The sequence below is a fragment of the Schistocerca serialis genome, chromosome 1 (genome assembly GCF_023864345.2).
Source record: "Schistocerca serialis cubense isolate TAMUIC-IGC-003099 chromosome 1, iqSchSeri2.2, whole genome shotgun sequence".
Taxonomy (NCBI): Eukaryota; Metazoa; Arthropoda; class Insecta; order Orthoptera; family Acrididae; genus Schistocerca; species Schistocerca serialis.
The window spans coordinates 595,050,472-595,194,650 of record NC_064638.1 but is presented as its reverse complement, the minus strand read 5'-3'; positions in this window follow the sequence as shown (position 1 = coordinate 595,194,650).

The window sequence follows — 144,179 nt, the reverse complement described above, 5'->3', positions numbered from 1 at the left end:
GACAATCCTCGCTGGCTCAGACAGGTAGAGCGACAGCGACCGTGGACTGTAAATGTGTGGTGCGGAATCATTGGCGACCACCTCATTGGTCCTCACTTCATTGCAGGGGCCCAAACAGCTGCAACATACATCGCGTTTCTACAGAATGATCTGCCAACGTTGCTCGAAAATGTCCAACTGGAAACGCGTCGACGTATGTGGTATCAGCATGATGGTGCACCTGCACATTCCGCAATTAACACTAGGCTGAACCTTGACAGGATGTTCGTCGGGCGTTTCATAGGACATGGAGGACGCATAAATTGGCCAGCCCGTTCTCCTGATCTTACACCTCTGGACTTCTTTCTGTGGGGTACGTTAACGGAAAATGTGTACCGTGATGTGCCTACAACCCCAGAGGATGTGAAACAACGTATTGTGGCAGCTTGCGGCGACATTACACCAGATGTACTGCTGCGTGTACGACATTCATTACGCCAGAGATTGCAATTGTGTGCAGCAAATGATGGCCACCACATTGAACATCTATTCGCCTGACATGTCGGGACACACTCTATTCCACTCCGTAATTGAAAACGGAAACCACGTGTGTACGCGTACCTCACCCCTCATGTGCGTCAGTGAAAAAGACCAATAAAATGGTGTTATCATGTGGACGTAATGTGCTGTTCCAGTCTCTTCTGTACCTAAGATCCAACACCGTTCCCTTTGGATCCCTACGTAATTCGGTGCTCTCCGATACACACGATCGAACAGCGGAGGAGTGGTACTCAAACGTCAACTTTAGGTTACAATACCTCCGGATGTAATTAACATTTTAAAATGCAACAAACGGCACTGATTACGTATTTGTTTATATGTTCAGATGTGCCAACAAAACTAAAGGGGTTCCATTTAAAAAAAACGTAGGTTTGTGTGAAAAAACATACTTCCGTGCATTTTTTTATGGTTTGTATTACCCAATTTCACTAGCCCCTCTCCTCACGTTCGGTCTGTGGAATCGATTCGTCAGTATTTGATGTGGTTTACGAAATATATCTAGCGGTAATGTTAGGTGACTCACCCTGTATATATATGATGAGTCACGACACATAAGGCGACTCACTTAATACGTAACATCCGCATATTTCCTGAACTGTTACATATACCTAAATTCGGTTTTCGGCAAACGTTAGAGCATGAAGGGCACGTATATTTTTGTTTATTCGATGTTTCGGAGCTGGTATCAACGGAGATATTGAAAAAGTACTTTTTCCATAAAGGAACCCTACTCTTAATTACTAGAGTCGATAGCTCTTGAGAAGACATTTACAGTAATATAGCATTTCTTAATGCCGACATTAAAGCCTACCGCAGAAAAAAAAAAAAAAAAATCCGAGAAATCTCCGAGAATGGGAGAGCGCGCTTATTTGAAACAGCATTTGCTGTGCAAACACTGCCAAGGAGGCATCTCGGACCAGACTGCGTAGTTGCGTACCATAAGGTGGGCCTGCGCTACAATGATGAAGCTTTATTTCCTCTTCAACCAACTTCCGACCTAAATGCAGGTTCACCTACGAATTTTATGTATGGATATACGGTATAGGCTAGAATATACCATACCACGTATGGCCTGGGAAAACTATTTCACACTTGTGTGTGCACCCAGATTTACTTCAGCTGAAGCAGATAAATCAGCTGTTTACTCATCAAAAATAAAGAGGTCTTATACGCTGCAAAAAGCAACTAGTGTATTTGATATCTAAATGTTAGAAGGAAGATATGACCTCTCTTTTATTGTACGTGGCTGTGCTCTTCTTAGAGGTAAAATACACGCTCTCACACAGTTGTCTCTACCTACACTGATCTACATTATATCGTTTCATAGGATTCGTTGAACGAAACATTTTATTAAAAATACACTGCGTTCATACTGAACGTAATCTCCTAATGACAGTGTTACCAGCTACGTGCAATACACGCTGTCGACGTATTTGACGTTGCAATGCAATTTCGTACACACGTAAATTAAAAAAAAAATTACTGAAAATGGTTTGGGAACTACCCAAATCCCATAATATAAATATCATCTTCCAAAAAATTTTTTTTTGCTATAGGTTTCAACGTCAATATTAACAAATGCTTTATCACTGTAATTACTTTCTCAGGGGTAATCGAATGCAGTTATAAACAGTATACAGTTCTATTTAGAAAAAAAAACCTACTTGCTTCAGTACCTTTTTTGATACCTGTGCTAAAAATAGCAGCCAAACAAAAAAAATTTACGAAATAAAGAGGTGTTACGTCTTATGTGACTCATCCTGCACACACACACACACTGAAATACCCTTTCTGAAATTCTGGAGATACGGTGGTGAAAAACAGGACTCGAAAGGTTATTTACAAATTGTTCAGAAATCAGACGGCATTTGTAAAAGCCGACGGACATGAAAGAGAAGCACTAGTTCCGAAGGGAGTGAGACACTATTGTACATTATCCTCGATTCGTACATTAAGCGAGATGTAAGGAAACCAACGAGGCGCAGCGAAAGGTAACTAAAGATCAGAGAGCGTAAATAAAAACTTTGAGGTATACTGATGAAATTGTGTCATAGACGGCAAGCGATTTAGAAGGGCAGCTGAACGGACTGAATAATTCTTCAAAAGAGTTAATAAAATAAGGCTCAAATGGTTCAAATGGCTCTGAGCACTATGGGACTAAACATCTATGGTCATCAGTCCCCTAGAACTTAGAACTACTTAAACCTAACTAACCTAAGGACAGCACACAACACCCAGTCATCACGAGGTAGAGAAAATCCCTGACCCCGCCGGGAATCGAACCCGGGAACCCGGGCGTGGGAAGCGAGAACGCTACCGCACGACCACGAGCTGCGGACTAATAAAATAAAATTAAATGACCGTATGATGATTTTAGTCGGGAGACAGCATCTTGCGTTCTTCGGCCGCCTAGTGCAACTTCGGCGACTTCCGCGTCGACAATGATGAAATAACGATGAGGACAGTCTCAAAGCTCATATAATCACCTACCTAGCCGGGAAACGAAACCGACTCCCCTGTATGGCACTTTTTTTAGACCTTTTGGTTACCAGGCACGTTTCTTAGCTTTTTTTAAAAAAAATCTTGCAACTTGCTATTCAGAAAAGAATGAATCAAAATCCTGCATCGCACCGCCACCTTTGCACTTACGAAAAAAAGATTATTCCCTCTCTTCTCACTGTCAAATAGGAAACAAAAATGAAGTCAAATATGTGATAACACACCTCAATAGCGGAGATGACAAGAATAACGACCGGTTAACTCACGCGATACCTTCAATACGAAATAAAACGCTCAATATATTGGCGAACAAGTCGCGATGCCATGGCATGCTCGGACACTTCCAGTATGCAGTGACCGTGTATTGCTGGATGGGTCCGTGTTGCCCCTTCCATCTACAATATAGTTAACATAGTGGCCCAACAATCATGCAGTTGTATTTGACTTTGCCCTCAAAAAGCAGGGGGAGGCTGGACGCAATTGTATATCAGCCGAATAAGCGGTCTCAGCGGATCGAGTTAGAAAGGCTAACTGATCTTTGAGACAGTGCCAGTTGGCTTCGTGACAGCGACCGGTAAATCTATGTTGAGGTTGTCTATGACGGGTCAGCGGCAGCACTGAACGGTGGCACTTATTGTTAGTCCATTATGAAATAGGCGCTGATTGGTGGATAAAAGGTGGTCTTCATAACACGCGGACGCCGCCACCACTGCTATTACACGAAAGCTAAGACGAAACCACACTATCATCCAGGAAGTTTGTGGTGACACCTGTTCAACAGGCGCGGTACAGTCAGACCCTCTTCCAAGCATTAACAAAATTGTGATAGTGATATTCTTTCTATCTCTGTAAAATACTACCACCCAATAACTGGAACCAATATGAAACTCACGCACAAATTTCGACAGGAAAGTCATTTGTTGGACGTCGGCAAGCAGAACAATACAGCTCGGCCGCAGATAGTAATATAAACAAGAATTGTGTGAGAGAAAGTCAGCATGATACTCCAAACAAATAACACAGACTGTTGGCTTTGAATATCGGAAAGTCAAAAAAATACCGACAGAACGCGAAATAGCAGCCACATTGTATCGCAATCGAAAAATGTGATGCTTCCTTAAAAAACCTAGACAGCTGTTTTACTTTCCCTGCTGTGATGGAGGGAAGTGGAAAGATATGAGCGGTGTAATATGATATGCAGAAGAGATAGATATTCATATATTCATGATCCAAACTTTTTGAAGAAAATCAAGGGAACGAAGTTGATGTTCCAGGATTGCTCCTTGTATCTTCTCTGCACATGACTTCCAATCAAGTGTAGCCATGTGAAGTGGAGAATGAGCTATCATGACTTCCAAAATTTTGTATCTATCGGTACCGTTGACCATGAAATGACAATATTATCAAATTATCGCACTTATACAAACGTCTCTGGCCTTCAATGCTGCAGGTACAGGATAGAAGGCAAAAGGAATCCCAACTTAGTCGTGAGAAATGGAACCTCAGAGGGAGAACGGCGTAACACCATCGTCGGCGTATGCGCACACCGAGATCGAGTCGCCCAAAAGTGTGCATCCTTGTAACTGAGCGACGATTCTTGTAAGAAGATTCTCAGGTGTCAGAATTAACAACGACAGCAAAAGCGGACCTGCCTGCGAAAAACCTCTACGGATGGTAATTGGGGGCATGAGACCCTGCAGACATTTGTGAACCCATGGCTTCCAATACGTGCAACAGGAAGCCAGGACTAACCCAGTCGAATGCCTTGACAGAATGCAGAAGTACAAGGGCTCCAGGAATAGAATTAACAACGCTCACCGTTATAGTATCACGACGTACAGCTATCGGTATCAGTAGACAGCTTTTATAGTCAACAACAACATCCACCAGAAACACAGACAGCCAGCTATTCACCTCCCTCGCCTTAGTCTTATAATCAAAATTTAATATAGTAATTGGCAGAAATTCATGAGTTGCTGCCTGGCCAGATATCTTAGAAATTAACACAATTTCTGCAATTTTAAACAAGTCGGAGACAAATCCTCCTCTCAACACTTTGTTCAAAAGTAATGTACCACTAATACGCAACAAAGGCCAAAAACTCACTTGAAACTCCTTAGGCAGGTCATACATCCCCGGCGACTTACGAGAAGGTCACAGACATCATCACATTGAAAAGCACCTAAAATACAGTACTTTCCAGAAGATGTAAGTTCACTATCTAGAACCCGAACAAACAAATCGGATGACATATCGACAGGAACTGGTACCCCGTACAACCCAACATAGAACTGATGTAGAGCTTGCAGTATCTCCTTCTGTGCCAGCACCACTTTGCGATCCTCTGTCTTAAGAGGCGTGATACAGCAGGTCTGATGTCGAATTTGATGACATAGAAAAATCATTTCATCAGCTACCATGGAACGTGGCTTCGATCGCAACCTTAACACCTCCCCTTGGCTCAGCTTCAACCGTAACATTTGCGCATTTACGCGCGTGACGTCTGCAACCCGTAGCGGAGACTGACGATCACTTTCATAAAGGTCAGATAAGAGCGAGTAGTAGAATTCTTGCGTCCTCCGAAAATCCCGCGCTCTAAGAGCGCAAAATCGTATCAACGTTTGTCGGAACCTCGGCTTTGTCAGTTGAACCCACAGTTCCAAGATGGAGGCTATTTCGCACTTGAACGGAGACAACGGTCCCACACTTCGGCAAATCATCTCATCAAAAGAGGCATCCTGCAACTACCGACATTCAGCATCCAAGGCTATCGAAACAATTTCATTAACTGTCGGATGTGACTCAAAGTAACTCCACAGTCTTCCGTGAAGCTGGCGACGAAGACATCGACAGCCAAATTTCTGTTAGGGTGCAATCATATAAGTAAAATCGGTCCAGCCTACTTTAGGAAATAGCAGTAAAATAGGTATGTTTGAAAAGATTCGGATATTTATAGTCCCAAACATCTTGCAGTTTCTAGGAATGGACTAAGGGTTGCAATTCCCAACAGAAACTAAAATCGAGAGACTGATTTAAAGGTAGCAATAAAGAGTTAAAATCACCACCTATCGAAAGAGTCTGTATACTTTTCCGTAATAAATAATCCACGTGCTCGTTATTAAATCGGGAATGGTCCAAAGTGCGTCCGTTACCGGACGGAGCGTAAAGGAGTATCGGGGTCAGGTGAACAAAGCTAAGTCCTACTCATCTACCACAATCAGGAACTTTAACGGCTTGAATGGGATTGCCCTCTGTACAAATCAGGTAGTCCCCGTGTAACATCCCGGAGCCACATTAAACACAGAACAGAAACCTTGGAGAGAAAAGCGATTAAGTGTGCTTCTTGTATGAATATGACATCTACACAGGAACGAAGCAAGCCGCTGGTCCGATTGCATCTTAATAGCATTCAAAGAAAGAAACTTATAAGCCTGCATAATTCAACAATTACGTCATCAATGAATGTCAAGATCCACTGCTGAATCCAATGAAGACCCTCAGAGTGGGATAATTCCAACCCTCCTTTGGTATCTTTATGTTTCTTCTTATTGCGAACGACCTCCCGTTCAGGGCGGACGCTTTGTTTACAAGAAATTTGATGAAATACAGCAACGGCAGTTAGGGACGTACGCTGTTCTTGAACATTAACCAAAGTAGGTGCCAAACAAGGAACTGCAAAGGCTACTCTGTTGGATAGGACACTTCGGATCGACGTACAAAAGAGGTGTCAAGCATCACAGCTTCCGGGTCGACAGGTAGGATTTAATGGCCGCCGGAGTTGTTCTTCCGACGTCACCTGAGTGAATGACATCAAGCCACCGGTAAATGTTTGCTGCCGTTGAATTACTGGAACATCAGAAGACTCAACGACTTGCAGAGAATATACCTCAACGCGGAAGGAATACTAGGAGAATCACGAAAGACCGGTGTTGTCGCACCATTGACCCCATTAGGAATGCAGGACGCATCACCACAGCATACATCAACCAACGAAGTTACTTCATCCTGCGTACGACCTCTTGTACGTTGCACTGTGCCTTGGGAACAAAAATTTCAGAACAATGTTGCGAGGGTAAAGGCGGAAAGTACGGAGTAGTAAGCTCCGCTTTCCTCTGTTGCTCCGTTGTCCCCGGTAAAGACGTGGCACCAACCTTGTGAGCAGTAGAAATTTGATCAGCTATTGGCAATTTTCGACGCTGTTCAGAAAAGGGCTTCAGTACAAATACCCGCTACCAGTAATTTGATCTAAGGTGGCCACTTTCATTGCAGAGAAAGCTTGTGTCCACTTGCTCATCATACTTAATGTCACAGATCTGTAGATGGGAAGGTATGTTACATTTCATTACCATCAATTTTTAAAATAAATGAGAAAACATAAGGACATTTCCATTAGACGTGAAATTACAAGTAGTACTAAAAGTGTCAACTGTGCAACACAATGGTGTCACGACTACAAAGAGTTAATTAATTAAGTAAAGCTGCGGCGGCACTCTGTCCCCGCAACTATATCACAACCCTCGGCTAATCCCTCAAGAGCACTCGGATATAAGTTTAACAAACACGATATAAAAAGGTTAAAATGCATACATCTCACTGGTCATTATGCACTCATGTGGACAAAATACGGCCAACATGCACAACGGCTACCCTCATGCAAAACAGAAGCAACAGTAGTACTTCACTGATTGGCCACAAGTCTGTTCCACGTAAATCACGTTAAGTACTTAAATAAGGCCCCGAAAACACAATTAAAATCATAATGAGAATTAAACCCTTAGTTTTTTAAGGAACTCACGATATAAGTATTCAGTTTGCCGTTCGATTCCCCGCGGGGTCAGGGATTTTCACCTGCCTCGAGATGACTGGGTGTTTGTGTTGTCCTCATCATTTCATCATCATCCAGGAAAGTGGCGAAATTGGACTGAGCAAATATTGGATAATTGTACGGGCGCTGATGACCACGCAGTTGAGCGCCCCACAAACCAAACATCATCATCATCATCTTCAGTTTGCCCATCTACTTTCATCACACGCCCACATACTTGGCACGACATCAAAAGAATAACAAGAAACTCCTCAACTTGAGGCTGGAACGGGAGATCCGCAGAATAGCGTGCGACCTGCCGTGCGATGACGGGAAAGCAGATGAAGCAGAAGGAAAGCGACGCGTCCCTGCCCCAGACCCACAGAACAGGAGCACGTCAACTGCTTCCGACACAAGGTTGTCAACAAACACCAAAGAACAAACAGCAAAACAAGTTTGATAACAATTAACATATACATTAATACTCAAAAGGACAGTTGAAAATTCAATTATCAAAACTTCAGTATGGGAGCCCGATCTTCACACAACAAAAAAAGGAACAATGTACAAGGTCATTTATAAGAATAATTACATAATAATTCAAATAATATTTAAAAACTACATCTACTGGGCCTTCTTAGGAGCTAATAGACACTGTCATCGGGATACGCATGAAATGGCAGACGACCGGTTAAAATGTAAAGTTGTAACCCGAAAGTCCCCTCAACACTTAGTAACGGGGAGTGAAAACACAAGCACACACACACACACACACACACACACACACACACACACATGACACATACGTCGTACCTTTAGGCTGAGCACATACAATTTTAGTTACAGTCCAAATCCAGTAACTTGCCCCATGAAGGGCAATCAGGTCTACAAAAAACAGACTTACTAGTATCAAATAATAATATCAAACAACGATTTAAGGAACAACATACATAATGAAGGGAGAAAGAAACCGTTATAGGCATGCGTATTCAAATCAGAGATATGTAAAAAGGCAGAATACGGTATTGCATTCGGCTACGCCTTTATATGACAACAGTGTCTGGCGCAATTGTAAGATCGGTTACTGGCTGCTACAATGTCGGGTTATGAATATATGAGTAAGTGTGAACATGGTGTTACAGTCGGCGCACGAGGGATGGGACACAGCGTCTATGAGGTACCAATGAAGCCCGGATTTTCTCGTACGACCATTTCAGAATTGTACCGTGAATATCACGGATTCGGTAAAACTTCAAATTTAAGACATCGCTGCGGCCGGAAAAAGATCCTGCAATCACTGGACGTATGACGACGGAAGAGAATCGTTCAGTGTGACAGAATGCAATCCTTCGACAATTGCGGAAGATTTCAGTGCTGGGCCATCAACAAGTGTCAACGTGCGAACAGTTCAATGGAACGTCATCGATATCGCCTTTCGGAGCCGAAGGCCCACTCGTGTACCCTTGATGACTGCACAACACAAAGCTTTACGCCAGGCTTGGGCCCGTTAACACCGACATTGAAATGTTGATGACTGGAAACATGCTGCCTGGTCGGACGAGTCTCCTTTCAGATTCTATCGAGCGGATGGACGTGTATGGGTATGGAGACAACATCAGGACTGCACGGAGCTTCACGTCAGCAGGGAACTGTTCAAGCTGTGGGAGGCTCTGTAATGGTGTCGGTCGCGTGCAGCTGGTGTTGTATAGGACCCCTGACACGCCTAGATACGACTCTGACACAGGTGACACATACGTAAGAATCTTGTGTGATCACAGGTATCCATTCATTTCCATTGTGCATTCCGACGGACTTGGGAAATTCCAACAGGACAATACGACATCCCACACGTTCAGAATTGCTACAGAGTGGCTCCAGGAACTCTCTTCTGAGTATAAAAACTTCCGCTGGCCGTCAAACTCCCCAGACATGAACTGACACATCTGGGAAGCCTTGCAACGAGCTGTTGAGATGAAATCTCCACCCCGTCGCACTGTTAAGTGTTCGTGGTTCTAGTTGCCTTCAGCACTACTTTAGACATTAGTCGAGTCCATGCCAAGTCGTGTTGCGGCACTTGTGCGTGCTTGCAAGGGTCCTACACGACAATAGGCCGATGTACCACTTTCTTTGGCTCTTCAGTGTACTAGTTTGTCGCTTACAGAGACCTCCAGATTGAGACACAAGGACCGAAAGGTGTCACCAAAAGGACCAAAGAAACTAGGTTCCTGGCCAGCTCAAACTGTGTCGAATTAAAAGTATTTAAGTGAAGTACTTATTAAACAATCTTTATAGATAATTTCAAACAAATGTCAAGGAGGCCAATAGCTTCATGAGTCCAGGAAGTGTGGGGCGGCGGGAATAATTGTTAATGTTACGATTATTTATTTAATGCTGTTGTTTGCCGTTCTCAACACTGGCTCTCTAACTACAATATTGGCAACCAGGAAGTGATTAGCAAAACATGAAGCCTGTAATTAGAATTCCCAGTGCCCACTTCATCTGAGAAATACATTTATATCTACAGCTTATAGCTCTGAGGAATTAGGAGATTGTCTGGGATTCATAATCACAAACCATTCTCTCTAAAATGTTCACTATATTCAGAAAGTCACAGACCAAAAAGAATCCACACAATCCAACTACCAGAGCAATTCAGAGTCTAATGCGCTGATGCAACTATAACTGTTCAAATTAAATGTTTAAGTGAATGCTCGCCATAATTTGATGATAATGTTCATCAAAAGCCACAATAGAATGTCTGTCCTGCGGCGGCACGTGAGAATACGACATACGCAAACTAAAGATAGATCATTAACGTCATCCCAAAATTAACACTTCACTCGAAAACGAGTGCATGGTTACGCGTATCCCGAGTAACATATTACTGCATCCGAGGCTGTTTATATCAGCGATACTGACGCGACGCGACGCCCGGCACAGGTGGTGCACTAATCAGCGTCGCAACGCCCAGCACAGGTGGTGCACTAATCAGCGTCTGGAGAGAACTGGGGCCTACCTTCTCTTGCATTCTTACATATAAAGCCGCGGTGCGGACGGTTAAGAGAACGCCTGATCAAATATGCTCTCCCGACTAGCTGCTGGGCTAGTAATGCACCACTTTAAGTTATCGAATAAATTATTGCTTCCTTTTCTGATGGCCGATGAAGCTTTCAATTTAATTGTGCAACCAGCACACAGGTAAGTAATCATAATAAAAGTCTGGCGTGGCTAAGTCAAATATTTTGGGCGAGAGAATTAATTTAATTACACTACATACAGTGGACGAGCTCTGAACTTGCTCCTTGGAAATACGCTATAGCTACAGTTTTATAGTTATTCTGTTGAAACTGCTCACATTTTTATGATTATAGCGGATCTCTCTTCTACTTACATTTAAACATCCTAGCGTTATTTATTCGCCTTCTTAATCTATCTTGCTTCCTTAATTTCTAAGACAAAAACGAGAAAATCATGAATTTCAACAAAAAATTTTAATTTGTGAGATCCAGAATACTGTTTCTACTAAATTATTATGCAAAAGGAATCTAAATATACATTTTTAAGTTTCTAGCTCTTTTCTGTTGCGCCAATGATTTTTACAGAAAAACATCCAAATTTCGAAAATGGTTAAAGTTATTGAACTGATATTCAACACATATTGATTTTGTATTACTCCTGACATGTTAGAAACGTTTCAGGTTATTTACTTCATTTTAAAGTATTGTGCAATATTTATGACGTCTGAGCTAGTTACAGCGGACTGGCTGGCACACAATGGAAAGACTGATGTGAATTTTATAAGGCGTGAGTAGGCTGCTTCCCTACAGTAGGCACCGTCTAATACTGCCGTGCTGCTCGTGGCTGCTAACAAATTGTTCAGTAAAAACTAAGTGAAATGCTTACATTCCTCGGTCAAGGGAAACTGGTGATACACTTGACTCAAGAAGAGGACAGTGAAGTTACTATCATCAGGAAGCCACGTAAGACAGATCAGGGGAGGGGGCTTAGCGGAATGATCTTCTTGTTTAGTACCCTGTAATAAAATACCGGTCTATATTGATGTCCCTGAGCTTTAAGAACAAGGAATACTCGTGAATGTAGTGTAGTGGAAGGCCGAATTACCCCACCCCCCAACATGACACTGAACGTCTGCCTCAGAATTTTCATTTTAGCTGACGAAAGACGATAAGGGGCCTGTCGAATAAGAATATCATGACCTAGACGAATACTATAATGAATCAAATTAGCAGCACCCAGTTTGTCAGAAAAGAGATCCGGAAACCCACGCAATACGTCGAAAAACTGTCTCGCTTATCCCGGCTGAAGATGACGAACCGTAAACTCCCAGGTGTCGTCAATTACTCAATTAATGTGGCTCGGACAAGGTCAATAGCAGAGGACTATGTTTCCGACTGGAGAAAAGTTAAAGAACAAGATACCGCTCGCAAAGTGAAGAACCAGCCCGGTCCGCCGAATAAAACCGCCGCTGAGCAATAAGGTGACCGCCAATACTACGAGAAGTCTAACTGGCCTTGAGAAGTTACAAACAGATAAACTATCGCGTACCCCGCCAACCAGAGCCAACTCTAGCCCATTGGCCCCAGACGAGCGCACGGGAGACAAGTTACACATGAGGTCCAACTCCAGGTATTTTTTGTAATCAAGTAAGGAGACCGAACTGCCATACTCCAATAACGCGCAAGCTGGTTCCTGTCCAACACGGGCAGAAACACTGGGAAGGGAATATCTTTCTGGTCATCTCCTTTGACATGCTCGATCTCCCCCTCCCCACCTCCCTGTCAGCTGTTAGGCCTGGGGATTCTCACAACAGGGCACTCTCGCACAACACAACATATGGTGGTCAGTCGCAACGCAACGTGATCAATGCTTGGACCGAAACAATCTGATTCGGATCGTGGTTTGTTACCCCGCGGAATAAAAGTCGGTGATAATAGAATTCAGGCTGATTGTGCTGCTCCTCAGAATAGGTCAGTGCCTGAACTGACTCCAGGAATTTTTGTAGTTAGTAAATTCGGGCGGTGCGCAAACACAAAGCGAGACCGATCCCCTGGGCGTATTCCTTCTGAGGTGTTGGAGATACCACCAGATTCGTTAACCACGCATATCGAGTGCACACACCCATACACAAGCTCAACATACTGGCTCAGCGTCTCGGAAGCTGCCTGCATCCGCCAATAATACCTCCACTTGAGTATTTTTGCCGACAACTTTCTATCTATGATTCAAGCCCTGGGTTGTCCCATGAAATCCTGATGACTCAAGGTTTCAGAGACCAGGATAATCAATGTCCCTTTTCTTAATGGATAAAGCAATGAAAGGATTACGCGGTGCTGTATGTGAAGGGCATCAGCATGAGATTCAAACTGGACAAGCAGCCACAGCCCTTGTTGTACTTGATGCAAATTATCAAGAGGTGACCGAGATATACCAGTAAAGAGCCACATAAAAGACTGTTGAAATTTGGTAAAATGATCAGAGGGCAAACCACCAAGACCTCGTCACCGGTCCGCTTACCATGAAGGAGCTGACGAAGACTTGAAACGTCCTGCTCCGACCCCACTCCCCCACTCTCTAAACTCAGGGATTCCGCTCTAATCTGCAAGTGTATTATCCGATTAAGTAATTGTTTAACGTCTTGGTTCCCGGAATACTTAAGTTGAATATGACTGAAATCAATTAAGCGATTGACCCAATGTGCTATCTACTCCTGGATCCTACATGACTGCTTAAAGGTGAACAGTATTTGATGTTTCTGAGCAACAGTCATAGAATAATTTTTAAATAAACACACCGCCATTTGACTGTACTATTGTTAATTTTATCACTACCAAAGTTTCGACCTTTTATGCCATTTCTAAGTGAGTGAGTTTATGTTATTTTCTTATATTGAAAGACATCAGGCTCAAAATTGGCCATAAATTAAGAACCTTTTCTTAATTTATGGCCAATTTTGAGCTCGACATCCGGCAATAGACCTTACTGACATAAATTCAACCACGAAAGCCGAAAACTGGGTCGTAATTAAATAAGCAACAGTACAGTCAAACGGCGATGTGTTCATTTAAAAATAAATGTATTGGCTGCCCTCTAGGAAAGACACATTACGTTGCACATCATCTAACACGACTGGAATAATAGGGAGAGAGGCACATACCTCCACTGCCACGCGCAACCTGGCCCCCAGTTCTGGGACGCTGCCCTCTACAGGCAGGCCACGAACCCTTAATTCATAATGCAGATGCTCGCTCTTTAGATACCAAATCCTGGAGTACATGACAAGTAGTGATCTCCTGAAAAACTACCAAAAGTGTTACTATAGTAACTCAGAAAATGGCAAATGTATTAGCACAACAATTCAAAAGAATGACAAACGACGCCGAAGGGTAGACAATTCCGTCCCCCACTGTCAAACATAATGTAACCACGCTCTGCGGCTACTAATTGAGACCAAGAACAAATATCGGCATTACTTTAAGGAAAATGCGTGCAAGGGTGGCAGAACTTCATTCGTAATTTATGAATCCCTAACAAGTATTTTTATTTAATAACAATTCAGTTAAGAGCCAATTGTCGGTCACAAAGGTACTTGCGAAATATGTAGATATAGTTAAGATTTTTAAATTAAATTCACAATGTATTAGCAGGCTTGCATCATACATAAAATTACAAACGGTAGTAAAGAAACGTGCAACACAGTGATCGCCCTACTACAAAATAAATAAACCTGAGGTGGCACTCTCTACCCGTAACTGCCTCACACTGCGAGCTAATCCCTCAAGAGCTCTTGACTAAAAATGTTCAAATGTGCGTGAAATCTTCTGGGACATAACTGCTACGGTCATCAGTCCCTAAGCTTACACACTACTTAACCTAAATCATCCTAAGGACAAACACACACACCCATGCCCGAGGGATGACTCGAACCTCCGCCGGGACCAGCCGCACAGTCCGTGACTGCAGCGCCTGAGACCGCTCGGCTAATCCCGCGCGGGAGCACTTGACTGTAAGTTCATCGAACATTAAATAAAAATATTAAAGTCCACACCGCTGGTTGTTCTGCTCTCATACAGACAAGATACCGCCAACCTGCCCAAAGGGTGCCCACATTAGTACTTCACTGATAGGCCACAAGCCTGTTCCACATATGTCACGTTAAGTACTTAAATAAGATACTTGGCACCGAAAACACAATTAAAATAATAATGACACTTAAACTCTTAGTTTACTAAAGGATTTAAGAACTCAGTGATCAGTTTGCCCAACCACTCTCTTCACACGCCCACAAGGGCGTGCAGTTATATAATTACTAAATGAGTTGTTTCCGAATCCGGTGACATCCATGCCGCGGCACTAAACCAAAATAATAACAACAGACTACCCAACTTGAGACTGGGAAGGGAAATCCACAGAACTGCGTGTGACCTGCCAACACGTAGGCCTCTAGCGTCCCTGCCGCGGACCGATAAAATACCAACGCGTCAATTGATGCCGATACAAGGCTGTCGAAGTATACCAAAGAACAAACAGCGAAACAAGTTGGTAAAAATTATCATGCAAAGTAATACTTAAACGGGCAATTGAAACTATTAGAACAAGATGGTACGAGGTCATTTAAAAGAATAATTACACAATAATTCGAACAAGACTTAAAAGAGAATCAAGGTATACCTTTACTGGGGCCAATTACACAGTGTAATTGGGATACGCATGAAATGGAAGACGGCCGTTTAAACCGTGCACCTATAACCCGAAGGTTTAGTCACCACGGAGTAAGAGAGTGTGCAAATTCAAGCAGGCACCCACACACACATGACACACACGTGTGTATCTTTAGGCTGAGCCCTCACATCGTTAGTTACAGGCCAAATGCCATAACTTGTCCCATGAAGGTCCATGAGGTTTACAATAGACATAAATTACAATCAATAGTATCAAATTCTCATTAATAACAAATAATTATTTGAAGAAAAATATTAACACTGCAAATACTAGCTTGTCTCACTTAGAAACCTCCAGATTGAGACACACAGAGCCAAAGGTGTCACCGAAAAGCATAAAGAAAGGAGATTACTGGACTGCTCACACCGGGCATAATTAACAGTCATTAAGTTTAGTACAGACTTAACAGTCCTCATAGATGATTTCAAACAAATGCCAAAGAGAAATTGGCTCTGAGCACTATGGGACTTAACTTCTGAGGTCATCAGTCCCGTAGAATTTAGAACTACTTAAACCTAACTAACCTAAGGACATCCCACACACCCACGTCCGAGGCAAGATTCTAACCTGCGACCGTAGCGGTCGCCTGGTTCCAGACTGTAGCGCCTAGAAACGCTCGGCCACCCCGGCCGGAAAATGCCAAGGAGGCCAATAGCTTCATAACTCCAGCTGGGCACCGGGTAATACTGCCGTGCTGCTCGTGGTTGCTAACAAATCGTTCAATACATCTTGGAGTATTTGGCAAACCACAACTGGTTGATGCACCTCGTAACCAGGTTGCACGCAACGAGAGCTGGTCCTTGCCCACTAAACTCGCCGGTAGCGACGGTCAGTGCTGAAGGAAGACGAGGGCGCCCATAGCCCAATAGTCAATGGTGTTGAACATAAGAGGTATCAGCGATAAAATTAGTAAACTGCTTATAGATGTTGATTCTGAAATTACTGGTATATCGGAGCACCACTTAAATAATTTGACAGTTCAGAGGCTTCCTTTAGCAGGATAGATTAGCTCGCTGTTTTTCAAGGAGTTTCTTGCGGGGTTGCGAAGTGACCATGTACGAAAAAACAATATTCCATTTGAGTCCATAGACGTATCACGACACTGCACTCAACACATATTTGAATGTTGTGCAGGGGCAGCTAATTTTAATGAAATTAAACGTCTAATTGTTCTTGCTTATAGGTCCCGTAACTCTGACTTCAGAGCATTCCTGCTCGAGCTAGAGGGAGTTCTTGATTCATTTTTAGGAAGCACCAGAAATTAGTAATATGTGGTGACTCCACGATTAGTTTTGTATGTGATTGATCAAGGAGAAGGATGGTGGTAGATCACCTAAATCCATATGATCTGATGCAAAATGCATTTTTTTCCAACTAGGGCGCAGGGGAACAATAGCACAGCCACACATAATATTTTTATTCACTCTTCACTAATAGATGGGCTTTCGATTACTAAAAGAATGAACCGCCTTTCAGCCCATGATGCAGCAATTTAAACAGTAAAGGGCTTTTGTACTCATACAAATGTCACATATAATAATAAACCATGTAGGAAATTTAATCCAACGGCAACAGAGAGTTTTTCAGAACTCGTCAAGGAAGAAGGGTGGCAGGATGTTTATAGTTCTGATAACGTATATGACATATCATGCTTTCCTTAACACATTTCTCATGCTCTTGGAGAGTTGCATTCCACTAGAACGCTCTAAACGGGGTACTAGCAGTAAAAGGTAGTCTGGGTGGCTGACTAGTGGGATAAGGATATCATATACAACAAAGCGGGAATTATATCAAAATGTTAGAAGTAGTCACAGTTAAGCTACAGATGGCCATTACAAACTGTATCGTAAGGTGCTTAAAAATGTTATTAGGAAGCCTAAGAGTAATTGGTGCGTGATAGAATCACAGGACAAAATTAAAACCATATGGTCACTAGTGAAGGAAGTGTCTGGTCAGCAGCACAAGGTCTCCGATATAAAGTGAGTTCGTAGTAAAAATATTTCTGTTACTGATAAATCAGATATATGTATAATATTTGACAATCATCTTCTGAACATTGCTGGTGAATTGAATAAAAATATTGTTTCTATAGGGTATCGTATAAATCTCTTGGAAAATGCCTCTCCGAGACTGATGTCTAAAATACTCTTCTGTGTTACTGACAAGGGGGAGATCGAGTCAACAATTAAATCACTGAACACAAAGGACTGTCGTGGATATGATGGAGTGCCTACCAGAATATGAAAGTACTGTACTGCACATGTTAGTCCTGTACTTAGCCATATTTGTAATTTTTCCTTTAGGAATGATCACATTCCTGAAGGATTAAAGTACTCAGTAGTAAAGCACTTTTATAAAAATAGGAAAAGATATAATGTAGACAATTTTAGACCTATTTCTATGCCATCAGTCTTTGCTAAAGTTATTGAAAAGGTGGTGTATACAAGGAAAATTGATCATTTTATATCACATAATTTCCTATCAAATGTACAGTTCGGCTTTAGAAGTGGTTTAACAACTGTAAATCCTATATTATCGTTTCTCTGTGAGGTATGGGATGGATTAAAATAAACATTTCGAACGCTAGGAATATTTTTGATTTAATTAAGGCGTTTGAGTGTATTGATCACAAAATACTGGTACAGAAGCGGGACCAATAGTAATACGGGTAATAGCTCACAATATGTTCACCCCTGACTTTAACAACAGACAGTCAAAGGTCTTTATTCACAGTGTTGAGATGGCTGCGATGGGTCTGAGAGGGCAAATGGGGGGTGCGCAGGGATCAATGTTGGGCCACTCCTGTTCCTTATTTATATAAGTGACATGCTCTAACTCTAAAACATTTCAGTTTCCTGATAATACTAGCTTGGTGGTAAAGGATGTTGTGTGCAACGTTGGCTCGGTTTCAAACAGTGCAGTTCACGACATAATCTCATGGCTTTTAGAAAATAAACTAACGCCGATTAACAGTAAGACTCAGTTTTTACATTTTCTGACACATAATTCAAGAAAACCCGACGTTTTAATTTCACAGAATGGTCATATGATCAGTGAAACTGAGCAGTTCAAATTTCTAGGTGTCCAGATACATAGTAAACCTTCGTGGAAAGCCCATATTCAGGATCTTATTCAAAGAGTTAATGCTACCATTTTTACCACTTTAACCGTATCTGAAATAAGTGATCGTCCACTTTGCTTGTTGTCATTCGCTTATGTCGTATGGTATTATATTTTGAGATAACTCTTTACATTCTAGAAGCATATTTTTGGCTCAGAAACAGGCACTTCTGGCAATAAGTCGTGTAAGCTCGCGAGCCTCTTATCGACCTCTGTTCACTAGTCTGGGTACTTTCACATCGGGCCCTCAATGTACGTATCCTTAACAGTCGTTTCTTGTTAACAATATCAGCTTATTCCCAAGAATAAACAGCTCTCACTCGGTTAATACTAGGCAGAAATCCAACCTGCACCTGGATCGGCCTTCATTAACTTCTGTGGAAAGAGGTGTGCAGTATACTGCTGCATCCATTTTCAGTAAGTTACCACTGGAATTCAAAAATCTTAGCAGTTAACCACGCGCTTTCAAATCGAAATTGAAGAGTTTCCTCATGGGTCACTCCTATTATGTCGAGGATTTTCTTGAAAAATTAAGCTGCTTCTTGTTATATTGTTGATTGAGTTTACCTAAACTTATGGCTTGAATCTTTTCGGGTTCATAAATAGTTTATTTTTATCTGTTATTACTTTTATGTTGCAGGTTCATGTACTGACACCTTGGAGATTTGCTCCTCAATTTGGTCCTACGGAACTTGACGTGTAAATAAAAATAAAAATAAAAATAAAAATAAAAATGAAACTCGCTCTAATCGCCACGACGCCGAGAACGTAGGCACACCTGCCCGGCTCCTTCTGCGACAGTCCTCTCACCACCATACAGACCCCAGTGGAAACACATAACCCAGCAAAGATTAAACGTCTAGGGCTAGAGTTTATGGAACACGCACACGAGTGGCGCCAGTAGGATCACGCACTCGCCCTCACGTAAGCCGCCACGGTTCAAGGAAGGTTATTAAAAAGTGAAGCTTTGTAGTCTGCTGTTTAAGCAGGTTTCGTTAACGCCGTTGCTCGGAGGCTGCCGCTGTGCCAGATAAGTTAAATTTTGCCCCTCTGTTTATAGAAAAGGTTTTCACAAGAGCATTGTAATAAGAGCAGCATTTGTGACATTAAATATTAGAAGATGCGTCGGTGATGACCAGTTATGTAGTAATAATCTTTGTGGCTCTTTGGTTATCACAGGTAGTACTGTGGGCAGAGGACGACACAGTATCCTTGTCGAGTGAGTAGTGCTCTGTGATGATGGCATCATGGCCATTGATAGGTTATTATTGATTTGTGGTGCTGTGTGCATGTAGGGTACTCAGTCTTCTGAACGGTTTGACGCTGCCCGAAACGAACTCCTCTACTGTGCTAACGTCTTCATTTAAGAGTAGCACTTGCAACCTACGTCGTCTATTTTTTGCTGGATGTGTTCCAATCTCTTCTTCTTCTTCTTCTTCTTCTACAGTTTATGCCTTCTTCATCTCCCTCTAGTACCATGGAAGTCATTCCCCAATGTCTTAATACATTGCCTATCATCCTGTCCCATCTCCTTATCAATGTTTTCCACATATTCCTTTCCCCTCCGATTCTACGTAGAACTTCCTCATTCCTTACCTGATCAATCCACCTAATTTTCAACATTCGTCTGTAGCAGCACATCTCAAATGCTTCGATTCTCTTCTGTTCTGGTTTTCCCTAAGTCCGTGGTTCACTACCATACAATGCTGTACTCCAGACGTACATTCTCAGAAATTTCTTCCTCAAATTAACGCCGATATTTCATATTAGTAGACTTGTCTTGGCAATGAATGCCCTTCCCGCCAGTGCCAGTCTGTTTTTGATGTCCTTGTTCCGTCCGTCATTGGTTATGTTACTGCCTAGGTAGCAGAATTCCTTGACTTCATCTACTTCGTGACCATCAATCCTGATGTTAAGTTTATGGCTGTTCTTATTTCTGCTACTTCTTATTACCTTCGTCTTTCTTCGATTTACTCTCAAACCACACTCTATGCTCATTAGACTATTCCTTCCGTCCGGCAGATCATGTAATTCTTCTTCACTTTGACACAGGATAGTAATCAGTGAATCGAATTACTGCTATCCTTTCACCTTGAATTTTAATTCCACTCCTGAACCTTTCTTTTATTTCCATCATTGCTTCCTCGATGTACAGATTGAACACTCTTTTTGATACGAGCACTCCGTTCTTGGTCATCCTCTCTTATTATTCCCTCTTGGCTGTTGTACATATTGTATATGACCCGTCTGTCCCTGTAGCTTACCCACACTTTTCTCCAAATTCCGAACGTCTTGCAGCATTTTACACTGTCGAACGCTTTTTCCCGGTCGACAAATCCTATGAAAGTGTTTTGATTTTACTGTAGTCTTGCTTGCATTATTAACCACAACGTCAGAATTGCCTCTCTGGTGCCTTTACCTTTCCTAAAGCCAAACTGACCGTCACCTAGCCCATTGTTCCGTATACTATTCTTGTAAGCAACTAAGATGAATGAGCTGTTAAGCTGATTGTGCGATTATTCTGGTGCTTGTCAGCTCTTTCCGTCTTCCTAATTGTGTGGATGGTGCTTTTCCGAAAGTCAGATGGTATGTCGCCAGACTCATACATTCTACACACCAACGTGAGTAGACCTTTCCTTGTCACTTTCCCCAATGATTTTAGAAATTCTGATGGAATGTTATCTTTTCCTTCTGCCTTATTTGATCTTAAGTCCTCCAAAGCTTTTTTAAATTCTGATTCTAATACTGGATCTCCTATCTCTTCTAAACAGACTCCTGTTTCTTCTTCTACCACATGAGACAAATGTTCACTCTCACAGAGGCCTTCAATGACTTCTTTCCACCTATCCGCTATCTCCTCTGGTTTAACAGTGGAATTCCCGTTGCAATCTTAATGTTACCACCCCTGCTTTTAAGGTCACCGAAGGTTGGTTTGACTTCCCTGTATGCTGAGTCAGTCCTTCCGACAGTCATTTCTTTTTCGATGTCTTCACATTTTTCCTGCAGCCATTTCGTCTTCGCTTCCCCGCACTTCCTATTGATTTCATTCCTTAGCAGCTTGTATTTATGTATTCCTGATTTTCCCGGAAGATGTTTGTACTTCCTCCTTTCATCAATCAACTGAAGTATTTCTTCTGTTACCCATGGTTCTTCGCAGTTTTCCTCTTTCTGCATATGTTTTCCTTCCCAATTTCTGTGATGGCCCTTTTTAGAGATGTTCTTCCCTCTTCTACTGTACTGCGTACATTCCTTATTGCTGTGTTTATAGTCTTAGAGAACTTCAAGCGTATCTCGTCATCCCATAGTACTTCCGTATCCCACTTCTTTGCGTACTGATTCTTCCTGACTAATTTCTTGAACTTCAGCCTACTCTTCATCACTACCATCTTGAATCTGAGTCTATATCTGATCCTGTGTACGCCTTCCAATCCAGTAGCTGGTTTCGGAATATCTGTCTGACCATGATGATTTCAATATCCTCATACGTTCTCTCTATCTCTACTTGTTCAGCTTGCATGTATACCCGAACTGTCGTTGTTGGTTTGCTGTCGATTCTGATAAGCCTGTCACTGGCTGTTCACAGTAACACACTCTCTGCCCTACCTTCATATTCATAACGGATCCTCCTCCTGTTGTACCATTTTCTGCTCCTGTTGTTACTCTATTCTCATCACATCAGAAATCCTTGTCTTCTTTCCACTTCACTGACCGATACTATATCTAGACTGAGCTTTTGTATTTCTCTTTTCAGATTTTCTAGTTTCCCTACCACGTTCAAGTTTCTGACATTCCACGCCCCGACTCGTAGAGTATTACCCTTCCGTTGAATATTCAATCTTTTTCTCTTGGTAACCCTCCCCTCGGCATTCCCCTCCCGTAGATCCGAATGGGGCACTATTCCGGAATCTTTTGCCAATGGAGAGATCATCATAGCACTTATTCAATTACAGGCCACATGTCCTGTAGATAAACGTTACGTGCCCTTAAGGCAGTGGTTTCCATTGCATTCTGCATCCTTGCGCAGCTGATCATTGCTGATTATTCCGCCTTTAGGTGCAATTTCCCACCCATAATACAAGAGAGCGCCCTGGACCTCTGTCCGCTGCTCCGCCCTCTTTGACATGGCCGTTGGCAGAATGAAGGTGACTTCTTATGACGGAAGTCTTCGGTCGCCAATGGTCATTATTAATCGCACACGATACGGGATCGAATCCCGGTCGGGGTACACATTTTCAACTGTCCCCGTTGATATTTATCAATGCCTGTATGCAGCTAATGGTCTGGACTCCATTGTAGTTTCATAAAGCCAGTGTGTCACGGACAAATGCACTCTACGGGACAGCGCTCAGCAGGTCTAAGTCGCAAGCGCGATCGACCGTCACTTGCGCAGGCAGAATCTGCTTTCATCTTTCAAGTGAACCCCTGATGGCAACAGTTGACCAGTTGATGTGTACACGTCGATGCAGCTGCGCTCTGGTAGCTACACCATTCGCTATCTGTTGGCGACGATGAAACCATTGTTGGTGCAGGTGGCAAATGTCCTCGTCAGATCAAAATTAACGTCGTGTCTCCAGGTTTTACCCTATGAAAATCGTTTACCGGTATCTCTACGGTTCACGCTTGTGTCTGTCTCAATGTTTCTGACAATGCCTAAAATAGGACAGAAGTACTCAAGCTAATATGATTGAAATTGCTTGTATAGTTTTGAGTTTCAATACAACTACATTTTAAAACCACATTTTAAATTATTTAATCCAGGGGCGTCGTATTTTGTATTAGCGCTTGTGGCTAAAGTTAGCGTAATATTTCTGACACGCACCGTAGTGTAGTGTGGCCAATTACCTGTTTTCTTTACAAACGTTCTGAGTTTTGGCAAGCAGTTACGTTAATCTGAAGCACATTTGCAGCGCAGTGATTCCTCACAGGCGCATTTAGATCAGTAATGTATTTCAGGTATTGGATCAGAGCAGAGCAGCCTGTCCATCGTTCAGATTAGCCTTGCCTTTAGTGTCAAGACGAACGACCGCGTGTTGTAATTAGGGAAGAGTGATCATTTGTAATTTTTTGCTTATAATCACGCAGTGGCACTTATAACCATATGCAGATTTAACACACGACAGTTAATCATTACAAATTCCGGTTTTTGAATTGAAAGCTGTCGAGGCTACCACATATGTTTATTTCTCGTATCTAATTATTAACCACTGTAGCCAAATTATCCTATGTTTTGAAAACATTACGGAGTTACAGAAGTGTACTGAAGCATTAGACAACACAGAGAGAAGTGTAAAACTAAGCAATGCAAGTCTGCGATTGGATACATGCTACACTGTCGTTATAATAAGAAGAACGCTATAGTTGGACGTTGACACAATTCACACCAAAACACAGAAAGCAAGATGCATTCTCGAAAAACAAAATTCAAATAAAAGTTTTCAGTATGTACCACAATTATACGAAAAGTTAGCTAATTCTGTGGACCCGTTGTGCCTGTGCTTCTCTTGTCATATTAATAAGACTTGATTACCGACAGGGTCTGTTATTAGGAGAACGACAGCAAGTGCTTATTGTTGGCGCAGGGTACCGAAATACAGGCCACTGCTGACAGTGGTCAAGTGACCTGGTATAATTTCGCTTAGTTTCCATAACAAGGAACGATATTACGCTTACCGGCGACGTGTGCGTCCGGTTGACTAAATTTTCGCACCGTCAGCCACGGTTGTGTCAAAGGGCCGTGAAGCGGTTACCGACGTAAGCGAAGCACATGCACTGCACCACGGGTGTGTCGTTAACAATATTGCAGCTCGAGCTGTGGTGACGGGCCAGCACGAGGAGGAGAAACGAAGCTAATATTAGGATGACGTCCACACGGCTTTATCCCGAAACTGCACTGTTAAAGTGACGTACTGGAGCGTGAATTACTGAAAATTAAATTCTACATAAGCTAGTAAACAATACTCAATCTGTCAAAATAAATCCTTGCTTCCATTATATTAGAACGGAGGGAAAGTATCTGCGGCGAGACTAATTTTTAACGATAGAATAACTGCCGGATATTGACAAATATAAAAAAACCGAACAGCTTCGGTACATTAACGGGCAGTCAGTTCTCTCTCCTGTTCCAACTAAAAGATAAATTGTAAATAAATACATACATAAAGCTATGTGGAGCTGTACAAAACGCTGTATATGACTAATACACTGCAAATTTATACATGTTTATGCAGCTGAAAGAGCATAAGTTGAGATTGTAGATTTATATGCAGAAAACAAGAAATATCATTCTTCTAAAATACATCCAGAATGATCTGTTTAGTGGAGCTCAACAAACTCTATGAATCTTTAGCTGTAAGTGTTTCTCGACTGTTCGGACACTATTATCAGCCTCCCCCCTCTTCATACCTGTGAATGGTAACTGCATAGTCGTGGAACTAACAGCGTTTAGTACCGCACTTCGCATCTATTACACAAATATATTCGGTTGGTCTCAGTCGTACTTGACGAGTAAGTTGCAGAACAAAGCTTTAATCGCATTACAACAAATAGACTTGAATCTCACTGAGGTTCAGTGATAGAGCGCGTGTCTCGAAGTTCGCCAATTGTGATACTTCTTAAACGCCTGACAGCTTCTTTTCCTACAAAGCAAAGACGCGGAGTGGTGGTAAGAATTTATATAAATTTTTTATCTATAACTCTGCTAACCCTTGAGAATGATGAACTTCCCAGGGAGCTACAATAACAGTTTTAGATAACCGTAGAAAAGGGATGATTTAGAATTTTTCCAGTCATAGATCAAAGTCCATGTTGGGCTGCCCAGCGTGATCCATTTTCATTTGTTAAACAGGTTATTACAAACACAAAATACTTGTGTATAAGACCATTTAACCTTTTATCAAGAAGTTAAGCACAGCACCAGTGTCTTTCTCTTCATTGAATAGAACTACAGAAGAAAAGCACGAAGATTCCACTGGTGACACGTGGAGGAGAATGATTCATCGAGACAGAATATTCTCACAATGGAGGAGGACAATACAGTTTTCTTGTAATAAAAGACTCCTGTATATTTCCTTGGGGTCACCAACGAGGCCTCCGCATGCCTGTGCGTTCTCCTAAGCTACTGGCAATATCAAAGAAGCTTTGTCTTGTCGATCTAAAACTTTGTATAGTCGACATGGTCTAGCAGTATGTTTTCCATGTTTGGAGGTTTAGCACGTTTCAAATGTTTCCCGATCAGAGTATAATCACTATCTGAGATATGGAAGCTATGTTCAGGCCAAGGATTCCTAAGTTCTGCGGCGTAAAAGTTACGATTATCACGGAGAAAACCATGTAAAATAAAACCCATACTGCATTTAAAACGTCCTTCACAATTATCACTCCATAAATAAAGTTTAAGTTTGTATGTGACGTAGGTCTCCTTAAATGAAAGATGTCATCCGGTTTTGCCACTTTCTTATTAATCTTTTCTTACTAGTGTAGGCCTTCTAAACTGCTCATTACTCTTGTTCCATATTCCGTTTCTACTCCTCATTTGATGAACTGGAAATATGAAATCCATTTTCCAAATCACATAAACCTAAGAGAAATAATAAACTGAAAGGGCAGCAGACTTAAATGAAACTCACATTTTACACATAAGCTGGTGGAAATGCTGTGGCGCTTAGATCACTGTAGATGTAGTTACCCGTGTACCTAGTGGCAACAGCATCATTCGTCACCACCAGCTAGTGCAATGGGTACGAACTACCTCTTGAATCATTCGCATAACAGCGCAGATTGCCACGAGAAAAAATAGGCTATCTACTTTTAGCACATTAGCTAATCTTTCCATTCCACAGTAAAGTTTGCTCCAGTTTCTATTTGTAGTTATTTGCTGTCCGTCGCAACCTAGGAACAGAAACAACTGTTGCATTGTGGAGCTTTGTACAGTGATAGAAAATGGGACACAAAAGTGCTCATTAAGAATGAGATGCTGAAGTTTCTAAATCTGCAGCTTTGGAATGCGGAAGTAGGCAGTTCAAAATGGCTTTGAACACTATGGGACTCAACTGCTGAGGTCATTAATCCCCTAGAACTTAGAACTAGTTAAACCTAACTAACCTAAGGACATCACAAACATCCATGCCCGAGGCAGGATTCGAACCTGCGACCGTAGCGGTCTTGCGGTTCCAGGCTGCAGCGGAAGTAGGCAGTTCATTATAAGAGGAATGGATATATCAAATGAAGGCCAGTGACAGATGTTGGACAGCGAAATATAGCTACAAGGAGAGTAACTTCGAAGAAACCTTGAGTAAGAGAGAAATACTTCAGCGAATCGGCACAATTGGAAGTAAAAAATTTTGCAGGAGTAACAAGTATATCACATTGTACGACGTTTACGGATGAAATAAACGTGAAGTGGTAGAAACGAAGGCGAAGTGGCTGCAGAAAACTTTTAAAAAAATTTAAAAAATGTTTGGCAAACTCTAGGAGCATACTACCAACGCTTTTGTGTTACTAACAAAGAGGTACATCTAAATCAATAAATAAATAAATGAAACACCATGAAGCCCAGTTAACACGAATGTCTCACGAGGAATCACTCGAATCATTCGGTACTTTGGATTAACTATGTTACCTCCGACTGATTTCATGTGACCGCTAGCCCACTACGACTTTCCCTTCCAGGCCACCCTGTTCATGTGTTATTTCTTAGATATATCCCCATTTTGTCTTCCCCTAGTGTTTCTAACCCTCCCGCGCCTCTCTAGTGTGATGAAAGTTATTCCTTAAATTCTTAACAGATCTCCAATCATATATTTCTATTTCGGTGTTTTTCAAATACTTCTTTCTACATAGATCTAAGCCGATAATACACAAGATCTCCTAATTTGTTATCAGTCCACATAATGTTCGACATCTTTCTATGGCATCACATCTCAGCCGCTTCTACTCTCTCCTTTTCCGCTTTTCCCACAGTCCATAAATAAAGTTTAAGTTTGTATGTGACGTAGGTCTCCTTAAATGAAAGATGTCATCCGGTTTTGCCACTTTCTTATTAATCTTTTCTTACTAGTGTTTTGTTTTCGGATTGCATTTCCTTAGGATTCTTCCAATGAATCTGTCTGGCATCTGCTTTACTAACGATCAACATTCCCACAATTTTTTTCTACATCTACATCTACATCTACGTCCATACTCCGCAAGACACCTGACGGCGTGTGGCGGAGGGTACCTTGAGTACCTCTACCGGTTCTCCCTTCTATTCCAGTCTCGTATAGTTCGTAGAAAGAATGATTGTCGGTATGCCTCTGTTGGGCTCTAATCTCTCTGATTTTATCATCATGGTCTCTGAGCGATATATACTTAGGGGGGAGGAGGGGGGGAGCAATATACTGCTCCAATCCTCGGTGAAGGTATGTTCTCGAAACTTCAACAAAATCCCGTACCGAGCTACTGAGCCTCTATCCTGCAGAGTCTTCCACTGGAGTTTATCTATCATCTACGTAAAGCTTTCGCGATTACGAAATGATCCTGTAACGAAGCGCACTCCTCTCCGTTTGATCTTCTCTATCACTTCTGTCAACCCTATCTGTTACGGATCCAACACTGGTGAGCAATATTCAAGCAGTGTGCGAACAAGTGTACTGTAACCTACTTCCTTTGTTTTCGGATTGCATTTCCTTAGGATTCTTCCAATGAATCTGTCTGGCATCTGCTTTACCAACGATCAACTTTTTTGATCATTCCATTTTAAATCACTCCTAATGTCTACTCCCAGATACAATTGGTCTGATAGTCCATATGCTCTTACTTTGTTCATTGAGCGACTGTGGGGAACAGTATCAAAAGCCTTGTGGAAGTCAAGAAACGCGGCATCTAGCTGGGAACCCGTGTCTATGGGCCTCTGAGTCTCGTGGACGAATAGCGCGAGCTGGGTTTCAAACGATCGTCTTCATCGAAAACCATGCTGATTCCTACAGAGTACATTTCTAGTCTCCAGAAAAGTCATTATACTCGAAGATAATACGTGTTCCAAAATTTTACGACTGGTCGACGTTAGAGATATAGGTCTATAGTTCTGCACATCTGTTCGACGTCCCTTCTTGAAAACGGGGATGACCTGTGCCCTTTTCCAATCTTTTGGAACGCTAGGCTCTTCTAGAGACCTACGGTACACCGCGGCAAGAAGAGGGGAAAGTTCCTTCGCGTACTCTGTTTAAAATAGAACTGGTAACCCATCCGGTCCAGAGGCCTTTCCTATTTACAACGATTCTAATTGATTTTCTATCCCTCGGTCATCTACTTCGATATGTACCATTTTGTCATCTGTGCTACAATCTAGAGAAGGCACTAGAGGGCAGTCTTCCTCTGTGAGACAGCTTTGGAAAAAGACATTTAGCAATTCGGCCTTTAGTCTCTCATACGTTTCAGTACCATTTTGGTCACAGAGTGACTGGACATTTTGTTTTGATCCACCTACCGCCAAAATTTCTTAGTATTTTCTGCCAAGTCAGTACACAGAACTTTATTTTCGAATACGTTGAACGCCTCTCGAATAGCCCTCCTGACATTACATTTCGCTTCGTGTAATTTTTGTTTGCCTACAAGGCTTTGGCTATGTTTCTGTTTGTTGTGAAGTTCCCTTTGCTTCCGTAGCAGTTTTCTAACTCGGTTGTTGTACCACGGCGGCTCTTTTCCATCTCTTACGATCTTGCTTGGCACATAATCATGTAATGCATACTGTACGATGGTTTTGAACTATGTCCACTAATTCTCAACAGTATCTGTACTTGAGATAAACTTTTGTTTTGAGCCGTCAAGTACTCTAAAATATGCTTTTTGTCACTTTTGCTAAACAAAAAATTCTTCCTATCTTTTTTAATATTTCTATTTACGACTTAAATCACCGATGCTGTAACCGCTTTATGATTTTTTCCTCAGATTAAGCTCAATATTCGATACTAGCATTCTTGTCTTGGCCAAGATGGCCAGTTTTTCAGTGACGGTCTGCCTATTATGTCCTCCTTGCTTCGTCCGACAGATGTAGTTGCTTCCAATACAACACGATCTCTTAAATTCGCCTAATTTAAGATTAAAAATTTTGATGTAACGTTTATCGCTGTTTACTCTTCAGTTACTCCTCATTAAGCTTTAGCTTTCTTCGGTTTGATATCAGCGTGTGGTATGTGCTCAAAGGCTGTCTATTCAATTCGACAGGTCCAACGATTCCTTGCCAGTTTCACAGAGAATAGAAATTCCGTAACCGATAACGCTGATATCCTTCACTCCTCGATTGTAATCTCGCTCCTAAAGCGTTCTTCTGTTTCCGCCATTCCTTTCTAAATGCATGGACTGACAGCCACTCGTCTAGGGATAGCCAGCGCAGAAGCTAAGAATGTTTGATGATCCACCGCAATGAAAAAAATCTGAAGGAGGTGTTACGTGACGTCCGCCCAGACCCACAAAGAGGGGTAGCGTCTTTGCTTATGAAGTCATCACGCACATGTTCGAACCTCGATACTGCTCATGTTTTGAATTAAAAATCATCAGCATTGGCGGAGGAAGCCTTTAGGCATTAGAAGTCACCTTCGTGCTTCCAACGGCCTTTTCCAAGAGAGTGGACGTGCGGACAGCCGTATAGCGCACTCCCTTGTCCTTGAGGTGGGGCCCTGCTCCTTACAGGCTGAAGACTCAACAGTGATGTACGGTATGAGGATGCTGAAGGAAATGGAAATCACTAAATTAAAAACACACAGTGTGTATCCATCAGGCATATGTCCGTACCTGAAGAAGGATCATGACGATTTCTCCGCTGGCAAAAGAATTCGGATTATGCCCACACTCGGATATGCGAGTGGGGACTGTTACTGAGGAGGTAACAATGAGGAAGAGATGGAAGGATCAACGATATTGTAAAGTTATACGAATTAGAGTGTAGAATATCAGATATCTGAATATGTTAGGCAATCAACAAAATTTTAAACGTAAATACGTAGGCTACAAATGGTGCGAGCTAGCGAATTGAGTTGGAAAGAAGATAAGGATTTCTAGTTCGAAAGGCTCTGAGCACTATGGGACTTAACTTCTGAGGTCATCAGTCCCCTACAACTTAGAACTACTTAAACCTAACTAACCTAAGGACATCACACACATCCATGCCTGAGGCAGGATTCGAACCTGCGACTGTAGCGGACGCGCGGTTCCAGACAGTAGCGCCTAGGACTGCTCGGCCACCTCGCCCGGCAAGGAGTTCTAGCCAAACGAAAACAGTATAATATGAGGTGCAACTGTAGAAGCAAGTATTCGTTGTAAGTAGAAGGAAGGGAGGAGAGTGAGTTGCTGCAAATAGTCCAGTGTAGTGTCGCGGAATATTAAAGAGTTGGAAACGTGGAATATTGTCAAAGTTTCGTTGCCTATGCCGAAAGCCAGAGGCAGTAGGTTAGCCAAGAGCTAAGAGGATTGCACATATATCGGAATGTGTCGTCACGCAGGAGGCAATGGCCTGGTTACACACAGCAGGAGAGAGAGAATTGCTTAGCACGCGGGTTTGTGTTAGGCGGACACTTTCGTAGAGTGTAAGACAGAGGTATAGCGTCAGCTGTACTGCATTTCACAGCTTCGCGTAAGTCTGCCGTGACAACACGTAACACTGTCGTAAGAACACTTAAGGGGCGAGTGTGACAGAAGAATCAGCAGTGTAAGTGGAACGAATGCGTTCATTACAAACGAGCATGACTTCAGGACGTTGCTCGTGCTTCCTTTAAATACGCTGAGCTTTGAGAGCAATAAGGCACTCATAGACTTTCAGTTAGATGTGTACTGGGACGCTGCGTAGCGCTCAGCTCGGTGATCGACATTTTAATCTTTATTAAGGAGATGTTGCAGTAAGGGCGGCCCATCCAGTAGCAGACGTGAGGGGACAGTACCAGCTCTGGTCCTCTCTGCCGCCGCTGTCAATCATCAACCCAGGATTAGCAGACATCGCGGCAGACTCGCTCGCCGCCAATGCTGACCACATCAGAGAACCGTCGTCGAGATCGTGCGGGGCCTAGGCCCTGTGCATCAGCCGTCACATCTGGGTGAGCCAACGACGCTGGGGGATTGCAGCCCGTTCCGCCTGTCCACCGCGGACGAGCGACCAGGAGGAGCAGGGAAGAAGACGGGGTGGGATAGACTACACTCCGCACTACGAGAACGCCTCTCGTGCCGACAGCGCCGTGACTCCAACCCGGAGCCTCCTGTTGTCCGCCACCGAGCCGACCGGCCAGCCGGACGCTGCCAGCCACGCGCGGCCAGAGTACGAAGTAAGGACATTCCTTCGCTACGTCACAGCACGCAGCGCTGTGCTAGCAAGACTGTGCGGCCCGGAGCTGGTGTCATCGCTACAAGTCAGCGAGGACTTGGGAAGGTCGTTGATATCACCAAGCCACATTGTACTCGGCAGGAATAAAGGTGTTACCAATTAATAATGTTTCTTTGGCGTTCTGACGCTTCTACAGCCATTTCCTAGCATGCTGACAGCTGGAGAGGTCGCCGCTTGGCCTCCGGTCCACTGTAGGCGACCGGAACCACCTACAGCATTTACAGGGTTGTTGTTATCAGAATCGAAACTTAGGCTGACAGAAATAGTTGAATGTACGTAACGATGATGAAAGCAGTATACAGAGAAATAGATGTAGTGCATGAGGAAAATGAAGAGGCAATCAAGTACCTAAAGCAAGATGAAAATCTGCCAGTTCTGTGGGCCTAGAATGCAACTGTAGAGGAAGCAGAAAAAGAAAGTACAATCTAACTTCCGCACCATCTCAGTGCAGCAATGCATTCACTGTAAATAAGTATTAAAGTAGTTGTATTACACGTTTATTACCTTATAAATAAATAAACTCTTTTATTTTAAATTCATTGCATTAGTATTTGTAAAATGACTCTTTCATATAGTGTTCATTAAAAAATGACGATCATTCCACTTGGGTCATTAGCTTATTTGTTTTAGTTGTAAATATCTGTCATGTACTGTTGTTTTTCTGACATGTTCTACATCCTGGAGGACCTCCTCACTACGGATCAATTGGAATGAAAGTAAATAAAAAAATAAAAATAAAAAACAAGAGAATAACAGCTTGGTAGTAGGAATGAGAGAGTATATAGAGTAACTGTGCATAGTAATAAATTTAGGCTAGGGAAACCGCTTGTGATTAGTAATCCAAACGACCCCGATCCTGGGTTCGAAACCCGCCAATGCTTAAAATTTGATTAATATTCAGCACTGGCGTCCTAGCACTTCCGGCATAAGAAATCTCACTCATTCCAGCAAGGCGTTGTCAAAAACGGCGTAGGAGCGGACAGAGATTAAGGGCACTCTCTTGTCCTTGGGGAGGAAACTGCCCCTAAAGGTGGAAGAATCAGCAATGATCTATGGAATGAGGATGATAGTACCTACAGAGGTGATTGTAGTATCAATTTGTATGGAAATACATATGGTTCTGTCTCGCGTAGTTCGCTAGTGCCGAATCGCATCGTAAGGAGAGCTAGCTGCAGTTACTATAAAGATGGCTGCCTTCACTGGACATGAGCGTGCTACCTGTGTGTTTTGCTTTGAAGGACCGAAGTCGGCGACAACAGTTCAGCGTCATTTCCACAGCAAGTACGTTAAAGATCATCCTGGTAGGCCTACAATTTATGAGTGGCATAAATGTTTAGTAGGAACTCGGTAAGACACGGGGAATCATCATGTCATCCAAGCACATCTAACGACGTCGTTGATCGAGTGAGACAACGTTTCTCGACAGCCCTACGAAATCGATCCTGCATGCATCTCGCGAACTACAAATCCCACATACGACTGTTTGGCGTGTGTTGAGTCACCGTTTGAATAGGAAACCGTACAGATTGACAATCGTACAAATAGTAAAAGACACTAATAAAATTGTTTGCAAGAACTTTTGTGCGGATCTGTTAAATCGATTACGTAAGGATAATTATTTCTTACACAAAATCATCTTTCCTGATGAGTCGACTAAGTAGCAAGGTTAACAAACATGACTGTAGGATTTGGGTAGTCAAAATCCATATCAAACATTGTAACATGTTCGTGATAGCCCTAAAATGGATGTTTTTTGTGCACTGAGCAAAATGGTTCAAATGGCTCTGAGGACTATGGGACTTAACATCTATGGTCATCAGTCCCCTAGAACTTAGAACTACTTAAACCTAACTAACCTAAGGACATCACACAACACCCAGCCATCACGAGGCAGAGAAAATCCCTGACCCCGCCGGGAATCGAACCCGGGAACCCGGGCGGGGGAAGCGAGAACGCTACCGCACGACCACGAGATGCGGACTGCACTGAGCAAGAACAAAGTGTATGGCCCCTTTTTTGCCGTGAGAAACCCTTTAACGGGATAGTGTACCCGGACATGTCACAATTCTTGATACCACAGATCAGTGAGGATGACAAGAACGAAATGTATACTCCTTGAAAGATGCTGCACCAGCCCACTATCTGACTGACGTCCGGGATATTATCAGTGATCGTTTTCCAGGTCAATGGATTGGTCGTGATGCGCCAGTTGCATGGCCACGACGTTCCCCAGACCTGACACCACTCGATTTTCTTGGTTATACATCAAAGATATCGTGTTTGTACTTCCTGTGCCGGCTTCTCAGATTAACTTAGATCAAGAATTTACACAGCCACTCAGCAAGTTACACTGGCAATGCTACAGCGAGTTTTGGAAGAAACTGACTCCCGTCGGGATGTGTGCCGGATAACCGGCGGAAGCCACATACGACATCTTTAATGTAAAAATAGTTCATGTGTTTACCTACGAAATAACACTAAACCCACGGCTGGTCCCGGCGGAGGCTCGAGTCCTCCTTCGGGCATGAGTGTCTGTGTTTGTCCTTAGCATAATTTGGGTTAAGTAGTGTGTAAGCTTAGGAACTGATGACCTTAGCAGTTAAGTCCCATAAGATTTCACACACATTTTTTGAACATTAAACCCAGCTCTATATCTTTTTTCGATAAATTTATATGAATTTTTAAAGTTGTGAAGTCCTTTTTAAAACACCCTGTAACGTCCTCGAGGATTACAGAAGCCGTTGAATTCCTGTTTCTTAATTTCCTGTCTGGGATTATACCACATGTCAGATAAGAGGAAACAGCCTACGTTTCGAAAGTATATATGGTTTACCTGTGCTGGTTTATTTTTACAATGAATAACAAATCTTCGTAGCTATTTTAGAACAGCCATTTTCGTGTCGTCTCTATCTTTTCGAAGTCTCCATTATAATTGTTGAATTTCTTAGAGTGCGAACTCTCTTTCACCTTCATTTGCTTCAAAATACTCACAAATGCAACATACCCAGGCAGATACCTCTTCATCATTTGGTCGTCGAACGCTGCGTTTCATGGTATCTACATTCAACCACAGAGGATCTCCGATGCACCCTACTCAAAATTTTACTTGAGCGACCAAGTCACTACTGCTTTTCGTCAACATTTCCATTATCGATTTTGAAAATGTCTTTGTAACATCACGAACCTCGTTGTTCATTTACTACTGTAATACGTTTTTGCCACAACATAAACAGTTTCTTTAAAGGTAAAATTTTGAACACACGCCTTCTGGCATAATGATGCTTCCTTCTCACGCGCAACAGCGGTACAGCTCTCCAAAACAGCTTGTTTACCATCCTTTCGCGTCTAATTCGGCTCAAAAACGTTTGTATGCCTTTTTATTTGTTGCGCCACAACACTCGCACCACAAATAAAATATTCAGACGTCCCGCTGACCCACTGACGAATGTAAGTTAACAATCGTCAGTTAGCGTGTAATAGGTCTTCCACTTCCACACGTGTCAGTAGTCAATGAAAGACCCAGCAAAAAGCACATGTTTCCGACAACGGAGCAACAGAATTCAGAGAATGATTCTACTGATAAATAAACAAAACAGCATGAGTGGGAAATGAAAGCAAAAGAAAAACACTAACTGTAACGCAAAGAAATGGCGGTCAGTAACCGCACGATTTCCATAAAACTAGTATATGCCAATAGCTGCCAACCAACTGGGTCTTTCAAGTCTTTCTTTCACTTTTTCAAAACACTCTTTAGTGCTCTACAGTTTTTCGTAGAATTTTTTTCGTTAGGCTTACCAGTTCTTAGATATTTTCTGTTTTATGGTAACGAAACAAGTATTTATCGAAAAGAGAACAACTAGTTTCTTCCTGCAGCGTGAGAAGCGTGTAAGTAACGGTGTTCCGTAAAAACTAATTACAGATACGTTCACGTTAACATGCAGTTTGTTTGGAATTTGTAGTGATGGGGATGCAATCACATTAACCCTGTTCTAACATCATTATTCATTTGATTACTAAGGTTTGAAAGGGACCTCAAACAGAACACTAACGACACGAAGCCGGCTAAACTGCAAGAAAACTTTTAAAAGCTATAGTTGAAATCATCTTGCCTATTTGTAGGTAAAAGTCGTTCAGCTACGTTCAGTAGTCGACCACTGCCGACATTAGCAATCTGATATTGTTACAACACGCTTAATTTAGTTTCCTGTTCATTAGTATTAATAAATGCCACATTTGAAGATAAATGTTACTATTCTGCGCGTGCAGAAACCTTATAATTTTCATCTGTTATTTGTACCGAAGAAATCCGAATGATGGCTTAGTGTCTCATGCAACCCCAGAGCCAGCTATGCAAAATAGGGTTTCTCGTAGTTTCTCAGTCCATTGAATGACGGGTTGGTTTCTGGAAACACCACGCCGCTTCCTTCCCATACAATAATAAAATGTCTGAGCAAAAGTCTGCCTCTAATGACGTTAGCTGTTGATGAGACGTAACATTAATCGTTCTTTCTCACTTCTACCATTTTAGATGATCGGTAGGCTTGAGAAGTAGATCCCCGCGTGTGTTGTCAGCTTTGAGCAATTCTTTTCTATATGTTTCTCTTCTCTGAGTGAGTATTATTGTACTGCTTCCTGCGATCACGATTTCGTATTTGTTTGAAACTATATTGCTAATTGGAAAGATGTTGATTGCTGAAACGTATACGCAGATGATCACTTCCGTCTGTAAACAATATTCACTGCCATGTTCACGGCAAAGAAAACCCCGGCAAAGGCAGTACCATCGAACTGGACGTTGAGGTACATTCCCCTGCAGGTCAAAGTGAATCATTAATTTACATTCACTTAGCTGCACCATTTTGTCGAAAAATGAAGTTGTCTGAAGTGTTAGAAATGCGTCAAGATAGCATTAGGTGAAAGAGCCGCCTACATAAATGCACCTTCCTTTAGTGGTGTATCACATTTGTATGTGTTGTGATTCAACTTAAGCAAAACTTTTTCTACTAAACACTCGTAACGTCCTTCTCAGAACACATGTGAAGACACAATAACGCCAACGAACCGATCTGTTTGCAGACTTTGGGATATGGCAGTATTTATTTCTTCCTCTAAATGTTTCTAAGCCGTGGCGCCATGCAGTTAGTAGACTTGCCTGGCGCCACTGGCTCAGCTGTAGTATCGACTATCCCTCATGCAGCCCCATTGCCAATATCTATGAGAAAGAGTTGGTACCTGTGGGTTGTGTCCTCAGAAGGTCTTTGCTTGCCGATGTATACGGGGTTCGCTGGTTCGCTCACCCGACAGGGGGTGGGGGGGGGGGGGGGGGACTGGAAGCAGCAAGCCGACATCCCGTCGTTGGTTGGCAACATTCATGTCGGACGACTGCTCGTGGCCTGGATACCCCCTTCTACTTTGCTTTCATCGGCACCACTCAGTAACCGCAGCGACGCACCGTGGATCCATGGAACTGCTTGCTGGTAAAGGGGAGTAACATTCTATAATTATCGTGGAGATTGTTTCATTGTCTCCCTGCCCTCCTTATTATTTTCTGGTTTGTACCCGGTCCTCAGAGTTTTACTCGGTCGCCTCTTTGGTCGTAGATATAGGCAATAGTGTTGTACTAAACCAGTAGTTGTCATTTAAAAATCTGTCCCTCTATTATATTGCCTTTCCTTTCTGGTTTCTGCCCGGTCATTATTGTTCTAATTAATCAGTTCTTGATCGTAAATACAGCAGGAACAATTGTATTAAGGCACAGGTTGCCGTTAAACAAAGCTGTTAACCGGTTCAGTTGTTTGATTGTAATTGCATTTCTCAGTCATTACTTATAATCTGAACAACCTGTTGTACTAAGTTGTTCGTTTCTGTGTTTGAAAGACCGGGCAGGCATTATTGGTGTATTTTAGCTGTATCTTCTGATTCACAAGTAATGTTTTAAGTGTTCCTTCAGAGCGGTCTTAATAATTTACAATCAGTTTAACTTTGAAAACAATAACAGCGAACTGTCACCAGGGGTTTAGTCAAAAGAAAATTGTCGGAAAGGGCGGGCTGGGATCCATTTGCACCTCGGCGGCCGATTGAAATTAAGAGGTTGGTGGCTATGAAGGAAGCCTTGTCATTGTCATATTGTTTGCTAATGTGTTTAACCTTTAAGCACAGGTGCTCATCTTAACCCTGAACCTTTCGACATACAGTTTTCAACTTAAAACTTCACTAATTTGTTTTGAGTGATTGAATCACTCTTGTCATCAATGGTGCTAACATTTTTTTTATGTGTTTCAGAGGGGCAGACTGTTTCCAGCGCGTTAGTAAACAGCGCTGTTTCACCCGATAACGGGCCGGCTGCAGGTCCGGCCGTCTTGTAATCATTGTCATATTGTTTGCTGTCTTGCAATAGAGCACATCAGATTTCTTTTGCAAAGATTAAAAGCTTAATCATCTGTAGGTTTAAGGTTAAATAAATTTTCAAATTTGTTCATTTTTAAAGAAAATTTTATGGGTAAATGCTGCGATTATCTGTAAAAGACAGTAAATATCTTGTTAAATAAACAGGTTGTGTGAAAAGAAACTTTTATTGGTGGGTCCTCCCTTCCACGTTTTCCCTAATTTCAGTTAGTACCACGTACCAGTTTCGACTGTTTTGCTAAATATTAGTTCAAATGATTCTGAGCACTATGGGACTTAACATCTGAGGTCATCAGTCCCCTAGAACATAGAACTACTTGAACCTAACTAACCTAAGGACATCACACAAATCCATGCCCGAGGCAGGATTCGAACCTGCGAATGTTCCGGTCTCGCGGTTCCAGATTGAAGCGCCTAGAATCGCTCGGCCACACCGGCCGGCTAAACATTAGCAAATTAATATAAACTACTCTTATTTTTGACACATTTTCATTCGAAGAAGCAAGTGGCGCTGTTCTAAAGGGCGCTAAATGTCTAAATGAGGGTGATATAGACGGAGAATCATCTAATGCTTGCAACACTCTTTCCCATGAACAGCTCAAATCGATGGAGGTTCGCAAAGGAACTCATAACTTGGTTGTATTTGTAATTAATCTACGAAATCTAATAGAACAATATACTTTCTAACGGGATTCGAAGGCTCTTGAAATGACCAGTACGGTGATATAAAGCATCTTAATGTTGCCATCGAGAATTTTCGCAAAAATATCCGATGAATGAAATTCAATTGAAAGGCTACGCGGCCTGAATTGTCTGTTTCTCACATCAGGCTCCGACATTATATGTCTCACTTTTAAGGAAAAGCGTTAATCCTCTACCTCTACCTTTACCATAAGTATGAGGTCAGCAACGGTTTTTGTGCCTGGAACTATAGTATCTGATCGAAAGTATCGTGGCAACCCAATCTGAAGGAGGCGAGGGCAAATGTGTTGGCAGTAGAAGAACGGTAGCAATGAGTTTTTGTCATTCAGGAGGGCTCACTGAACTCGAATGTAAACTTGTTAATGGATGTCAGCCAAGTAACAGATCCATCAGGGACATTTCAGGTCGACTGTCGGTGTGACTATTGTAATATTAGTAATTTTCGCCTCACAAACATTTATATACGCTCAGTAGTAAACCCCTGATGGCCTAAAGTTATCGAACTGTGAAGTAAAAGAAATGAACCATCGCATAGCTGCGACAGAATCTATTATTGTTTATCTTTGCCGTTCTTGCGCGGTGCCTGTAAATCTCTATGTACATGTATCGATTAATGATATAAAAAAGAATTCTGTTGTTTCAAGACAAATGAGGCATTTGGCGCCTCAGGTTTTACTGTTTGTATTCCATGAAAGGCGGACGCGGATTTGCTGCGTTCCGCAGCGGTATTTTGTATTTCATGTGAAAATGTTGAGTGAATATGCTAATTGTTATTTTTCCAATCAGAAAATATGTAGTTTATTGTAACTGATTACGAAGAGACAGCATCAAGTGGACATTTTGACTTTTATGTATAAAGTATTTAACCACAATGGTCATCTATTGTAATTTAATATGAAAAGGTACGTAGCATTAAAAAAAAGGGGGTTAAAGATAAGTGTGCTTACGTTAGTAAATTAGCCTTGATGATTTCCATCTCCTTATTTACTCGATTGATAATTATTTTGTGTTAGTTCGTCATCAGAAATTACGATCACGCTGATGGGCCGAACGCAGCATGAGGCAGACGGAACATTATCGTTTTCCTATTATTTCTGAATCAACACTATTTTTAATTGTGTAGTGTTGCATTTCTTTCAAAGTCTATAAATCTTCTGGTCCCTTAGTGTTGTTCCGGGGATGACTACATCGCGACTGTAAAAATGCACAGAAATAATAATGTTTCTTCAGAACGATCTCATATATATCAATATGCTGCTCTTATTCAGGTATTTAATGCTCAACGTATGTTATTATATTAGTGTAATCAATCCCTGATTCTGTTGCCAAGTGGCCCACCAAAATATTCATTTTTTCGAAATTTTTCAAGAAAAAATATAAAATAACAATTCTTTTTCTTTTCGTGCTACACTATGAAGCGGAGACGCGAGGGAGCAGCCACTGCTAAACATAGACGAGACAGACATGTAGTCGAGGACACAGACCTTTCTGCATTGGGGAGCCTGATCGTAACAAATCGAGAGAAACCAGCAGAAGGAATCTCTCGTGAGTTCCTAAGTACTACAGGCGGTGAAGATGGCACAGGAAATGTGCACAGGACGTTAAAAGAAAACGGGGTAGAATGGTGGAACAGCTCCTCGTATGTCACACCTACCTGTAGTCACTGCTAAGGAGTACTTGAGCTGTGTATAAAAAGCGACACCGCTGGACGGAATAGGACTGGAAACGAGTGATGAACCACCTTAAACCCAATGGTGATCCGTAGGAATAGTTTCGGCTTAGCAAATGTTTCGAGAAGATCACTTGCCACTACGTGTAATGCCAACAGTGAAACACGCAATAGATCGTGTTAAGCCGTGGTGGAGTTTTTCCTTGTTACGCTGTGATCCGCTTGTGATTATTAAACGTGAAATGTTGCAGGATATGAACACATCTTACAGCAATGTGTTCTGCGTACAATAATGAAACAGCTCGGAGAAGTTGATTATATTGGCGGAGGACATCGAAACAGTTCCAAGAAGGGGAGCTCGTTTCGTACTGTTGAGAAATAGGGGAGAATGTTCCACGGATATGACACGAAATGGGGTGGCAGTCATTAAAGCAAAGGCCTTTTTCACTTCGGCAACACTGTGCAGTGCTTAGTCTTCAACAGCCAGTTAAGGCCCTTGTTTACAAATTTCAGCTCATTTCTCCGATATTTTTGCGCGAAGTTTCGACTGCTACATTAAGATCTGTTGTATCACTGGACCAGTCTTCAAATACAAGTCGTAAAACCTCTATTCGATATCACGAATGGTTCATGAAATAAAAATACTGCAGTTTATATGCGATACTCCTTGTCCAGTATGTACTTATTTCATTGTCTCATGGAGCACAGTGTGAAAAATCCGATCCTAAAGTGTAATGGAAGGCAAATGTTTTAACGTCGCATTTTCAGTGATGTCTGTGTAGCTAAGCGCGCTACAACGCCGTAACTATTAAACCAACACCGTAGCCACCGAACCATACCCGTTGTCCGTTGAACAGACTATCAACATTGCAGCCCAGAGCTGACGGGCATTCGCTTCAGAGATCCGTTGCTCGTCTGCATTAATGGGGCCCCTAGCGTACAGCGGCGCGGCCGGTTATCTAATTGGGGCCACTCATTAACTGCACAAAGGGCCTCGTTCAATGAGGGCGAGAATTCCTGCCTACAGAAGCGGCAGACGTAGCAACACAGCAACTCCAGCTCCGTGTGATTTGTAATAGGCCGACATGACTACGATTCTGTTCTATTAATACAAACTCGGAACAGATCACACGTATAATACGAGCCGTTTGGAAAACAATCATCCAATTCCATACGACTGTATCTTGTACAGGGATGGAGACAGAAACTTGGGGCTAATTTTGACTTATGCGAAAATGGTTCAAATGGCCCCAAGCACTATGGGAATTAACATCTGATGTCATCAGTCCCCTAGTCGTAGAACTACTTAAACCTAAATAACGTAAGGACATCACACATTCCCGAGGCAGGATTCGAACCAGCGACCGGAGCGGCAGCGCGGTTCCGAACTGAAGCGACAGAACTGCTCTGTCACAGCGGCTGGCTGACTTACGCGTGGAGATACAAAGTTTGCATATTCAAAACAACCATTCGCTTTCACATGATTGTATATTCTACATCCAAGCAAATACAACCGTACTGCACTGTTTAATATTACGTTAGGGTCAAAATACCCATTTATCAAACAATCGTTAAACTAGTTCCGTACTTTCTGGAGTATGCCTGGATTTACTTCATTGTCTGTTGCTCCTATGTGATACGACAGCTCACCCTAAGTTGTTGGAAGGGAACTCAAAACTGCGACTTTCACAAACATCAACAAAACTGATCTTGCTGACAAGTTAAAACTGTGTGCAAGATGGAGCCTCAATCTCGGGACCATTACCTTTTAGCAGCAAGTGCTCTACCCACTAAGCTACCGTACCACTATTGAATGCTGCTTCTTACAGCTGTATTTCCACATACACCACATATTTTACCTTCCAAACTTTACGGAAGTTTTCTTGCATGTCTAACAATTCTAGCACCCTCTAATTAAATCGTTTCGTGGTGACATAGCTTAGCCACAGCCAGAGAGGTTCCCAGAGTCAGTTTTATACCATGTAGTAGACAGTGCGCTGATATGAAATTTGCTGACTGAACCTCTTTCCTTCAAGGAGATGAAGCACTGTCGGAAGTAGAGCTGTGAGGGCGGGTCGTTCAAAATGGCTCTGAGCACTATGGGACTTAACATCTATGGTCATCAGTCCCCTAGAACTTAGAACTACTTAAACCTAACTAACCTAAGGACATCACACAACACCCAGCCCTCACGAGGCAGAGAAAATCCCTGACCCCACCGGGAATCGAACCCGGGAACCCGGGCGTGGGAAGCGAGAACGCTACCGCACGAGGCGGGTCGTTCATCGTGCTTGGATGGATCAGCTGCTACAACACTTGCTTCCGCTTTCGAGTTCCGGTCCGGTACACACGTTTAATCTGCCGTTAAACTTCGTATTAACACAGTCTGTGCTTGATCATGAAAAATTCATTCGGGAAACGAACTCACACACTGTGTCTAAACCATGTCTCCACAATATCTATTCTTGCAGAAGTGCGAGGCCCGAAAATTCAGGGAGGTTTGGAAAGTAAACCTGAAGTGCTGCTGCAAGAAAGGCTCCCTGACGGGTTGCGAGCCGTGCTCGGGAATCTCAGTCGGCATAGCACTTGTTCTCGAAAAACAATGGTCTTTGGTTCGATTGCCAGTCCTGCACACAGTTTTAACCAGCGTACTCTCTGCTGCAGGATGAAAACTTCACTCTGAATTAAAAAACTTACATACTGTAGGATCAGGAGATATTTAAGGCCAATATCTACTTATATATTCTGCATACCACAGTGCAATCACTGGTGCCCCCTTAGCTGGGGCTAACGCACACCGGTGCGATGACGCTCAATCCGGAGATATGCCGGGTTGAATCCTGGTGTTGGATGAAATTTTTCACTCCCACTAGTTGGCCGGCAGGGGGAGAAGAGGTGTTGGCATTAAGTCTTAGCGCCAACGTCCTGGGTTAAATACCCAACTTCTCCGCAGTGTTTCACGAAGTGAGGGATTCTGACACTGTTGTCTGTGATCCGTCCGTCGGATGGGACATTAAACTCGTTGGCCCACTTGATGCTTTTCGAGAAAAGTAAGCCATGTGTCGGCTCTGATTTTCAACCTCTGCTTTTTCTCTTCATCTCCAACACGAACATGGGTCTCCACTTGCACGGATTATAGTCGCCTACACTTCAGAGATATACTTACGAACACAGTTCATACTTCGCGAAGGAAAGCTGCCTGCGGGTGCGAAGGACAACCAAAACATCTCAAATTAGGCGGTTGGACCTGCCATTCGGGGTCTCCCAGCCATTAATGCCATAAGACTTTAGTGAAGTCTATAGCAGAGGGTCTCATTGTACCAACTGTTAGCGCTTTCTCCAGTTCAGTTCACGAATTGATAGTGTAACAATGATTGCTTGAACACCTCTGTGCTTACTGTAATTACTCCAACCTTATCTTCGTTATCCCTGTGGGAGTAATATGTAGGGGTTGTTATACAGAGTGATTATAATTAAACTTTCAAAACGCTGTAGAAATAACACCACTGGTCAGAATGACGTCAAACTGCAACGGAATATTATCTAAGAATGGGGAAATCGTATGGCAAAGGAAAATAATAGTGTGAGAATTGTTCAGAAGATGGCTCTGTGTCAGAACGCGTAATTGAAAACAGCTGTTTTGCGCAAAACCCATTGAAGTTGGCCTAAACATGCCGATTACGTGGTTTTTTCTCGTTTCGCGTCTGCGACTTTCCCAATGACTGCCTGAATGCAGGATCGCCGTCTGCTTGTAAAGCTGTGTTACAAGAATGATGACTTTGCATACGTCGCTCTGCAGAAGTTCCGGATACCGAAGGGTTTGAAAAAAGGCGTTGGTCCGACTGCAGTGGATCTGGAGAACATGCTTAGGGAATTCGAATAGACGGTTTCTTTTGGTGTGAAACCTGGTGGAGGGAGGAAATGAATTGATTCGACGGTAGTGAAAGCAGTGGCACAGCGATGCAGGAGGAGACGAGTGGTGGTGTGCAAACGTGTAGTGCATGCCCGAATATTGGAAATACCCGTGAGCAAGGTGCGTAAAATCCTACGAAACATCTTTTTTGATATCAATTCAAAATTACCCATGTGCTTCCTGTTGACCTGCCAGCAAGAGAGCCGGCCGATGTGGCCGTGCGGTTCTAGGCGCTTCAGTCTGGAACCGCGTGACCGCTACGGTCGCAGGTTCGAGTCCTGCCTCGGGCATGGATGTGTGTGATGTCCTTAGGTTGGTTAGGTTTCATTAGTTCTAAGTTCTAGAGGACTGATGACCACAGATGTTAAGTCCCATAGTGCTCAGGGCCATTTGAACTATTTTGAACTACCAAGAGAGGGATTTGCTTTATAATTTCTTGCTCGCATCGAAGTGGACAACTTTGTGGACAGACGAAGCTCACTTTCATCTAACAGGATATGTCAATACACAGAATTGTGGAATATGGGAAACGGAAAATCCACACGCAAATCAACCAGTACCATTTCATCCTGGAAAGGCCACTGTGTGGTGCTGGTTTACGGCATCATACGGCATAGGGCCATATTCTTTTGGAGAGAGAGGTGCTTCCGGTCCTGTTACCTGTACCGCCACTGATAAGCGCTATGAGTGTCTTTTGCGCCACCAAGTCATTCCAGCTCTCCAACAGCGTGGATATGTGCATGGTATTATTTATGCGCAAGATGGCAACCCCCCAGACTTTGCAATTCCAGTTACGCAGCTGCTGAAGCGCCATTTTGGAAGAGTTAAACTTATCTGCCGCCATTCCCCTACAGCCTGGCCGCCCCGATCACCTGATCCTAATCCGTGTGAATTCTGGCTGTGGGGCTGTCTGATAGATGTTGTGCTCAGTGTTCCGATGGGAAACGTAGCTGCCCTGAAGACACACATTGCGCAACACATACTGAACGTGACCACCGAAACACATAGATCAGTTGTGGAACGTGCTGTTTCTCGATTTTAACTTGTTGCGGAAAACGGTGGACAGCTTATTGCACATGTTTTGGGCCAGTCACACGGAAATTAACAATCCGATTTGATTTTGATTTATGCTTTTTATCCTGATTTTTGCATCAGGATAGTTAAAAACCGATGTGATTGATGCTTTTTTTGCGGTTTTTGGGCTCAGGACAATTAAAACCCCATGTGATTCATGCTTGTTATGCGGTTTTTGGCCGCAGGACAATTAAAAACCGTTTTTTCTCATTCGATGTGATATGACCTTGCCCTGGTGTATGGGCTTACGTAACTAACAGTATCACCCAAGTACACCACGCACACTGAGTAGTACAGGTTGTTTAACGTCAGACGTACACCTTAGGCATTGTTGTATGATTCATTTGTCATTTGTAGTCAACCACTACTAAATTACGATGCTTACAGCGCCATCTATTGCTACATTTTGTAACTATTTATTTTTCTTCTGCCATACGTTTTCCCCCTTCTCCGATAATATTCCATTGCAATTTGACGTTATTCTTGTAAGTGGTGTTATTTCTAGAGAGGTTTGAAAGTTTAAGTTCAATTATAATCACCCTGTATATTATATATAAATGTATGGTGTCTGTTCTTTCGGGTATTTGCAGCAGTCATACATTATACGTAAACTGTAAATGGATGGGTGAGAAATAAGAGGGAAGGGAAAGCACTATTGATGTCAGCTGCATCTGGATTTCATGCGAAGTCAGCGGCGACGACCGTAAATATGTGCCCTACTGGGATTCGAACCCGGGATCTCCTGTTCACTAAGCAGTTGCGTTAACCATTGTGCCACGCTGACACAGCGTTCATCGTAACTACACAGACTATTTCGGCTCCCCTCCTGGGCGACCCACATTCTCTCCCAGTGCCATCTACCAGCAGTCCAAGTCCGTGTCTCCCATGCTAGCCACTCTGAGATTCCCGCAGGAGGTCAGACGCAGTTGTGCTTCATCACTGAAGAAGATGTATTCGTTGCCCAATGAGGCGAATTCTTAGATTTGAGAATGAACAGAAATGAGAAAGCAATTTCTGAAATTCATTATAAATCAGACATGCTCTTTGTTGAGCTACAGGCGTAAAATGACGGCCAGTAGCCGGGTACTGCGAACGTGTGTCCGGTAAGCGAATATGTTTGGGTGTGTCTGACAGTGCGGATTTGCTCTTCTGAGCTGCTGCAATGATATTTTCAACTATGTCAACTCTCTGTCGGTGCCGCTGCTTGATCCCAGTGTGACACCAGTGCCTGTTCGCGAGGCTGGAGCACCCGAAACGCACTGGCACGACCGGATGGTTCTGCGGATTGCAAGAGTGCCGCAGTTTTATTCTCTTGCTATCTTAGTGACATTCATTCGAATGTCCTACACTATGTCACCAGTCTCATTCATTCGACACACTAGTAACTTGAAGTACTGTACACTTATACTTCACTAGTAGATGAGGTAATGAAATTCTGCGATAGAAGTTGGAGTTCTTAAGAGAAACATTGATGGCCAACAACAAATATGTATTTCAAAAGAGAGGGTTTTCTAACGAATTTGTACATGTAACATTAACAGGTGCCTTTCGGTTTTGTAGCGCCCGTGTCGTCGGCCAGACGGTATACCTCGGGTGTCGGCGAGAGATCTCTCAAATTTCCTAGTTTAGTATTGGCAAAAGGAATAAAACAATAATTGGATCCTTTTACAAACCACCCAATTCAGATGATACAGTTGCTGACAGGTTAAAGGAAACTTGAGTTTGATTTCAAACACATACGCGACTCATACGATAATTGTTGGTGGTGACTTTAATTTACCCTCGAAATGTCGGCGATAATATATGGTTAATTCCGGAGATAAGCACAAAATATCATCCGAAATTATGCTGAACCAATTCTCTGAAAATTAATTCGAGCAGTTAGTTCATGAGCCCACGTGAATAGTAAACGGTTGTGAAAACGCACTTGACCTCTTAGCAATAAATAATCCTGAGTAATAACGAGCATCAAAACTGATACAGGGGTAAGTGAACACAGGGTTGTCGTAGCGAAATTGAATATTGTAATCCCCAAATCCTCCAAAAATAAGTGAAACATACACCTATTCAAAAAATCAGATAAAAATTCACTGGAGGCCTTCCTGAGGTACAATCTCCACTCATTCAAATTATTAATATAACTGTAGACCAGATGTGGCTTGAATTCAAACAAATAGTACCGGCAGCAACTGAGAAATTTATACCAAATAAATTAACAAACGACGGAACTGATCCTCCTTTCTAAACAAAACGGTCAGAACACTGTTGCAGAAACGACGAAACAAATATGCCAAATTTAAACAGACGCTAAATCCCTAAGATTGGCGGTCTTTTACAGAGGCTCGAAATTTAGTACGGACTCCATTGTGAGAAACTGTTATCACAACGAAACTTTGCCTGGAAACTGGCAGAAAACCCTAAGAGATTCTGGTCGTATGTGAAGTATGTTAGCGGCAAGAAACAATCAAAGCCTTCTCTGCGCGATACCAATGGAGATATTATCGAAGACAGTGCTGCCAAAGCAGATTTACTAAACATAGCCTTCCGAAATGCCTTCACAAAAGAGGACAAAGTAATATTCCAGAATTCAAATCGAGAACAGCTACCAACATGAGTAACGTAGAAGTAAATATCGTCGGAGTAGTGATGCAACTTAAATCACTTAATAAAACCAATTCTTCTGGTCAAGACTGTATACCAGTTAGGTTCCTTTCGGAGTATGCTGATGCATTAGCTCCGTACTTAACTACCATATACAACTGTTCGCTCGACGAAAGGTCCGTACCCAAAGACTGGAAAGTTGCACAAGTCACACCAATATTTAAAAAAAGTATTCAAGGAAGGCAGTAGGTGTAATCCACTAAATTACAGGCCCATATCGTTAACGTCGATATGCAGCAGGATTCTGGAACATATATTGTGTTCGAACATTATGAATTACCTCGAAGAAAACGCGTTGACACTCAGTCAACATGTGGGTAGAAAACATCGTTCCTGTGAAACACAACTAGCTCTTTATTCACGTGAAGTGTTGAGTGCTATTGACAAGGGATTTCAGATAGGTTCCGTATTTCTGGATTTCCGAAAGGCTTTTGACACTGTACCACACAAGCGGCTCGTAGCGATATTGCGTGCTTATGGAATATCGTCTGAGTTATGTGACTGGATTTGTGATTTCCTGTCAGAGGGGTCACAGTTCGTAGTAACTGACGGAAAGTCATCGAGTAAAACAGAAGCGATTTCTGTCACTCCCCAAGGTAGTATTTTAGGCCTTTTGCTGTTCCTTATCTATATTAACGATTTGGGAGACAATCTGAGCAGCTGTCTTCGGTTATTTGCAGATGACGCTGTCGTTTATCGACTAATAAAGTCATCAGAAGATCAAAACAAGTTGCAAAACGATTTAGAAATGATATCTGAATGGTGCGAAAATAGGCAGTTGACCTTAAATAACGACAAATGAGAGGTCATCCACACGAGTGCTAAAAAGAATTCGTTAAACTTCTTTTACACGATAAATCAGTCGGATGCAAAAGCCGTAAATTCACGCAAATATCTAGGTATTACAATTACGAACAATTTAAATTGGAAGGAACACATAGAAAACTGCTTTTTATTGGCAGGACACATAGAAAATATAAGTCTACTAAGGAGATTGCCTACAATACGCTTCTCTGTCCTCTTTTAGAATACTGCTGCGCGTTGTGGGATCCTTACCAGACAGGACTCACGGAGTATATCGAAAAAGTTCAAAGAAGAGCAGCACGTTTTGTATTATCGCGAAATATGGGGAGTGTGTCACAGAAATGATACAGGGTTTGAGCTGGACATCATTAAAAGAAAGGCTTCTTTCGTTGCGACGGAATCTTCTCACGAAATAGCAGTCACCAACTTTCTCCTCCGAATCCGAGAATATTTTTTTGACACCGTCCTACACAGGGAGAAGAGATCACCACCATAAACTAAGGGAAATCAGAGCTCGTACTTAAAGATATAGGTGTTCATTCTTTCCGCGCGCTGTACGAGATTTCAATAATAGAGAATTGTGAAGGTGGTTCGATGAACCCTCTGCCAGGCACTTAAATGTGATTTCCAGAAAATCCATGTAGATGTAGATGTAGTTTCTTAAGAGGGAGCAATCGCGAAGTTCTGGGGGTTTCTGTACTTGCAGCTGGACGACAACCGGTGTCCGCGAGCGACACAGAGAGGGAAAAGCGGACTGTAGGCGTAACGTTAGCGTGTGTGAGGGTGCAGAAGGCCTTGGCGGAGCGTCGGGGGCGAGCAATCCGTCCGGGCAGCAGACGTGACTTTGGAAATGCCATTTGCCGTCAGAAAGTCTCGCAGGAGTAGCGGGCAGTTTGGCGGTGCTGGCTGACGTTTCTGCAGTGTGTGCCGTCTCAACGGAATTGGTTCCAGTGTAGAGCCTGTGTGAGACGCTTTGCTAGCTAGTACCCTCACTGGTGAGCCACAGCTTTATTTCAGCGTTACTGATATGAAAATGGTTCTTTTGTTTTCCCCTTTGCTGTGTGCTGTTGAAGCTTCCCTGCCCGCAATGTACTATGTTCTGCTACACGACGTTGGCGTAGCTGTCATGTGATTTGTGTTGGATGTGGCCGCGTTTTGAGTTCCCCCACTCCGGGCTTATTAAAAAATTGTTGGTAGCTGTAATATAGAAATTTCTGGCTCTGAGTTGAAGAGGATGTGGGAGTAAAATTGTGTGCCCTTTGAAAATGGCAGTGTAATCTTAATACTCTGAACCTGTGTAAAGTCTGAAAGACGTCTACTACTGTTTAAAGATGAGTAAGAATAACCTTACTGTTTTTCAAACTGTGAACATTTATTTATACTTCTATTTCTCTCTTGAAAATTTCCTTAAGCTTAGGAGAATAATTTTAATTCCTTCTTAAAAGGCGCCTCTGAATTAATTCATTCCACTCACTAAAGGTTGTTTATAGTAATTTAAGTTAACACAAGGAAAGCTTTATTCTAGCCTTTACACGTCGCTGTGTGGCATTGTAGGCATTTGTTTGGAGTAAACATTAACGTTTTCCTTTTTCTATGATTAGTGGTTCAAAAAATGGCTCTGAGCACTCTATGATTAGTGGTAGTGTTATGTCCAAGAATTAGGCTTGATCACTTGTTTTATAGCAGTGCACGATTTATTAATCACCTTTAGATGTTTTTAGGTCAACGCAACTTATTTGTGCAACATTGCAGAAGTCATTCTGAGCGCAGCCTGCACCTAGGTCAACTAAGAGTGTTAGTAGTCTATTTGTATGTTGGCAGCGCTGTGGACTATGCTAATATCACTGACAGCGCTCTGCGCCCTCGGAAAGAGATTCTATGGTTGGACGGACTAGCGGTTAGCGAGTGGAAAGGGAAGTGGATGGACATGATGTTCTTAGTGGAGACACTGCGTTGGTAGGAGGTGCATTGTAAATTGAGATGAAATGATGTGCTTATCAGAATATACGCAAGAAATTTATGATGATGAATGTTTGGTTGATATTGTTTGGGCTGTGGAATTATTGACATCTATATAATTTCAAGAACTGGATGTCGAATGAGTAAGGTAAAATTTTCTAAATAAGTTGTTTGCTCTTCAACAAACTCTTTCTTTCGCTAACTATACGCCTCGCAATAGTTAAAGTCTATAGAAGTTAAAATCTTTTTATTTAACTGGCTCTAGCTGTTACATGCTGTAATTACTGTAGTTCGCGTTATAAAGATTTTCTGTGAGGTAAGTGATTTATGAAAAAGAATGCGGTTTGCACTTTGGAAATTCATGACTGAAATGAATTTAGGCAATTAACAGAGTTAGTATTTCTTTAATTTTGTATTTTTTGGATTTGTATTACTGTTAGGATTTCATACAATTCACGGTAATTGGAAGTCATGTTATCACCGCACAGCCGTCAGATTGTGTTGAGCTTGTAATTAAAGAGGTAGTTTCGTTTGTCGACCCTACCAGGATCTTGTGATTTCCTTGTAGCTTGAATAATCAGTGCATGATTAGAAATTAGTTATTATTTACTGCTAACGTGTAATTGAGAGATTTCCTTTGTGGTTGTAGTTTCTTATTTCTGTACTGTACTTTATTGACATGGGCTTGTCATGGATGGATTAAAGTTAGATATAGTGAGATTTAGTGGACTTCTGTGGTAGGAGGAACAAGACTTCTGGCCAGTTGAATACAAGGTTATAAATACAAAATAAAATAGGGGTAATGCAGGAGTAGGTTTAACAATAAATAAAATAATAGGAGTGTGGCAAGATACTATGAACAGCATAGTGAAAGCATTATTGTAGCCAAGATGGACTCGAAGTCCACGCCTACCACAGTTGAACAACTAGCTCCACAGATCACGAAGAATTTGATTAAATGTATGATGAGACAAAAGTAATTATTCAGATATTGAAGGGGCTGCAATTCGATAATAGGAAAGAGAAGATTAGGAAAAGTAGTAGGTGAACAAGGACTAGGGGACACGAAAGGAAGAGGAAGCCGACTGGTAGAATTTGGCACAGAGCATAACTTAATCATAGCTAACACCTGATTCAATGGAAGAAGGTTGTATACGTAGAAGATGGATGGAGACGCTGGAAGGTTTCATATACATTATATAATCGTAAGAGCCAGGTTCTAAATAGTGAAATATTTCCAGGGGCAGATGTGGACTCTGACCACAATCTGCTGGTTATGAACTGTATATTAAAACTGAAGAAACTGGAAAAAGATGGGACTTTAAGGAGACGGGACCTGGATAAACTGGAAAAACCAGAGTTTGTAGAGAGTTTCAAAGAGAGAATTAGGGAACGGGGGAAAGAAATATAGTAGAAGCGGAATGGGAAGCTTTGAGAGGTGAGATAATGAAGGCAGCAGAGGATCAAGTAGGTAAGAAGAATAGGGCCAGTATAAATCCTTGAGTAACAGTAGAAATATTTAATTTAATTTATGAAAGATGAAAATACAAAAGTGCAGTAAATGAAACAGGGTAAAAGGAATACAAACCTCTCAAAATTGAGATCGACAGAAAATGTAAAGTGGCTAAACAGATATGGCTAGAGGACAAATGTAAGGATAATGAGGCATATATCACTAGAGGTAAGATAGATACTGCCTAGAGGAAAAGAGAACCACTTGCATGAATATCAAGAGCTCGGATGGAAAACCATTTCTAAGCAAAGAAGGAAAAGCAGAAAGGTGGAAGAAGTGTATAGAGGGTCTATACAAGGGCAATGTACTTAAGGACAATGTTGTGGAAATGGAAGAGGATGTAGATGAAGATGAAATGGGGGATATGATAGTGCGTGAAGAGTTTGACAGAGCAGTGAAAGACCAAAGTCGAAACAAGGCCCTGAGTGTAGACAACATTCCATTAGAACTACTGATAGCCTTGAGAGAGCCAACCGCTGACAAAAATCTTCCGTCTGTTGGCAAGATGAATGAGACAGGCGAAATACCCTCAGACATCAAGAACAATATAATAATTCCGAACCCCAAAGAAAGCAGGTGATGACAGGTGTGAAAATTACCGAATTATCAGTTTAATAAGTCACGGCTGCAAAATAATATCTTGATTTCTGTACAGAGGAATGGAAAACTATTAGAAGCCCACCGCGGGGAAGATCAGTTTGGATTCCGTAGTAAAGATGGAAATCGTGAGGCAATACAGACCCCTACGACTTATCTTAGAAGATAGATTAAGGGAAGGTAAACTTACGTTTCTAGGATTTGTAGGCTTAGAGAAAGCTTTTGACAATTTTGACTAGAATACTCTCTTTCAAATTCTGAAGCTGGTAGGGGTAAAATATAGGGAGCGAAAGGCTATTTACAATATGTATAGAAACCAGATGGCAGTTATAAGAGTCGAGGAGCATGAAAGGGAAATAGTGGAAGCGAAGGGAGACAGACAGGGTTGTAGCCTATCCCCGATGTCATTCAATCTGTATATTGAGCAAGCAGTCAAGGAAACAAAAGAAAAATTCGGAATATCAGTTAAAATCCATGGAGAAGAAATAAAAACTTTGAAGATTTCCGATGACATTGTAATTCTGCCAGAGACAGCAAACGACCTGGAAGATTAATTGAACGGAATGGACAGTGTCTTGAAAGGAGAATGTAAGATGAACATCAACAAAAGATAAATCAGCATAAAGGACTGTAGTCGAATTAAGTCGGGTGATACTGAGAGAATTAGATTAGGAAATGAAACACTTAAAGTAGTAGATGATTTTTCCTCTTTGAGGAGCAAAATAACTGATGATGGTCAAAGTAGAGAGGATATAAAATGTAGACGGCAATGATAAGGAAAGAGTTTCTGAAAAAGAGAAATTTGTTAACATCGAGTGTAGATTTCAATGTCAGGATGTCGTTTCTCAAAGTATTTGTATGGAGTGTAGCCATGCGTGGAAGTGAAACATGGACGATAAATAGTTTAGACAAGAAGATAATAGAAGCTTTCTAAATGTGGCGCTACAGAAGAATGCTGAATATTAGATAGGTAGTTCCCGTAACTAATGGGGAGGTGCTGAATAGAATTGGGGAGAAGAGAAATTTGTGGTACAACTTGACTAGAAGAAGGGATCGGTTGATAGGACATATTATGCGGTATCAAGGGATCACCAATTCAGTATTTTAGGGCAGCGTGGGGGGTAAAAATCGTAGAGGGAGATCAAGAGATGAATACACTAAGCAGATTCAGAAGGATGTAGGCTGCAGTAGGTATTGTGAGATGAAGAAGCTTGCACAGGATAGAGTAGCATGGAGAGCTGCATCAAACCAGGTTCCGGACTGAAGACAACAGCAACATCTGGTTAGAAATAACATACTCCTCAAACGTTGCACTGTTGATGACAAGGTATGGGTATTGTGTATTCCTGACGATTTTGTTAATAAGCTCATCTAGTACATTCATTTCAGCTAAGCACATTTTACTCCACGAGAATGTTATCATGTACTTTGGATGACTTGTTGTTCTAACAACATGGAAAAGAGAATTAGGTAATTTCTGTCTATTCAGAAACTTCGTCAGAAAGCTAAACCATCTATCATCTCACATCACGCTCCATTTTTTCCTATCACTGCTACTAGATTAAAAGAATTATCTGCAGTTGATTTTCGGGAACCCCTTGTTAAAACATTGAATGGATTTTTGTACGTCTTCGTCGCTATTGAAATTACTTCAGAATTTGTTTCCTTCATACTGTTACGTAAGGTCTCTGAATGTCCTATATCCAACGCCTTTCTTAAAAATTTCTTACGTGAAGTTGGACAAATTGACAATGTCATTTCAGATAATGGGCCACAATTCAGATCTGCTATTTGGTCATGCTTGCTTCGGATTCGTAAAATGAAACCTGTTTCTATTTCATTGCACTCTCCACATTTTAATCCGTCTGAACGCTTTATTGTCACAGGAAGCATCAGTAGTGGGACAGACACAATTATTTCAAAATGTGCTGAATAAAAAGTCTCATGACTCCACTGCTCTACCACCTATTCTTGTACTGAAGAATGAGATAACACCGAACAGAATCAGAAAGCTTGTACGCGTTACGAGCACACGTAAACTTTGACATAAAGATATAAGTCATTTGACTACTAAAAATATAAATTCTCCTGCAGACAAAAGTAGAAAGCTACACGACAAGACAAACGAAAAGAAACTACCCATTGGTCAAAACGTTCCCGTTAAAGTCTACTCATTGTCACGTAAGAAGAGACATTTGAGTCCCAAATTCTTTCTGACTTACAGTGGACCTTACAGCGTACGACGTGTAACGAACGATAATTGCGTTGAAATCGAAACTTTCTGCGTAATAAGTAAAGGATTGCACCTCATTTCTCATGTAAAACTGTTTATTGAGAATTAATTTGCTTTCTGCCTCAGTCTTTGCTATAAAATTTTTCACTTCAAGTCACTATTACGCTTTGTCACGTTTAGAATCTGTTAACATGCAGTGATATTTTGAAGTTAACTATTCAGTCAAGAACCTATGGAACATATTAAGACAGTAATTTTACGAGTACACTTTTATAGGGAACAGGCTACACAGTCTCATTGTGAATACATTTCTGCTTGTCAGTTGCACGATTACTTCACGATTATGATGCTTACATTCTTGGAACATATACAGCTAATAAGGTTTTACTGTAACATTTTGGTTTACTTGAAAAGACATTTTTAATTAAAGTACTTTTTGAGAGATCAAAGACGACACAGTATTTGGTTTGTTTCACAGCTACACAACTATATTACGACGCGTGAGTGACAGAATTTTCATTGTTGCTTTTACGCTGTAACTGTTTTATGTCCGCACAGTTTTTCTACCTTCTTCTGGGAAGTAAAACACGTTTTGCTAATGACTTTTGTGGCATGGCTATAGTGAGTTGCTACTTGCTGTAATTGCTATATTTCGTGTTATGAAGGTAAGTGACTTATGAAAAGGAATGGGGTTTGCATTGGGGATTCATGATTGAAATGAGTTTAGGCAATTAACAGAGTTGGAGGTAACTTCATATTTCTTTAATTTCATATTTTTTGGGTTTGTATTATTGTTAGGATTTCTTGTAACTCATGATGTTCCTTTTGTGTTAATTATTGGAAGTCAAATTGTCAATGTACAGTAGTCAGACTGCGGTGGGCTTGTATATTGTGGTTAATAAATGGATTGGTTAAATTTGAGTTGTCTTTGTCAGGGAAATTTCTGTAGGTCAGTGTTTAATAAAAAATAATTTAAGAGGTATTTTCAAGAGGGCCAACGCTTCATCATAGTGTTATACTTTGTTCTTAACATTCTGGGAAAACTTCCTTCTGTCTAAATCCTAAATAAAGCTATGAAATTTTTGTTAATGTTTATTTCCAGGTATCAGATATTGCCTACTTTTATTGCATTGGAAAACTTTTACAATTTCTTTAGTAAAACGTTGCTTTGATTAAGTTTCCGCGAGCATTTGTTCTTAGATTGTTTTACTGGTAAGAGTCGTGAGCCTGCCCGATAAACTATATTTTGCTTAACTGTTTCAAGCTAATTTTTACTTTAATCGAAGTCTCTCCAAACTTGTGCTCTGATGTTCTGCTTCACTTTATAGAATATTGAACATGCCTCGAAGGCAATATTTTGCTTTAATGTTCCAAGCTAAATCTTTGCGTAAATTTTAGTTTGTCCAAACCATGTTCCGAATCTTTGTTGTACTCCTCAGGTCACTGAAGTTGTCCGTAAAATCTAAATTGGCTTAATTGTTCTATGTCCTACCAGTGTGTTGTGTCTCAGCAGATAATAGAAAAAATTAAATTTTTTGCAATATCCTCGACTAAGGTTTGCTACTTCCATTACAGCAGCCCGTGTCCTGCTGTCGTACCGTATCAAATACGAACATGAATTATGAGAAACTTACTTCTCACTCTCTACAGTTGCCGTTCATTACTAGAGTAGCTGCCAGCAAAAACTGGCTTGTGAGAAATGGTATAACATGTGTCTATGTAGTGTCGTGCGGATGAGGCAAAGTGGACACGGAAAAATTATATGCTAATAAACAAAGCACTAAAGAATACCAAAGCTACTTACATTTTTAAAAAAGTGCAGTAGGAAAACACTAAGAAGGCTGTGCCATGGATACAGAGTCTTATAATATCAATAAACAACCGATCTATCAGAACCGAACTCCCTTGAACAAAACAGCTTAAAACGTTTGGTTGATTTACGAACAAGTTATTTCATTAGATGTTATACGTTAACTATGTAAGTGAGCAAAACCTTAGGGACGGTTTGAAATTAGGTTCAAATTTTGTTGAAAGTCGCTAAGTGCTCTCATTCTGAAATGCTGTGTGAATATAGTCTGGCTGACCTGTACGCTGTAAGATACATTGCCTCAAGAAATACATGTTGTTTATAGCGTTCCGTACTTCAGTCGGTAAAAACAGAACACTTATAGGGTCACCTTGTTGGCTGTCTGTGTTTCTGTCTGTCTGTCCGATTGGTAAAAACCCTTTTTCTCAGAAACGAGCAGACGTGTCAACTTGAAATTTATGTCACTTACTGAGGGCTAGGGCACTTTATGGTTCAAAAAGTTGTAGTTTCTAAGGCAATGGAGTCAAACGATATGGTCACTTATATCACATATTTTGATACCCCTACACTCACTATCAAAAGCTATAGGATAATTTTCGTTGATCTAGAATCATCAAATTTGGAAAGTTTGGTCTCACAGTACAAGAGAAGGGAACGTCCGAAACTTATGATTTGTTATTACCTCGGATGGTATTTTTTTTTTTTTTGTTTCATTTGTAATCAGACTACATCTACATCTATACTCCGCGAGCCACCTTACGGTGTGTGGCGGAGGGTACTTATTGTACCACTATCTGATCCCCCCTTCCCTGTTCCATTCACGAATTGTGCGTGGGAAGAACGACTGCTTGTAAGTCTCCGTATTTGCTCTAATTTCTCGGATCTTTTCGTTGCGATCATTACGCGAGATATATGTGGGCGGTAGTAATATGTTGCCCATCTCTTCCCGGAATGTGCTCTCTCGTAATTTCGATAATAAACCTCTCCGTATTGCGTAACGCCTTTCTTGAAGTGTCCGCCACTGGAGCTTGTTCAGCATCTCCGTAACGCTCTCGCGCTGACTAAATGTCCCCATGACGAATCGCGCTGCTTTTCGCTGGATCATGTCTATCTCTTCTATTAATCCAACCTGGTAAGGGTCCCATACTGATGAGCAATACTCAAGAATCGGACGAACAAGCGTTTTGTAAGCTACTTCTTTCGTCGATGAGTCACATTTTCTTAGAATTCTTCCTATGAATCTCAACCTGGCGCCTGCTTTTCCCACTATTTGTTTTATGTGATCATTCCACTTCAGATCGCTCCGGATAGTAACTCCTAAGTATTTTACGGTCGTTACCGCTTCCAATGATTTACCACCTATGGCATAATCGTACTGGAATGGATTTCTGCCCCTATGTATGCGCATTATATTACATTTATCTACGTTTAGGGAAAGCTGCCAGCTGTCGCACCATGCATTAATCCTCTGCAGGTCCTCCTGGAGTACGTATGAGTCTTCTGATGTTGCTACTTTCTTGTAGACAACCGTGTCATCTGCAAATAGCCTCACGGAGCTACCGATGTTGTCAACTATCCCTCCGTCTGTCCTTTTTCTCATTAACGGTTAGGTGTACCGAGTTGAAATTCGTATCACATACTTAGACCTATGGTCGTCTACTGGAATAAAGATAAGTTAATTTTCTAAGTCAGTGCTATAAGAAGCCGTTTATGCCGCATATTTCAGTACTCGCAAGCTCACTCATTAAGAGCTATAGGGTATATCCCTTTTACGTGGAATCATGAAATCTGGCAGTAAGCGGGATTTCACAGAACAAGTAAAAGATAAAGAATCAGAAAATCGTTAATTTCTAATTATATCACACGGAGAAATATTTCTTTTGTCATTTGATATTCGACTTCATACTTGAAAATAAAATATTCTCGACAGTATTGGAATCCAATTCATCGATGTCTTTCGAGTATCAATGTTGATAACAGGCAAAAATCGTTGAGATTCTCGATTCTCGGAATGGATGAACTGCCTATATAAATAATGAAGTCTGCATGGAATCATCAGGGCACGAAACGTACTCTCATTCGTTACTTTTAATTGTGATATCGTTTTAAACATTTAACATACAATTGTACTTCTTAATCAGTAAATTACAATAGCAGTTTCAATTTTCAAGTGTTATTAAATATATGAAATAGTGAAAATCATGATTTTGTTTCCTTGGAAGCCACTAGACAGGCAACTTGCAAATGGAACCGTTCACCATGAGCCATGTACCGGATCTGTCGTTTGGTATTACTGATGCACGTTTTATTCAAAGATTGTAACATTTCTGGGATTGTAAGAATTACAGCAAAGTCAGGAATATCTATGGAGATGAAGGCTAGGCTGCCTGCTTCTACAAATCCCGCAATCAAGGAAGTGTCACTCCATCCATGATACGCGAGAGATATAAATCAGAACTTGGAGGACGGTTATGCGACAGGAAAACGAATTTTGGTGGCGTTCTACCTGTCGTTCATCAGTTACGATATCCCAGAAATTACAGCTCGAGGAATTATACCCAGTAACTCTGCATTTCTGTTAAATGCCGGGAAAACATACTGCAGCGTGATCAATAGGTGCTGAAGCGCCCTGCTCAAAGATTTAAAGGTGGACAGACTGGGATTTAAAGTCAGATATACTGAGTTGCGAGTAGGGGGAAAACCTCTAAGGCTGTTTTCGCAGCAAGGCGGCCGTTTTCGAGACCGCTATCTTGGATGGAGCTCTTAACTTTCAAGTAGAAATGGGATTATATTATACATCAAACGGAGAATTAGACAAGAAGAACGCTGCGGTTTTTCACTTTAGCATTGTATCAGCTAGTTTTGTTTTAGAAGGCCAGTTCCATCCTTACGGACCACTATCTACAATGCTGAGACACTAACCCGTTTGTCTGTCTGACACCTTCCCGAACCAGAAAAAAGCCGATATTCAATATTTCGTATCAATAACGGCCTACTTGAAAAAAGTAAAATGATGACATAATCTACTCATTAACAAGTATGACCGTATGTGAAAAGTTCAACACAGTAAGACAGCAACACTGACGGAAAAGAAATCGCAACACCAAAATTATTGAACCTACAGTAATGAAATTTATCTACCTAACATATTTTAGTGATAAAAATTGCAAGATCACTGGTTAATGTAAGCGCAAGAAAAGCCTTTGCAAATGTGACGTTCTGATACATTAATAACGAGCATAACCGCAAGGGTATTGAATTCAAGGATTCAAATATGCATGCATCGTGTTGTATATGTGATGGATGTCAATTTGTGGGTTGGAGTTCCTTGCCTGTTGCACTTGGCCTGTCAATACACCGACGTTTAGTTTTATTCGTGGATGGCACTGGATTCTCGTACGATGGTGTTCTATCTGTGCTCGATTGGGGATAAGTCTGGTGATCCTGCAGGTCAACGCAACATGTCGACACTATGTAGAGCATGTTGGGTTGCAACAGCGGTATGTGGCGGAGAGTTGTCGTTCTGGAAAACGTTCCCTGGAGAGCTGTTCATGAATGGCAGCACAACAGCTCGGATCACGAACGGATGTACAAATTTGCAGCCAGGGTGCGCGGGAAGAACAAGGGAGTCCTCTTGCTGTCATATGAAATGGCACCCCACACTGTGGCTCGAGTTGTAGGTCTAGTAAAAATGAACTGATCGTGTGGTACTGATGATCGGCAGGCCCCATCTGGGGAAGTTAGGCCGCCGGGTTGCAAGTCTTATTTCATGTGCTTCCACAATGGGTGAGTTCCGCGTCGGTGATGATGAAACGATGAGGAGGACAGGACTGAATCCAGACCAATATCAGGGAAAATCTCCAGCTCGGCCGGCAATCGAACCCGGGTCCGCTGCACGATACCATTCACCTAAGGAGGCGGCTACCGGTCTAGTGTGTCTAGCACACAGTGAGGCTGGTTGCAGGTCCTTACCTGGCCTACTGTCAGCCAACATACAGACATCATTGGGATCAAATCAGAACCAGTTTTCATCAGAAAACGTAATAGATCTCCACCCTGCCCTCCACTGAACTCTCGCGTGACTCAAATGAAGTGGCAAACTGCTGTGGTTTGGTGTCAGTGGAATGCACACCATAGGACATCTGGCTCGGGGCTGTCCTTGAAGTAACCTGTTTGCCACATTTCGCTGTGTGACTGTGGTGCAATCTGCTGCTCAAATTAGTGGTGCAGAAGCAGTACTACCTGCCGGATCTGTTTGCCGACCCCTAAGGAATTCTGTCTCGCTAGTGTCACGTGGCCGTCTGGAGTCTGGTCTTCTGGCGACAATACCACCACTGCCTGCAGTCAAGTACAGTGGCTACATTCCTGCCAAATCTACCTGCAGTATCACAGAAGGAATATCTGGCACGGGCTCATTCACACTCAGCGAATTCATATGCCGAGTTGGTCGCCTTAAAGGAATTCTTGACTAACATCAACTCGCCACACCCAGTTTGATAAGTAACTAATACTCACGAACGTTAGAGCGTGTATTGAAAGCATATATGATTTGAAATGATAATTAAATGGACACTCTAGCTGCAAACAGGCTTTGATGTACTTCATTGGGGACATGTTGAGAATATGTGTCCCGACCGGGACTCGAACCCCGGATCTCCTGCTTACATGGCAGACGCTCTATCCATCTGAGCCACCGCGGGCACAGAGGATAGTGCGTCTGCAGGTACTTACCCCTTGCACGCTCCCCGTGAGATCCACATTCCCAACATGTCCACACCACTACATTCGTAGTGCCATGTAAGCAGGAGATCCCAGGTTCGAGTCCCGGTCGGGGCACACATTTTCAACATGTCCCCAATGAAGTACATCAACGCCTGTTAGCAGCTAGGGTGTCCATTTAATTATCATTTCATTTCTAGCAAAGCTGCACGGTCATCCACGGTAACTGTTCTTTCGGGAACAGATACTACCGTCATATATAATTTACATCTTCGTAATGATGATTCTAGCGCCAATCTTATGTAACTGGGGTGAAAATTGAATATACATCATGTTTTCAGATGTAGAAATCACCCATCAATTTTCGCTTCGTGCGGTTGCTATTTCTTTCCGTCAGTGTATTGCAGTTATAAGCTGCGTGTCTGTCTTGAGTTGCCGTAACTCACTGTGTACAAATATATTATGTTAATAAAAATAGTATTTGATAATGAGAGCACTTCGTAACATGCAACAAACTTTACACATTGTATCAAACCATTTTTTCTCGCTGTCACCTTCCACAAAGGATTAAAGAAAAAAATCGATTATTACATTTTAGTTGTTCATGCAGAAATACTGCCGCAGGTAGTCACTTCTGATGGTGAATTTGAGATGCCAACTAATTTACATTAGACCTTAGGGTTTGTCAATCCTGGATACTAGTTCGGAGTTCCCGTGTACATTTCCTAGTGGCCACCAAAGTTTATTTTAGGCTGAGAATGGTTAGCAAAATATCAAAAATCGTGAAGAGGCTAAATGAGAACGAGTAGGTAAGTTATTATGCAAGTCGCCAAAATAGTTTGGATCTAAATGAATGCGCCAGGATGAGATCCAAATGAAATTAATTTGTCAGAATGTCAACGTAATAATTGTTGACCATGCTCTTAGATATGTTTTGATGCCTTGCCTTTATTTCCTCTTTCATCCTTACATGTTAGTTTTTCTCTTTATTTCATATTACCGTAAATCTTAGTTATGTTACAGCCAGCTAAATTATGTGTAATACAGTCAGTATGATACTAACCGACGATACGCTGTAACATTGATGACTGTAATTACTGAAATACGTAGTATTGATTGCCGTGATAATTCAGGACAATTGCTATTTTTCCTGAAAGAAAGAAGTAATAGTGTCTACACTTTAATGTAGAAGTTGATTAATCTGATGAGACGGAATGAAAATCTGGGTAACAGGAGGATAGATAAACGCATAAAAAGAAACTTCTGTGTAGAAGCGGCTTTATACTGAATAAGAATTGTAGAGGGCTATTTTGAAAATCTTACACAACCGAACGTACAAATACTGAGTCAATTCATTAGAAAGCTTTCCTAAAAGGTGAACTGTTCCAAAGCACAATGACCAAAAAGGACGCCACATAAAAAAATTATTTCATTTTCGTTATGAAAAGGTACTACTTAATAACATAAACCCCTCACTTGCTTAAAGAAGTAAATTAGGCAAAATATATTCATCTTGCCTCAGTGTTAGATGAATTTTACTGCTTCGTAGGTTACTGACTTTCTCGTTCATTAGTTTCAAGAAGCTGTCACTTTGCAAGCCACAGATGCTTGTATTAAACTTCAACTGCATACAAAAGTGTATCCCAGATACCCTCTCATACACAATGTTTGGCCAAGACAATCATGTAGTAATGAAATCTGATGGCTAAATTCTTGAAATATGGCAAAAACAAAAATTCATTTGTGCATCGTACTAGTAATGGGCATAAAGAATTACTTAACTGACTTGCTTGAACCTAATAGTCTATGATAAATATATGAATTCAAATGAATTATGTGTGTGCTATAAAGCTTTTAGCCAAGCTATGTTGGTTGGACAAGATTCATACACTCTGTTGGAGAAATTTTTCTATTCCTAAATCTAAGAATATAGCGTGTAAAGGCGCCAAATTATGTATAATGACGAACTACCAACTCTCTCAGCAAATACCTTCAGTTCTGCAATGCCATCCAGGGAAAAGGACAAAGCGTAATCTTACCTGTAATAACTGAAATACGTAGTACTGATTGAAAAGCTAAATCAGGACATTTAGTGTATTGGGTGAAAGAGAAATTCACGTTACATAGAACAGCTTGCTACTGACTGCAAACTGGAACACGGCAGTAAGAACACAAGTTTACAAAAATATTGGCAAGCATTAAGAAATAGCCTTTAAAATGTTTGAGCAGAAATATATGAAACTGCATTTACACTAAAGTGACAAAAGTCATAGGATAGCGGTACCGACTTACACAAATGGCGGTAGTATCATGTACACAAGGTATAAAAGGACAGTGCACTGGCGAAGAATAACTCATTTGTACACAGGTGGTACACGTGAAAAGGTTTGCGACATGGTAATTACTGCACGACAGGAATTAACAGGCCTTTATTGCTGATATTGTGGTTGGAATCAGACCCACGGTACGTTACATTTCTGAAATCGTTAGGGAATTCAAAGTTCTGTTATGCACAGTGTCGAGAGTGTGCCGAGAATACAAAATTTCGATTATTACCTCTTCAAGGACAAAGCAGTGGTCGGTGGACTTAACAACTGAGATCAGCAGCCTTGGCGTAGAGTTGTCAGTGCTAACAGGCAAGCGATACTGCGTAAAATAGCCGCAGAAATCAATGTGGGACATAAGACAAACGAATCTGTTAGGTGTTAAAGAGTTATGGCACCAGATGTCCGACGCGACTATCTTCGCTAACAGCACGTCATCGCCTGCAGCACGTCTCCTGGGCTCCTGACCATATCGGTTGGGCTCTAAACGACTGGAAAACCGCGGTCTGGCCAGATGACTTGTGATTTCACTTGATAAGTGCTGATGGTACGGTTCGAGTGTGGCGCAGGTCTCACTAAGTCTTGGACCCAGATTGTCAACATGGCATCTTGCAAGCTGGTGGTGTCTTCATATAATGGTGTGGGCTGTAGTTATGTGGAATGTCTCCTCTGGTCCAACTGAACCCGTCATTGTCTGTAAGTGGTTATTTTCGGCTACTTGAAGACCATGGACTTCATGTTCCTAAACAACGACGCAATTTTTATGGATGTCAGCGGGCCATGTGAACTCAGTTAGTGTCAAAAAATCCTGCACTGACAGTGCTTTCGCAATTATGGACGGCTATAGAGGCAACATGACTCAAAATTTCTTCAGTGGACTTCGAACGACATGTTGAGTCCACGCCGCGTCCTGTTGCTGCACTACGGCGGCAAAAGGAAAACCCACACCATATTAGGAGGTATTCCATGACTTTTGTCCTCTCAGTGTAATGTTAAGTCACAATGACACAAACAACATTCGCGCGAATGGCATGTAGTACAAAAAATGAAAACATCAGAAATGTCTGAACGAAGAAAAATTCAAATACCTCAACAATATTGAAGAAATTTCATTAAAAGGGAATGCAACAGACTAAGCAGTACAGGTAATATTTGCTGGTCCCATTCCTACTCTTAGTGAATGTGAAGAGTTACAAGCCCTGTCCTATGACTCATGAGTACATAAGACGAACTGAGAGTAAACCAAAGAAAGCCGAAAGTAATCACGACTAATATAAATGGTACTGACGTGAAAACTGGGAACCACGAAGTAGAGGCAATTACGGAATTTTGTAAAATTGAAAAGAAAATGACACTTAATAGACGAAGCATGACGGGTAAGCAGACTAGCATGGGGAAAAATGGTATTCCTGGCCGAAAGATATCTAGCAATATCCAAATTGGCTTTCATGTGAGAAAGAAATTTGTTACAATGTACTTTTGAAACATCGCATAATGTTGCTCAGGAGAACAATTTCGTTGCACCAGCAAAAAATTTTGGTAAAATTCTACCTGGTGAGCATGGAACAGAGTGGATTAACGCTGGGCTGAGGTGCCAGTCGATATGTCACCAAGATGTACCGCCAGCACAACAGACGATAGAACGGACCAGTCAGTAGCACAAGCTGTGCTACTCAGTGAGGCGCTGTGAGGTAACATCGCTCGAGCGCCAATACGAGAACAAACGTAGACAGGAATGAAACGATCTCAAAGACCCATCATCAATACTGGATTACTACAGCGAGCAGAGAGCACTGATGGGTCCGATATATGAGGACAAATGCGCTGATACGCTCATCACTATTGCGTCATAGATAGAGGGGCTTTCGGAGCTAAAGTACACGTTCTGTCGTGCTGCAGTGCTGTCCGTATAACTAGAACTAGAGAGACAGTGTAATGAGTTTCAGCGTACCCACGACAAGATGATCTATTATGCCCAGCCTGCTACTTGCTTGCTGACTTCATTACAGAGTTTTAGCCAACCTGATGCATACCACAGCCATGGTCAGTTGGTGCCACTAACTGAGTCTTTGTAGATGCGAAGGCTATTTAGTGGGCAGCCCTCCTACACCTGGGTCATGTCAGGTGATTTGCAAACTGCCATCTTCGCACCGAACAAACGAGGCGCATCTTTGCAGCCTCCTGGTTAGCTTTTGAGCACCCATAGTGGCTGAGAAGGGCCCAGCCTTTAAGAAAGCTTACATGCTGGACCAGAGCTGGCAGTTTGCAAGTGAGTGCACGATGGGATTTCTTCGAGAGCAATGAGGCCATCATAAGTGCCAACACAACACACGACCGTAGTACTGACCTGCAAAGGAACCTCACAACTCATTGACGAGACATCACCACTCCGTTTCGGTACGTGCCGACAGCTCTGAATACCCCTGTACGCATTAACAAGCTGCACAGTAAATATATATTACAATAGACACTGCTGTATTACGGCTCCAGATGTTCACCAGATTACTCAGAATTGCTCTACACTCGCCCTACTGGTCACGACGTGGCCCCAGCATGCTGGTTGCAACAACTGTATGGTTCTGAATTATTGACTGTGAGAAACCTGAAAAAGAAGAGAATGGAAGCATAACAAATATGGTACTACTCACTGAACTGACAAAAGAGATGGGTCAGTAATACGTACACGTGTATATGGCGGTAGTATCGCATAGGCAAGGTATAAAAGAACAGTGTATTGGCGGAGCTGTCATTTGTATTCAGCTGATTCATGTGAAAATTTTTTTCGCATCATAATGACCGCACGACAGGAATTAATGGACTTCGAACGCGGAATAGTAGTTGGAGTTAGACGCATGGGACACTCCATTTTGGAAATCGTTAGGGAATTCAGTGTTCCGTGATCCACAGTATCAAAAGTATACCAACAGAACCATATTTTAGACATTACCTCTTACCCCGGACAATGCAGTGAACGACGGCCTTCACTCAACGACCGCTAGCAGTAGATTTGTGTCGAGTTCTCATTGTTAACACACAAGCAACACTCCATGAAAAAACCACAGAGATCAATGTCTGACATACGACGAACGTATCCATTAGGGCAATGTGGCAAAATTAGCGGTAACGGGCTATGGCAGCACCATATACGCTGCAGTGCCTCTCTTGGGCTTGTGACCATGTCGGTCGGTCCCTAGACGACTGGAAAACAATCGGCTGGCCATGTGAGTCCCTATTTCAGTTATTAACCCTCTAACGGTAAGGTGAAGTTCCCTGACATAAACGGTAAGGTGGGGTTGGACCAGACCCCACCCTCCAAATATCGATTTTTCGGGGTAAAATCAAAAATTAATTATGAGAAAAAGTTTTATTATCAATTAAACACACATAATATTTATTGCAACAACAAGTTTTTTTTATTTTTGTAGTCAGTAAGTAAGAATATAAAGTATTTTGGAAAAAATAGGAACGTGATTACAAAAAAATACCTTAATAGAAATATTCTCTATAAAATTATTGAAAACATAGTAAAAAGCAATAGATTCAGTCATCAACTAGGAACTTCAGAGCTTCAGAAATTCTTAAAATAGGAACTAAATGAGAACAATATCTTACTAATTGTAGAAAATAATTATAGTATCAGCAGTTTCGAAATATAAAGTTCTCAATACTAAATGTCTTTGTACACATAATGTAATAGGAACAAATAATAAATGTATAATGTTATCCCGGAAACGATCACATACAGCCCTGAAAATACATATTTGGCACAATTTATCACATCTCAGTTTCTTTACAGCCAGGGCATATGACTTTATGCTCCCCACATATAGAACGATTACACTTACTACAAAAAGCATTCCCTTTCCTATCTTTTGATCTGTCACAAATATCACATCTTCTTTTCTGTAGTGGCTGTGCTTGGGTAGGCTTGTCTAATTCGACTGGTTCTTTTTCTAAAATTTTTCCAGTAGACGGACGGAGCTCACGGGGAAGATGTGTGTTATTCAGTCTCTTTTCCATAAGAGGTTTTGTCAAAGAGAGCGCAAGATTATTGAGAAATGATATTCTCGCGGCGTTTCAAAAGCTGTCCATTTTGCTATTGCTTTTGTAAATTATAAAACTATTTATAGCAGCGATATCTAAAATAGCATAAAAGAACCGCATGGGCCATCGTCTCGATTTTCTTTTTGTGGTCCTGCTGTGGCAAAGCATATCTAATACATCGACCCCTCCTTTAGTTAGATTGTTGAACTCTACAATTTCAGGCTTATTTGATTTTTCATTTATCTCTCCAGAGGAATGCCTAGACGATATCAGTAAAACCTTTTTATTTTCCTTTGGGGTAAATGACACCAAAGTTTTGTCGTCCTGGTACATAAATGTTGAAGAGCCTACTGGACCGGAAAGCAGCATTGATGGTGGTATTTGCGGTTTGTTCCTCCTCAGTCTACCTACAAATGTGAGTTTCTTTTGGAGGAGGGCGTCAGTCACCTCCAGTGAGGAGAACCAATTATCCGCTGCAGTGTTTCTATTAGAACCCCAGATAGATTCCGTCAGGCCCAAACATACTGGGCAGGTAAAGGCAATTCTCCAGGTCTCCTCTTTATTCTGTTGTTCTTGCCAGTGTATGCAATTCCACACAAAAAATAGAGTGTCCTTGCGTCGCATGGCTCTGAGCACTATGGGACTTAACATCTGTGGTCATCAGTCCCCTAGAACTTAGAACTACTTAAACCTAACTAACTTAAGGACAGCACACACATCCATGCCCGTGGCAGGATTCGAACCTGCGACCGTAGCGGTCACGCAGTTCCAGGCTGAAGCCCCTAGCACCGCACGGCCACACCGGCCGGCGACATTATTCTCAACCTATATTTGTCGGGTTTCGATGGGATATACGTTTTGAATGGACAGGCACCCCGAAAAGTCAGTAGAGTCTCATCTACTGTGACATACTCAGATGGACTATAGTTTTTTTATAATTTTTTTTTCACTGTTAGATTCAAGCATGTCCCAAACTTCCCTGAAAGCCGCAAATTTGTCGTTGATTTTTCTGGCCTCTCTAGTGGCTTTATCATCGACGCGGAGGTTCTCTAGAAGAAATGCGAACCTTTTCTTGCACATAGGGCAACGGAATACCAGAGGTCCATAGGTTGTTGAGCACATCTCATCTCCACTGAGCATAGAATTTTTTAGGACGCCATTCATGAAGAGAAGGCACAACAACCCTTTCATTTCAACGCTCTCTGTTGGTGAATGAAACCTCTGGACTGTGTTGTACTTTTGCCTAGATTTGTCGACTTCAAGATTTGTGTACAAAACAATTTTTTCTATAACTTTCGAATGTATAAATAATAAAAATATTTCGAATTCACTAGTGACCCCCTTGCTTCCCCACGTGGACCAGGGAGATGATTAATAATATTTGATGCTGGTGTCCTAGCAAATTTTGACTGGATGGGTTTGTTGGTCCATATTGTCTTTAAGTCTTTACCTAGCTCAAAATTTCTCTCATCATCTACATCTGACTGAGAATTATCAAACTCGACTGCTCCTGCCGCACAATGAAATACATCATCCTCGTCATCAGTATTAGATAATACATCATCCTCGGTTTCTGAACAGTTTCTGCATCGATATTGTCGCCATCCTCTGACTCAGCCTTCTGTCGGAGAAACTCGTTGTATATCTCTTCAGGAGTTCTAATGAGTTGATGCGCCATTTTAGTGAGATACTAGAAGAGAAAACAAAACTTGTATGTAATATAAACATCAATATGGGGTTGAATCCTCCCCACAAAAGAAACTAATAAGTGTGACGTAAACAGTAAGGTGGGGTCGGGTCCAACTCGAGCGCAGGTAATGTAGGTTTCGGATAGAGAGGGTAGCTGCAGGTCACTCACCAGACTGACGTGGCCTCCTCGGCGTTCTCGGGACGACTGGCTGGTAGGGTAGCTGGAACCACAGCGCTCTCAGAAAAGGGAGTGGGGCGTTGTAAACAAAACAGACTCACTTGGCTCGGATCCAACCCCAACCTTACCGTTAGAGGGTTAATCAGTGATTGTAGCATTCGAGTATGAACAGACTCCACGAAGCCAAGGACCTAAGTTGTCAAAGGGACACTGTGCAAGCTAGTGGTAGAAACATAGTGTTTACATGGAATGGACAGGATCCTCTGGTCCAACTGAACCGACCATTGACTGAGGACCGTTATGTTCGATTACTTGGAGACCATTTTCAACTATTCAAAAATGATTTTTTATGGATGACAATGCGCCGTGTCACTGGAGCACAGCTGCTATCGACTGGTTTGTAGATCATCGTGCACAGTTAGTTGAATGATTTGGCCACCGTCATCGTCCGAAATAAGTCCTGTCGAACATTTATAGGACATAATCGAGACCATGGACAGCTGTAGAGGCAGCATGGCCAAACGTTTATGGAGGGGAGTCCTAGCCCTGATGAGTTGCTGCACTACACCGGGAAAAAGGAGGTCCTATACGATGTTAAGAAGTATCACACGACTTCTACCATGTCACTGTAGAAGAATGCTGAAAACTAATTTGACTAATAAAAAATGACTCTCTGCAGAATCGGTGAAGTATCAGTATTTTAACATTTATCTTAGTTTTCTGTTTGTTCTGTATGGTTCCACATATGTTTCCAAACATAGCCAGATTTACATCCATAAAGCAGTTGTTGCTATCGTTTAGGACAGGGAGCAGTGATGAAAGATTTCGTCGCTCTGTTCTAGGAGTAAGGAAGTGGTGTCATTTTGCCTGTGAGAGACAGGGATTTGAATTCCACTGCTGGTCAGGTTTATGATACTAACTTACTTACAAGGATTTTTGCCGTGTAGGTTACTTTGAAAGATCAATAGCCAGAAAAATTTTAGCTGCTCTACAATCATGTGATTATATCAAATTTTAGTTTTGATTGTATCTTTGTCCTGATAGCCATCACCCCAGTCGTAAATCACACTGATTAAATACACAATGCAAGTAAACGTTTTAAGTAATCTTCCCTTTGTTCTTTCGTGAGTGTTAACTGAAGTTTAATAAGCCTGAGACCTATGAAAATTTACACTTACGGAAAAAATCGCAACACCGAGAGGACGATGTGCAACATAAATGAAAGTTGGTAGATGTGTTTCCACATCTAGAAAATGACGTATACTAAAAATTTGCACCAGTCACATAAAAGTGGCGCTCGTAGCGCCACTATAAGGATGAAAATGAGGTTCGCTTCAAATTGCTCTAAGCACTATGGGACTTAACATCTGAAGTCATCAGTCCCCTAGACTTATAACTATTTAAACCCAACTAACCTAAGGATATCACACACACCCATGCCCGACGCAGGATTCGAACCTGCGACCGTAGCAGCAGCGCTGTTGCGGACTGAGGCGCCTAGAACCACTCGGTCACAGCGGCCGGCAAAATCAGATTTGCTTAAAATACGTGCTGTAAAGGGTGCGAGCGATCGTTTGAGACTGGACGTGGTGAAATGATATTGGTCAAAACCGCCTTTAAGGCAGCCACGATTATCAAAACCTCACTGGGTTTTAATGAGGTCTTGCAATAGGGCTACAAGAAACTGGATCTTGCTTCTGTGATGTTGCAGAAGGACTTGGAAAGAATGTAGCCACTGTACATGATTTCTGGCCGCGGTAATCATCCAAACGGTCGCAAGAATACCAGGCTCCAGACGGCCATGTGCCATTACCAAAAGGGAATACCATTGTGTTCCGTGTAAGGTTTTGTCGCATCGCAATACATCTGCAGCAGCAATTTGAGCAGATGTTGGCACCGCAGTCACAGTAACTATCACGAATGAACTACTTCAAGGACAGCTCTATGCCATACGAGCTATATCGTGCATTCCACTGACCCCAAATCACCGCCATTTGCGACTTCAGTGGTGTCAAGAGGGAGCCCACTAGAAGGCACGATGAAGGTTTTGCGTGTTTTCTGTTGAAAGGTGTGTCTGCCCCGGTGCCAGTCATGACAATGTGTTTGTCAGAAGAAACCCAGCTGAGGGCTTGCGAGCAACCTGTTTACGAGCTAGACGCACTGGATCTACACCTGGAGTTGTAGTCTGGGTGCGATTTCGCTTGGCAACAGGAGCAGTCTTATGGTTATCTTAAGCACCCTGACTGCAAATCTGTACTGCATGTTTGTATGTCAGCCTGTTGTGCTGCCATTAATATAACTGTACTCCAGAGGTGCTTTCCAACAGGATAACTCTCGTCCACAAACCGTTGTTGTATCCCAACATATTGCCTTGGCCTACTAGAGTACCAGATCTGCATACAATCATCACATATAGGACATTATCGGACGGCAGCTCTATAGTCATCAACAACCAGCATTAACCGACACTGTATTGATCGGCCAAGTGCAACAGTGGAGCACTGGAACAAGTGGAACACCATCCCAAAAACTGGCATCCGGCACCTGTACGACACAATGCATGCTCGTTTGCATGCTTGCATTCATCATTCTGGTGGTTAAACCGGTTACTAATTTACCTGTGTATCACATTTGCAATGAATTCCCTCGCACTTACATTAGCAAAAGATCTTACAGTGTTAATTACTTACACATGTTGTCTAGACAAACGTATTTCCGACAGTTCATCACTTCACGTTAATTATTTTTTTATGTTGCATTTTTTCCCGTTAGTATGTTACATTCTCTGACTCTTGAAATCCAGTTACACGGATATTCTGAGGTATAGATTTGACGTGACAAAGCATTCTCATGTCGGTAGGTTTCACAGTTAGTGCATTTCCCACATACCTGAGGAAATAGGGAGCCCGATGTAGTCCCCACACTTCCTGAACTGTTAGAGACTTTCTTACGTTGTTGTATACTGTGTCATAATCAACGCAAACAGGTGAACATAAGCGACATTTATTGGTGTGTGTACATACGATAACACCAGTGACTTCCTGTTTTAGATTAATCAGCTCGACAAAGATAAGCTTGTTTATTCTAGGGTCACCGATTACACAGAGAAATAAACGCAAGCGTTTCCATATAGCACAGGTGGCCTTAATTATCAGATATCAAATTGTTATCGCTCCACAGAGTCAATCCTATCGACAGACGATAGCTAGGCAGTTGTTACCCGTAGGCAGTGGAGTGAACTCTTCAGATCTCGTATGTATTTGACAGCGCTAAATTACTGCATGGACGTAACCGCTCGTCACTGAAATTTCTCGTATCTAAAACCTTGCTACGTTCACCTAAATTGCAAATTTCAGCGAATTTAAATGTTCTGGGAACGAGTCGCTGCTCGTGATATATGTGTGAACTTCAAACCTGAGGAGAAGAGTACTCCAGCTTCAGTAGCCAAGACCGACTGAAAATGTTTTTAAAGTATGCGGTTTTGTGTGATCTGCTAACCGTCAAGAAAATTTGAAAAATCCTTCAGCTGAGTAGAACTGATATTTCAAATCCAACAAATCAAAAGCCTATAGTACCGCAAGTCACTAAAAATCAATATCGCTTAACAGACAAATGTAGTTATAAACATTAAAATATCTTATTGATTTACACGCTTGCAAACTGACAATCTGGCACTTAATAAATCCTTGCCACGTATCCCATCACAAAGTTCATATTATTTTTTTTTTTCGTTCTCTGATAATTTTATCACCATGGCTGTTGATACAAAACCGTTTCAGTGCGGGTAAGGCGTAAACAATGTACCATGTTCACATGTTCAAATGTTGCATTCATGACATTATCACGTGGTGCAGCAGGAATATCAACTTTTTAAGCAGGTCTTTGGCACGCGTATTTTAACATAATTCTATAGTTCTCTGTCATAGGTTAACTGTTTTCCATGAGGTTTGGAACAGATCCATCTTCTTTTCTAATTTTCCCATAGACTGTTCGCTTGCGGTCACTGATGTGCTCAGGACATACAATTTGAGATACATGGAGGTAAGACATTGTGGCTATTCGCTGCGATCCTTAACGTTTTCACTTAGATCTTAATTTTTCTCTCTTATTAGTCTCACTAGATTAACGTAGATTCTGTAGATCGTTCACATCTGTCTGTACTTCATTTCCGTTACTACCGTTGCTTACTAACTTAAAATTCCACCGTACATTTTTTCAAATATCATAGGCCAACATATTCGGTTATCCATGTTTTCCTACCCACAATGAAATGGACAATACGTTCACATTCAGTGACTTCACATTTTAACTACGGAAATGATAGGACTATTTATACGTCGCCGTGCGGTCCTAGGCGCTTCAGTCTGGAACCGCGTTACCGCTACGGTCGCAGGTTCGAATCCTGCCTCGGACATGGATGTGCGTGATGTCCTTAGGTTAGTTAGGTTTAAGTAGTTCTAAGTTCTAGGGGACTGATGACCTTAGAAGTTAAGTCCCATAGTGCTCAGAGCCATTTGAACCATAACTTATACGTCCTTTGGCTCGTTGTTTTTGTTTTTCACAATTCTGATCTTTAATGCTATTTCTGGGAAAGTGATTTCGTTTCCCATATTTTGGACTAAAGTTTGTCTTTGAGCTGATGAAGTACAGCGTACATAATTCTCAGCGTTTTCCTGCGAATGAGTCTATTTCAAATTCTTTGTGTCAGAGTTTGTCGTTGCTGATGAAGAGTGTGTTTATGAGTAGGAATCAGTCCGAAATGGTCCTTCGTACTTACTCTTCTAAAAGGTAAAGTTCCATAACGTAGCAAAAAAATTAAAAATTCATAAAATAACTTAACTCAGTAAATTTTTAATTCATCGTTTCATTTTGACTTTTCCGCTAAGAGATTCCACGATGTAAAGGATTCATATCAACACATATTTAGAAATTTACCAACAATCTTTTGCATTTAACCTTCACTACCAGCCTGTTATCACTTCTTCACCACTATGAGCGCATTGCTTTCTCCTGTGAAGATTGTTTACTCGTCTACGGCTGTAACCACTATAGTGCGCGCAAAACGCCGTGGCCGCTAAATGCGCAGTCGGCTGGGGATACATTTGGAGAGCGACAGTGTAGGGAGGGCGTTCAGAGCGGTGTATGGGGAAAGCTGACGGCAGGAGGGGAAATGCCGTTCTAAATAACGCCTACTCTCGTATTTCCTGTAAATAGCAAGTGGCGCCCCTCCACGCCCACACTTGCATGGTGACCATTCAAAAAGATGTGCTTTCACCGCTGCTTTCGTTAGATCTAAAACGAATTCCGCTTAAAACGCAGCGATTTATTTTCGCCTGAGTTGTTTTAACCATTTGTAACTTTCAGAGAAGCGTCGTGAGTGGCTAATTGTAAGTAAATTCTATCATTTGTTTGTTTGCCACGTCAAAATTTCCTTCTTTTGTCAAAACACAGTATAGTTCACAGTACCTCACCTCACTAACATGTTGTGCAGACAAGTACGAGAGAATTTTGAAACAGTGGTTCATTACGGGATGAACTGAGGAAAAGGAAAGTTTTAGCTTATGAAAAAGCACATCCTCGGTACAAAACATTATTTAATATAATCACACATGTTGTTCCGGAACCAATAGCATTTCTCGCTTAACCGGTTATCGATGGCCCTTAAAAATTACATTCTTTCACTAAAAATGCCTGTAGTTAGTGGAATAACACAGTAGGTAATGAATTTTTACGTAATAACAGCGTGGTAAAATACTCTCCTCTTCTCTTGCTATCATTTTCAAAACTCTCATTTCGATATCTGAAACCGTTTATGAAATAACGGGAATTTTGTGGATATTTCACACTGGCTTTATCGCTGGCGCTGCGCGATCGCAAATGAGTGTGATACATCAGATCAATTTTCTCGAGATTGGTGTCGGATTGATAACTCTAGCCAAGTCTAAAGAAAAATTGAATATGTTAGCTAAATTTCATAGACATCAACATATTATGTAATATGCACCAAACGAAAAAACATAGAGACTTCTATTATTCATTGCACACTTTTCTGAATTTCTCGCAGTGCCTTATTTTCGCGTAAGTATCACAAAAACTATGACCATTAACGAAGTGGTGGGCACATCAATATGAACCTGATATATAAAGCCATAAGTGAAGCTGAAATGAAATTTTTTACCAAACAGTGTCTGTGAAATCGTTTGAGAAAAATAATTAGAGGATGCACGTCTAGATTCTATCGTCGCTGACCGGGCAAAAGGTGGAAAATGCATATCGGCTTCCAACCCCCCCTCCCCCACACACCCTGTCACCTTACGCGCGCAGGAAAAGGTTACTTTTGTAATAACGATTCGAAAATTATCAAACATCCAGCAACTGATGGCAGGTTCTTGTAAACAATTAATAATGAGTGATTTCTCCTCATCGACTATATTTTAGACCAGAAACCGAGCTGCATGTCTTCCTGTGCTTAACATTTTTTTTCTGTGTAATAAATTTAAGTCAGTCTAGTCTGACCTTTTGTTTTCTAAAGAAATGTTATTCCTCAGTGATACGTATTCTTCTCGCACCCACAAATACAGAAAAAAGTATTATTTTAGAAATGGATATTTATTACATTTATCTACGGTTCCAGTTAATGCACAGAAACGGTGAATTAAATTTCTGTGTTACTTTCTATTCCCAGATGTTTAGTTAAAGATGCAAGCCAATGGCCGGCCGGAGTGCTCAAGCGGTTGTAGGCGCTTCAGTCTGGACCGCTACAGTCGCAGGTTCGAATCCTGCTTCTGGCATGGGTGTGTGTGATGTCCTTAGATTAGTTAGGTTTAAATAGTTCTCAGTTCTAGGGGACTGATGATCTCAGATGTTACGTCCCATGGTGCTCAGAGCCATTTGAACCATTTTTTTTTTTTTTTTTGAAATCCAATGTATAACCAGGTTATTATGTCTTTGGAACAATGGGAACTCGTAACTACGTTGGACAGGATTTCATCCACTGGCTATTGCCTTTTCTTCGACGAAAGTGATGTGTATTTTCGACCGGACAGTGCACGTCCACATAAGACTGCAGCGATGTAACGTTCTCTTCCATATGTGCAACAGCTGTCCTTCCAGCAAGACCAACACATCTCTCGCCAATTGAACGCGTATGGCACATGGTGATGTAGGAGCTTACTCGTTCTCCAAGCCTGCAAGAGTCATTGCCGAATTATAACAAAAGGTGCTAGGAGTTTGAGATAATCTACCGCAGGGTGCGTTTCGGCACATTTAACTTCATTTGCAAGCACGAATACACGCCTGCGTTGCGCCGTAGGGGACGGGGACGGGGTACACTGTGTACTGATGCAAGTGTTTCGGAACTTTTTGGGATGTGCGTGTTTCATTTGGTCTGAAATTGTAGTCATAAACCTCCGAAATGATTAAATACATGCCACTTCAAATGTCAACAAAGCGGCATCGTGCTTGAGGGTTTTCCGCAGTGTACTTTGTATATGTACAATAAAATTTCATTATTTTCTAACATTCCTGGTGTCGCTATTTTAACGAACACCAGCGTAAAATGGAACGATTCATTTCCTTCCCCATCCTTCCCTAATATGAGCTCGTTTCACGTTGGTGACGGAGACGTTGAACAATTAAGATTCGTCTATTCCTTTTCAATGACTTCGTGCTGGTATGCTAATTTACACATCCACACAGGATGCATCCTCGCCTGGATATGCTACCCGAGTGGTGGAACTTTCGCGAACGGTAATGTGGACGAAATAGCAACGCACGTAGTAAATCGTGCGTGTTAGAAACTTGGCGGACACCGCTGGCACCAGGTAGGATTAGCGCCAAAATCTGGCCCTCAGGTTGGCCGGCCGTGTAGATGACAGGCGGTCGACCTGGCCGTTAACTCGAACCATCAGCGTGTGCTCACGTCGTCAGCCTGACGTAAAGAGGGAGGCTGCTGTGGAATAGCTGGATTAGCCCTTCGGACAGAGCTATATCGAATAAATGTAACTCGATGTTCCGACTTACATTTACATTTATTTCATCTGCAGGGAATTATGTGACTCACAATCCATTAGAATCAATCCACCGACAATATACAAAAAATATGATTAAGTGAAAACTCTGGGCTGTCCGTTTAATCAAACACGCGTACTTTTACAAAGTTACACACCACTTATTGATTCACTCAAGAGATTAAAATTGACAAACGGATCAAAAACGATAGCAACACATCTGACATATCTGGCTCTATGAGTCATTGCATTCACTCCCCAGTCTCGCTCAGTCATTGTGAAAGTAAATGTTCCAGTACGATGTAAGCGTGACTTGGTGTGATGTGTAGACACACTCTCATTCATTAACATTTCTTTGATATACACTAATGTAAGGAAGACGTCGATTTTGATATGATAGCACATGTCACCTGGCAGACAGTAAATGTCCTAATAATAGTTTCAACTTCCTCCACCAACGGGTAGCGCAACGGCATGGCTAACAGAGCGCTATCTGTGTTTACCCGATAATAGAGAATTTTCACAGCCAGAAGGTTCGGTGTAGTGCAAACGTGTGAAGCAACCAAGCAACCGAATCATGGAGACGCAGTAGTGCTTCCTACAGCCAGCTAAGCGAGTTTGAAAGAGGTAACGTTGTGGTCCTTCGAGTGGTGGAATGTGCTGCGCCAGTTGTGCAACGACGCTCATATCAGTGGTCACATGAACAAGCTCATACCCACAGACGAGGTTCTGGACGTCCACGCATCACAGACGCCCGCCAGGATCGTCTTGTTTTAAGGGCAGCAGTGGCAGAGCGTACCGCTACCACAGCACAGGTAAGAGTACATGTGAGCCGTGGCGTATGAACACGAACTGCTGGTAACCGGCACGTACACCCCAAGCTTGCCTTCCGCTCACGCCACAGCAGTAACCTGTACGTCTCGACTTGTCAAAGGATGAGTTGGTGTTCCGTGGTCTTCAGTGATAAGAGCAGACCTTGCGTGCACGCAAGAGATGGTCGTTTGCACGTACGACATATCTACATCCATACTCCGCAAGCCACCTGACGGTGTATGGCGAAGGGTACTTTGAGTACTTCTATCAGTGCTCCCTACCATTTCAGTCTCGTATTGTTGGTGGAGAGAAAGATTGTCGGTATGCGTCTGTGTGGACTCTAGTCTCTCCGATTTTATCGTCATGGTCTCTTCGCGAGATATACGTAGGAGGGAGCAATATGCTCCTTAGCTCCTCGGTGAAGGTATGTTCTCGAAACTTCAATGAAAGCCCGTACCTAACTACTGAGCGTCCGTCTCACCTGCAGAGTCTTCCACTGGAGTTTATCTATCACCTCTATAACGCTTTTGCGATCACTAAATGATCCTGTAACGAAGCGCTCTGCTCTCGTTGGATCTTCTCTATTCTTATATCAACCCTTTCTGGTACGGATACCACACTGGTGAGCAATAATCAAGCAGTTGGCGAACAGGTGTACTATAACCTACTTCCTTTGTTTTCGGATTGCATATCCTAGGGTTCTTCCAATGAATCTCAGTCTGGGATCTGATTTCCCGACGATCAACTTTATATGATCATTCCATTTTATATCACTCCTAATGCCTACTCCCAGATAATTTAAGGAATTAACTGCTTCCAGTTGCTGACCTGCTATATTGTAGCTAAATGATAAAGGATCTTTCTTTCTATGTATTCGCAGCACATTACACTTGTCTACACTGGGATCAATTGCCATTCCCTGCACCATGCGTCAAATCGTTGCAGATCCTCCCGCATTTCTGTACAATTTTCCATTGTTACAACCTCTCGATATCAGTTGTTCAGATGTCCAGTTCACTCAAGATTTATTGCTGCGACAGCGCATGTGGAGCATATGAAACAGTTACATTTACGAATCAGTAGCATCAAACTAGCACGTGGTGTAGCCACCAGCACTACGTACCCATCTCAGGCCTTATAGCCTGGGGTGCGATAAGCTACAGCATTCCTTCAACTCTGGTGTTTATGGAGGGGACTCTAACCAGCGCTCGGTACGTCCAGAATGTTGTTATACCCATCCTTTTGCAGTCATTGCGACAAGAAGGTGATGGGTTGCTCCAACAGGATAATGCTCTCCCAAACACTGCTCCTGAAACTCAACGTCCTCTACAAGATGTATAGCAACTTCCCTGGCCAGCAAGATCTCCGGCCTTGTTACCGGTCGGGCAGATGTGGGATATGTTGGAACGAGAAGTGAATCATGTGATTCGTCAATAAGTCTTACGCAACTACGTGAACAGATCGGGCAGGCGTGACATAACGTATTCCTGGACAATATTCACCATCGCTATAGTCAACTGGATGTCAGTGTCAGCTCCTGCCTTGCCGTACGAGGTGCTGGTGGCTACACCACATGCTAATTTGATGCTACTGATCCGTAAGTGTAATTATTTCATAAATCTTTAGTGAACTAAAGATACGCCAAGGGGTGTACTAGTTTCTTTCCAGCGATTATCTTAATCATCCTCAGTAGTAAGATGTTATAAACTTTATTGAAATTCGCTTCATTGACTACATTCTTCCGTAACTGGGTATTATGCAATGCAGAGGAAGTACTTCGTGCACCTTCGACACGCCTACATTGCGCGTGGAGTGTAGTGTTACTGGCTAGTCAGCCAGAGTTGAGTTTTGGACAGAGCTGAGCGAACATGTTCGGTTAGAACAGCTACACAGTACGGGTAGTGTAATTACCTTAATGCATAACTTCTGTGTGAGCAATGCAGAGTGGAATTTAAAGGATTTTCGTCCTGTTGTGTGTTATATTTAGAGTATTTTAGGTGTATTCAGATAGTTACGTACTGAAACTGTATCAAATGTGGCATTATTGTCGAACATTTACCATATCGCTAGTTAGTAGTTTACGGCTTTGTCTGCTATGAGATACGCGTGTTTATTAATAAGTCACTGACATCCCTACTTGGTTTTGACTTCTCATTTAGTAGCATTGAGAGGCTTAACCCACTCACTAGTAAGATTGTGCCAGTCACACAACTGGAACATGGATCCATGACCAAGTAACCTGCTTATGCACAGGGACATCTCTTGAAGACACTAACTGGGTGGACATCAAAGAAACTATGTTTTCTGCTTTGATGTAGAAGAACACACGTAGGGCGCCTCCCATTCTCTGCATTCACTGTACAAATGTGGCCAGTTTCACGTTATCTGTGAAGACACATATGTGGGAATACGCAGGGCGCTAATTGCGCTGAAGGTGGTCAATTTTTTCCATCCCACTGTGAAGATTAATTAGTTTCAAACAATTATCACAACTTGTAGTATTGGTTCCGCCATAGACTGCGTGTTCAATTCTAAGAATTATAACCATTACAGTGTTTCGGAGCTCGAATATTTTGATTGTTAATAGTGAGTAGTATATAACCTCAGACTCACCATAAGCTAACGAGTTAAAAATGTTGTAAAGGACGTCCTTTTTAAAGCGTGATATGGCGTAAAATTGAGTCAAATAAAAACTTGATGAACAGTATTCGGTTGTTCATGCATATCAAGACGCTTTTCGGATATCTGTTACCATTGTCAAGTTGTGTTTGAGATTCCGCTGGTACTGGATGAAATGTCTGCGATCATTTTGGTCTCTCTTTACCTGCAATCGTCTTGTTATGTTCGTGCTACAACCGAAAAACCGGAACGTAGCTTCATAGGTGGTCTAAAATATTGTATTGACTTGCTGAATAAAATGGTGGTTCACCTTCTTAATGCAATATTCGGCGTTTCCACTCGACATGCAGTCGAGAATTCCGCGTTAGCTTTTCGGAGGTAGATGAATTATGTACCCTCTCACAGGTCTCGTAAATTATGAGGCGTTGGTTTGCGGGCGTGGTGCTGGCGCCCGATAGTTTCAGGTGCAGTCCATTGGCATCAGAGCAGGCGAATAATGTTTCAACAAGAAAAGTGACTCGTCCGATGAAGCGACACGTTTCCATTGATCCAAAGTCCAATCTCGATTATCCCATTGGCACTGCTGTCGTAGCTGACGATGTTGTTGACTCAACATGCCAATACGGAGCGGTCGTCTTCAGCCGAGCTCGGCAAGCTCAACGATGTGCTCTCAAGCGTAATTCCCGACACACTTGCCCTCTGTCATATCCGCCCCATATCGCCGACTATTCTACTTTATAGAGCGCAGAAGGGCCCGACCTCCACGTTGGGTGATGAGGTGTTAACGTCCAAATGCTTGTCGCCTACTAATGATTTTGCCGTCTTTTAACTCTTTATAGTAGACGCCAACGGCAGAATTACACAAATATCCGAGCAGCTTCCCAGTTCCCAGTATACTTGTTCCTAAGAGTCGGACCACAACTTCTTCTTCTTCTTGTTTCTTCCGAGGCTAAAGCCTGTTTCCTTCAGTGCCCTTCGTTCTATTCTGAGTTGTCAGTCCATCTTCTCTTGGTACTGCCAACATTTCTTATACCAGCTATTGATTTATTTGTTAAGATTTTTACAACCTTCCGTTCATCCATGATATCCATGTTATCTTTCCACTAGTTTTAGGTATCCACTCATTAATGGGATATACTTTACATCCTTTTCTAATGTTTTTATCTTTACATTTGTCTTAGGAACCCAATCATTAATGGAGCACACTTTATAACCTTTTCTAGTGAGTTTACTTCTCTTTCTCTGTACCTTCCCTTTAATCAGAGCTCCGTGGCTTTTTGTTTTTGATGTTTTCATCCTTATCGCAGCTATGTATGTCAATTTTAGTCTCACTTTTATTTGTTATGGTCTTGCCACTGCATCTTTTCCTATACCTTCTTTTACCAAAGAGTATCGTTTAAACAACCTTCCCCTTTGTTTGGTTTTCCTACCTATTCTATAATTTCCTTTACGACCTTTACGACGTTTCCAATGCTGGACCGTTCAATACCAAGATATTTAAATTTTATTGCCTGCTGAATAATATTCCCATTCTCTAGATCGCTTCTAACTGGTTCCACAGATGTGGTCATACGTTTTGTTACTGAGTGGCTATGACCAGATTTATGATTTTGGCTGTTATCAAATATGTGTAAAAGTTTTTGCGGGTTATGTATTTTGGCTGCCATTAAATATGGGTAAAACTTTTTGCAGGTTATATTCACTGTCTCCTGTAAGAAATGCGTCATCAGCATAGCTAATTATTTTTATTTCCTTGTCACCAGTTATATAATCCTTACCTACCAATACTTCATTTCTCACCTTGTCCATGACTATTAAAACAGTAGTGACCTCAGAGAGTTACCATCTCTGACAGCACTTTTAACTGCTACGCAGCTAGCTGAGCTGGAATCAATTTTCTCTTGGACAGAATTGTTACAATATTTGTCTTCAATCGTTCTTATTAAGTTGGAAGAAATCGACCGATTGTAGAAGAGGTTTAAAAATCTTTTAACTAAATCTTGTCGAAAGCCTTCTGCAAATCATTAAAGCAAACTTAAGAGGCCTGTTGTATTAAAAAGAATTCTCTTCAGCCTATCTAGGAATTAATACTGCATCAGTACATGACCTACCGGATCTAGACCAATACTACTCCTCTGCAAGGCTCGTAATACTTTTCGTTTTATTTTCTATTCTTTTTAGTATGTGTGTAAGTAGTGAACTCTGTAGATTTATGCCACTGTAATTGGATAGGTCTTTCTAATTTTCCTTTTCTCTACATCAGAATTGTAATATTAGATTCTTTTGGACTTTTATGACCAGTTATAACACTGTTAACTAAGTTAGCTAATTGTTCTGTTAGTGGATATCGTCCAAACTTTAAAAATTCATCGGAGAGCCTGTAGCTCTCTGGAGACTTGTTACTCTTAACCAGCCTTACAGCTCTTGCCACCACTACTTGTGAAACAATTTCTTCATCATTTACTTGCCTACCGATATCTTATCACTCTTCGTTTGTTAGTGATTTTTTTTACCTGTATACAACAATGTTAAATATTTAATCCATGAGAGCACATTTATGTCTTTAACTTTCATAATTTCATTTAATTTTTTCCTCTGCTGTCGTATCATTCTCCAGATTTATTTCTACAATTCATAGAAGTAATGCTCTAAACTTTTAGAGATATCCCGATTTTCCTGTTTAAAACACTTCAGTAGTGATTTTGTCTCATTATGAGTTGTTTTGCAATCTTCATAAGCCTCTTGTGTTTTGAATACTACATGTTTTCGAAGGCACACCTTCCTTTCTTACACGAAACCTTGGTGTTGCGTTTGTTTTCCTCTCTTGCTTTACATCTAGTATAATTAGTGATTCTTGAGCTACTGCTTCAATACTTTCCTTGATTTTCTCCCAACCCTGATCTACGTTATCCTCTGCATTAATGGTATTTTCTTTTAATTTCTTTGCAAATAGTTTCTGCTGTCAAAGTTTTGCAGATTCATTCCATAATGAGTATACATTATTTTTCTTTTGTGTCTTGTTCATTCGAATTTTGTTCCTGCCTACGTGCAATGTATACAGTAATTTTTGTGAAAGTTTAATTACAACGAACAATACACACTTGAATTCTCATTTCGGTTCAAGAATTAACGCAAACAATAATGTATCATCTCTCTTCGGTCAGAGCTCGTCCTTTACTTACTACAAAAGGGATCCACACATGCATAAGAAAGAAAGACGCCATTAGGTGTGAAGGAAGCCAAGCTTTTGCCTTTGTTGTTTAGGTTTGACGAGCGCCTACTCTACAACAAAACGGCGAAGTAAGCAGACACAAGGACAGTGTTGCAAAGGGTGGCTTTGTCTCGTTCCATTTTGGAGACACTTATTATGTTGAATAAAGTTCACCGCCGGCTGACTGAGAAGAACAGATGTAACCAGAGCTCCGCAAAACCTTAGTGAAAAGATCTCCACAGGGTATTTGAGGAACACTTTTGCTAATACTTCTGTATTAGAACGTCGTCCCTGGTAATTATTAGCTGTGACTGCGAGACACACCGGACTCAGTTATGGGTGTCAGTGGTTGCACAGCTTTGTGTCACATACGCTGAGTACGGTCAGCCTAGGGTCGCCAGTGTCATACAGTTGCAGCAGCCAGACTCAAGCTACGAAACACCTCATTGTCATTACCGTAGATGGGAGATAGACTTAATTCAGCTCTTTCTGTGATAAACAATGTTTCGTGCAATATTTTGTCATTTATACCTACATTTTCACGTATTTTTTCAGAGCGTTATTATTTAATTTTTAAAGTCCACTTCATTTTTCTTAAATCTTTCGTTCAAATGAAGGTTGAGTCAGAAGGAAAGGTACATGCTTTGAAGAGTATTGTATTCCGACCAAAAGCCTTTACATGAACATATGCCCGTATCTTAACAGTAACTCACACGTTATTCATCAGCATTCACATGCGGACACAGCCAAAGTGACATTGTACTACGTAGTGTCGTCATTACTAGTATTTCAATGCGCTCTTCATTTGCGCATTCCATACGGCCTTTGATACGGTACCACACTGAAACGTTTCGTGGGCGTTGGACAGACCGCCGTGAAGTCGTTTCTTGGCCACAAAGGTCACCAGATCTTACTCCATTAGATTACTGTTGGTGTGGTTGCCTTATAAGCGCAATTTCCAGACACGCAGAGGAAGTTCTCGCCCGTTTCATACAGGCGTGCTCTGAAGTAAAGGACCGTACAAATGAGCTCAGATCAGCAACAGAACAGCTGTCTCCAGGAGAAGCAAACTGCATTGCTGATAACGGAGAATTTTTTGAACATCTTTTGTGAGAAAATGTGCACAATTAAACCACATTAAATCACAATGATTCGCTTACTATCAGATGCATTTTTCCTGTTCCTTACTGTTGTCATGAGTTTCCTCAGAAACTGTTAGGAACAGGACATGCCTTCATAAGACGTTTTTTGTTCAGAATCACTATCACCCCCTGAGATCATATACCTTTCCTCCTGACTCACACGTTCTAACAAGGATGATGGGACAGCCACAATCGTAGTAGCAGCGTTTTCTTAAATCACAACGGTCAGAGTACTACGCCTGATGATGGATAACTTTGCTACAATACTTTAGTAAAACTGATTTGCATAAAACCATTTTCTTAAAGTTTCAAGAGAATATTGTTTTTATTCAAGTAACAAGCACTATCTTTACCTTAATTTTGAAAGGACTTAGAGTACTGAAAGGAAACCAATAAATACGTTCTCAGTTTCATCGTAATAAAATTCTCTCGAGCTTCCAGCCGCATCAAGTGGTCTAAAATCCACGAGCTTTCGGCATTGTGCTCCGCGGCCATTGTCAGGTGGTAACAGTAGTGGGCCGAAAGCATGTGGATTTTAAGTCACTTGACGCGGCATTAAATTCGAGAGAGTTTTATCAGTTCATGTCGCCATGAGACTATGCATTCAAAAAGTTTCATTCTATTTCTAAAAAGCAAGTTTCGACGTTATTAAAAACTAACTTGACGAGGTGTTCCAAGTTGAATGGACAGACCTAATTTCAAAACTCATACCTTCAGAATGGAGCGACCTTATATAGGAAATAGTAACGTCAAATTTCAAGAAGAATGCCTCAAGCTGAGTTTTCTTACAGTTCATGCTCCAGTGGGAGATGAAGTCACTCTGTTTAGCGGAAAACAGAAATGTAGGTGAGCAATGAAGTGCTTCGAATTCTTTGTTGCTAAGTACAAGGACACACTAGTGTGTCTACTAAACACTCCATACGTAGTTCGATAGCCAAATAAATTTTAATGAGGTAAACACGAGATCAAGATGAAACAAGGAGTGCCCAGGAGTCACAAATATTGTTCAAAATGCTAATATTGTGGTTCTGGTTCGCGATTAAGCTTTTAGACGCCACATAAGACAGACAAGGTCGTATAGAACTCAGTTTACTACACAGAAGGGACCAGAGTATCGAAGAAATTAATGTGAGAAGAGCGCTATAATAGAGTACAGACAGGAAAGGTGGCCATAAGCTTGTTTCATCTGCACTTCGTGAAGTTGCTCATTTCAACGCTTTCCCCGTTGTCAGCTCTTATCGTCACGAGAACGATTCACCATTCGTCTCTGCCCTACTCAAATAATGTGCTCCTGGCGTCCCGTTCCCACAGTGCCACCAGTCGCCATTCAGTGGACAGAGGACTTTTTGTTATAATTCTTACGTTAACTTCCACAGTGCTTGGAAAGCTCTATAACGCGTCACGTTACCTATGGAAAAATCGTTAATTTCCACTAGTGTCTGAATTAATAAAATAGTAAGAAAGAATTCAACCTACAAAACAGTAACCACCGCTATAAAATTCTATTCAAAACTTTGACCTACTGCCCATTCGGCTTTGCAAATGACCCTCATCACGTGAGACCAGTGGGATAAGAAAATTAATGCTATCATTTCCAAAATTACAACATTACTAGGGAAAGCGTACAACAAGATACTTCTATAAATAAGAAAGAATCGGCCACATGTTTGCGGTGGAAGAGGTACTGACTACACGGAGTGGTACTCTTAATGTGTGTTGAACAGATTGAACCCGCACACACTGACTGTGAGATACAACAGCTCCTCTTGGTGAAACTGGGTGATACAAGGAAGATACTGAAATAATGGGAGTTGATACACGCCGCTCTGTAGGTAGATGCTACCGAGATAACCGAATTTTTGAGGAAGTTTATGAATATGTTCGTGTGGCGTTCGGCGCTGGGTGTAAGGGAAATGTGGATTGTCGAAAACCCCGACAGAAGAACCCGGAGGAATTTTTATGTCGTGATATCCGAGGGTGATATAAAGTTAAGTGAACAGTTCAAGTTGGAAATGAAGAAGTATTGAAATATAAGTGGGCAAATAAGTCTGTGGAAGGCTTATCAGGGTGTAGATAATTCCCTATATAGGCTGGAAGGACACCAAAGCAAGAAAAACAGTTTAGCAATAGTATGTGTACCTTATGAGCTATGAGCACTTGTTCAATAGAAGAGATGTGTTTCTCGGTAGTGGAGATGAACAAGTGCATAGAACTCTTTATATATGCAATTTATAGCTCATGTTTGCTAGACAGTTTTTCGTTGAATTTTTGTAAGGAGCATCTCCTAAAGTCTGTAACGGCAACTTATTTACACTCTGCATAAGAGGAAAGGATATGTTAGGGGGACATCTGCTACGGCATGAAGGAAGCAACAGTAGAAGAGAAAAATAGTAGTGGGGATAGGTAATCAATAAGCATAATTGTTCAAAGAGGGTTTTGGGTGCAGATGAGAACACAGTCACAAAATAGAAAAAGATGGATTACAGTAGCTAACGGATCGGACTAACGGCATAAATATAATTCTGCATTACCAGAGGTCACAGAGCTCTTAACTCATTTTAATTTAGGTTTTGCACTGCAAACGATTTAGCTAAATGCATAGCGCTTTACAGAGGTAACGAACACTTCCATTCTCCTACATACACCACAATATCGGTGATTCGTTAAGCTTACAAATTTCCTTACTCCTGCATTCTTTTAAAAATCTGATTTTCTTTTACACACATTCAGTAATACATATCTCACAGTGCTATCGGACTAAAGTAATTGTAATTAATTATTTATTGTAGTTCCTAAGTGTTGCTATAAATTTTCTTAATTTATTTGATGCACATCAATACCAAAGACTTATTTTTCAACATTTTTATTTACCAAAGGAGTCTGCGCTGGGAGATTAAAGTTGTGTTCTGAGCCATGACTTGAACCTGGAAACTTCACCTTTTGCATGTAAGTACTCTACCAACAGCAACTGCTCTACCAATAACAAGACTCAAGAATCGCTCTGAGAGCTGTGCTTCCGATAGAATCTTTTCTCCTACCTTCCAACGCAAACAGAAATTCTGTTGAATACCTCGTGGGGCTATTAGTCCAGGTGGTAGGAATACTGCATAGAAATGGCTTAACCACAGTCTAGAGGATTGTGTCTAGAATGAATTCTTAATCTGTAAAGGAGTTTGCGCTGATTTAGAAACACCTTGATGGTTTATAAGTGTGCACTGGATAAGAAGCTGGGCTTTTGCATCTCGTGAGCATCGAAATGCCAGGAAATCTGAGCACTTTGCTTTGTTACTCGCATTATGTCAAGTACAGGAACCTCCATCAAAAAAGAAAAAAAAAAAAAGGGGGGGGGGGGTACGTCCAATGTATCTGACCAGAAATCGTTGACTGAGTTAAGAATTAATTACGGCGTCTGTCTCATGCATCTGTCTCCAGAATGTAACGTTCATTTCCCTTACATCGGGTCGGAGACAATGACCGGCCACGGCGTCATCCAGGCGATGTGGTTTTCAAGATACACACATCGCATCGCCGACACAGGTCGGTGGACTTCCGTTTTTGTGGGTCGTCCCGTTTATCTTCAGCCCTATATTTAAAGATAAATGGTCTTGTTTCTGCTTTCTTATATTGTTAACAGTAGTACATGGGTCACATTTTATTCTTTGGACCTAAAACTGCACCCTCATTAAAGTTCTATTTGCACCAGTACTCAGATGAAAAAATGTGACCTTTTAGAACAACAATCTTACAAATTGCTCCGGCTGTCACATTCACTAAATAGTAGGATCTGTACGCTACCTTATAGTTACATTCAAATGCAGCGATAAATAAATACTGGTGTATTGGGAAGCAAGTCTGATATAGTGTAGCTCAACTAATAATTTTCGTCCACTTTAGTTTATCTCATCGTTTTGTTTGAATTTTGTCGCTTTTTATAGCCAGTACAGAACCCAAACGTCGGCGAAAAGCCATAAAACATTTCACTTCAACTGAACACTGTAACTGCATCAGCTGGGAGATTCCGACTCAGTGGCTGTAAATGGCCTTTCTAGTTGGGAAATCAATAGTCGTACATCACATAAAATACGTTCACTTCATCTGACTCTCCATAAAAAATTAGTATTTTGTTCTTCCGGGAATCAATCATATAAAACCGATCGAAAAATGGAAATTTGCTAAAAAATATGCAATGTATTTTATGGATTCGGGATTGTCCATTACCACCTTCCTCCAAGTTACTTAGCAGTACGTCCCAGGTCGGATGTAAGATGGTAGAACATTTCATTTAATTTGTACCCATAATAATTTATCCTTATCGTGCAGGTCAATGTTTAGGACATTCTGTTGAATCTTATGATAAAACGTCTCTTCATAGACAGCAATATACGAGTGTTATGTTTCTGAGGCATCACGGGATCATCAATTTAGTATTGGAGGGAAGCGTGGAGGGTAAAAATCGAAGAGGGAGACCAAGAGATGAATACAATAAACAGATTCAGAAAGATGTAGGTGGCAGTAGGTACTAGGAGATGAAGAAGCTTGCACAGGGTAGAGTAGCATGGAGAGCTACATTAAACCAGTCTATGGACTGAAGACCACAACAACAACAACTTGTTTCTCTTGGAAATATGTTTTCAATTCTTTCACTGATTCTTTGACGAACTAGCTTAAGAACAGTGGCATTAATCGAACACCTGCTGCCAGTTTGTACCATATTGTGCATTCGAGTACTGTTTCTAGTCTATAGTTCATAAATTAAGTCTCTGTAATGGTTAAGCTTTCCATGTGCGTGATACATTTCCCCAGTAACCAATGTTTCTTAATTTCTTCAGGTTGCTTTCACTCATCCTCAGGTGATCTAGTCTTACTTCGCCTTTAATTTCAGTGGCTGAATAAGAACTGTTTTCAGTGATGATTCCCGAATCGAACTGAGCCCTAATGCTTGGAGAAGCCCTGGACATTGGTAAGATAGCGACCTGACTGTCGCCCTCCAAAATGGCCGACAATCCGCAGTGATGGTGTTCGGTGCCATTAATTTTTTTAGCAGGCCCCCTTTGTCATCCGCAGCATCCCTAATGCACAATGGTAGGTCGACGATATTCTGTAACCCGTTCTGTTACTGTTCATGGCAAGCCAACATGTGCTACATTTCAGCAACACAATAGCCACCGCCAACGGCGAGAGTCTCTATTGCTTGTTTGCGTGCATGCCAAACCCTATCTTGACCCCCAAGGTGGCTGGATCTCATCCAGATTGGCAAAATTTGGAGCGTACAAGCAGGGCCGTTCAACCAACTCGGAATTTTGGCTATCTGTCATGCCAATTGGACGGAATTCGGCACGATATCCCTCAGAAGAACACCCAACGAGTGTATTAATCAATGACAGGCCGAATAACGGCTTGCGTAAGGGCCAGAGGTAGACCAACGTGTTGCTGACAATCTCAATTTTGTCTCGTCTCGTTGGAATTGTAGGTTTGTTCCATGGGAAGCCAAGAGTGGGTGTTGTTTGGCGGCTGGTATTGTAACAGCTCAATGTCATTCAATACGATCACGACGACACCCCTCGATCGACATTAACACTCGTGGTGTCACTCGCCTTCATACATGGCAGTGGACGTTTGAAAATTCGTGACGCTATTTCAATGGTCGTCAGTTGATATAAATGTATTTCCCGGCTGACTCTTAATTCAATTACTGCCACGGGGGTGCGGAGAAAGAATACATCCTGGTGGTACCAGCATTATGCGTTTTTAGATGTTAGATTAATCTGAATGGTTCGCAATGTTGCAGCGATTCTTTTCTAACTCTATGCTGATGTACCGACAAGTGCCATTCTCGCAGATACACATGCAAGTACGTAATGGATCTTCAGTTTCTCAATATAGTTCGCCGCACTCAAAAATTATACATCCGCTATAAGAACAATTTCATGCATTTACATTTTTAGTGTCCCACAATATTGGTTGGCTAAATATTATGACGATACGTTGCATACAACTTCCACAGGTATTGTTTATCATGTAGTCAAGACTACGTAATGAAGCCAAAATCGTGGATAAAATTGAAATGTAGTTTGTTGATTAACACTTCTCTTTTCAGTAATTAAATATGAAATATGAATCGTGATTGGAGGTGATGATCCTATCCTTCTTTTTTAGTATTTCAGGTCCCCGTTAATTAATATCTGGTAGTTAATAAGCGAACTGTTTTTTATGCTGGCGCGTTGTTTGTATCAGTTACCTCCGCAACCGTCCAAGGATAAGATTCTATTAATGTTCCGCGCACACACGTTTCACCATTTTATAAAATGCGCAAATTACGTAAACTATAGCTTTCCCTTGCGCACAACTTTCGTGGGTTCCACAACCATAATAGTTTCCCAAGAGTATTTTTCCCAGTTAATACAAAGTTCGAATTATGCTGTCGCATTCATTTTCACTTTATCCGACAATAAACGTCTCTGATCACTTCGTCACACGTAATGTATTTTAAACGTGCTTGAAGAGTCTTTAAATAATCTCCTTAACGAATTTCGCAGTTGCGTACCATTTTTTCATCGACTAGCCCGATCGCGATAACTGAAGGTAGAGAGCTCAATAATGTGTAACATGTTCTTTTATGTGTATTAAAAAACAAACGCGCCCCTATATCTTTCTGTCCCGCTTTGTCTTTGCTATTTTGCTTTTTATTATGTTGCTTCTTAGTAATACTGTGCAGTTATTAAAGTTTCGTATTACTTTCCCCATTTTAATTCTTCCAAAATAAAGTCTATTTATCCCCGATTTTAATTAATATGATGCTAATTGACACGCCTGACTGCAAAGTACCATTCTACACTCCTGGAAATTGAAATAAGAACACCGTGAATTCATTGTCCCAGGAAGGGGAAACTTTATTGACACATTCCTGGGGTCAGATACATCACATGATCACACTGACAGAACCACAGGCACATAGACACAGGCAACAGAGCATGCACAATGTCGGCACTAGTACAGTGTATATTCACCTTTCGCAGCAATGCAGGCTGCTATTCTCCCATGGAGACGATCGTAGAGATGCTGGATGTAGTCCTGTGGAACGGCTTGCCATGCCATTTCCACTTGGCGCCTCAGTTGGACCAGCGTTCGTGCTGGACGTGCAGACCGCGTGAGACGACGCGTCATCCAGTCCCAAACATGCTCAATGGGGGACAGATCCAGAGATCTTGCTGGCCAGGGTAGTTGACTTACACCTTCTAGAGCACGTTGGGTGGCACGGGATACATGCGGACGTGCATTGTCCTGTTGGAACAGCAAGTTCCCTTGCCGGTCTAGGAATGGTAGAACGATGGGTTCGATGACGGTTTGGATGTACCGTGCACTATTCAGTGTCCCCTCGACGATCACCAGTGGTGTACGGCCAGTGTAGGAGATCGCTCCCCACACCATGATGCCGGGTGTTGGCCCTGTGTGCCTCTGTCGTATGCAGTCCTGATTGTGACGCTCACCTGCACGGCGCCAAACACGCATACGACCATCATTGGCACCAAGGCAGAAGCGACTCTCATCGCTGAAGACGACACGTCTCCATTCGTCCCTCCATTCACGCCTGTCGCGACACCACTGGAGGCGGGCTGCACGATGTTGGGGCGTGAGCGGAGGATGGCCTAACGGTGTGCGGGACCGTAGCCCAGCTTCATGGAGACGGTTGCGAATGGTCCTCGCCGATACCCCAGGAGCAACAGTGTCCCTAATTTGCTGGAAAGTGGCGGTGCGGTCCCCTACGGCACTGCGTAGGATCCTACGGTCTTGGCGTGCATCCGTGCGTCGCTGCGGTCCGGTCCCAGGTCGACGGGCACGTGCACTTTCCGCCGACCACTGGCGACAACATCGATCTACTGTGGAGACCTCACGCCCCACGTGTTGAGCAATTCGGCGGTACGTCCACCCGGCCTCCTGCATGCCCACTATACGCCCTCGCTCAAAGTCCGTCAACTGCACATACGGTTCACGTCCACGCTGTCGCGGCATGCTACCAGTGTTAAAGACTGCGATGGAGCTCCGTATGCCACGGCAAACTGGCTGACACTGACGGTGGCGGTGCACAAATGCTGCGCAGCTAGCGCCATTCGACGGCCAACACCGCGGTTCCTGGTGTGTCCGCTGTGCCGTGCGTGTGATCATTGCTTGTACAGACCTCTCGCAGTGTCCGGAGCAAGTATGGTGGGTCTGACACACCGGTGTCAATGTGTTCTTTTTTCCATTTCCAGGAGTGTAGTATCCACTTCCATAACACAAACGCATGAATGTATTAATTCGGTTCTTTATGGATAAGCGTCTGTCGTTGGTCTCTCTCCTGACAGGCTCACCTGCTCTGCTGCTTACAATCGATCTTTTCACAATCTCTTCTCAGCCTGGTGTTCTGGCACAGCTTACACCAGCACACTTAATTCGTTAATCTTCTTCCCTTGAGCAAATCATCTCATTTTTGTGAAATTGTTATCATATATTTGTAAGTACATGTACATCATATCTACCGATCTCCATCCCTTCGGGTGATAACTTAGTCGAACATCACCTTTCTGACTTAGCAAGCATTACTATAACTTTCTTGATGACACATTGATCAACTCACATTCAGCAAAAGGAATCAACTTCATGCCTCAGACGGACACACTAGCTACTTATGGCTGATGATATCCTGCCACCAGGACTAGAATACTGCTGAAGCAGCTTGGTGCAAAACATCAGTCCACCACTGTGACAGGCTAATGATCCTGATACTGTGGCCCAAACATGTACAGCCTTGATGACATACACAACCGAGGTGCAGATCTGTTATGAGAAATCAGGGCAGAGTCACTACATACGCTTGCCCTGAGCACTAGTAATACGTTATCTTCGTCTTCTGTTGATTCTGAGACGTACTCCTTGGGATGTTGATGCTATGCGGCCCAGGGAGCTTTGTCTACATGTAGCGGCATCATCTGCTTCCGAACCACAGCTACACCGGATGATGTTGGGACCACCTCAGTGTCATTTCGTTCAGACCTTGGGTGTCTTTATGTGGTGCTGGATTCAGAACCTATGCAAGAGCGTGCTTGAACTGTCCAGCAAACGCACCTACTGCCTACGCCTGACACCAGTCGTGCACCACCAACTTTGCTCTCAGCACTGCATTCCGCCGTTCTCGCACTGCTGCGACCAAGCATGCCACCATCTGCTGCTCTGAGCTAACTGCTATTGCGTGAAGGCCTTCGCACGCCAGCAAGTTGCCGCTATAATCCTGTGTACGAGCATTTTAATGAATAAAGTTTGCAATTCCTGACAGAGCTCTTCTCAGTCCACAACCGCAGTGGACCTGGTAATACCCTAACTATCGACCTGTACACGCCATCCTTAGATGAGTATCCTGGTATTAATGGCGTCTGCAGTTAAAGTCAGCATTTACTTTTCGTGTTTTTTGAGTAGTTACCGAAAATTACAAATGCCAAGAAAACAGTGGCTCAAAGAACACAGGGTTAGTGTTCCTAAGCAAAATGGTACAATATCAGATACGGGACAAATGGAAAATAGCTAATGTCGTTTCAGCAAACAAGAAAGACGAAAGGAGGAATACATCTAACTGCAGGAGTAAAAGTATTCTATTGCTTACAAAATGCTCAGTAAAGTAATAAATAAGAGTCTACAAAGTATCTCGGCGGTAATTTTATTTGAGGAACGATCAGGTTTCTGAAAGGGAAGATTCTGCATGGACCACTGATCCACGGCCTCCTGTCAGTGGTTTCTTTGGGGAATGAAAGGAAGGGACAATGGGAAAACTTAAAATCTTCCTAATAATTATTGAATGTCCAAGTGGTGTGATAAACACATAAGAATTTTGGAGAAACAATTACCAAGACCACCAGCTTCAAAGTGGTAATCCTACCTCTCAGTGATATATGGGGAGATGTTATTCAAATGCCAGTGCCACCTATTAGTCTGGACGCGCCACAGCACACTGTAGTCGGGTTACACGGACATCGAGCACTTCTAAAAGCATATATGCAAGAGATTATTAACAGAGCAAACAATTAAGAAATCTAGTAGCTCTTTAAAAAGAAGTGTTTTTTGGTGATACAGATAATAAAATGACGGCCCTGCCTTAAAGTAAAAGCAATCAATAGAATCCAAGTAACAGGTGGGAGAATATTTTGCGAGGTAACGTCCGAGCCCTAATGTTCAATGAATGAACATTAAAAGTTCAGTAACCTCTGGGAAAATTTACAAGTGAATAACGTCATCTTAACGCGCACACAATTTGCTGACCAAGCAGTGGAACATAGTTGATGGAACAGTTTATTTGTGACACCAAAACTAGTCTCGATCCAAAATTGATATTTGACATTTACCATAATATAATATAAATACCCCTTAGAAACCAGTGTGTAACACTGATGCGAGAATGAAACTGATTAACAATCACCATGGAAGACTGTGCTGTTCTACAGATCAGATCACTGGAACTTTAAATTACTTTGGATTAATACAGGTATAGTCGAACAGCACTTGGAACCGCAACAGAACGTGGTTGACAGAAGGGTGAACTTATGGCAGTAACTAAATGTCACTGACGCGACATATCTGCCGAAACTAGATGGCAATCCATAATTACTTCATTCAAGATCACACAGAACAACCGAGCAGCTGTGATTTAGCGCACTCACCCGTTATAGTATTTTGACAAGGGCCTGCCGGTGATTGCAGTCAGGCATGGGTTTCGCGGGCGTACCCTTACAGCTAGCTGATGATTGCCCCCTCTGTGAGCTGCTGACCAAAAGACCTCATGTACGCACCTTGGCTGACAGGGCGCTGCTGATCCGATATGACATACTTCAGGCGTCGGTGCAACCGGCCACACTCCAACACCAAACCAGAGTTACAGCCTCCTGCCTCTGCTGCTGAAGAAGGTCTGGTCCTGTGGTCTGTCCCACCCTGCTCCGTTCACTAACTGCACTCTGCCCTCTTGTTCCAACACGCACCACGTGCTCGCGGAATGTAGGCAATTAACCCAGGAAGAAGTGGCTTAGAACAAGAGCAGACTCCTCTTCAAGATACTATGTCAAGGGAAGAGAACAACTTCCACTTACCGATTTGATTCATATTGACAGGCTGTGTAAGATTTCACATAAGCGTAAAGTCTATGGGTAGGCTCTGGCTATCGGAACTCTTTTTTTATTTCATTCCCTAGTAATCCTAACGACAGATATGCTTGGTAACTAGTGAAATTGTTCGAGGGCCGAGTACGGAAAGTATTCTTTCGCAATACACAAATTGAAATAGGTTTGGCGTTGATTACATGGGGTGTATGTCGCATAAATAATGTTTATCTTGTTTCTGTGATCAGTTTCATCCAGATTCGTACAGTTCTCCATAGATTACACATTATACTTGTCACACCTGTAGATAAAATAATATAAATAAAACGACTATACCGCCTTTGTTGATGGTTCTTGTGTAACTATTTTTTTCAGTCTCATTACGAATGTTTCCCTCTTTCATTTCTCGATACAGGTCATGAAAATAATAAGGAAATCGTTCTTAAGGAGGGTTTGCACAGACAGAATAATTACTTACGAAGGCAATAAGGATAACAAGAAGTGAAGGTAGGGATATTCGATCCATGGACGTCAGACTCGTCACACTAACTACATAACACGCCTTTTTCTATCATTGTTCTTGCTGCAGTCACCACAGACACCTACTTCAGCGGCAACACCGCAGACAGACCAGCTGTGCGGGTTGCCGACTCGTCTGTGAAGTCTGGCCGATGCAAAAGTGTTTACAAGCAAGTACCACAGTTGTCAGCAAGCACGTAGGTGTGGCCAGCGTCCATCAGAGGGCATCAATCAGTAGCAGAGGAAGGGGGCGCGACGACCAACGAACTATTTCGTGGCGATCTCTTGTTTGCAAATAGTCCCAGAAATATCTTTCCGCCCAGAGCAAGCAAGATAAGCCAGCGCCCGATCATTCAGCAGCCGCTTGTCGACTCGCTGAGTGCAGAGATCAGCCTGTCCAGTGGTGTACCACCTCGACCACAATGGTTGTGATACGTCGCTTCTGTCATGCTTGGCTAACAACCAGCTGCTAACAGACGACTTCGATGTGGAACATTTTTATGGGTATAGAGTCGAAGGGAACTCTGATTGTAGGAATTATTTGCTATTTGCTAAATCCGCTGAAGGGATCCTTATTGATTTTTTTAAGAGTTTGTTTCTGTTGGTGGTTTATTGTCGTTCCCTCAATAAAAAAAGGAGCTGGCACAACGAGTTTAATTCTTGCTCTGTAAATTCAGCACTTCTTGTCAGCATTTGGTCTGCGCGAACGTCACATGACACCCTTTGAAGCATCGGTTTCATCGTCGAGTACTTCACTCAATACCACGGTTCGGCTGCGGATTGCTTAGGCACTAACGACGATACAATCTCGACTTCTACGGAAACCGCTGGGAGCTGCGTCTTTCTGTTAAAATGTGTTACTGTGATAGCCGAGCCCTACACGTCCCGTCAATATTAATCAAGTCGCTGTGGCGAAGTTCGTGCTATGCCTTTATAACACAGCTAGGAGCGCACAGCGCGCGAGAGCGCTCTACAACCAAACGCTCTCGGCAGTAAAATACGTGGAACTTTGGAGCGTGACGTAAAATATCGACCCTCGCGAAGTGGATCAATCATGGTTTTCGCTCAAGAACAGAGTGAAAGGAGACCAGAATTTAACCTGAAAACTAACGTAGCTTTGACGGATTATGGAAAAAACTTTGACAGAGTTCACAGACAAGAGGTATCGGCAATAATGGGAGAAAGAGAAACCCCTAAACATACGATCCAATTCGCAAAATGTCTATATATGAACGCCACTGGTGACGTAGGTAAAGGGGTAACACCTGAAATAGAAACAAATCAAAGAATAAAGCGTGTCACCGATATTTTTAAATTTCTATTTACATGATGTGATAACGGCCTGGAGAAAAGACCAAATACCATCAGCCATAAGTATTGGGAGGAAAAAGCAATTTAACCTGGTGTTATTCGCAGTTGATCAAGCTGTCATGTAAGACAGTGATGGTAAATTACGAATCTAATTAGAAGATAGAGAAGGAAATGTAAATAAAGTTGAGATTTAGACACACGCCACTGAAATGTCATGAAATAATTGCAGTCCCCACGTCAATATATGCGGCACAGAGTTTGACGCCAAAAAATAAAGATTTACGTCAACTAGAAACATCAGAAATTAAACTTCTGAAGTCTTTGAAGGCTGCACAGCGAAAACAAGATTAGAAATGGAGGGAACATTTATTTCGCGTGCCCCCGCAAAGAATAGCAATGGATTACACGCCAAGGGTTAAGAGAAGTATAGGAAGACCGAGGAAGAGATGAGACCGGAACAGGGCCGAGGCCTACTCCTGGAGTAGTGGAAGACGAGGACGATCAAGGATACATCCGATCAAAGTGCAGTGATTTTAGCCTGTCAAGAGGTTGATATTTCTACATCTACATCTACATGTACATGATTACTCTGCAATTCACATTTAAGTGCTTGGCAGGGGGTTCATCGAACCACAATCATACTATATCTCCACCATTCCACTCCCGAACAGCGCGCAGGGAAAATGAACACCTAAACCTTTCTGTTCGAGCTCTGATTTCTCTTATTTTATTTTGATGATCATTCCTACCTATGTAGGTTGGGCCCAACAAAGTATTTTCGCATTCTGAAGAGAAAGATGGTGACTGAAATTTCGGTAAATAGATCTCGCCGCGAAGAAAAACGTCTTTGCTTTAATGACTTACATCCCAACTCGTGTATCATATTTGCCACACTCTCTCTCCCCTATTACGTGATAATACAAAACGAACTGCCCTTTTTTGCACCCTTTCGATGTCCCACCTGGTAAGGATCCCACACCGCGCAGCAGTATTCTGACAGAGGACGAACGAGTGTAGTGTAAGCTGTCTCTTTAGTGGACTTGTTGCATCTTCTAGGTGTCCTGCCAATGAAACGTAACCTTTGGCTCGCCTTCCCCACAATATTATCTATGTGGTCTTTCCAACTGAAGTTGTTCGTAATTTGAACACCCAGGAACTTAGTTGAATTGACAGCCTTGAGAGTTGTACTATTTATCGAGTAATCGAATTACAACGAATTTCTTTTGGAACTCTTGTGGATTTGGGGTAAATTACACTAATCGCAGCAACATTCAACACTATATAATAATTTGATGAGTCCATTGCTGTAATAAAATTTTAAAAAAATCATGGCGATATCGTTTAAGTAATGGTTGAAGAATCCAAACGTAGCGGAGAAAGACTGAAGTGTGATCCTTGAGTTGCCATGTCATTCTATACCGGTGACCGCGTAGTCAGTTTGTTTTCAGAAGATCCCAGCGTTGCGCGTGTTATGCCAGATCGATGAGCGCGTTGCCAGTTTGTTTTTAGAACCAAATCCGGTCATTGCAGTCGTGAAAGACAACTAAGAATCGTACAACATGTTTGACAGGCTGATGATCTGCAAACAGCTGGTTAGGGATTTCATGAAATAATCTAAGGGCAGTATCACTTTTACATGACTATTTGGCATGCTATGCAGCCCTGAAATAAAGTTTGTTCAGTATATTTCTTGTATGAGAAAATTTCAGTTTGCATATAGGTGCACTTTTACGATCCGAATCCGCTGGAAACTTAGGTTTTTTAATGATCTTGATTTGGCAACACTATTTGCTGTCTCCACTATGTTTCATTACTTTAAACTAAACCGTGTTCCCCATAATCTGACGAGGTATGAAACATATCAACGATCAATAATTACTTGAGTGTTAATCAGAGGCAATTAGTACCTATCACTGTAGTGCAATGCACGTTTAATGGTCACTTGATAATTTTACACACAAACAACGAAAATTAACACAGGGCAAAAAATGTCTTTGCAGCGACATTGTTGGTGGTGATGGACGGGGTAGTCTTATTTCGAAGCTGGAGTCGCATCGCTCTCGTGTGTGTTTCGGATTTGTCACCATCTCGGGATTTATCACTATCTGAGGATTCACAGAGGACGGAGGTGACCTTGGCCTAATCTGACTTTTTCACCTTACTTGCAGACCGTCAGAGGTGAGGAGGAGGAGGAGATTAGTGTTTAACGTCCCGTCGACAACGAGGTCATTAGAGACGGAGCTCAAGCTCGGGTGAGGGAAGGATGGGGAAGGAAATCGGCCGTGCCCTTTCAAAGGAACCATCCCGGCATTTGCCTGAAGCGATTTAGGGAAATCACAGAAAACCTAAATCAGGATGGCTGGAGACGGGATTGAACAGTCGTCCTCCCGAATGCGAGTCCAGTGTGCTAACCACTGCGCCACCTCGCTCGGTTAGTCAGAGGTGAGAATTCAGTTATACAGGCACTGTGAGTTTTGAAATATGTTCGAATGTCTTTGTGTGTATCCCTTATAAAGACTCTTTCCTTTTGGTCCCATTCTTTTCAAAATATTGCGGCTGTGTTTCAGGGGATTTAACTCAGTGGCCTGATACATACGAGTATATTCCCCCATATTTTTTTGTGTTTTTTCTTCAAAAATAGAAATGTGACCGGGGATACCATTGTTCTTTTCTTAGAGGCGATGAACCATCATATGCCTCACTACGAATCAGAAAGAAAAAAGACACCCACAATGTGTACGAAAGAAAAGATCCATCCGAAAGAGTGGAAAAGAGAAAACACCTAACGTCAAGTTAGGATGAAACAGCTTTTGAATGATTCATGGCCCATATTCCATTCGATACCATTTATACAGAAAGAAATTCAAAAGTCGTTTAATAAGTGTCAGCTATATCAGCTAGAATCAGTTACTTACCTTGTTCCAGATGGTAAGTTACAAAATATACTTCAGGCATAAAATACTTTTGATAATACTTCTCTTTTTTCTCATACCATCCTGATATTTCACATGTGGCGAACAAACAAGATTCGGTTTATTACAGTTCCATTGTCTAATTCCAGCGTACAAAATACTTTATTTGTGTGCCACAAAAGTTCTTGACGCGACACGGAAATGATTTTTCTATTTAAAACTGGTATAACTGATTAATATATGTTTACAAAGTACACATTCAATTTTTTAATACGCAAGTTTAACACTTGATATCTCCACTAGAACTGTTCATGTAACGAAAACAAACATGTTTTTTACTAAAACTTAGAATATCCACTTTCTCATTCGTTACTTACATAAATATATTTACAAAAATCAACTCACTATGTCTTCATCAAATGACTAAGTGTTCACATGTGCGTAAAATGGGAATTCTGTTAGACAAGTATGATTCAATTATACTCTGCATAACTTCATCTTAGGGGGTTAATACATTCCTGTATACACACACAAAAAATAGACATTTACTGCGTAGAGCTCTACAGTAAACAATGCTCCTACACAGCTAGGTAGCAGACAAAACATCACATGGCATACGTAAAAATTATTTAACATACAAAAATACAAGAAAAAGAAAAGAGATCAAAAATAAAAACTCATGTACGAAATCTCTTTTATGTATCTCTCACTTTACCACTTCCAGTCAACATGACGTAAAATAATGCGTTACGATATTTATATTCCTTATTTACTCTTAGTTCACAAAGAAGAAACTAGCAGAATGTGATAATAAATCTATTAAATCCTTTCTCTGTTTTCACTGAAACATTCAGGTTCCATTGTCTTGTCACAGATGAGGATGGGATCAACATTCACAATTTTATGAAGCAGGTGTAGTACTTGCTTAGGCTGGGTTACTGTGTACCTACACACAGCATCCTACATTTAGTCATATTCACTTTAACCCTATGGCACAATCTGCCGTGGTTTATCTTTGTTCCGATTAACTTCAAAACAACACTACCATCCACTATTGAATGACATTTGCAACTCAGAAGTTCTGTTCTGGCTTTCTGTCCTTGCAGGGTATCCATCCCTGTTAAGCTGTTCCCTCATAAATTTCACACCATGAGAAAGTACTTCTGATAACTCTGCCCTCAAATTCCGTATTCAACTGGACAGGTGTATTGATCCTTTGGCCTCTGGCATCAATAGCACCAAATAACGCACAATTCTGCACTGGCAGAGTGGGCATCTCAATTGTGTCTGTAATCCTCTTAAAGAAATTATGAAATATTACATTGATGCTAGCATCTATAAAACAGTTGTAGGAATTCCATCCACAGCAGTGCCAACTGCTGCAGGTTCCCTGCATGATTCAAAACCTCTAATGTCCATTTCCTCACTGTATCAAAACATGTGAGGTCGCTCACTAGAAACAGTGTCCCCCTCCTACTCTGTGACTGTCATCAGGGAGTGCGATGAAGTCACGTTTGGATATTTCGTCTATGGCTGAGTGGCATACCTCTGCCACCTCAAATACGCAAAAGTGTGATTTTCCGGTGATGGCCAATCCGGTGCAGGTCCCGTTTTAGCCATCTGTCTACGACCATGATTATGGTTATGGTTTTGAGATGTTGGTGGTAGGTTACCTGCGTATATGTGCCATTGGTTACCACAAATTGGATGCCACTGATTATTACGTGGTCCACTTCAATTTACGTGGTAGCCCGCCTTGAACCTATTTTTATTGTTTCCCAGCCACCTGATGATATGTGACGAATTCTGTATATGCACAGGTCAATTTTGATTTGCACGTCCTGTAACTGATTCATTCTGTAACTCATCCGCTCCGTTATTACGCAGTAAATATCTCATCCTTATGTCAGGTAAAAACTAAAACTTGCTGTAACTGATTCGCTATTTAATTACATAGTAAAATGTTTACTCTTTTGGTTTATCTTTTTTCTGCCGTTTGAAGCCATATTCCTTGTATACTGTCAATATAAGAACACACCTGCAGCTAACAAGATTCACCTAAATATATTTTCTGTACTTGTAAATATTTATTTGACAATCTGTAATGCATTTCAGGCCATACAGCATGATATAGTAAGGTGTTATATCTATTATATACATGTTCTTTGTATATACATTCCATGAAACACTGCGTAAACAAGTGGTGCTGAACACTGTGTATATTCGTGTGTACACCTAACAATTTACATTATGAGACAGGAATTTCTGTGGAACCCACGACGCGGTGCAATGTATTCGCCTGACCCAGCACCACAGCGTCTAGCAGCACTTGGTCCGCGATATAATGTTTCTGTATCACGTGCACATGACGATGAGCCTGGAGTGGCTCATAAACTAGTTAGTGGTACAATAAATGGTATCAAAAATAAAAAATAAAATCCACTGGTGGAAGTTTATACCCAGTTAATTCACCAATTAGATTCAGAATTTACTTCATCTACACTACCCGTTTTTATTATTTTCCCTATCTTAAGATTGCAACGCAACAATAAAGATTCTTAAAATTTATTATCTTGTATTACACAAAACATTGTTGAATCTGCGTGCTGAAAACTGTATTAACACGCAGTTGTACAATATGGACGCAACTATACGAAGCCGGCCGGGGTGGCGGAGCGGTTCTAGGCGCTACAGCCTGGAACCGCACGACCGCCACGGTCGCAGGTTCGAATCCTGCCTCGGGCATGGATGTGTGTGATGTCCTTAGGTTAGTTAGGTTTAAGTAGTTCTAAGTTCTAAGGGACTGATGACCTCAGAAGTTAAGTCCCATAGTGTTCACAGCCATTTGAACTGTACGAAACTACAGAATGGTATCCTCAATTGCATGACTTTTATCAATAACGTAACTTACAGATTTTGGACTTTTTCCAGTCACATCTTGTAATGATGAAACATAGGTCATGAATTACTCAATAGTCCGCAGCTCGTGGTCGTGCGGTAGCGTTTCCGCTTCCCGCGCCCGGGTTCCCGGGTTCGATTCCCGGCGGGGTCAGGGATTTTCTCTGCCTCGTGATGACTGGGTGTTGTGTGGTGTCCTTAGGTTAGTTAGGTTTAAGTAGTTCTAAGGTCTAGGGGACTGATGACCGTAGATGTTAAGTCCCATAGTGCTCAGAGCCAATTACTCAATAGAACGTTCGAAAAGTCGTGACAAGCGAAATGGAAGGAATCTGACAATGGTTGCACAATCTCGTTTTGTGATGTTTCGGTACATACGGTCATATTAAGAATCTCTTTCTCTTATAATTTCTGTTGAATGATACATATTTTTTTTTTCACAGATGCTGTTGTAATACATTCCTCTTCAGATAGTATGGACGTTTCCTCCACAATTGGTAACTGAACTTGTAACGCTAAAACGCATCGATACCAGGCACTCTTAGGTGACAAAAGTCATGAGATACAACCTAATACCGTGTATGACGTCTTTCTGCCAGGCGTAGTGTACCAACGAGACGTGGCATGGATTCAATAATTCCTAGGGAGCCCCTGCAGAAATAGTGAGCCATGCTGCTACTATAGCTCTCCATAAGAGCGAAGAGTGGCCAGAGAAGGATTTTGTGCACGAGCTGACCTCTGGATTATGTCCGATAAATGTTTGATGGCAAGACAAATCATTCGCTTGAATTGTCGAGATTTTTCTTCAGACCAATTGTGAACAATTGTGGCCCGGCGACGGTGCACTGTCATCCACAAAACTTCCAGCAGTATTTTGCAACACGAAATCCATGAATAGCAGCAAATCGTCTCCAGGTAAACGAACAGAACCATTTCCAGTTAATTTTCGATTCAGTTGGCCCAGAGGACCCAGTCATTACATGTAAATACAGCCCACACCATTACAGAGCCACCATCAGCTTTCAAAGTGCCTTGTTAGCAACTTCGATCTGTAAATTCGTGGGCCTTCGAAACAGTCGAACCTTTAGCAACTGATATCGGGACTCATCTGACCAGGCCACGGCTTTCCAGTCGTCTAGGGTCCAACCCATATGGTCAAGAGTCAAGGAGACGCACTGCAGGTGATGTCGTGGTATTAGCAATGGCACTCTCGTCGGTCGTCTGCAGCCATAGTCCATTAACGCCATATTTCGCCCACTGTCTTAATGAACAGGTTTGTCGTGCGACCCACAGTTATTCCTGCGGTTATTTCATGCACTTTTGCGTATCTGTTAGCACTGACTACGCAAATGCCGCTGCTCTCGGTCGTTAAGTGACGGCTGTCGGCCACTGCTTTGTCTGTGTTGAGAGGTAATGCCTGAAATTTGGCATTCTGGACACACACTTGACAGTGGGGAACCATACAGTATTGAATTCCCTAACGATTTACAAAATTGAGTGTAACATGCCCCTAGCTGAAACTACCATTTCGCACTCAAAATCTGTTATTTCCTGTCGTGTGGCCATATCACGTTGGAAACTTATTCAAGTTAATCACCTGAGTACAAACGATGGTTGGGCCAATGCATTGCCCTTTTACACCTTGTGCGCACGGTACTAACACCATCTGTGTATTTGCATATTGCTATCTGATAACTTTTTTCATCTCAATGTATTTATTTTATATTGTTTCGCATGACTGGGCAAATTCGGCAGTACAGGTCATTGGCAAGTGCTAAAGGTTATGACATTTTTGTTACCACAGCAATTAATAGTCTGTAAGGCCGACTTAAGTAGTTGTGAGAAACCTAATGAAGTAAATATTTCTTAAAAAACAGCCGATATGAACCCACGGAGCCATCTTTTTACAGATTGACGGTATATGATGCATTGTAATGCATTGTATCAACTGATCCCTTCTTTTTCACAAGTTATACCATTAATTTATTTCCTCGCCAGTTTGATTCCTGTTTCCTGATTAGTTACCTAACCTACCAATCTCATCTTCGTACAAGGGTGAACTGGGGTGATTAACTTGTAACGTGGGCTTTCTAACACTTACATTTATTTCGGGTTTTAGAGTATTTCTCTTTACAACAAACTCATTTTTGCCCATTGACTATCTGCGTTTTGTATGGTCTCTACTTCGGCCTTTGTCATTCATTTTTCTGCCAAAATCGAAATACTCATCTGTTACTTTCCACTGTCTCATTTCCTACTCTAAGTCCCACAGTGTCCACTGGTGTCATTCAGATGCTTCCATAACAGTCTATTTTGTTTTGTTGATCTCGTAAACTGATCTCAAGGCACTATCCATGGCGTTCCACCGATGTTAGAAGTCCTTCGCCAGCTCTGAAATAATTACAATTTCTTCGGTAAACCTGAAAGTTTTCAGTTCTTCTCTATGCTGATATGTACACAACTGTGCAGCATTAGCCCCGCTTAGCTTCAAATCTCCACGATACGTGAAAATGCACGAACACACTTGGAAAGAAAGGACAGCTCGTTCGTACCCTTTGTATGACCTGTTGCAACGAAAGTTGAATGTGGCTAACTGTTCTTTGGTAATGAGAGGACTCCTGCTCCGTTTTGATTTTTTTTTTTTTTTTTTGCTTTCCTGAGAGCATAAAGTTGCCTCTAAAAATAATGCCATATGATACAATACGGTGAACATAAACTAAACTATATTTTTCGATATAGCGATGTGAGTCATAGTTCTGCAGTATCGGAGGTTTAAAGATGAGCGGTATTCTTATGTTATGACAAAAACTTTACTTCTCATCGTTAATTCGCAGCTTCGCAATCCTCTGGAGTTTCGAGCGCCAAATGGCTTTCCAGGTACGCCTTAATGGACTTTGAAACGTACTGCTAGCCAATTATCTAATTGGGGCCGCTGATTAACTGTACAAAGGCCCAACCCAGTGCGGGCGCGGTCTGCTGCTGTGCCAGGAACTAACTCACCTGGCTGCAATGTTTCTACAGTCTGCTTTGTTTTTTGCACCCACCACCAGCCCTCACCGTCCCAGCATGTAATAACATTAAGCTATATTACCATGTGAGAAACACGTTCCAATATAAATTATACGTTGGAGAGACCACGTCAAGCAGTGGATGAATTCATGTTTGGGTATTGTTTATTTGTGTTTGCTTACTTTTTAACAGAATGGCGTTTTATAGTATTGTAGCCGTAAACACTACTTTTTTCAATATAATCACAATTATTTTTTCACATCTAAAAGCTAACGCAAAAGTTAAAACAGTGACAAGAGATGAAGATTATAGACAGTTCAATAGTTAGTTAAGATTACCACATATTATACGAATACGTCATGTCTTTTCTTTCGTACATGTCGGAAAGAGAAACATCAGGCATTCATATAACTTATTGACCTCGATGGGCAATGAATCCAACGTCTTCAGCGTAGATGCACAATAACGTTATATCTCCTGTGGGACTTACACATTAGCAATCATGGAGGACACAGAAGGGAAAGTGGTCAGGTGGTATAGGTTGTAACGCGGGCCCACTGAGGGCGTGCCGAGATAATTCGTGCAATTGCAATAAACACTGTGTGCGGGTGGGGGAGTGGTTAGCGCAACTGCCTAGTAATCAGGAGATCCCAGGTTTCGGTGACGGTCTTGCACAAACTTTCTTTCGTCGCCGCTGTTTCCACATAGACTAAGCACAGATGAGATCAATAGTTCCTTGTTTTCCCTTTAATTTCTTCGACAAATAGCTGTCGTGAGTGTTGCCTGACATGTCGTATATACACTCCTGGAAATTGAAATAAGAACACCGTGAATTCATTGTCCCAGGAAGGGGAAACTTTATTGACACATTCCTGGGGTCAGATACATCACATGATCACACTGACAGAACCACAGGCACATAGACACAGGCAACAGAGCATGCACAATGTCGGCACTAGTACAGTGTATATCCACCTTTCGCAGCAATGCAGGCTGCTATTCTCCCATGGAGACGATCGTAGAGATGCTGGATGTAGTCCTGTGGAACGGCTTGCCATGCCATTTCCACCTGGCGCCTCAGTTGGACCAGCGTTCGTGCTGGACGTGCAGACCGCGTGAGACGACGCTTCCTCCAGTCCCAAACATGCTGAATGGGGGACAGATCCGGAGATCTTGCTGGCCAGGGTAGTTGACTTACACCTTCTAGAGCACGTTGGGTGGCACGGGATACATGCGGACGTGCATTGTCCTGTTGGAACAGCAAGTTCCCTTGCCGGTCTAGGAATGGTAGAACGATGGGTTCGATGACGGTTTGGATGTACCGTGCACTATTCAGTGTCCCCTCGACGATCACCAGTGGTGTACGGCCAGTGTAGGAGATCGCTCCCCACACCATGACGCCGGGTGTTGGCCCTGTGTGCCTCGGTCGTATGCAGTCCTGATTGTGGCGCTCACCTGCACGGCGCCAAACACGCATACGACCATCATTGGCACCAAGGCAGAAGCGACTCTCATCGCTGAAGACGACACGTCTCCATTCGTCCCTCCATTCTCGCCTGTCGCGACACCACTGGAGGCGGGCTGCACGATGTTGGAGCGTGAGCGGAAGACGGCCTAACGGTGTGCGGGACCGTAGCCCAGCTTCATGGAGACGGTTGCGAATGGTCCTCGCCGATACCCCAGGAGCAACAGTGTCCCTAATTTGCTGGGAAGTGGCGGTGCGGTCCCCTACGGCACTGCGTAGGATCCTACGGTCTTGGCGTGCATCCGTGCGTCGCTGCGGTCTGGTCCCAGGTCGACGGGCACGTGCACCTTCCGCCGACCACTGGCGACAACATCGATGTACTGTGGAGACCTCACGCCCCACGTGTTGAGCAATTCGGCGGTACGTCCACCCGGCCTCCCGCATGCCCACTATACGCCCTCGCTCAAAGTCCGTCAACTGCACATACGGTTCACGTCCACGCTGTCGCGGCATGCTACCAGTGTTAAAGACTGCGATGGAGCTCCGTATGCCACAGCAAACTGGCTGACACTGACGGCGGCGGTGCACAAATGCTGCGCAGCTAGCGCCATTCGACGGCCGACACCGCGGTTCCTGGTGTGTCCGCTGTGCCGTGCGTGTGATCATTGCTTGTACAGCCCTCTCGCAGTGTACGGAGCAAGTATGGCGGGTCTGACACACCGGTGTCAATGTGTTCTTTTTTCCATTTCCAGGAGTGTAGTTTTCAAGACATTCATCGTAAGGTCTTCTGAAATAACTAATACGGTTATGGTTGTTTTTCCATAGGCAATATGCGTTTCACAGTAGCTATTTGTAAATATCTTATTCTTCTTAGCCTCATTCCAAAACTCAATCACTGTTTTTAGCACCACTGGCCCTTACCAATTTGGCACTCACCGATAACGTTAACCTTGTGTGTGGGGTTTAGCTTGATCGTGACTGTACCTGATGACAAGCTCGGACTGCAATTCGTATTCGCGAATAAGTGAGGCTGCAACAACAGCAAAACAAGGGTTTTGCTCTTACGTTCTGATAATACGAAAGTAAACTGTAATTACGTATACATACTGTCGACAGCCTAATTAGGCAATGCACTATCAAGTACCATGACAAAGTGGAGACAAACATCACCTAATCACTTCTAATATAGTTACTCTCAATATTATACAGCAGCTCGCCCTATCAAATGAAACAACAGCTAAATCTTATGCAGAACATAGAAGGGTCAATAGATACAGCAGTGTATACACGCTCACAATAACGCTTACTGTTGGCAAAAACTACTATGCAGTATAATGAACGAATGCATTAGGGTATGGGAACCTACTAACAAAGTCTGACAGACAATAGCATTAACTAGTATTGTTATAATTAACTATCTCAAAAAAATCATGATTTGTAAGAGTTCTGATTACTATGGGCTTCAGAAATTTGTGCATGATGTTACTTTATACCAATGGGCAATACAGTTATTATTTATAAGAAAAGTTGTGTTGCATAACAAATAATTGTACTGATCCTGTACTTTTTCAGAAAGAGCCATTACCTTCACTTACTACTATTATTTTTACTAATTCTCAATTTACGCAACATTATCACAAATTCCTTATTTAATGTTCTGATTTTGTGTTGGGAATTAACTGCGGATAACTGTTTCTCATTAACAAAAATAGAACACTAATTTGTCTCCTTCAAATGTTCTGTGGTCCTCAAGCCACCGTGTGTGCCATTTGCGTAATTCCGTCTTGTTCTCTCGTCGAGCGTTAACGTTTATCACATCATATGCAGGACCTCTTTCGAGGCTTTTCCTGTTCATTTAAAACTTATTCTTCCATTTCGCGTGCTTCCTTATCGATAAAGAGCGTTTTTATAAGAGAGCTTATTAAAATAGTTGCACATGGCATAGACAGACATTTTCGACTTTTCAAACAAGGCTTTTCCTTTAGTATGGTTTAAAATCGATACTACTTCGGCATCATTTTGGTTTAATGGCAGCAGCAGTTTCTCAAGGCAAGAAGATTTCTTACTATGAAGTGAATACCTTTAGCTGCATATAGGCGTTGATAAGTCATCGGAGACAGTTTAAAATGTGTGCCCCAATGGGGACTCGAACGCGGGGTCTTCTGATTACATGGCAGACGATTTATCCAGCTGAGCCACCGAGGACACAGAGGATAGTGCGACTGCAGGGACTTATCTCTGGCACGCCTCCCGTGAGACCCACATTCGCCACTTATAGTCCCGCACTATATTCATAGTGCCCCAGCCCATCTTATTCACTACTCGCGGCTTTACAGCAGATTCCCGTAAGAGTTCGGCAGAAATGTGGAATCTAAGGAGATGGAACTTCGATAAACTGAAAGAACTAGACGTTCTATAGAGTTTCAGAGGAATCATTAGAGAACAACTTGAAAGAGCATTGGAAAGGAGTACAGTAGAAGAAAAATGGGTATCTTTGAGAGATGAAACAGTGAAGGCAGCACAGGAAGAAGTAAGTAAAAAGACGAAAGGCAGTAGAAATCTTTGCCTAACACAAGACGTTTTGAATTTAATTGATGAAAGGAGAAAATATCAAATGCAATAAATGAAGTAGGCGAAAGGGAATACAAACGAATAAAAAGTTAAATCTACAGGAAGTGCTAAATGGCTAAGCAGGAATGACTAGAGGACAAATGTAAGGATGTAGACGCAGATATCACTAGAGGTAAGACAGATGGTGCCTCCAGGAAAATTAAAGATACATTCCGTTAGAAGAGAACCACCTGTATCAATATCAAGATTTCAGGTGGAAAACAAATCCCAAGCAAAAAATGAAAGCAAGATGGTGGAAGCAGTATATGGAGAGTCTATACGAGGGACATGTCCATGAGAGCAATACTACGGAAATGGAAGAGCACTTAGATGAAGATGAGAAGAGAGATATAATACTGCTTGTAGAATTTGACAAGGCACTAAAAGACTCAAAACAATGGCTCAGGAGTAGACAACATTCCGTTAGAGCTATAGGTATCCCTGGATAGGTATCCCTGGGAGAGCCAGCCATGACAAAACTCTTCCACCTGGTGAGAAAGTGAAATGGTGAAACAAGCGAAATCCTCTCAGTCTTCAAGGATATAATTCCAATCGAAAGAAAGCAGTTGCTGACAGGTGTGAAAATTACCGAACTATGAGTTTCATAATTCACGGCTGCAAAACTAACACGAATTCTTCACAGAGAAATGGAAAAACTAGTAGAAACCGACCTCAGGGAAAATCAGTTTGGATTCCGGAGAAATGCATGAATAAAAGTGGAAATACTGACCCTAGGACTCCTCATGGAAGACAGGTTAAGGAAGGGCAATCCTACCTTTATAGAATTTGTAGACTTAGAGAAAACCTTAAAGAGTTTTGACTGGAATACCCTCTTTAAAATTCTAAAGTTGGCAGGAGCAAAATGCAAGGAGCGAAATACTATTTACAGTTAGAACAGAAACCAGATGGAAGTTATAAGAGTCGAGGGGCACGAAAGGGAAGCCATCATTGAGAAGGGAGTGAGACAGGGTTGTAGTCTATCCCCATCTTATTTAATCTGTTATTGATCAAGCTATAAAGGAAACAAAAGAAAAATTTTGAGTACGAATTACAGTCCATGGAGAAGAAATAAAAACTTTGAGGTTTGCTGATGACATTGTAATTCTGCCAGAGACAGCAAAGGACTTGAAAGAGCAGTTGAATAGAATGGGCAGTGTCTTTAAAAGCGGATATAATATTAACAACAACAAAAGCAAAACGAGGATAATGGACTGTAATCTACTTATAGCAGGTGATGCCGAGGGAGCTAGATTAGTAAATGAGACACTTAAAATAGTAGATGAGTTTTGATGTTTAGGAAGCAAAATAACTGAAATCGAAGTAGGGAGGATACAAAACATTGACTGGCAATGGCAAGTAAAGCGTTTCTGAGAAAGAGAAATTTGTTAACATCGAGTACAGATTTCAATGTCAGGAAGTCATTTCTGAAAGAATTTGTATAGAGTGTAACCATGTATGGAAGTAAAACATGAGCAATAAACAGTTTAGAAAAGAAGAGAAAAGAGGCCTTTGAAATGTGGCGCCACCGAAGAATGCTGAAAAAGCTCATTAGAAGGGATCGGTTGGTAGGACACATTCGGAGGCATCAAGGGATCGCCAGTTTAGAACTGGAGGGACACATGGAGGGTAAAAATCTTGGAGGGGGGTCAAGAGGTGTACGCAGTAAACAGATTCAGGAGGATGTAGATTGGTTCAAATGGTTCAAATGGCTCCGAGCACTATGGGACTTAACGTCTGTGGTCTTCAGTCCCCTAGAACTTAGAACTTCTTAAACCTAACTAACCTAAGGACATCACACACATCCATGCACGAGGCGGGATTCGAACCTGCGACCGTAACGGTCACGTGGTTCCAAACTGAGGCGCCTAGAACCGCACGGCCACAAAGGCCGGCGATGTAGATTGCAGTAGTTAGTTAGAGAATAAGAGGCTTATACAGGATCCAGTAGCATGGACAGCTGCGACAAACCGTCTTTGGACTGAAGACCACAACAACAGCAACAGCTACCTATAAGTAAAAGTTATAAAAAGGCGGCAGTATTATTTCACTTCGAACAGGTTTGCAAACTTGTAATTGTTTGTTTCTTTTTCTATGTTGTTTTAAATTAGTTCTCCAAGTTGTTTAGTTATTTACAAACTAGTTTGACTTCGAGTCCAATGCGAGACTAGTTGCTAGGTCTCTTTGTTAATTGTTGAACTACTTTGCCTTATTCATTATACTTGAAGTTCCTGGTAAAGAAATTTGCCATTTTCTTAATTTTATGTGTTACCATTTACAGTTGATTATGGTTCTTCTAACCATATCAGTTTAAGAGACCCCATAATCTAATTAGCTTTTGTGGTAAGTTAAGGTAAAGGCTCTTTCTGAAAAAGTGCGGGATTAGTACAATCATTTATTCTGCAACAAAACTTTTCTTATAAATAATAACTGTACTACCCATTTGTATAAAGTAACTTCATGTGCTACTTTTTGAAGCCCATAGTAATCAGTACTCATTCAAATCATGATCTACTTTGTGATAATTAATTAAAATAATACAAGTTCATGCTACTGTCTGTCAGTCTTTGTTAGTAGGTTCATACAACCTTTTGCACTCGTTCACTATACTGCAGAGTAGTTTTTGCCAACACTAAGTGTTACTGTGAGAGTGTGTACTGCTGCATTTATTTGCCATTCTATGTTCTGCTTAAGAGTTGGCTGTTGTGTCGTTTGCTAGGACAAGTTGCTGTATAATATTGAGAGTCGGTATCTTAGAAGAGATTAGGTGAAATTTGTTTCCGCTTCGCCATAAAACTTGATACTGCATTGCCTAATTAGGCTGGCGACCGTAGTATATATATAATTACAATTTACTTTTGTATTAGTAGAATGTCAGTTCAAAACCCTTGCTTTGCCATTGTTACTGACTCACTAAATTCACGATTACCAGCCATTGTCATCAGGTACAGCCACGATCAACCTAGACCCTACACATAAGGTTAACATTATCAGCGATAGCCAATATGGTAAGGGCCAGAAGTATTACAAACAAAGTTTGATTTCTGGTGTAAGGCTAACAAGTATAAGAAATTAACAAACAGTCTCTGTGAAACGCATAGTGTCTAAGGAAAAACAACCAAAATCGTAGCAGTTATTTTACGCCAGCTTTTGGAGTATCCGGAAACAAGACTTCCATAACCTCCTTGTTTTTGAGAGAAAAGTGCTTCGGAAGAACTTCGGTCCGGTTCTGAATGCAGATACAGGGGAATGGAGGATCAGATACAACCAAGAGCATAAGGAACTATACCAGCAGCCCAACATAGCAGGAACTGTCAAAGCCAAACGAATGCAGTGGGCCGGCCATGTCGCCCGGGTGGAGGATCACAGATGGTCTCGGAAGCTCCTGGATTTCACACCTACAGGAAAGAGACCACCAGGGAGACCCAAGAAGCTTTGGACGGATGGACTTCATGAAGATTTAAACCAAGTGTCAATAGATGTGAACGGATGGCGGATAGCAGCAATGGACAGAATACAGTTGAGGAGGAAACTTGTAGATGCGTGCGGTCCACTGGGCCTGATCACGTAATAGTAGTAGTATGGCGAATGTCTTGAAATCTATGTATAACACTTCAGGTAACGCTCACAACAGTTATCTGTAGCACACTGTAGTGTGACATAGTTTTCACTGTGCGAGGTTTCGGTATCTCGGCTTCCGAAGCCCTAGTAGTATTCGTATCATGACGATACCTAAAGTACGGGCTTTGATTATTTGTCTTAACCTATTCTTAAACTGGCGTCAGTCTGCAGTACGTCTATGAGGCGCCTGGGTAGGGTTATATACTGCCATTTCTCTCCGAAAATTAATATTTTGCTCATTATTTTTTACTTTTTATTCGTAAGACGAATGTATGCTGCGTTATTTCATTTACCTATGTAGATAGCAGATACTACAGCAGATTTCTAAATCCCTCTAGCCGAAGAAACTGTTAAAAGCATCAAGTATTAAAAGTTTCTAATAATTCTTAAAATTATCGTTACACAAATTTCGTTCCTAAAACTTGGAACGTTTTGCTACAAATTTGTTTGATTCTATGTTAAAGTAAGACGTACTGAAATCCACATTACATTTCAGAACAAAATCCAGAAGATGATAATTTTTTTTAAAGATTAACAAAAGCACACGAATTAATCCTCCGTAAGTGTTGATTCGTTAGTGCAGTGTATTAAATTATTGCTGTAGTTTTAAAAGAAACTGCACTCAAACAATTTCAGTGAAATTGACCCAAAAGATATTACGGTTCGTGAAAATTCCAATGAAGATTGAGGATTTCGGTACACGTTAGCTTGTCAGTATCCGTGAAATCAATGACGATTAGAAATGCACTTGACGTGGCTCTCACAGTTCCTTGACGTTAGATCGCCAAACTGCTACATAGCATTAATTTCTCTCTGTATTACGTGTGTTGAGCGATAAAGAGAAAAGTAAAATGCAGACACTATAATACACCGAAGAAGAAACTGACATAGGCATGCGTATTCAAATACAGACATATGTAAACACATGGAATACGGCGCTGCCGTCGGCAACGTCTACTTAAGAGAACGGGTGTCTGGTACAGTTGTTAGATCGTCTGCAGCTGTTACAATGGCACGGTATCAAGATTTAAGTGAGTTTCAACGTGGTGTTACAGTGGGCGCACGAGTAATGGGACACAGCATCTCCGAGGTAGCGATGAAGTGAGGATTATCCCGAACGACCATCGAGTGTACATTCAATATCAAGAGTCCGGGTCTAGTGTCACCGCCAGACACCACACTTGCTAGGTGATAGCCTTTAAATCGGCCACGGTCTGGTAGTATACGTCGGACCCGCGTGTCGCCACTATCAGTGATTGCAGACCGAGCGCCGCCACACGGCAGGTCAGAGAGACTTCCTAACACTCGCCCCAGTTGTACAACCGACTTTGCTAGCGATGGTTCACTGACCAAATACGTTCTCATTTGCCGAGACGATAGTTTAGCATAGCCTTCAGCTACGTCATTTGCTACGACCTAGCAAGGCGCCATATGCAGTTACTATTGATATTGTGAATCATGTACCGTCAAGAACGACGTTCATCATTAATGGATTAAAGTTAAGTATTCCACCAGCTACGTCCGTTTTTATAAATTCTAATTTCCTTGTACTGTTCCAGACCTCACGCCAGCCTGCGTGAGCTAAAACGCGTGCATTTCGGCCTCCTCTAGTAACACGGTGTTGGCTCTCCTGCCAACCACAACACCGGGAAAAGATCACATCTCCAACAACGCTGCGGACGGAGAAAGATCCTGCAAGTACGGTGCCAACGACGACTGTAGAGAATCGTTCAATGTGACAAAAATGCTACCCTTCCACAAATTTTTGTAGATTTAAATGCTGTGCCGTCAACAAGTTTCAGCGTACGAACCGTTCAACGAAACATCATCGATATCGGCTTTCGGAGGTGAAGGCCCACTCGTGTACCAAAGATTACTGCACGACACAAAGCTTTGCGCCTCGCCTGGGCCCGTCAGCACCGACATTGGACTGTTGATGACCGGAAACATGTTGCCTCGTCGGACGAGTCTCGTTTCAAGTTGTATCGACTGGATGGACGTTTACGGGTATGGAGACAACCTCATGAATCCATGGACACTGCATGACAGCCGACGCTCTTCAAGCTGGTGGAGACTCTGTAAAAGTGTGGGGTGTGTGCCGCTGAAGTGATATGGTTCACGTGATACGTCTAGAAACCCCTGACAGGTGACACGTATGTAAGCATCCTGTGTCATCACCTGTTTCCATTCACGTCAACTGTGCATTCCGACGGACTTTCGCAATTCCATCAGGACAATGGGACACCACACACGTCCACAATTATTACAGAGATGCTCCAGGAACACTCTTCTGAGTTTAAACATATTTAATGGCCAAAAAATTCCCCATACATGAACATTAATGAGCATATCTTGGATGCCTTGCTTCGTGCTGTTCAGAAGAGATCTCCACCCCCTCGTACTCGTACGGATTTATGGACTGCCCTGCAGGATTCATGTTTCAAAAATTGAAATGGCTCTAAGCATTATGGGACTTAACATCCGAGGTCATCACTTCCCTAGAATTATTTAAACATAACTAACCTAAAGACATCACACACATCCATGCCCGAGGTAGGATTCGACCAGCGACCGTAGCAGGATTCATGGTGTTACTTCCCTGCAGGACTGCTTCAATCATTAGTAGATTCCATGTCATGTCGTGCTGGGGCACTTCTGCTTGCTCGCGGGGGCCCTAAGTGGTATTAGGTAGGTGTACCGGTTTCTTTGGCTCTTCTGTGTCAAACTGGAAATAGTAACAGGTGACTACATTAATTTATAACGAAACCTGAGATAGGAATAATAACCGAAAATGTTACTAGCTACCGAACCAAAATGTGTAATCAGAGATTATATTTGAAATATGAAGGAAAGACGAGTAGGGCTGTGGGAGAATTTGGATAGTCTGCAATGGTGTCACATTCCCAGTGACATCATCAACTTCACCATGCAGTGTTGCCAGATTTCCCTCCATCCCTTCTCCTCCCTCTGCCCTTTCCCCACTCCTATGACATCAAAGGCTATTAGGTGTATGTAAAATGGCGGGAATAGTGTGATCTGCGAGAAATTCAAAGTAGTCAATTATGCTAAAAGTTTTTACCTCACAGCTGAGAGCCTAGTTGTGATGAGTGTAAAATGGGGAGAAATTCAGAAACTTCAGATTGGCAATTGTCCAGTTGATGGGAATTCTCAGTCGGCTGTGTGTGTCAAGTGTCGAATCCAAGATGGTCGCCCAGGGATACAGGGACAGCTAGCATGGTTGTCACATTTCCTAGGTTTTTCCTAGTCCTGTGATGCCAGAGCCAAATGTGGCAGACTTACGGAAACAGGGATGATGGGATGGTTGGTGGATCACTAAGTCTGTGATCATAAACTAGGTTTAATATGGAGGGAAATTAAAAATAATTATTGGTTTTCCTCACTCCTACGGTGTACCTGTTCATTTCAGCTAAGCAAATATTTGCCCAACACATAAAACAGTGTCCCAATCCCCCTGGTGTTACAGCTCGAATATTGTACCAACTGAACCCTCACATTGGAACCCAATAACTGAAATGTCCTAAGTTTACGTACACCTATGCTAGATAAGCATGACTACATCTACGTGAATGCTCTTCAGTTTATACTTAAGGGCTTGACAAAGGGTTTATCGAACCACTTTGGAACTACTTCCCTAGTGTTTCAGTCTCGGATAGAATGCAGAAAAAACAAAGAATTAAATAATTCGTGTATGCTCTGAATTTTCTTATTTATTATGATAAACATTTCTCCATACTTAACTAGATATCAACCAAATACTTTCACATCTGTGAGAGAAATATAAAGATTGAAATTTCGTGAAAGGTCATGTTCCGATATAGAAAGCCTTTGTTTCAGTGATTGTCACCCCCAACTAACGTATCATATCTGTAACACTCTCTCCCCTATTTCGCAATGTTTTCTTTATTTTTTTTTAAGAATCATCAGTCTTCTATCTGATTTAATGTGGCCCACCATGGATTCTTCTCCTGTAATAGCCTCTTCTTCTCGGAGCAGCTCTTGTGACCTATTTCGTCAGTGATTTGCTGAATGTATTCCAATTTCTGACCTCTGCTACATTTTTACGTTCTGCCTCTCCCTCTAGTACCACGGAACGTATTTCCTGATGTCTTAACAGGTGTCCTATCACCCAGTCACTCCTTCTTGTCAGTGTTTTCCATATTCATTTCCTCTCCGAATCTGTGCAGAATCTCCTCATTCCTTACCTTATCAGCCCACTTAATTACGACATTCGTCTGTAGCACCACATCTCAAATGCTTCCATTCCCTCCTATACCAGTTTCCCACAGTCCATGTTTCAATACCATGCAATGCTGTTGTCCAAATTTACATTCTCAGAAATTTCTTCCTGACATTAAGACCTATGTTTGACACTTCTCTTGGCCAGGAGTGTCATTTTTGTCAGTGGTACTCTGTTTTTGATGTCCTCCTTGTTCCGATCGTCATGTATTTCCTTCATGCAAATATGATCATTATTTTCCGAAATACTGACAGTTACAAGGAGTTGCACATTAAGTGCCAGCCGATTTTCGCGTTACTGTACGTTTCCAGCCATATGAGTTTGTACTGTCTCCATGTAATGTAAGTATCTTTGATTTATATTTCAGTATGATTTCCCAGTGTTTATCCAATGCGACAAGATGAAGATATTTTTCTCTTGTTTATTTGGAGAAAAGGTTGGAGGAATACAGCCGCACCCGTACAAAGACCCGATTTGTACACAGCCCAATTATAGTACACAGTCCAGTCTAACCACTGTCACGAATGATGATGAAATAATGAGGACAGCACAAACACGCAGTCCCCGAGCAGAGAAAATCCCCAACCCGGAGGGGAACCGAACCCAGGAACCTGTTATCCAGAGGCAGCAACACTAGTCTCTAGACCACTAGCTGCGGACTTCTTTACCACTAATTGTTACGAGCACAATATAACATTTATTTAGGGACAGTGCTAATAACGACCTACTGAAGATGTTATTACGTGGAAAAATTCAAAATCTCAATGAAATTTTGTATTATGTAACTTGGTATCGTCTAGCAGAACAGGTTTCGTTACACTACGAAGCTTTAAAATTCGGTGTATAAGATGATGTTTGATGGTTTAAAGATGGCACATCGTGAGAAATTCAGGTACTGGAGACACTAGGAGTCAGCCGGCCGAAGTGGCCGTGCGGTTAGAGGCGCTGCAGTCGGGAACCGCAAGACCGCTACGGTCGCAGGTTCGAATCCTGCCTCGGGCATGGATATTTGTGTTGTCCTTAGGTTTAACTAGTTCTAAGTTCTAGGGGACTAATGACCTCAGCAGTTGAGTCCCATAGTGCTCAGAGCCATTTGAACCATTTGAACACTATGAGTCAGTGCAGATGCAAATACAAGACTGGCCTTACAGACCATGGACTTTTCGTGAATTCGTAATGCAGACGTACTGTAATCAGTTTCACGAAAGGAGTGAGAAGACGAAGAACACCCAAGAATAAAAGAAGAACCCTACGATACAAATTAGGCTGAATCTGGTTCAGGAAGATATTAATTGCAAAAGTGTTATAAAATTTGTAAATAATACAACAAATAAAACTTTAAATCAAGTGTTCTGAAAACTAAATTTTTTGTGTCAGAATTATCAGTATTTGAGGAGTGTTTGTCATAGACTTGAAATTTTTAGTATTGGTTCCAAAATAACAAAGGAACAAACAAGTGCACAGCTGGCTTTGTGAATGTATTTCTTTTGATTCAGGCTCAAAAGGAAGATTGATTTCTGAATCTGTAACTGAGTTTTTTAAACAAATATCTCACCAGAACTGTAAGATTCAATGTGCCTGAATCTGCGATATGCTAAACCAGTAATTACAGGAAATCTCCTTTCCATGTTTCAAGGTTCTGTCTTCAACTGTTCTCTCAGAAATGGTACCTAACCACCCTGAAAATTTGCACAGCGCAACAGCGGAAGTGGCTCGTGACCGTCCCTTTATGTGAAAGGTGCTTACACTCTTTTTTGTCCCACGCCCGGGTTCCCGGGTTCGATTCCCGGCGGGGTCAGGGATCTTCTCTGCTTCGTAATGACTGGGTGTTGTGTGATGTCCTTAGGTTAGTTAGGTTTAGGTAGTTCTAAGTTCTAGGGGACCGATGACCATAGCTGTTAAGTCCCATAGTGCTCAGAGCCATTTGAACCATTTTGAACTCTTTTTTGTTTGTTTTTTTTCCTAGAATTCTGCAAGGTACAGTTGTTCCGTGTATTGGACATTCACTTCTAAACTAACTGCAGTCAGATACTGAATGTGGTTGTCTTTAAGAAAGCCTACAGAGATACTTGTATTGGAGGACAAAACTATTTTTCAAACTTGTTTACTGATTGAATATGAAAATATATTGTCTTTATAATTTAGCTAGTTCAGTATCAAAAATAGAGGACTAGGTCCATAGTGTGAGGGCATGATACCAAATCGTGCTCACGTTGTATTTACGATTCGAAGTGTGCTCAATTCGTTCACTTGATTAGCGGCTCTAATGGATGTTCTACACCCATCGTTCATGAGTTAAACCTTCATTTGAGGCAGTGAAATCTGTTAGTTATGTGTACATTTTTATTTTAAAACTAGGCAAAGGCAGACGGATGTCAAATCCTTGTTTACAATACGAGATAGATAGATCATACAACCTGTAGTTACATCAGCAATGCACATACCTTTCGTATAAGATTGTATGCCTTTGATTCATTTACAGTGTACATATTTTTCTTGCATTCAACTAGGCATATGTTTTCTAAGAGAATAAATACATTTACCCTTTATTTAAAGGGTTTTCTGGTTGAAACGGAATCACCCACACTTAACGCCAGACAGTAGTATGGACTTATTGCTTGCTACCTCTGCTGATGATGGTGTGCTGGCAGTTGGTGCATGCGCTCCTTCCGGGTGGACCCAGCGATTTTTGGTCCGGTACAGAACTACGCTCATTAGCTTTGTGACGAGGGAAGAGATTGTCCTGCATTTTTATTTGAAGCGTAAGTTCCTATAGTGTAACAGCAAAAGTGGGCTGACAATGGGGTGTGTTACTTGTTTGAATATTGTACATCAGTGTACCACAAGAGAACTAAGACTCAGGACAAGTAAGCTATTGGGTTCCAGAACATAAAGACCACTTTCGAGAAGTTCACTTTCATAGTGTTGAAGCAGTCTGAGCAGATGTGAGTAGTAGGGAAAGTTTCGTGTCTGGCCACGCTGAATTGTGGCAAAATTTATTCAAGATGACAGCGATGACGTCATCCAAGATGGCGGCACGTAGACTTGGCAACAGTGCATGACATCATCCAAGATGGCATCTTTTGGCGGGAAAATAGGCCAATTGTGCTACGTCCACTAACCTAACCTCCACAAAAAATGGTGGAAAGTTTGAATTTTGGCGGGAAATTAGACCAATTGTGCTATGTCCACTAACATAAGTCTCCAGAAGATAGAATGGCCAGAATTTTGTCTTTATTATTATTCATCATTATTCATTATCATTCATTATCATTTATTATGATTTATTATTATTGACCTGCCTCCACTAGAAAATTCCCTTCAAATTCGAATTCCAACATAATAATATCTCGAAAACTGTACTTCTATTTATTATTATCGTTTATTATTTATTCAAGATGTCCGATTTTCTCGTCGAGAAAGCCATTTTCCTTACATCCATAACAAAAATCCATCACAAGTTCAAATCCCAACACCATAATCGATCACACGTACGAACTTTCTCTGTCATTTATCTTTTTTCACTGGTAACCTATCACAATCGTGTCAAATAATAAGCTGCACTTATATTAACCTAAGTCACGTCCTTCGATTTTGCAAGGGGTAAGGGACTGAAGACTTTATTTCAAGCAGTACGGTCATCACTTGTTCTCCAACCCGATCAGCACACACATCTTTGATATCGCAGTTCAGTCGCCACGACGTCCGCACTCCAACTGAATTAATTCAAATCCTCGCCACCCCCTGGCCAGCGCGTGGAGCCACTGCCACACCTGTCACGTGAGGCGGCCGATCGCGATGGACTGCGGGTACGCGGGGGGCGAGCCCAGCGATCGCTGCCATGTCGTAAACGTGTTTTCGCTGGACACGCTGGAACTTGCCGAGTTTGACGTCACAGCGGTCCCTTGTCCGCTCACCACGTGTATTCGTCGCCTCCACACGTTTACCGCCAAAATTGTTTGCCTCGGAGCTGAATCACACAATGGTCGGCCATTCCCAGCCACACTTTTGGCACCAAATTTTTTTTCTTGGCCATGTTCAAAACTGTCGATGCCGACCATTCACTGTCCACCACGTGTCCTTGTGTGAGCGAGAATGCAGTGCTACACTTTTGGCGTCAAAGTTTGCTCGACAGTCGAATCCGCCATGACTGTATAACAGCCCTTTGGTCGGCACTAGAACGCTCGCTAATTGACTCTCTCTCATGCGCGCATTATAACTGTACAATCGCTGCGCCGTCGCCCCGCTTTCGTCACACACCCCCAATACACGCTACGGACATATTCTTCTGTAAATGTACTAACTCTCACATCGCTCATCTAACCTACCAATTACCTTAGTACTTAATTCCATTTCGGTTTTAATCATATTAAATAATTCAATTTACAATATCGTATACGTCTGCAAAGGTGTTCAACTACCTAATTTCAACTACTTCTCGAGGATCAGACAGCCACCTCTTCGTAGGAACCAGCGCCGAGTTTGAATTCTGGCAGTAAAGAAAGGTCACTTCCTCTTTCTCTACCAACCAAACAAAATTGTTGGAAAGAAAGGGCACTTGTACTTTCCTCAGCCACCCGACCGTCATTTCCTCCTAGGAACCAGCGCCAAGTTTGAAATCTGCCGGTAAACAAAGCTCACTCTTACTTCTGCCACCAACCTAAGAAAATTGTTGCAAACGAAGCTCATCACATCTAAACTAATCCACCAGCACTCAACCTCTTCCTACACGTTTCGGGTAAAAGGACTCACCCTGCAGTAGGCACATGTATGGAGGAACCAATTTACCTTATTTAGGAATGGAGTATATGCATCACACCAACATGTTCCACACCATACAGACCTGCAAAACACTCCTACATAACTCATTTATAATGCTCTAGACACACGCTTGCTAATTGTAAACAGTTAAAAATATAGCACAGCCTACAGACATGCGAACCGCTCGTAAATAATGCAAAACATTTACGTCCAAACAGCCAAACAACTCCTAATTTTCGTAAATAATTTCAGTCCATAGGCTGATAGAAGGTTGAAAGAGTGTACTTTATTTATTTGGGACATATCTTTTTGAAACGTTTTTAACTCATAGATTTCGTATGTAGGGCTGAAATAAGGCAGGTTCTGAACTCCAGTAGTGTCCTACACGTGACAACACAACCATACCCATCAAGATATTCATTCCAATCCGCACCTCTAACTCCTCTACAGATAAATTTGTCCAGTTATTTGTTGACTCATTCACAGTCTGACCAGATTGCAGATTTTGCTCAAAAACTACTCAGACTGCGCTGTGCTGCTCGGGGAAGTAAGGAAGGACGGCAATCTATTTATTTGAAGCCCTTTAATTTAGTCGTGGGGTATATTTGTCGGAAAACACCCGCACTGATCCGACTGTGGTCGTCTGACACAGGTCACAAACACGTAAACCACTCCTAATTTCACCACACAATAGCATACAGCTCTTAAATAATGCAATACACAATATCAGCAGACGAGCTCTGTACTCTTAAACTCTCCAAATAAACCACCGCACAGTGCACAGACATGCTCGCAAAATAGTGCAACAGAAGCGCCCAAACACCACCAGCTGCCAAACCGACCAAAAGTCTCTGCTCTGCCTCCCCCTAACATAACCTCAAAACAGTCGCATTCGCACCAGTCACCGGAGAAATTGATATCGCCTACGCGCCTTACTTAGATTACGCTCCAAGGCAGGCCTCGCGCGCGTGCGGTCGGCGGGGAAGGGGATTCCAGAGTCTCCAGCCAAGTTCAGCTTCCGAGCGCTCGTGGCAGCCGACCAGAAAGGGCACTCTCCTCTGACACATGTCAAAGCTGCATTGTTCTTCTCATGTTTACCGCAGGCGTCTCAGGTCTGGACCTGCCTATTGTCGGAATAGCGCATAGCTTGTTGACACACACGATTAACGCAGCCGGGAAAACATTTACTGCTCACATGCCACCGAGATGGTGACGGAAAACCAATCACTCTGATCTGTGCTGCAGGCGCGTGTAATAATTGAGAACACTTTATTTTTTCGAACAACTTATTTAACCATACAGTATATCTATCGCGTTATCACAAAACACCCATCTAGATGTGCCCTGGGCCATGTTGCACAGTCCACAGACATGCACCCAATCATAATGTCAGTACACACTATAGCAAACTGCTACTAAATAATTCTTCACACAGATGTGTATATACACTCAGTACTCGTAAACTACCCTAATAAAGCATAGCAGAGCCTGCAGATCCGCTCGCAAAATAACTCATATAGGTACGAGAAGGGATTCGCTACGCTTTCAGCTACCTAGTTTCAACTAATTTTCAAGGTCATCCAACGGCTCAGTTCCACATCCGAAATACAGGCTCATAGGTCGTTGTATATGGGAAATATCTTACGATTTTCGTTAGCTTAGCAAATAAGAGAGGTCTAAATTCTCATATAAAATATTTATTACCTTTGCATATTCATCTACACACAGAAAACAACTCTTTCTTTATTTTTGTTAGGTGTAGTTTTAATAATGTCCCATTTAATTTTTAACTTATAACTTAAATCCTCATCTGTATCATCTATTTCTTTCTCCAACCAGTAATTTGACAAATACAGAGAAGGTATATTCTCGAATTCTAATACATATCTAATTTTCTTCCTCTAAAATACTTGTTTTATGGCTTTAACTATTAGTTCTGTTCCTTCCTGCAACTCTTCTAGGCGAGAGCATTCGGGGATTTAACTTTTCTTCTTATCTCCTCCATGTACCCGTGGTCTAGGGGTAGCGTCTTGGACTCATAATGAAAATGTCTTCGGTCCCGGGTTCGATCCCCGCCAATGCCTAAATTTTGATAAATAATCAGCACTGGTGGCCGAAGACTTCCGGCATAAGAAGTCAGCCTCATTCTCCCAACGGCCTTGTCAAAGAGGGCGGAGGAGCGGATAGAGGTTCAGGGCACTCTCTTGTCCTAGGGGTGGGAAATTGCCCCTAAAGGCGGATGAATCAGCAATGATCAACGACATGAGGATGCAGAAGGCAATGGAAACCACTGCATTAAAGACACGTAACGTGTATCCACAGGACATGTGGCCTGTAATTGAGGAAGTGTCATGATGATCTCTCCATTGGAAAAAGATTCCGGAATAGTCCCCCATTCGGATCTCCGGGAGAGGACTGCCAAGGGGGAGGCTACCATGAGAAAAAGATTGAATAATCAACGAAAGGATAACGTTCTACGTGTCGAGGCGTGAAATGTCAGAAGCTTGAACGTGGTTGGGAAACTAGAAAATCTGAAAAGGGAAATGCAAAGGCTCAATCTAGATATAGTAGGGGTCAGTGAAGTGAAGTGGAAGGAAGACAAGGATTTCTGGTCAGATGAGTATCGGGTAATATCAACAGCAGCAGAAAATGGTATAACAGGTGTAGGATTCGTTATGAATAGGAAGGTAGGGCAGAGGGTGTGTTACTGTGAACAGTTCAGTGAGGGGGTTGTTCTAATCAGAATAGACAGCAGACCAACACCGACAACGATAGTTCAGGTATACATGCCGACGTCGCAAGCTGAAGATGAACAGATAGAGAAAGTGTATGAGGATATTGAAAGGGTAATGCAGTATGTAAAGGGGGATGAAAATCTAATAGTCATGGGCGACTGGAATGCAGTTGTAGGGGAAGGAGTAGAAGATAAGGTTACAGGAGAATATGGGCTTGGGACAAGGAATGAAACAGGAGAAAGACTAATTGAGTTCTTTAACAAGTTTCAGCTAGTAATAGCGAATACTCTGTTCAAGAATCAGAAGAGGAGGAGGTATACTTGGAAAAGGCCGGGAGATACGGGAAGATTTCAATTAGATTACATCACAAGAAGTCTGGCGTTAGCTGTCGCAGCGGTCGCACTCTCCTCAAGTTTGCTCCGTGAACGGTCAGTGTTTACGCCAGTGTTTTCGAGTTACGTGCTCGTTTATTGACGTTTTGCACGTGAATTAAGCGTTATCAATTGAGCATTTTGTCTTCGTCGTGCCATCTTTCTACGTAGTGCTGTTGGGATTTCGGCGTTGTTCGAGATTTCTTCGCTGCAGAACACCATGGCAAACTCCGTGAGAAAACACCGTGATTTTCACCTTCGACAAGTACACCCGTCGTGTACAGCCCTCTGCACTTGAAATACACGACTGGATTACCGAGGTAATTGGCCTTCATTCTGAATCTGTTCATACCATGCAGCTAGACTCTGATTAATACTGCATTTTTGTAAAGTTTAACGATTCCGTGAGTGTAGACCGCTTTCTGACAGAATTTGGTTATGAAACGGAATTTATACACCGTGATGGTACTAAAAATACTGTAAAACTCCGGAATTCCGAGTCTGTAATTAGGAATGTTAGGATTTTGAATATTCCCATAGAAGTAGACAACTCGAAAATAAAAGATGTCCTTTCAAAATATGGGGTTGTCAGGCAAATAGTCAACGAAAGGTGGGCTTCGCATTTCAAGCTACAGTGCTTTAACGGCATTCGCTACGTGGACATGGAAGTGAAGGCAAACATTCCCTCCCACATCTTTGTTGATGGGCACAAGGCGCATGTTATGTACTCAGGGCAAACCCCTACATGTCATGTATGTAACGAGTCTGGTCACCTCCGTCAGGACTGCCCACGCCGTGTTTTTGTGTTAACAAATAACCTTACGCAACGCCGGAAATTAACACTTAACGATTTGTTGCCAGCCAATAATGCAACAGAGCCGGTGGCTGTCGTGAATCCTGTTACTACCTCTGAAAATGTTGCACTTAATGTTAATGACTTTCCGTCTTTAAAATCTGCATTAACTGCTGAAATTCCGTCCCGTGACAGCGAGATTCACACTAAAAAGCGTCCTCTAGAGGACACTGAAAAAAATGTTGATGAGGACTCTTCCTGTGAAACACCCGTTGCCAGGAGGCCGAAGCCCAGTCCTGAAGATCTGTTGCAAGTGGAAAAAGGAGATGGAATGCAGGTCGATGTGGCTCCCACTTCCGCACAAGGACTTGTACCGCCACGAACAAATAGTGACGCAGCTGGTAGTGACTTTTCACGGAAATGTGACCCTGAGCCTGAGGTCACGACTGAAATAACCGCATCAAGTGCACAGCCCATACAGTGCGAACAGTACGAGGAAGTATCAAGTAAACAACCTGCTGACTCCGAAGCGCAACGCCGCGCCGAAGGAGGAAATAAACAAGCATCACCGCCTCGCCAGCGAGACAGCACAACAGACACCACGCCGGAACCAAATATTGACGACTCGCAAGCCACGGCCGTTGTCCCATTAAGCCACCGTCGGCGGCAGCGACCGACACCGGGTCTTGCTGTCACGCGTCATCAAGCGAAAGCCACACCAGAGAAGAAAGACATCAAGTAAAAGAATATTAAACATGAAGTCATCAGGGCCAACACTGACGAGGAGAAAGAGAATGGCCACAGTGACTTATAGCAATGCATTGTCGGGATTTCAGGATACTTTTCTTCTCAAGCTCTTTGTTTAAAAGCAGTCCAAATTTTTCTAGGAATTTAGTACATCTAATGGGTACACAGCTTGTAAAGATCGTGCCTTGTAGGGAAGCATGTTGATGCTATAATCATACCGATCCTCATTCCACATAGCTTCGTATGGTATGTCTGTGATGCAAGCTTATAGCATTACTACTATTAACATTAATAAAATACAGTCACCCTTGAAATTGGCAGCACTAAAAGAATTCTTGTACCAGTCCGGGAAAGATATCGCGTTGCTACAAGAAGTTGCGATAACGGAATTTCGGATCCCAAGCTTTTTTGAAATTGTTAATGTTTCTACGGAAGCCAATATCGGTACAGCCATTCTTATAAGGGAAGGCATTCCGGTGACTGAAATCGAACGACTAGAATCAGGAAGAGCCATAGGCATAAAAATATTCGATGTGACAGTGCGTAACCTTTACGCCCCATCAGGAAATTCCCACAAATTGGATCGTGCGAAGTTTTTTCAAGATGAACTGATTTATTTATTGAGGAAAAATTCGTGTTGTCTTATACTAGGTGGAGATTTTAACTGTGTTTTAAACCTGAATGATCAACAACCCAACTTCAATTACTCGCCACAGTTAAAAATGTTAGTAAGTGATCTACACCTTGAGGATGTGTGGGAACTTCAGCACCCGACGTCAGTCGGGTACACGTATATAACCAGCCACTCCCGCAGCAGACTAGATAGAATTTACGTGTCACCAAATTTGCAAAATTATTTATTAAACGTTGAAACTATTCCCGTGTATTTTAGCGATCACTGTACACTTCAAACTTGCTTTAATTTAAGTCTGCAGCCAACCCGACGATTCAGAGGCCAATGGAATTTAAATATCTCTGTTTTAACTGACGAAGAACTGGAACAGGAAATAAGAGTAGCGTGGACTATGTGCCTTCGCACAGTAGACAAGCACCCAACAGTCATTGACTGGTGGACTAGGAGGGCTAAACCAAGGCTGCGGAAAGTTGTCATGCAGTATAGTGCAGCGAGGCACAGGGAGTTGAGGAATACAATGGAGTTTTATTATAAAGTTCTAAGAGACTTATATCAACAGGCCCATGATGACGTAATTCGTCTAATGATATCAAAAAAATAAAAGCCAAGTTATTAAGCATTAAATGGCAACAAATGGAGGGACTAAAAATGAAATCGAAAGCCACATCAGTCGTAGCAGATGAAACAGCTTCTCTGTATCACTTGGTGCGGCATGCTAAAAACAGACGTCTAACTTTTATTGATGAAGTCCAGACGCAAACTGGTACGAGGCTCACATGCCAGAAAGAAATACTGGACGGAGTCAACAGGTACTATGAAACCTTATATGCCCTAACACAGTGGAAGATGCAGCTCTCGAGGACTTTCTCACTATTTTAGATCCACAATTGTCGGGAACAGACAACGCTGACATCCTGTCACCTATTACTAAAGATGAAGTGCATGAAGAAGTGCGTAACTTACCTCTCAAAAAATCTCCGGGACTTGACGGCCTCCCTGTGGAGTTTTATGCCCCCTACTGGTCTATAATCGGGGACAAGATCACTTCCATGGCAAATGAGGTCCTGAACGGAAAACCGGTCCCTGCAGAGGTTAAGGAAAGTAAAATAGTACTGATGACTAAGAGTAAAGGCAAAACCAACTTAACTTTTGGCCTCTTTCGCTACTAAATTCTGATTACAAAATAATTTCGCGTATTATCAACAAAAGACTCTCTGCCTTTTCCGACAAAATATTGAGTCATCATCAATCTTGTTCTCCGACCAGAACGATATTCGAAAGTCTATCTGCATACAGAGACGTCATTGCAATTACCTCAGTGACAAGTATAAAATGTGTTTTAATCTTTATAGATTTCAACAAAGCTTTTGACCGTGTTAGTCATAGATACCTCTTTGCGACGCTGTCAAGAATGGCTTTCCACCCCCAGATTGTGAATATGCTAAGGAATATTGCAACAGGTATAAATGCGAAAATAGCAATCAATGGCCAAACATCTAAACCCATACAGATAAGGCGAGGGGTTCCACAGGGCAGTCCCTTATATATGTTTTTATTTTCTGTATCTTTAGAGCCCTTCCTCCGCACTGTCCACGCAAGGTTAACAGGCATAACATTGAGTGGTGAGAAAACTGTCATACGAGCTTATGCTGATGACGTGGGCGTTGTAATAAGAAATAAGGAGGAGACAGTTACACTGGAAAGAGAAATCCAAAGGTATTGTCTAGCGTCGGGAGCGACAGCAAATGAAAACAAAAGTAAAATATTGAATCTACGGGGCCTAGATCACCTTCGACTGGCATGGGAAAACAAGACAACAAACATAAAACTTTGGGAATAACCTTAATGGCATGTCCTATGAGGATGGCTGCTTTTAACTGGACGGAAACTAGGAGGAAAGTTCATGGTGCTGTAATGGAGAACATCCATCGAACTATGGACCTGGTGCAAAAAGTCAGATTCATAAACTCCTGCGTTTTGTCTAAAGCGTATTTCACTGCGCAGGTATTTCCAATCCCTAAACTAGTAGCGAAAGGTATCATGTCCACTGTTACCAATTATATACGGCGAGGAGACATATTCAGGGTTGGTGCGACTACCGTTATACTGGAAATCAGAAACGGGCGCCTCGGTTTGGTGGATATTCGCAATAAAGCGTCTGCTCTGTTCCTCAAACGAACTTTCCATATACTCAGAGAACTTCCACAATGTATAACCGCAAAGCTCTTTGAGGCTGTGACACCCCATAGCCTGCAAGCACCGATTGATGCGCGAAGGATTAATGCCCGTCTGCAGTATGTGAGGAACTTTTTCCTCGAAGCAAGTTATCTTAGTGACGAAATGAGAAGCAACACACGTATCACAGCGCGCGACATCATACTTGAAAGGAAGTTAAATGAGGGTAGAAACAAAAGTGAAACGAAATTCCCAAATTGTGACTGGAAAGCTGTATGGCGGACCATCAACTATGCCGGGCTATCTACAGACGCTATTTCCGCATGGTACAAAACAGTTAATAATGTCATCAGCACCAACGAGAGACTATATGGGATCGGTTTAAACCAGACACACCTTTGTGGAAAATGCAATCTGGTGGATACACTCAGCCACAGATTCACCTGTGGTGGCAATGTGCATAACTGGAATTGGATCAGGCAACAAATCGCTTTTCTCACCAGATCCTCTACGGAATATATAACGCTATCGCTCCTCCTGAGACCAGACATGACATACTTTCCGAAATTAAAAACCAACGCCATTAGCTGGTTACTGGGAAAATATGTTAGTTATGTCATCCACACACTTGGGTCGGACAACGAGATAGAATTCCGCGTTTACATGAAGTGTGAATATGCAAAAATCAGCACGTATCGCAACCACAAGAAGCACTACGACAACATGCTGAAGATCATTTTTGAAAGAATGGGTGTTGGTTAAATATGTGGAGCCACTACAACACCTTGAACGAGAACGAACAGAAGAAAATTAAAAGTCACTTGGTTTATTTACTATTACCTTGCTTCCGGAACATTTTTTTTTTCAAAACATTTTGTTCAAAATTACTCGTGTTCGACTTCCAAAGTATCTGTGTGATTCGTGAAGAATTGTTAAGTTTTTTTTTGTTTTTTTTTTTTTTAAATCAGTGTCCAGTTTCTACTTAGAGAAGAGTTTTCTTTGTCTTTCTTACATCGGAGAATGGAAATATTGTGTTGATTTCTGCACACTTAGTGCTATCACCCAACAGGGAACATGAAAAAGGGGTGGGAGGGGTTTGGGCCTCGACGCACTGGCAGTGCCGTGAACAGATCCCACTGCTAGTGCGGCGTGTACCACGCCCTGACCATCCTAAAAATACAAAAAAAAAATAAATAAATAAAAAGAAAATAAAATTGGTTTGTAAAAATTGGATTGCTGGGGAAAAAAGGATGGATAAAAAAGTGGATAGAGAAAAAAACAAAAAACAAAAATGATGGAACAAAGTGGTAAAAAAAGGGGTAGCGCCTTTGATTCATAATCAAAATGTCTTCGGTCGCGGTTTCGATCCCCGCCACTGCCTAAATTTTGATAAATAATCAGCACTGGTGGCCGAAGACTTCCGGCATAAGAAGTCAGCCTCATTCTACCAACGGCCATGTCAAAGAGGGCGGAGGAGTGGATAGAGTTTCAGGGCACTCTCTTGTCCTAGGGGTGGGAAATTGCCCCTAAAGGCGGATGAATCAGCAATGATCAACGACATGAGGATGCAGAAGGCAATGGAAACCACTGCATTAAAGACACGTAACGTGTATCCACAGGACATGTGGCCTGTAATTGAGGAAGTGTCATGATGACCTCCCCATTGGCAAAAGATTCCGGAATAGTCCCCCATTCGGATCTCCGGGAGAGGACTGCCAAGGGGGAGGCTACCATGAGAAAAAGATTGAATAATCAACGAAAGGATAACGTTCTACGAGTCGGGGCGTGGAATGTCAGAAGCTTGAACGTGGTAGGGAAACTAGAAAATCTGAAAAGGGAAATGCAAAGGCTGAATCTAGATATAGTAGTGGTCAGTGAAGTGAAGTGGAAGGAAGACAAGGATTTCTGGTCAGATGAGTATCGGGTAATATCAACAGCAGCAGAAAATGGTATAACAGGTGTAGGATTCGTTATGAATAGGAAGGTAGGGCAGAGGGTGTGTTACTGTGAACAGTTCAGTGAGGGGGTTGTTCTAATCAGAACAGACAGCAGACCAACACCGACAACGATAGTTCAGGTATACATGCCGACGTCGCAAGCTGAAGATGAACAGATAGAGAAAGTGTATGAGGATATTGAAAGGGTAATGCAGTATGTAAAGGGGGACGAAAATCTAATAGTCATGGGCGACGGGAATGCAGTTGTAGGGGAAGGAGTAGAAGAAAAGGTTACAGCAGAATATGGGCTTGGGACAAGGAATGAAAGAGGAGAAAGACTAATTGAGTTCTTTAACAAGTTTCAGCTAGTAATAGCGAATACCCTGTTCAAGAATCAGAAGTGGAGGAGGTACACTTGGAAAAGGCCGGGAGATACGGGAAGATTTCAATTAGATTACATCATGGTCAGACAGAGATTCAGAAACCAGATACAGGATTGTAAGGCGTACCCAGGAGCAGATATAGACTCAGATCACAATATAGTAGTGATGAAGAGTAGGCTGTAGTTCAAGACATTAGTCAGGAAGAATCAATACGCAAAGAAGTGGAATACGGAAGTACTAAGGAATGACGAGATACGTTTGAAGTTCTCTAACGCCATAGATACAGCAATAAGGAATAGCGCAGTAGGCAGTACAGTTGAAGAGGAATGAACATCTCTAAAAAGTGCCATCACAGAAGTTGGGAAGGAAAACATAGGTACAAAGAAGGTAGCTGCGAAGAAACCATGGGTAACAGAAGAAATACTTCAGTTGATTGATGAAGGGAGGAAGTACAAACAGGTTCCGAGGAAATCGGGAATACAGAAATACAAGTCGCTGAGGAATGAAATAAATAGGAAGTGCAGGGAAGCTAAGACGATATGGCTGCAGGAAAAATGTGAGGACTTCGAAAAAGATATGATTGTCGGAAGGGCAGACTCAGCATACAGGAAAGTCAAAACAACGTTTGGTGACATTAAAAGCTACGGTGGTAACATTAAGAGTGCAACGGGAATTCCACTGTCAAATGCAGAGGAGAAAGCAGATAGGTGGAAAGAATACATTGAAAGCCTCTATGAGGGTGAACATTTGGCTGATGTGATAGAAGAAGAAACAGAAGTCGATTTAGAAGAGATAGGGGATCCAGTATTAGAATCGGAATTTAAAAGTGCTTTGGAGGACTTACGGTCAAACAAGGCAGAAGGGATAGATAACATTCCATCAGAATTTCTAAAATCATTGGGGGAAGTGGCAACAAAACGACTATTCACGTTGGTGTGTAGAATATATGAGTTTGGCGATATACCATCCGACTTTCGGAAAAGCATCATCCACACAATTCCGAAGACGGTAACAGCTGACAATTACGAGAATTCGCTCGTGCATCGAAGCTGCTTACAAGAATAATATACAGAAGAATGGAAAAGAAAATTGAGAATGCGCTAGGTGACGATCAGTTTGGATTTAGAAAAAGTAAAGGGACGAGAGAGGCAATTCTGATGTTACGGCTAATAATGGAAGCAAGGCTAAAGAAAAATCAAGACACTTTCATAGGATTTGTCGAGCTGGGAAACGCGTTCGACAATATAAAATGGTGCAAGCTGTTCGAGATTCTGAAAAAAGTAGAGGTAAGCTATAGGGAGAGACGGGTCATATACAATATGTACAACAACCAAGAGGGAATAATAAGAGTGGACGGTCAAGAACGATGTGCTCGTATTAAGAAGGGTGTAAGACAAGGCTGTAGCCTTTCGCCCCTACTCTTTAATCTGTATATCGAGGAAGCAATGATGGAAATAAAAGAAAGGTTCAGGAGTGGAATTAAAATACAAGGTGAAAGGATATCAATGATACGATTCGCTGCTGACATTGCTATCCTGAGTGAAAGTGAAGAAGAATTAAATGATCTGCTGAACGGAATGAACAGTCTAATGAGTACACAGTATGGTTTGAGAGTAAATCGGAGAAAGACGAAGGTAATGATAAGTAGTAGAAAAGAGAACAGCGAGAAACTTAACATCAGAATTGATGGTCACGAAGTCAATGAAGTTAAGGAATTCTGCTACCTAGGCAGTAAAATAACCAATGGCGGACGGTGCAAGGAGGACATCAAAAGCAGACTCGCTATGGCAAAAAACGCATTTCTGCCCAAGAGAAGTCTACTCTTATCAAATACCGGCCTTAATTTGAGGAAGAAATTTCTGAGGATGTACGACTGGAGTACAGCATTGTATGGTAGTGAAACATGGACTGTGGGAAAACCGGAACAGAAGAGAATCGAAGCATTTGAGATGTGATGCTATAGACGAATGTTGAAAATTAGGTGGACTGATAAGGTAAGGAATGAGGAGGTTCTACGCAGAATCGGAGAGGAAAGGAATATGTGGAAAACACTGATAAGGAGAAGGGACAGGATGATAGGACATCTGCTAAGACATGAGGGAATGGCCTCCATGGTACTAGAGGGAGCTGTAGAGGGCAAAAACTGTAGAGGAAGACAGAGATTGGAATACGTCAAGCAAATAATTGAGTACGTAGGTTGCAAGTGCTACGCTGAGATGGAGAGGTTAGCAGAGGAAAGGAATTCGTGGCGGGCCGCATCAGACCAGCCAGTAGACTGATGACAAAAAAAAGAAAAATCTCCTCCATGGCGCTACAGATAAAGCGTATCATGTCTTCCTATGTGTATGTCGGCAACTCTTCTGCTCCACAATCTTGCGGTATTTCTGTGTAGAACATTACGTTTACAACTTTTGCAAACGAGTGTCCATTAAATGTAGTTATTCCATCAGTTCTAAACTCGGCAAACGGCCGTTCTGTTGCTAGGTGGACAACATCTAGTTCGCCACACTTAAATATAATATAACCATCATTTTTAAGCCGATCCAAATGGTAAGAGAGCCTAATAAAGACATTTTTCGTCTATCCCGTGATATAGTAAACATTCTCTACCGCACTGATTTCGACCAGTACTCCAAAATGTGACCAGTTTCCATGGCTGTTTACTGTAACTGCCAATATTTTGTATTCCCCGTTCGTACAGAGAATTTTCCATACACTGTGTTTACCTGGCCTGCACATCCGCAATAGCCTCCTCCTTTCCCATTTGCAGCTTATATTCTTCCTTTATGGTAGCTGTCTTCTGTGTATACTCTAGTTTTCTTTTCTTTAGCTCGATGGCATCCAATTGCACTTTCCTTTTTAGGGCACATAAGACGTTAATTGCACTTAGAAGAGTAATTTCTTTAATGGGGACTGGTTTAAGTCTGTGTGATACATTTACTCTTTTTCTTGAGACTTGGGGTATAACCAGCCCAATTTGGCGATATCTATATCGTACGGTATTTTGGAGAACAGGTTCTAGATTGAGAAAAATAACTTTCTCTTTCTTTAACATAACACTTCTGCTTAATACTAATATTATCTTTGTTGGAGTCTGTGTCAAGAACCTCTACGTAGTTTACAGGCAGATAATTAAAACTGTTTGCAGACAGAGCATAACTTATAAGCTTTTCTCGGTCCTGAGAGTCCGCAAACTTTCGTACACACCAGTCAATTTTCGAGTGTTCTTATTACCCCAGTAGACAAATTTCAGAACGTTGTTAAACACCACACAGCAACTGTTCTGTAAATTATTAGTTAGCCGACACCACATAGACGCTATTGGCACAGAGTAAAGTGTAGCACATTGTAAATACCGCTTGTTAGTGTCTAATACACGTAAACAGCTCTGCACAGGGTCGAACAAGCGATCCATTCTGTAGTTGTATATAGTAGCCTCACCTGTCCCTAACCTGCATGCTACAGTGAAATTCCAACTTCGCTTTAGTGACACCCTACACAGCGTTCAGCTGATCCAATTTCCAGATCATTGCTCATCTGATATCTGCAATTTAAGCCCGAGAAAGACATATCCATTACCTTCTGCAGCCCGTTTAGAAACAGGAGGACCTCATTTACTGCAACAGGACCTAGTCTGGACCATTCGCCGGAAATGCGAGCGTCGTCGGCGGCATTTCAAAGCCACATATCTGTTCATCTAAACAGCCGCCCACTCAGCCCCAGGACCAGTATGATGAGGTGAGCTCTCTCTATACATGGTCTCCAGCTACTGTCTAACCACATACACTGCACAAATGGATTCCTGAATAGCGCAGATCTATTTCCTCCCCTGCATCTGCAACTCGACATGTAAACACTGTCTCTCCCCCAGCCAGTGAACACGACGTCATTAACGCTGTGCTGACAATTTCCACTCACAAATCTTAAACACTCATATATAAAAGCCTATTCACTCCTGCCAAAACTCAGTTAGTAATAAAAAACATTCTCAATTTCTACGCATATATTAGTATGGATTTAGAACAAACAGAGAAACATAATTCCCAGCATAAGTCAGACATGTGATTAAAAAGAAAAAAAGTCCTCAATTTAGGTTATCCGACATTTATTTACAAGTCCTAATGATACAGTCGTAGATGAGTCACGTCATCCACTCGCTCAGTCCATCAACACACACTTTCACAGAACTTGTTCTACTTACATGCTCCCTCATCCCGTTATAATAATTTGGTAAAATCATTTACACCCCTGACATACAACCCAGCTCAATAGAACATAATGATTCCTTTTTCCGCAGATATTCTTAACCAGTGAACAATTAAACGTACTAAATTACGCATACATGTAGTCAAATAAGCAAATACTTTTACCTACATACACACCCCTCTCACCGAGGATAGGGCAGAACATTGAATGACTTTAAATAAAGGACAGCCACAACACAAGAAAACTAGAAGAGCCTGGTGGCGTTGTGGCGACTTTCCAAACTAGCCCCCCCCCGAAAATGATTGAAGGTCCCTACATTTAAACTAATATGTCGCAATGACCCAATATTTGATAACTCTGCCTTCCATCACTGTGACTGCTCATTTTGCGCACAAGTACTGGATCACCGTTTTCGGTGCTGGTAACCAAAGAAGTTGCGGTCCATCAACCAAAATTTGTTCCCCGACTCATACAGGCATTGTCATTCAATCATTATGTGGTACCCAATGCACGGCTGGTATGGATAATACACCACGGATCTACTGTAATAATAACCATCACAACTGATATCGCGAAAAATTTTACAGCAAGTCCAACACTGGCCAATCATGTGACAGCATGTTTTACTAATTTCAGTATCATAGCTAAACCATACCCTGTCTACTTTGCAAGTATCATTGCGAGCATTGATAGATGACTGCTCAGTACATCCACTCACACTTAATTCTCGAACACATAAAAACGATCAAAGTATACCAGACAACGATATACATATTTCTAAGACCTCGCGCATAGTACTCGATCAATATCTCTGCCTATGGCGGTCACAGAGCAATCTCGCCCTCTTAGACCATCCTCACTTCGTCATTGACCACTATACCCCACAACATCGCTGGCCAATTAATCCTCAACAGAGCAGAGGAATATAGCTACACTTCACCTTTCATGTCTGAATAGAGGTTTCCTAGTCCCAACCCCTCCAAGTGCACCACATTTCTCGAGATATAACCAAGTCTTGGAGCTTAGCACACCATATCGATCTATAGTAACAGATTTCAAAGTGCCTTAATTTAATTGCAAACAGTTAAGGAGAACAAGAACGGAGTCATATTTATATGCAATTTAGTTCGACACATATGTACATAAATCATTCAATCTATTATGTGTAAAGCACTGTAGCTGCTTATGACTAGAACGCAGGCGATATCACGTGACTAAATCATCCAGATAGAACACTGGAAAAAAATTGACCTTCATCAACTTGTCCTTCTCTAGAATAAATGAGTCAACGTTTAAATCGTACCTAGTTGCAGCTCTGTCTCAATCGATCATCCCGTACACTCTCTGTTATCATTTAACACAGATGTGAGTAAGTTTAGACGTGAATGATTCTCTGTCCTCCTGAAAAGCATCAAATACAGTATTCAACTCGCAATTATCACCGCTACCTTAGTAGACATACACTATAATACGAACTCAAAGAGAAAAAAAAATTGACTACCTTCGTGATTCTGCTCGCTTCGATGTTATCGTTTTCCTAAATTCCTCCTGTTGCCGCATACTTGACTCTACGTACTAATTGCTCCCTGCGAACCGGAAGATAAGCAAGCATGTCTTCATTTTCACCGCATCTCTGTTTATATTAGGTTAGTTTATACGTATGCGCTAATCAGTTTTCGCATTTCTTTCGATTTTATGTCAGATCGATCCAAGCGACCACGACATAACGTACCGTTCTATGTTCTAAAATTTAGTGTAAATGTAACCCACACCTATCCAGTCACCTCCACATTCGGAGAGCGCTTGCTCTGTTTTCTGTATGTCTGTGTACATGCACGCCTTGCGGAATGCTCCCAGGACCGGTGGTATACTAGGGTTAATGTTCGACTGTGGATTCGCCGCGAGTTATATCGGGATCGGTGCTGAGATGCGGATACACAATATGCGGCTCTGAGCACTGGATGTTCTGGCTCGAGGAGCGACAGCTGTGTCGTTTGCTAAGCCTTCTGCTGCGGCAGCGGCGGCGTCTGATTACGCCTTGCGGTGTGTATCTCGTGTCGCCGTCTCGCCCAGTTGACTGGAGACGCGCCTCGTGCGGTGGCCCGTTTAATTATTGAGAGCGATGTCGTGCATCGGATGGTGATACGTTGGATGTTGTGTCCCAGTGTTTCTCTTCTCTAAGCGGCCGCATGTGTTGTGCGTCTTCCAGCGGAGCAGCGCGGCGGGGGGAAGGCCAGTGTCCCGAACTCGAACAACGGACTCCCGCTTGCCAGTCTTCGGCTGTCAGATCTTCTTCCCAGCTCATAGGTGACTGCTGATGTGAGGCCGTCTCTTTCCCGTCCTCACGAGTCACCCGGGTACGTAAAAACCAGACTTCAAATACCTTTTAACTTCTGTCTTCTGGTGGCGAGGCTGCTGCTTGCTATTCCATAACAGCAGCAGACTTGGTGCGTCTGTGTATGATGTAGTGTCTTCTTGCATGACGGTCTTCAGCACCAAAACTGACTAAAAACTAGTGCTACTCTCTTTTCTTCTCGTCGGGCCCACTGCGTTTCGCGTATTTATTCACTTCAGTTTGCTGGAGGTGAACGACTTCACGGTCATTGTGTCTTCTGTCACGTTGAAAAGCTTCTCGAAGAATCTTCTTAACGTCGGTCATTGAGTCTTGGAATGTAGGCGAGGGCCTTTGCTCACTTTATCACTTTACTAAAGCACTGTACACTCATGAATCACATAGTTCACACATAAATGGTTATAATAAGTGTAACAAATGAGTAAACAAAAATAGGTTTTTCACTTAGAAAATTACATAGCAACACCTGTTTAATCTACTCTGTATTAATGAAAGAATATCTATTCTACAGTATTGTTTATTTTAACATGAGACTGTTTAGTAAAGACTGAAGTACAATAAACAAAATTAATACACTATTGCCCAAAAGTAACCACTGAAGTAGACCAATTAAGAGTGTGGTATCCAGTTAACAGGGATTTGATGAAGTGGTATATTATTATTTGGTTTATTTTTTCGTCTTAAATGAAACAAAACTGTAAAAAGCAGAAATACCAACACAAATGTTCCAGATATACCCATTCTTAGCATTATAATTTTAGTTTTGTGTTCACTTTTTAATTTTAAGACATGTTGAATCATAACATTGGCATCCATTTTGCCTTGCTGTGAGTTTATGAACATATCTAATGACTTCAGAACTGTCAAGGGAGTCATTGAGGTAGGATAGGTTTTGTGTAGGAAGTGCTTGCACCGAGCGAGGTGGCGCAGTGGTTAGAAGCTGGACTCGCATTTGGGCCATCCTGATTTAGGTTTTCCGAGATTTCCCTAAATCGCTCCAGGCAAATGCCGGGATGGTTCCTTTCAAAGGGCATGGCCGACTTCCTTCCCCCTCCTTCCCTAATCCGATGAGACCGATGACCTCGCTGTCTGGTCTCCTTCCCCAAAACAACCAACCAGCCAAATGCTTGCATGGCGTTTTCTGGCCAATAAATTAGAGGGAAGTTGGTTATGGATGTACCGACCTACTAAAAACAAAAACAAAGAAAAGAAGGAATACATTGTTAACAAGATCTACATATTTCTACATTCACCTTTTTTTTCTTAAGAAAAATAAACCACTATCATTTATGAATTATTTACATTTGTATACTATCCACAGTCTACTATTATTCAACTAGGATATTCGCACCCTTGGTGGAAGATTGTATGGTGCCATGTCTGTATGTTGTGCTGGCGTGGCCACTCTTTTTCCTTGTCGGGAACTTTCTCCACCTTTCGGAAAAGCAGACACTATAGTTAAAGGAATTACATCTGGAGCGCCCTTAAAATGTTTTAAACGACTTGCATGAACAATAGTAGTTCAGGTGGGCAGTTGCAGTTTAACGTTGACTGGTGACATGATCTCAATAATTTGATAAGGACCTCTAGTTTGTTACAAATTTTTTCGTTTTTCCTTTCGCAATGTATGGGGTTGACAGCATCACCCACTGACCGATTTTGTAATTTGGATATTTAGCTTGGGCATTACCTAATCTTTCCTGTCGTTCCAAAGACTTTGTATTAGATTTTTCGCCGGCCGGTGTGGCCGTGCAGTTAAAGACGCTTCAGTCGGGAACCGCGTGACCGTTACGGTTGCAGGTTCAAATCCTGCTTCGGGCATGGCTGTGTGTGATGTCCATAGGTTAGTTAGGTTTAGGTAGTTCTAAGTTCTAGGGGACTGATGACCACAGAAGTTAAGTCCCATAGTGCTCAGAGCAATTTATTAGATTTTTCAACCTTTTTCCATACATCCTTTATCATTCGAACGAAGTCTTTTACTGTTTCTCCGACTTTTCCGTTCTTCTGCCTGATTACATCAAAAGGGGACGGCATTTTTCTCCCATAGACCACTTCATAAGGTGACATGCCAGTTGCTTCATGCGTTTTGGCGTTGTATACCGACACCATTATTCATAAATACGTGTCCCAATTACAATGTTGTTCATTAATGTAATAACTAAGCATCTTGCCAATTGTCCGATGAACACTTTCTGTGCGTCCGTTGCACTGATGGTGTAATGGAGTTGTGCGTAATTTACGTATTTTTAGTAAGTGGCATAGCTGTTTCATTAATTCAGACATAAAATTAGATCCCTGATCTGTGATAATAGCTTCAGGTACGCCAAATTTAAGTCTCTGGTTGTTAACTAAAGCTTGGGCAACTGTATTGGCTTGCTGATCTGGGAGACTCATCATAGCTAGATAGCGTGAAAAGTGATCTATAATTGTAAGGACATACTTATTACCAGCAGATGTTTTATGAAATGGCCCGTAGAGATCCATTCCACAGATTTGAAATGGACATGAAGCCTCGGGAAGCCTCTGTAAGGGTGTTTTTAAACGAGAACGTACTGCGCAACATCCTGCTTTCTGGTTTGCCTCCAAAATCGCTCTGCTACACGTCTTTCGGTTGTCCGCTGTCCACTGTGTCCTGCAAGGATATGATTGTGGGCCTCTGCCATGATTATTATTTCTTGTCTAAGGTGTTGAGGAACAACAATTCGAGGTCCAAGTTATGTTTTACGGCATAATACACCATCTTCAAAGCAAAATTGTTTTTGAGTTGCGTATTTTTTGCATTCTGTATCCTCATCTTGTGCCTTTCTCCAGTCCTCAGTATCTCGGCCTGTTGCTTCCAAAAGTGCTATTTTCCGACTTAGGCAATCTGCATTCGAGTGTTTCTTTCCTGGTTTGTGGATAACTTCGAAATCCATTTCGGAAAGACATAGGGCCCAACGGGTAAGACGACTAGATGGATCCCTTAACCCAAGCAACCATTTAAAAGCTGCATGGTCTGTAATAACCTTGAATTTCCTACCATACAAGTAGCATTTAAAGTATATGATGCCATAAATAACACTTAACAATTCTTTCTCCGTTGAGGAATAATTTCTTTCTGCCGTTGTTAGTTGTCTCGAAGCGTAGGCTATGGGGTGTACCGCGCCATTAGTATTCTGACTCAAAACATCTCCTACTGAATGACCACTTGCGTCACAGGATAAAATAAATTGTTTATTATAATGTGGGTAGGCTAAT